Genomic DNA, 141209 nt, shown 5'->3' on the forward strand with positions numbered 1-141209 from the left:
GGAAAAGCAGCCCTAACAACTAGGGAAATCAAGAAAGGTCCTACACAGGAGGCAGCCTAAGTTGTTTGAAGGAAGTTACAGATTCTGAGTTAGAGATGGATAGTTGTATTTGGAAAAAAGCAAATAGGTCAGTTTGGCTAAAGTGTACAATGTATAAATATGAAAAAGAATAATGTGTAATTATCCTGGAAAGATAGTTTGAAGTCAGATTGTAAAGGCTTTTAAATGCCAGACAGGAGTTTGAATTTTAGCCTAAAGATTATAGGGAAAGCTAATTAGTTCTATTTTGAAAATATTGGATGGCTAAAAAAAAATAGGAAGAGAAAAGAAAAAAAGAAATTTTAGACCAACCTTGAAGATAAACACATCTAAAAAAAGAAAATATTGTATGGCTGAGTCTTTCCATCTTTAGACTAAACATCCCCAGTTTCTTCAGTGAACTCTTATATGACATGACTGTCAGACCTTCCCTATCATGGTTGCTTTCTGATGGATGTTCTTCCATCAAGTCTCCTACAGTGGCTAGTGGCAGGCAAAATGTCTCTCTGTTAGGAGACATAGAATTTTATTTTTAGAAGGAATTTGAAAGAGAGTTGGGATTTCAGTGGACTACAAGCTCAGTAAGGAATCAACAATATGAGGCAGAAAATGAGACCTTAGGTTTCAGTAAGTGCCATGACTTGTAGGAATAAGGAAGTGATAGTCCCATTCTTCTCTATTAAGGAAAATGAACAGATATCTATTTTCTTTCTCTTCCATCTCCACCCCATTGAAAAATAAGAAAAGTAAGATTTCTTGCAATAAATATGCATAGTCAAGCAAAACAAATTCTTACAATAGCTGTATACAAAACCAGATGTCTCTAAATCCATCATTTCTCTGTAATGGGTATCATGTTTCATTACTGGTCCTCTGGAATCACAGGGGATAAAAATGGAGAGATTTATTAGTGAGACAGAGTAGGTACAAAACAGAGAAGTAAATGTATCTAGTATCCTAGTGTGCTAAAATTGTATCTTGTTCTAGTCCCCTGGCCATGTCTCACCCATTTTTTGTCAGTATAATAAGTTTATGAGTAGCCATTATAAAGGGACAATAGTAGTAAATAAGATTTCAAAGGGGAACTTGGAAGTCATGTGCAAATCATCTCAAAGTTCAAAGGAGCATAATTTACAAATTGTATCTTATATTCACCAAAATTCATATCCTGGTAATATGTGCTGAATCAGGGGAAGCCATCTAGACACTGCTGTCAAGGTTTTTGGTCCTATTATATGTAAATCCCAAATTCCAGACCTCCACAGTTCCTGGCCAGCAGGACATCAAAAGTTGCTGATAATTTTGAAATGATTTGGATATGTTAATGAATTAACCCTAAGGTGGCCCAGATAGGAGTTGGTGTGTTTCCAAGAAAACCTAAACCTATAAAACAAGACCTCAGACTCCTGCACCTATTCCCCCCATTCCTCAGCACTCTTCCGTCTCCATCAGATCCATCCTATCTGGTGCTCCCAACTACAATCCATGATTATGTGAGTGATATTCTCTACCTCTCCTCCTACCCATACTACTTGTCTCCCTTCGCCATCCCATTCCCCCATCCCTGAGCTGGGCCATCTGCCTCTGTATCCTTTTCACCACTTGTCTCTGTACCCTCTGTGCCTTATTAAAGTGTGATTGCTGTCCCATTTCCTGCTGCCAATCATGATCTTTCCTGGTGAGTTCCCAAAGAACTGGGCATGCCTACCCTCATTTAATAATTTATTAATTTAATAAATTAATTATTAATTCACCTAGTAGTCAATAAACACAAAAACCCCAGCTACTGGTTGGGAAGAACTGATGGGAAAATTAGACAGTGGTATTGAAGAAATTCGAGTTAGACCAACACTTAGTTCTTTAGACAAGTCTAAGCTCCAGTGGATATTTGACCTAGATTTAAAAGGGCACATTATAAACAAATTAGAGAAACATGGAAAAAAATTACCTATCAGATCTATGAATAGAAGAAAAGTTTATGACCAAAGAAAAGAGGAAATCACAGGAGATAAAACGGATAATTTTGATTACATAAAAATAAAAAAGGTTTCGTACAAAGAGCTCTAATAAAGTTAATTTAAAACAGAGAAATAACTGGGAAAAAAATCTTTACAAATTTCTCTGATAAAGGTATCATTTCCAAGATGTATTTGATTTTTTTTTTAGTAGAATCATCTTAATAAAAAGGTTTTAATTTGGCACTTAAGATTCTAAAAGAGCATTAATCATCAGCTTTTTAAGATATAGTTTGCATATGCTGTCCAACTCAGTGGATGAACACAACGAAAACTGTCTAACTCAAGTGATTTGTTCATGGGTCTTGAAGCTTCTATCCATGGCTTTGATGAATTGGCTTTTCCTGTAGTCTTTAGGTCTGTTCCATACTCTCAGGGAAGTGATTTGTCATATTGATCTGCCAATCAGTATGATTAAATTCAGCAAATATATGGCAAGCTTCTTTAAGTAGAACACTGTGTTAGCTTCTGGGTAAAAGACAAATTTTAAGTAAAACACCTTCTCCATCCTCTTGGAGCTTGCAGTCCCCAGATAGGGCATCTGTCCTTGTCTTCTGTGCTGCAGAAGGTGTACCCAGGTCCATGGCCTCAAACCAAACCAGTGGACCGAGAGCCTGAAAGCGTCAGGCTGAGTGCAGAGACAGCTTCATAACTGTTTGCCCAAAAAGCACCTCCAAGCCTTCCTAGATGCTTGGAGAATGACCCCAACTGCAGGGCAAGAAAGAAAGGGGGAGACTTACGTACCTTCCAGTCTTGGCTGGAGAAGACCTTGGGGTTGGGCAGCTTCCTTGTATGGTCCACCAAAATGTTGAAGTTTAGGGATTTAGGGGTGCTGGGACCCCAAAATCACAACACACAGGTCCTGTCAGAATGAATTTGACCCAAGTCTTCTTTCAGCGAAAGACAAAAGTTTATTAGAACATCCATCATATTGGGAAGACTCTTAAGGAATCTGAGCACTACTGAGCTGTTGGCTAGATTATAAGAATCTGAGCAGTGGCTAGATTTTGAGAATTTGAGCCCAGATTATTTTTAAAAATCATTGCTGTGAGAAGTGACTAGAACAAGAGATATCTGATAAAATGTATATCAAATAATGATCAGCCTCATTAAGTTTGGAATGATCATCACTAGCATATAATGAATTTTGGGGAATAATAACTAGCGTATCCACCAAGAAGGACTCAATTTGCCTCCATCTACTGGTGCATGACTTGTGGGGCATTGAGGTGACTTAGGCTGCTAAAGGACATGCCAGCAGGAAGGAGTACAGGCTCTGACCTCCCGTCTAAATGAGGAAGGCTTTAAATGTGTTTTTTTTTTTGTCAGGTTATGGGTCTGTTGTCCGAGAACGAATTTTACTTAAACTTAGAGAAGTCTGTGATCTGAAGAGGGACCATCAGGCAGTGTGTGGAATTGAGGAAATGAAGACTTAGAGAAGACTGAAAAAATTAGGTTCACCGATGATTTTGCTTTGTTGTTTTCTGTTATCTTTAGATCATACCTTGAATTCAGAACTGTTCTTTTCTTCTTTAATGCATTTGATGTTGATATACCTATATTGAATACAGAGGGATTCCGTTCTTCTTGAACTTTGCCATATTTACCTCAAGAAAGCTTTCTGTCCTTAAGATTTAAAAGTGTGGGGGAGGTTGAAGTTTCCCACTAGTATAGTTTTGCTGTCTGTTTCTCCTAGAACTCTTTGAACTTTTCTAAGAATTTGGACGCTATACCATTTGGTACATATATGTTTAGCAATTATATTACTTCATTGTCTATGGTGCCTTTTAGCAGGATGTGGTTTCCAACCTTATCTCTTTTGATAAGATCTATTTTTGTCTTTGCTTTGTCTAAGATCAGGATTGCTACCCCTGCTTTTTTTTTTTACTTCCACTGAAGAATAATATATTCTATTCCAGCCCTTTACCTTTACCCTGTGTGTGTCCCAGTGTTTCAAATGTGTCTCCTGTAAACAGCATATTGTAGGATTATGGTTTTTAATCCATTCTGCTATCCGCTTCTGTTTCATGGGAGAGTTTATCTCATTCACATTGACAGTTACTACTATCTGTGTCTTTCTCTCCATCCTATTTCCCCCCATTTATGCTTTTCTTTCTCCTTTCTCCCTTTCCTCCTCACTAGTGTTTTGCTTTTGACCACTGCCTCCCTCAGTCCTGCCTCCCTTCTCTTAGCCCCGTCCCTTTTCTTCCCCTTTCCCCTTACTCCTTCTTCCTTCCCTTCTATCTCCCCTCCCTTTTCTTTCCTCTTTTCCCTCCTACTGCCTATAGGGCAAGTTAGATTTCTATACCTAACTGATTATGTTATTCCCTCCTTGAGCCAAATCTGATGAGAGTAAGGTTCAAACAATGCTCATCTCCCTCCCTTCTTTCTCTCTACTGGAATACGTTTTTGTGCCTTTTCCTGTAACTTAATTTACCCTTATCTGCCTCCTTCTTTCCTTTTTTCTCAGTACATTTTCTTAGTTAGATCAGATTAATCCATTTACTTAGATCCATTTAATCCACTTGATTAGATTTTTTTTATCATTACATCAAAATCAACTCAAATCCACTCCCTCTATGTATACCCCTTTAAAATGGTATAATAACAATACAGTTCCCAAGAGTTACAAGTGTCATCTTCCCTTGTAGGGATGTCATCAGTTTGCCATTATAAAAATAACATGTTATTGTTTCTTTCTGTCCTGCTTACCTTTTTATGTCTTGAGTCTTGTATTTGAAGATCAAATTTTCTGTTGAGCTCTGTCTTTTTATCAGGAAAAAAAATTTAAAAGTGTGTATTTTAGGTTGGCTTTTTATTTCTTTCCTACTCAGTATAATTAAACCAATGACTTAATCTTGAATTTCATTTATCATTTGGCATATTTTCTATGCTGAACCCAATTTTTTTTGTATAAGTGTTAAGGGAATATTCAGAGAAAATATTTCATAATTTTTTTCCTTTTTACTGGTGTCTTCATAATGGAATACACACTAGAACAAAAGTGAGTTCACTATTGTGGATAATCTCTCCTTATGATGCAGATTGCAGCTCTTTCTGCCTTCCTGTTCTGGGTGACTCTTGGCTGTGTCCTTCTCTAAGTTATGGGGCTCCAGCATCTGGTGGTCTCCCTGTCTTGTACTCTCTACATTAGAAAGATGTCAGTGGAGCCCTGGGGTTCTCCTTTTTTCTTGCCATATAATGGCACATTTTTTAGGCTGCCCATTTCTTTGATGATGTCTTTTATGACTTCTTTTGCATAATTTCTTATTTATGATGTGATATAGCATGCTCACACCTGCCATTTGCCTCTCTGTTGCTTTTATGGGTAACTCTCAACTTATAATTTTTTTGAAGATTACAGTAGTCTAAGATTCCTAGCCATATGAGAAAACTAGTAAAGCATTAGTGTTTTAAAACAGACCTTTATTTCTAAAAGAACCTTGGATCATTTTAAAGAATGAGTTGGGAAAAGCAATAGGAAAGGTAGATATGTATTGTTTACAAACTGAGTAATACCATGTCACTATTTTAAGCAATGAAAAATACCTGACACAATTTTTTAGGAGGCTATATGTATTCAATCCCCTTAGTTCCTAGAATGTTTTGTTATAGAGATAACTGGTGGACAAGGACTTTATATTTATAGAATTTCATGGTTATATACAGAATCATAGATTTAGAGCTGGAAGTGACCTCAAAGATCATCCAATCCAACTCTTTAATTTTATAGATGAGAAAATAGGTACATACGGGTTAAATGATTTGCCCAAGGTCACATGTATGGTATGTTATGGAGCCCGGATTTGAATACTTGTCTTCCAACTCCAAATTCAGTGCTTTTCCTACTATACCACTTTGATTCCTCCTTATTCTTCATCCATTAGATTAAAAGATTCTTGAGGGCAGGGACTATCTTTTACTTATTTTTATATCCCCAGTGCTTAGCGCAGTGCTTGACACATACTAAGTGCTTAACAAATATTGATTGATATCTCACACTGATGGCTGGCAAACTGGCACTAGTAGGCAGATAGTCACAGAAGCTTTGGGAATGGCAGCATCCCCCAGGCCACTGGTTCTGCTTCTAGTTCATCTCTCACAGCTGAGATCTGGGGAAGCAATTCCTATGGAGAAAAGTCTAGTCACCCTCACCAACTGCCAACTCAAAGCCATAATATATGTGAATTCCATTGGAGTCAAGTTTCTGTCTCATCTTACCATTGAATCAGTACTAAAAGTATAAAATTGAATGAACCTGGAAAAAAGGTAATTAACTAAAGACAGTAATATTCCTATTCAGGAGTCATTTGTGAGTATCAGCCACAATGTTGATCATAACTTCAAGCTATTACACCTACGTAGCACATTGTACAGAGTATTGGGCCTGGAGTCAGGAAGATCTGAGTTCAAATCAAACCTTGGACACTTAATAGTGTGCGACTCTGAGCAAGTTGCTTGACCTCTGTTTTCCTCAGTTTCTTCAACTGTAAAATGAGACTAATAGCAGAACTTACCTCAAAGTTGATATGTGATAATCATATGAGATAATATTTGTAAAGTGCTAAGCATAGTTCTTAGATAGTAGATGCTATTTAAATGCTAATTCCCTTCCCTTTGCCTGCTATGAATTTAGACTATGTCCTGAGCTGCAGATGGGAGCTGAGATGTTTTTGGCCAGATGCTGACTTCCTGTGCTCCCATGATCTAGACCTTGGCTGTGAATAGGGGGAAACATCCTAACCCTAACGGAATTTTTCCTGCTTTGCAGAAGTTGGATCTGGAATATGATTTGTTGTTCACTCATTTCAGTCATGTTCGATTCTTTGTGACCCCCATTTGGGGTTTTCTTGGCAAAGATACTGGAGTGGTTTGCCATTTCCTTCTCCAGCTCATTTTATGGATGAAGAACTGAAAGCAAACAGGGTTAAGTGACCTGCCCAGGGTCATCTATCTAGTAAGTGCCTGAGGCTATATTCAAACTCAGGAAGATTAGTCTTTCTGACTTCAGGCCCAGCACTCTATTCACTGCACCACCTAGATGCCCTGGAATATGATTAGGTTGGATTTTGCAGTACATAATATGTCTTTTGCTTTGTATTCTATTATACTTTCATCAAATCTAATTAAATTATGGATAACTGTGACTATGAGTTTTGGTGGAGTTAACTAAAGTCAGATTTAGGAAAGAGGTGTGGTTACTTCAGTGGGAGCACCAGCTGTTTAATGAATCATGCTCCTAGATGAGGAGTGGAAATGGAAAGTGTTGAGTTGACAGATAGCTATCCTTGTCCATGGTTCTGATTATTCATAGAGAACCATTCAGACACACCACTACCAAACACCCTGAAGAGAGTTGGAATAAATGAAAGGCTTTTACTCTTGCCTGCTGCCAGTTATAACTGGGAAATATAATAGAATTCATAATGGAATGATAGAGGAATCTTAGCAGTTTCCTAATCTAACATCATCATTTTGCAAATGAGAGTACTGAAGCACAGAGGTGAAATGAATTACTCATAGTCATGTAGATATTTTAAAACTATGAAGACTATGCAAATGTAAGGTAGAACTTTGGAATTTCACAATTTTCAGAGGGATTTCACATACATTATCTTGTTCCATTCCTCAATACCATCAGCACTGCAGTAGGTAGGACAGATTTTATTATGCTCATTTTACAGATGAAGAAATGGAAGTTTGGAGAGAGTTTAAATGAATTCCTCAATGCCATATAGCTATTAACTAGTAGAAATGGGATAAAAATTAGTTCTTCTGACTCCTCATTCAATGTAATTTTCTGCTTTTATCACATAACTATGACTGATATGTGATAGGTTTCAAAGATAATTGGTTATTTCCAATACAATACTGTGATACCCCACTGAGTGAAAACTGGCCTTTTTGCTATCATAATTTCTTCAGTATATGTACATCTAGAAAACAGGGAATGGAAGAATTTATGTAAAATTCATCAGAGGAAGTAATCTTCCTTTAATTACTTATCCTATATAGTCTTTATTTTCTATTTTTTATATGGAGAAGAAAGAATAGAATACTTTTGAAATAAATGTGGTAACAAAATTAGAAATGTGTATGGCTTTGAGACGGAAATTAGAGAGTTAGATATGAAAAATTCTATGAAGAGAGTCCTTCCCCTCTTTCCTTGAATTATATCTTTTTTTTTTAAATCACTGAAAACCAAGATTTTATTTTGGGCATTATTTTAAAAATTAATTTCTGTGGAGATCAGTTTTACTCAATCTTCCTTGTATCTCTTTATGATAACCAAAGCAGATAATTATATTTTATTTTCCTTAGCAGGTCAGAAACTATTTTTATGAAAATGACCCATGAAAATGAAAATGACCAAATTATTTAATTCTTTTAAGCGCTTATTGGTGACTCTAATTTTTGTGATGGCTGAAGTACAAAAGATGGCCTTCTTTTCTGGAGTTAGCATCCTCAGTTGGAAATAATGTAATGATGAGCCTGGGGTCAGCAGATAAAGGACTGCAGAGCTCAAAAGTAAACTGACTAACCAAATCTATTGACAATGGCAGAACAGTCCATCCTAAAAGATTGAAAATAATAAGAATCCCAGGGATAGAGGGGGTTGGGTTACCTATGTATAGAAAGTTTTTTTTTTTTAAGGAATAAAATCTATCCTGAGCTATCATACTTCCCTGTCTCAAAACCTAAACAGGAATCTATTTAAAGTAATCATAGGATCATTAATTCATATATTTTAGAGCTAGAATGGATCTTGGATATTATCTGTTCTAACTCCCACATGTTATAGATGAGAAATCTGAAATCCAGAGACATTAATCATACACCTAGAATAATATAGTCTGAAAATTTGATTAAAGGCAGAAGAGAGATGATGTAATAAATAAAACATGGGAATCTAGAAAAGAGAGAATTATAGAGTAAGAATTTGTCAGTATTTTTTGAACACTGTCCAGGGAAGAAGGTGCTCTTATTCTAAAGCTTGGTCTTGGTTCTTTAGATCATAATGCTGCTAAAGAGAGGAAACATAATGAACCAGGCTACAATGCTTGCTATGACTATCCTTTGGATAAAATACAATTTTCTTTTTATTACTTTTCATTAGCAAAAGTCCATTATCTACTCCGTTATTTGGGCTCTAGTCTAGTCTATCTAGTTTATTATTTGGCTTCCTTAGAGTATCCATCCACTAGGCAAGGAAGGTGCAATAAAACAGTTCTTGGACTTGGTATAGCTAAAACTGAAAATGAATAGATGATATTCTAGTTTACTTCAATTGTGCATCGTTAGCTAGCTTTAATCAGTTCCTCACCCTGATCAACCTAAAGCAAATGTGTAATATTATTTATCTGATACGGCAAAATTAGGGACCCATCCCTAAAAGGTTAGCTCTAGTTTCCTCTTGAGGCCCAACATAAAATAGTCTGATCCATTTCTTTGTCTATTTTTTTCAATTTTGTAGTAAAAAATCAGAGAATTGGAGACTATGTTCACATTAAAAAATTGGGGGGAAGGTTTCAAAAATCATTAAAAAATTATAAACAGCAATAAAAAGAAATAAAATAAAAATACACCTATATTTAATACATATGTTTATATATGAATGTTTTTAATACAATCATAAATGCCAAACTCTCTATAATTAAAAAATTGTATCCATTAACTTTATCAAAATAAGAACTAATTATTTGCTTTTGGCCTCTCTCTGATCTCTTTTTCTTTGGCATATTGTTTCTTCAGATTTTGTAGTTATTATCACTTTTATGTAGTTATAATGTCTGTGTATATTGTTCCAATTCTCCATTCTTCACCATAAATCACCTTATGTGGCTTTCTATATCCTTTGCATTTTTCATGTTCATCATTTATAATGATTCAATAAGGTTCACTAAATTGATATACTTCTTTATAAAGGTCCTACTCTGGTACCTCAGTGAAGCTTGGAGGTAGCAATGGGTTTTAGAAGCTTAGGCCAACAGAATACATGGTTTTGTAGGTTCTAGAAATCTGAAAGGCTCCAATTATGATATAAGATCATACATTTAGAACTGGAAGGCACTTTAGATATCATTAACTCCAATACCCACATTTTGAAGGTGAGGAAATTATTGACTGCCATTTAGGTGAAGTCATTTGTCCAGGGGTCTCTCAGGCAGTTAAGTAGCACAGTCAGGATTTGAACCCTTGTTTTTCCACTCCAAATTCCATGAACTCTCTATTTTACCACACTGCCTTCTGCCTGGGAACAAGCCTAACCAATTATAGATAGGCTCATCACCTGTTTGAGCACAAGGTGATCAGAATTATGGCCATGGAAATCTAAGAAACAAAGAAAAATACAAATTGCCTCGCAGTTCTCTAGTGGTGCTTCTGCTTCTGTAGTGATGGTGGTAAAATAGTAAAAAAGGAGATAGGGTCACAGTCTTTTGATTATTTATAAGCATAAATTGAACTATAAAAAGAGAGATTTTTGTCCAACAAACAGTGAATTGGCATTCTGTAGGAGGAACTAGGCCACAGTAATGTTGATATTCTTGCTCCAAATTAAATATTTGTAGATAAATGGAAGGATGGTTTACAGGTTCCCCATGAAAAACTAATAAAGGTATTGGTGGATGGTGGATTTGGTTTCCTCATGGGTCCAAAGGCAATGAAAAATATGATTTTATGGGACACTTGGACATGATGAATATAAACAAGAAGAAGACCACAAAGATAACTGGAATTCATTTGCCAACATACCTTATAGAAAAGGAAGGAGAGATACCAAATTTATACATAGATCTTTTGCACTTGGTGACTTTAAAGCAAAGCTGGGCACAGGGGATAGAAGTAATGGAGAAGAAATGAAAGATATCAAAGGGCTGGTAGGCTACTCAGAAACATGTCCCATTGTTCAGTTGTTTCAGTCATGTCCAACTTTTTGTGACCCCATTTGGGGTGTTTTTGGCAAAGGTACTGGAGTAGTTTGCCATTTCCTTCACCAGCTCATTTTACAGATGAGGAACTGAGGCAAAGAGGATTAAATGAGCCGGCCAGGGTCACCCAGCTAGTAAATGTCTGAGGCTAGATTTGAACTGAGGAAGACAAGTCTCCCTGACTTTGAGGCCCAGCACTCTATCCACCTCTCCACCTAGCTGCCTCACATGTACCATGCTGTATCATTAAGAAGGAAGTTGTGAAGTTCTCATTAAAGTAAACACCAAACATCATCACCAGGGCTATGATTTGGGGGTTGACGCATCATTAGATCCAAATAACTGATCATCTGGTGACAAAGTCTCTTGGTGACGAGGCTTTTTGTTTTTCAGTTAAGTTGGTTTTCAGACACCAGGTAGTCAGTTAATGCCTTTCTAATATGGCAGAATTTGCCATAGCTTATACTCTACTGGTATAGTCTTCAAGAGCCCATGGTCACTTTCTTTCCATGAGAAGACATCAGTGGAAGACATTAGTGGAAGAATGGACTATTCTGCCCATGAACATGTCACCAAAAGAACAATATCAACAATAAATTGGTTGACCTTTAAATGAACAGGAACTTGTAGAAACAAGTACTACATAGGATTTATTCTCCAGACAGAATTTTCCATATTCACATCAACAAAATAGTGTAATTAATGCATGTTGGCTCTAGAATGGATGATTGAACTAGGTAATATAATTCAATGGAAAAGAACTGAATTCATAGGGAAGAGTCTAAAGTCATTTATCTTGTGTCTTGTTAGCTCAGTGGGATGGAACACTCATCTCTGGATCTATGGAACGGTCATTGAACTCATAGTTTTAAACATGAAATGATTTTGAGGAATAGCTCTCACAACTCCATGATTTTACATATAAGGACACTGAACTCAGAGGAAATGAATGACTTTCCCAAAGTCACACAAGTAGTGAGTAGCAGAACCAAGATTTAAACCCAGGTTTTTTGACTCCAAAGCCAGATTCTTTCAGTTCAATCCAATCCCATTATCTCATTCCCCACAGACTGCATCCTTGAACCTAGATTGTTATCTCATAAATATATTTTGGATTGAGAGCCAGTAGGAGAGGTTGAATGAAACAGTACATATTCCTCCAGCATGATTAGAAAACCAACTCAAAGAGAATAGTCCAAAATTATTGCTCCTTTGTACAGGAGGGTTGCATATTTTCGTTGTTCATTAAAAATATTAAGGCGAACACTTGTGCTTCACCATCACTGAATTTCCACATAAATTCAACAAATTCAATTTCTCTTTAAACACAGAGAATCACATAATTTCAGAGTTCAAATGGACTTTCAAGTCCATTTTATTCAAATCCACGCTCTGGTTTTGCATTAATGCTTCCAAAACTAGACACAATACAATTACCAGGTCTGTAGCTCAGAGAAAAGCAAAAAGGACTGAAATGTACAAAAATATTTATGGCAACTCTTTTTGTGGTTGCAAAGAAGTGGAAATTGAGGGACTGCCTGTCAACTGAGGAATGGCTGAGCAATTTGTATTATATGATTGTGTGGATACTATTGCAGTATAAAAAATGACAAGCAGGGTGGTTTCAGAAAAACCTAGGAAGACTTAAGTGAACTGATATAAAGTGAAGTGAGCAGAAGTAAGAGAATGCTGTATACAATAACATTATTGTAACAATGATTGACTGTGAAAGACTTCGCTACTCTGATGAAGACAATGATCCAATGTAATTCTAATGGATCCATGACAAAAGATGCTGTCCACCTCCAGGGAGAGTTGATGAACTCTGAGTATAGACGGAAACATACTTTTTTAAACCTTATTTTGCTTGCTTTTTCTTTTTTTTACAACACGGCTAATATAGAAATATGTTTTTCACATGTATAATTGATATCATATTGCTTGCCTTCTCAGTGGGTGAGGAATGGATGGGACTGAAGGAGAGAATCTGGAACTCGAAATTAAAAAAACAAGAATGTTAAAAATAAATTAAAACATAAAAATAGATACAACAGCAGAAATTAGGGAATTAGTGATAAAATGAATACACATGGAAGTCTTTTATCTTAGAGATGTATTTACTGACTGAAAAACAAATCAAAACAATATTTTCTTTCCATTTAATTTCTGTTGGTAGTTTTATTATTAATATTATTGTTTGTGAAGCACTCAGACTCTTATACCTTAATAATTATTGTGAGCACTCATGTCCTGACATCGTAGCATGGCATTCAGCATGCTTCGTGAAGTTCATTCTGAATAGATGATTATATACTTTATTATATTCACATGCTAATACAATAATTCACCCCATTTTAAATGATGTAGTAACACATATTCACTTTCACAGTTATTTTTTCAAGGTAGTCTACCCGCAATTTAATATAGCTGTCTATTCACACATTTTGTTGGATGCCGGTTTCTGTCTTTGCACCCTCCCCACTGAATCCTGGTGGTTTCTAGGCCCCAGCTGTTCTGGCCATAGACCTGATTGAAAGTATCAGTTAAAATCTGTTGGTCAAAATCTTTATTTGAATTCTCTGGAAAATGGATACCAGGAAGAACTCAAAATGACCAAAACATCAGTGAATTAAAACCAATCATGTAGATCTTACTTGTCTCTGAAAGTAGGTTTAGGAAGTATATCTAAACACATTGTTCTGTGCCAATATTAAATGAACATTCATTTACTGTTGCTTATCATCTGAGAAGATGAGCTCTACTTTCTGGTTGATATCTAAACTTTAAATTCTGGTTATATTATACCTAAGAGATTTTTGTTGCTGTTGTTCAGTTGTTTTTCAGTTGTATCTGACTTTTTGTGACCCTCTTTGGGGTTTTCTTGGCAAAGATGCTGGAGTAGTTTGCCATTTCCTTCTCCAGCTCATTTTACAGATGAGGAAACTGAGGCAAATGGGGTCAAGTGACTTACTCAGGGTCATGCAACTAGCAAGTGTTTTGAGGCCAGATTTGAATTTGTGAAGTTGAGTCTTCCTGACTCTAGGTCCATGCTCTATGCACTATAGCTCCACCTGGCTGCCCCCACACAAAAAGGTATAACAGACAAATAAACAAAAAGAACCAACAATGGTATAGTGTAAAGAGTACTGGCCCTTAAATCAAAGGACCTGGGTTCAAATCTTAACTCGAATACCTACTTCCAATGTGACACCAGGCAATTCACTTTCCTCATCTGTAAAATGAGGAGATTGGAGTAGGTGAGGTCTTTATAGATCAACGGTCTTATGATTTTTAAAGTTGAGTCCTGACTCTCCCACCTACTATTTGTGTGTAACCTTAAGTATATCAATGGACATTTCTGATCTACGGTATCTTTTCCTGCAAAATGAAGATACCAAAGAAAGTAAAACTATTGGTCATGTCTACCGCCCAAGCTTTTTGTAAGGAGAACAAGAGGACATGTATGAATTTTAAGGCACCATACAAAGTTAGACTATGATACAGTGGAAAGAGCTCTGATCATTGGCTTGGGTTCAAATCCTACCTCTGACACATGCTAGAGTGTGTGTGCCCTTGGGCAAGCAATTTAACATTTCTGGATTTTAGTTTCTTCATCTTTAGAATCAAGGGGTTGAACTAGATCTCTTCTGAGGTCCCTTTGAACACCATGATTCTACAGTCATAGCCAGAGTAGAAAATGTTTTCCTGTGTTACAAAGTGTTATCCTGAGTTACAATTGTTTTTAGAAACCAGCCCCTCCAATTCTATACTAAAATCCAATGGTACCTGAGCATCTGGTTGAAGGTAGTTATTTCTTTCTCAGTTTGCCCTCTCCATCCCTCTCCAAAGTTCAGTCAATAATACCATTGTATGAGATCTATGTATGGTTAGGCGGTAGTTCTGAGTGAGGCCACCAGAGGGAGCAGTTACCTAAAACATATCCTCCATGAATTGTAAACGGTTCATAGCACGATAGAACCACAGATGCAGTATTTTAAAATATAGAGACCTTAGAAGCCTTCTAGCCCAACCACGTCATTTTGCAGATGAAGAAACTAAGGCTCCGGAGGTTAAGTTTGTCTAAAGCCACACAGGTAAGCTCCATAATGGAAGAAACTTTTTCATTTTGGTCTTTCTGTCCCCAGCACCTAGAACAGTGCTTAGCCATAGCAGGCATTTAAGACATACTTGTTGATTGAGTGATAGCAAATAATAAAGTTGGGATCAGCTGATCCTCCTATGAAAACAAATACCAAAGGTAAAGAGTTAAATCAAATGGTTTATCATGTTATTAACACATAAGAAGAAAAATTACCTTATTAAGAAGTAACAGTATTTGGGAATCGAAGCTCTGCTCTTTAGAAATTTCATGTGAACCTGAGCAAATTTCCTCATCTGTAACATGGATGTAATAGAACTTACACTCTCTACCTCTCAGGGTTGTTGTGGGCAATGGACTTGGTAAGTCTTAAAGCTCAATAGAAATATGAGTTGTTATTTCTAAGTTATTATTTCTCATTGGCCAAAATAAAGTTTTAGCCTGCATTACAGATGAATGTGATAACGGATTCAAAAAAATTCCAGTCATTGACCTTCTAAAGACAAGAAACTGAATACCCAGACTGTTATGAGAGGGTAGATTCTTGGAATGGACCATGGAGATCATCTAGTCCAAGATTTCAAAAATCTCTAGATTTGTCAAGTCCTTAATTAAAAAAAAAACCAAACATAAAACCAAAAACCATGAATCACTGATCATGAAATTTCAGATACTGAAGCAGTCTGCTGGGGATAATTATGATTTAAAACTGGGAGAGAATTTAAAAACGATCTAGTTCAACCTTCTCATTTTATAGATGAAAAAAACTGAGGCCTAGGGAAGTTATGTGAAGGTTCTACATGTAGTAAAAGTAGCAGAGCTAAGATTCAAACCCATTAAGCCAATGTTGGAGGCAGGGAGGCCTTCTGGTGACCCCTGCTCCAACTTGTAAATCACAATTCTTACTTTGCTTATATGTAAGGTTGGCTCTGGCAACATTTTTTTCAGTGGTTGGTCCAATAGTAGACTCAAGGCCAAGGGGATAGTGTCAGTGAGTTATGTAATAACAGAAAAGACAAATATGTTCATTTGCAAGCTGATGAACACCTATAGGTAATCATTATTGAATAAATATTTATTTAATGGCTACTATGTTCCAGGCACTGCCCTAGATACAGAGTTTCTAAAGACAAAATCCCTACTCTTCAGGAGTCTTTCTAACAGGGAAAATATATAAGTAATAAAAGTTAGAGTAAATAAACCATGTGCTAAATAGGTGGGGCAATTTAAATATTTTAAGAGACCAGAGGATGAAAGGATCCTTCCTGGACGGAGCCATAGAGTTTAAAGTAGGACCTTAAAGATCATGTAATCTAACCCTCTAATTTTACTGATGAAGAAACTGAAGTACCCAAAGGTTTGTGATTTCCTCAATGTTACAGCTAGGAAATAGCATAGCTAGGACTCAGACCCTCATGCTAAATCCAGTGATCTTTCCTCTATGCCTTGTTGCCCTATGGACTTTGAATGAAGAAGGGTAGAATTTAGTTGGAGATGAATAGGGATGAGGCTAGAGGAAGGGCTTTCAAAGTGTAAAGAATGGCAAAGGCAAAGGAAAAGGACTAAGGCATAGTGGTAAGGCTTAGATTTGAAACTAGAAGAACCAAGCTCTGATCCTAACTCTGCCACTAACTATCCTTTTGACCTTAGGCAAGTCACTTAACCTCCAGAGGCCTCCATTTCCTCAACTATAAAATAAAAGGGTTGTGATTCCTAAGGTTTCCTCTTTGTAAGTCTATAAACCAGTTTGTTTTAAGGAAAATTAGTGTAGACAAGATTGGTAATATTGTGGGATACTTGTAGCAAGTAGTGAAATTGGAAAGGTATAATAACACCAGTTCTATAGAGCCTTTAGCAATAGTAAATTTTTTTTGTTAGGTATTAGGGAGCCACTGAAGATTTTAAGTAGGAGAATGAAAGGATCAAATCTATACTTTAGGAACATTAATCTAGAAGTAGTTTGTAGGATGATTGGAGTGAATTTGAAGTCTGGAAAGCCAGTTCAATATTTGGAATAGTTCAGGCACGAGTTAAGAGGGGCCTGAATTACAGTGATGGTGAAAGGAATGTAAAAGAAGGGATAGATGGGAAGAAGTGAAGAGGAAAAAACACTTGATAGGACTAGAAAACTGATAGGATGAGGAGGATGAAGGAAGGAGGAATAAAAAATGACTCAGATTTGGAGCTTAAACTTAACCCAGGGACTCAGATTCCTTGCTTCCAATTATGCATTCCATTTCCCCACCAAAATGACCTACTTGTGCTTCTCTATATGCATCATTCTATTTCCTAACTTTATAGCTTTGCACAGACTGCCTTCATGCCTGGAATGCTGTGTCTCTCACCTTTGCCTCTTGACATTCCTAGCTTCTTTCAGGGATCCACCATATTGTACATGAAGACTTTCAAATTTCACCAGTTGTTAGTGGTCTTTCCTCACCAAAACAATTGCTTTGCATTTACTTCTCTCTATATCCCTAGCATCAACATATCATATCCTCTCCCCTCAGCAGAATATAAGCTCCTTTGAGATGGCAAGTATTCTGTATTTATCTTCATATCCTCAGCACTAGTACAGTCTACTGCATAGAGTGAGCATTTTTAATAAATGCTTATTGAGTTGAGTTGAAGGTAGGTAAGACACTTTGGTTAACTTACTGGTTAGAATTAAATAAGGTCTAGACAGTGAACCCATGAGAGGAAAATACAGTTCTTGGTAGTTGGGCCAAGAGGGAAAAGTCCAAGACAGTTGCTTTTTTAAGCTGTCAGGTATTCTCAGGCTCAACAGTAGGAAATATTCTTATATTCTCTCTAGATTTTCAGAGTCAGTGGCTATCTAATTTTGTATTATATTAATATTTTCCCCCAGAATTGGGTGTTAATCGGCTGTTCATATAGTACTGAAGTGATGAGACAAATAAAAGGGTTAGAAACTGGATGTCCCATAGACATCTAAAACTCAATATGTTCAAAACTGAACTCATTATCTTTCTCCTCAAACCCTCTCCTTTCCCCAACTTTTCTAATATTGTTGAAGATTTTAACATCTTCCCAGTCAGCCAGGTTTCCAAACTATAGGTTATTCTTGATGCCTCACTTTCTTTTGTTGCCCCATATCTAGTCACTTGTCAAATCCTACTGATTCTACCCTCATGTAACAGCACCTTTATATGCCCTCTTCTCTCTGACACTGCTGCCACTCTGGTGCAGACCCTTATCCTCTTATACCTGGACTATTGCAATAGTTTTCTAGTTCTCCCTACTTCAAGTCTCTCCCCGTGCTCCAGTCCATTCTCCACTCAGCTGTTAAATTCATCTTATTATCTTCAGGTTTGGTTACCTCTAGGATGAAATGTTAAATCCTTTTTTTTTTTTTTGGCTTTTAAAGCCCTTTCTAACCTGACCTCTTCACATTTTTCTCTTCTCCACATATTCTATGATTGTGTTTCTGGCCTCCTTGTGCTTCTCCCACACAACACTCCATCTCCTAATGCTGCATTTTTAACCGGCTGTCTCCCATAACTGGAACTCTTTCCTTCCTCGTCTCCTTCTAGCTTCTAGGTTCTTAAGCTTCCTTCAGGTCCCAGCTAAAATCTTACCTTCTACAAGAGGACTTTCATGATCCCCCTTAATACTGGTTCCTTCTATCTAATTACTTCCAATCTATCCTGTCTGTATCTTGTTTGTATATAGCTGTTTGCATGTTGTTTCTCCTATTACACTGTGAGCTTGAAAACAGTGACTTTTTTTTTTGCCTTTCTTTGTATATCTCTAGTGCTTAGCACAGTGTTTGGCCCTTAGCAAGCATTTAATAATTATAATAACTGACTTGAATTAATTTATCCAATAGATGGTTGGGGGAAGGAATGATAGCTAGTGCATCACCATTTCATGTTAGTATCATAGTCCAACTGATCTAATCACATTCATTTTCTCATAGTGTTAGCGAGGTAGGTAGAAATTCTCTCCCCTACTTCTGTGAGCCTAGTCAATTGCAGATGAAGTGAGGATTTATAAGTAAGCAAAACAGCCACAAACAGAATGGGTGCCCCCCAGACCTTTAGCCAATGTGATATTGAAGTAGGCTCAGGATAATCAGGAATGACTCGAGTTTGTAAGGGCTTGAGTGTCCGGTCCCACTGAGTCATGATAGCCTTTCTGGCTCCATCCCATTTTCCAGGGCCCATCAAACGGTACTGGTAAGATGTGCATGGACCAAAGAAAACTTCCTTTGCAAGCCTGGGATCCTTAAAGAACAGGAGCAAGATGTTGGGCTTTACTCCCATGCATGTAGCAAGGTCATCCAGATAGGTAATATAGTTCTGTTTCACCTGGGTGGGATCCTTAATAACACCCCTTCAAGAGAAAAGGAAAAGAGACACATTATATTTCTTGTAAAAATTCCTTGCCCTGCTTTTATGGTCCATGACCCAACATCATTATAATTGGAATGCCAAATTTACATGTAGGGTATTTCCTATGGCTGAAGTGTAATGGGTGAGCCAGTGCATGAAGGGATGAAACTCAGAGGTATCTACAAAAGCTTGACATTTTTGCTAAGCTTTAATAAACTTGATGTAATAAGATTAAGTTCTATAATTCATCTGCTTCTATACTGGGTTAAAAATCAACTTCACAAGTAAAAGATGGGGGACTAGGTGTAGGGGGATACAAATACAAAAAAGATGGGGGACACATGGCCAGATGATAGTCTCTCTGAAAACAATCTGGAGGTTTCTGTGGACTAAAAACTAGCTTGTAGCATGTGGTAGTATCAACAATATATGGTAGCCAAAAAAACCCAAACAACAAAACCCAACTAATGAGATCTTAGATTGCATTACAAAAGGCATAGTGTTTAGGACTAGGGAAGTGCTGATCCTACTTTACCGTTTGCTAATCAGACCATGCTGGAAAATTGTATTTCGTTTTGGCCACCACAAATTTAGAAAGAATATTATTAGAATGGAAGCTCCAGAAGGGAGTAGGAATTTTTTTCTTTAAAATTTTTTTTTTTGTATTTGTATCCCCCTACACCTAGTACATAACTGGCATATAATAGGTCCTATAAGTGTATGTCTTGGCCAAACCAACTAGTTGTATGTTAAAATCAATGTGGACTTGTGATTTCAACATTTCCCAGTTTGGAAACTACCTCTATCACTAGCATAGATCACAAGCTATTTTAGTTACATTCCTGGAACTTATTTTATGCCAATAGATGTTGAAAGGCTTGCTCAGGGTCACAAAGCTAATAGTGTCACAAGAAGATTGAACCCAGGTTGATTTCAAGGCCAATCCTCCATCTGCTATGCCTTATGTAAGAATATATGAGAATCAAAAAGAAGTGAAATCCAGTAAAATAATGGGAAGCTATATAGTTTATTTGTAAACTGTATGGAAATTCTTAGGCCCGTGACAGTGAATGGTCTTTGAGTATATGAAAGGCTTTTTCATGAAAGAAGGATTGGATTGGCTTTATCTGGTCTCAGAGGACCAAACTGGGAGCAATGTATAGAAATTGCAAAAAGACAAATTTAGATTCAAAGTTAATCATGGCTCTTTACTCTCTATTACCTCCTATTTCTAATCAGTTATTAAGCTTTGTTGTTTCTATCTCTACATCATCTCATATGGCCACTACCCTAGTTCAGACCCTCATCACTTCCTGCCTAGCAGGAGGCTGTCAATTGACCTCCCTACCTGAATTCTCTTCCCTCTCAATTGCAACCAAAGTGATTTTCCTAAAGTGAAAGCCTGATAATGTCACTCACTCACTTTATAAACATCAGTGGCTCCCTATTATTTCTAGGGTCAAACATAATATCTTTTGTTTTGTGTTTAAAGCCCTGATTCCAACCTATTTTTATTACATTATTTTTACATTATTATTATTTACATTATGTTTGTAAATAAGTATGTATTTTATATACAAATTATATACAAAATATATATTTTGTAAATAAATATATATTTACACTATTATTATTGCATTAATACATTATTCTTTTCATACACTCTGTGCTCCAGCAAAACTGTTCTCCTTGCTATTCTTCCCACATAAAACTCCATCTCCTATGACTGTTCCTTTGCATTGGACTGACCCCTCTGCCTGGAATGCACGCCATTCTTATGTCCACCTTAATTTAGTTCCTTCACAGCTCAACTCTTGTTATCTTCTAGGTAAGACCTTTCCTGTTTTCCCAATTCCTAGTGTTTTCCTCCCCCAATTATCTTGTATTTATGCATGTATTTATTTTCTATATAATTTTTGTCTCTACTTATATATATATATATATATATCTCCTTCAGATAGAATTTAAGGTCTTTAAAGTCAGAGGCTGTTTCTTTTTTGGTCTTTAAATCCTTGACTCTTAGCAAAGTGCCTAGTATGTAATAGGGCCTTAATACTTGATGGTTGAATGATTATTCATATTTTCATCACTTAATGTAACAGTTGTAATCCTGAATAGATCAACAAGTTCTCTCCACGATATGTATGAAAGATACTCATAAAATCCATTTAATGGTGTGTTGCAATATATTCAGTGGTTTGTTCCTTAAAAATTAAATGCTAATGAACAACATTAAGATCACAGCAGAGCCTCCGATTTATAGGACTCTAAGTATAGTGGAAAGATCACTGGACCTAGGTTCAAATAGTGACTCTAATACTTACTAGTTGTGTGACCATGGGTATTTACTCATGTGACTAAATGTCTAAGTCTCAGTTTCCATCTGTAAAATGGGAAAAATTCTTTCACTACCTAATTCATAATATGGCCTGGGGAACTCTTGGAGTCCTTGACTCTCTTTCAGGGGTTCTGTGAAGTCAATACTATTTTCCTAATACTAAGACACTTAAATTTCTAATAAAGCAACTATAGACATAATCCACATAAACAAAAGCTTTTTGGGGGGCAGGGGGATTCTCAATAATTTGTAAGAGTATAAAGGGGTCTTGAGACCAAAAAGCTTGAGATTCACTGTCCTAAGCAAATCCCTAAGATTGTAAGTTGTAGAGCAGGTTTTAGTCCACATTAATAGAGGAAGTGTTCTCACTGACATCACAAATCTGGTCCAAATAAACAAACAAAAAAATTTTATCGTGAGTCAACTGAGATAGGGAAGGAAAAAAAAAGAATGAAATTTTAGGTTGCTTTAAGAAAGGCATACTGTACAGGATTAGTGAGGTTATCATGCCACTGTGCTGAACCTTGGTCACACCACATCTGTAATAATGTGCTTAGTTTAGGGCACCGTACTTTAAAAAGGTAGGCTAGAAAATATTCAGATGGCAGCAAACATTGATTAAAAGTCTTCATGCCATGTCAGGTGAGGAATGCTAAAAGGAATTGAGATTAGATAGTCCACTTAGAAAAGAAAAGACTTAGGGGCAACATGAAGGACATTCATAAGAAAGAGGAATTAAGCTTATTCTGCCTAACCCCAGAGTTCAGAACTAAGAGAAATGGGTGGAAGATTCAAAAAAACAAACTGAGGCTTGAGATTAGGAAAAACCTTTCTAAGTATTAGAGCTCTCCCAATATAGAATGGGCTGCTTTGGCAGGTAGTGGGTTCTCTTTCACTGAATATCTGCAAGTAAAAGTTGAATAATAACGTAGCGTATTCCACAGAGGGAATTCTTATTCAAGTCCTCATTGGGTAACTGGCTTTTGAAGTCCCAACAATCTTTGAGATTCTACATGAGTCTATCATTCCCAAAATCATATTCCTAGTCTGTAGAATCCAAGAGGAAACAGCACTAATCCCAGTTATCTCTGAAAGGAATGGTTTGAATACAGTAGGAGGAGGTGGGTGTTTATCTGAATACCAACACCTTCATCCTTTAATCTTACTCTTGTTGGACAATCTTTTTCAGTCTTTAATTTTGATTGGATCTTTTTTCAGTTTGTGGCACATATGAAGTGGGAAGAAATGAAGGGAATTGAAGGGTGATTGTTTAATATTTCTTGTATTTCATTCTTTGGGATCAGATTAAAAAAATAACAACATTGTTTCTATGGGACATTCACCAGGATGTGGAAATGACCTTTTTATCAGATCTCTTCATTATAATTTATTGTAATTAGATTTTTATCAGTAATATAACATCTTATTGATGCCTTCATTTTTTCAATTCTTATCTGTGGAATGCCTCTTCTGTTAAGTGTTGCCTACTATGGAGTATATTGGAAATTCAGATTGGTTCAAATTCAGGCTTTGACAATTCCTGTGCAATCATGAGCAAGTAATGTGTTGCTCATTTTAAGATTCACTTTTCTCATCTGTAAAATAGAATTAGTCACGTTTGTACCATCTATGTTAGGGGGATACTGGGAGGAAATTAGTTCCTAAACCTTAAAATACTATATAAATATAAATACAATTATTAATATTATTATACCTTCTTATGAGCTGTTCCTTCTTGGTAGCCTCAGCCATCATTTTGTTTGATGGAGGGATTTTACACAGTCCTTTTGTGGGGAGAAGAAAGGATATGATATTAGCTACAATGGACGCTTGGCTTTTCCTTCCATTCAACAGCATTTATTAATCACCTACTAGTAAAATGAACATTGTGTTAGGTGATAGGAGAAATATACTTCCTCATTACTTCACTTCTTAGACTCTCTAGATTTTTTCAAAACTCATCTTAAGTATTGCCTTCTGCCTTTTGTGAATCCTCTAGTGGCCAAGGCCTTCCCCCTCCCAATTGTTGCTCAGTTGTGTTCAACTCCTTGTGATCCCATTTGAGGTTTCCTTGGCAGAGATACTAGAGCGGTTTGCCATTTCCTTCTCCAGATTAGGAAATTGAGGCAAACAGGGTTAAATGATCTGCCCAGTGTCACACAGCTAGGAAGTGTCTAAGGCCAGGTTTGAACTCAGGAAGATGAGAATTCCTGACTCCAGGCCCAGTACTCTACACAATATGGTGCTACCTAGCTGCCCTTATTACTTTATATCTATTTTGTATCTAGCTGTATATGTACATGTTCTTTCCCTTGACACAATATAGGCTCCACTTCCATTGTACTGCCTACTACAATGCCTGGCACAGAAGAAGCCCCACAACAGATGGCTGTTGATTGATATGCAGATTAGATGTTACATAGTTCCTTCTCTCACAGAGCTAATAATGTAGTGGAAGTTGTGACCCATGTGCCAATAACTACAATATACAAAAATATATAATTCAAAGAGATGAAACTGAAATGCTATGAAAAGTAAAGTGGGGGAGGGGATCATTTCCAACTGGGGAGATCAAGGAAGTTTCTCTAGAGGAGGTGACACTTAAGCTGGCTGGGCTTTAAAGACTGGAGAGGATTTTTATTGGCAAGAGAGAGGTAGTTCCTTTCTCTAGGCTTGGTGTCTTCATATCCCTCCCAGCACTAGATTCAATGAATCTAAGGAAAAGAAGGCAGATAATGTTATTATCCTCCTTTTACATATGAGAAAACAACATTGGAGAAATGAAATGACCTGCCCAAAGTTATACAACTAGTCAGTATCAGAGCTAATGTTTAAACCCAGGTCTTAGTGATGCCAAATCCAATGCTCTTTCCAGTATGGCTGAGCTAACGGCAAGCCCTGGAGGAGGTGGGAATTTCAAATACATTTTATTTCTATTATAAAATAAACTTTTGTCCCACCAGTAAATGATCTGAATTCTTGAAGTCCAAAAAGATGGATTTTTTGGCCATATATTAATGTTATGTTAAATGGAGTACTTATTTTTGAAAGCATAAGGAAATCACTTTAAAAAAGATTTTCGTAGTGTTGATGGCACATGGTAGTAAGTACTTTGTTTGAAAATAAGCAAACCCAACTCTATAACACTGCCGTGTAAAGCAGAGATATCCAAAATGAGGCCCCGATTACTGTAACACATAGAAGTGGGGCGGAACTACATTAAAACTGTAATTGAGGAACATTTAACAAAATAAATTAAAATACAATAGGGCAAAAATAATGTTAATATTTGGTTTTCTAAGTCAAGATGTGACCTCTAGGGATCCTAATGTACAGTTTAGTGACCCTCATTTCTATTTAAATTTACAGAGAATACACAGAGTACACACAGCTGATATAAAGTGTATGCCACAAGAGGGACACAGAAGGAAACCAGGAAGCAGGAAAGTACAAACCCTTAAGGGCCTTTGATAGGACAAAATAGCATTGGTAGCAGGGATTGCAGAAAAAGAGTTAAATTGCACCTTGAATGGGTAGATGCATAGGCCCTTGCAAAAGGTTCCTTAATGTATAGCTGTTGGGATCATTGCTATAGGACACACATTACATTTTTCCCTTCACTGCAGAGCCTACATGAAATCTTTCCATATAAATACATGTATAATAAAAAGATCTGCAAAAAGTGACCCCACTTTTGGAAAATAATAGACACTGGTGTTTCTACCCTTCACCTTTGCTTTGGTAGACTAGTTCCAGAAAATTAGTATGGAGTCAATGACAATTAACTTTAACTCCAAAGTTTCCTTCTGAAACCACAACCTCCTACTCTGCCTTCCCTGCTCTCTCACTCATGCTGAACCCATTCTTTGTTCTCCCAGTCCTCCATTACTCCCTCTTCAATTCCGTCTCTGCCACTCGGTCTTCATGTGTTCCATACTCGGTCTTTAACTCAGCTGTTCACTGCTTTAATGATTTATCAGCTACCATGAGTCATTCCTGACCTATTCCTCCAAATAACCCTCATGATTTCACTTCTCTGCACCTTGTCCCAGGCTGCTGAGCATTGCTGAAGAAAGCTAGAAAGAAGATTGAGATTTCACTCACTTGCCTGTATTATCTCAGTTGAGATTTCACTGCTGCAGGCAATCATCCTATTCTTTAAAGGAATCTAGGGCCAAGAGTGAGTGAACCCTTAGACAAAAATCCTTGGAAAAGCTTGCATTAGTTTCTGGCAGTGCTGTGTCAGGAGGTATGTGATGAGAATATGCCATTATGCAAGTATGAGTAAATGAGGCATGTATATATCTGGCTGGGAGGGACCAGATTTTCATATGTCATTTTTCAGGGTGACAAATTTGGGGAGCAGTAAATGTTTTTTTAAATACAGCAGTTCTGAATGTCCCTAGATTGTATGGAATGTTGGAGTTGGCTAGTCAGAAGTGTAGAGAGATCATCTAGTCAACAGTATGGCAAAGGGAGTTGGAACCAGGAAGAGTTAGGTGCGTGTCCTGCCTTGAACACTTACCAGAAGTGTGATCCTGGGCAAAGCACTGGGTATTTCTGTGCCCCAGGTTCCTCTTGAGAAAAGAGAGGATTGGACTTACATGGTCTTGAATGTCCCTGCCCCCTCCTAAAATCAATAATCCCATGGCTGTAGTCTACAAAGTCCCAGAAATGATTTTCCCAAGGTCATATAGCTAGTAAGTGGCATGACTGAAACTAAGAATCCAAGTCCCCAGGGCCTTTTCATTATAAGAATAGTATTTCATATTTCCTCCAGTATTTTCATGAAAGAATGCTCTTAAGAAATTGGGGAGAAAAGAGTTCTAAATATTATAATAATGAATTAAATAAAATCTCATTAAAAATAACAATAGCTGGCATTTATATAATGCTTACTATGTGCCAAGCACTGTAATGAGATGAAATATAGGAAGTTTAAATTACTGAATATTTCGATGCTTTAAAAAATATTTTCACTTATGTATAATAACTGAAACCAGTCAGATCAAACTCTTATCTACTAGCATGACTGCTTTACTTTTAGGCAGCTAGGTGGTGAAGAGGGAAAGAGTAGTGCACTTAGAGTTGGGAAGACCTGAATTCAAATCCCATCTCACACACTTACTACTTGTGTGAACCTAAACATGTGACTCAGTCTCTCTCAGCTTTAATTTCCTCATCTGTAAAATGGGGATAATAACAGCATCAACCTCCCAGGGTTGTTGTGAGAATCAAATGAGAAAAAATATGGCTATTATTATTGAATACATAAGAATAATATAAATGGCTTAGCAGAGGACCCATCTAAGCAGTTTCATCTCTACCTATTTATTCTGTGAGCAGTTAGGTGGTGCAGTGGGTAGAGTGCAGAGCCTAGAGTCAAAAAGACTTCCTGAGTTTAGGCCTCAGACACTTACTAGCTATGTGACTCTGGGCAAGTCACTTAACCCTGTTTGCCTCAGTTTCCTTAACTGGAGAAGAAAATGGCAAACCGCTCCAGTATCTCTGCCAAGAAAACCCTCAGTGGGATCACAAAGAGTCAGACACAACTGAAAAATTACTCAGTTTATTCCATAATTGAATGGAAAAGTGTCTTCAAGATTGAGAGAACAATTCATCCCCTTAAGTTGAAAAAATGCCTGTCAACATGATGTTTATATTATTTAATTGTTTTTGAAAAATTTCTCTTCCCATTAGCCCTTTGTTCCTTTGATTAAAAAAGTCCATTTGGTATAAAATGACAAGGAAACACTAACTTTCCAATTGAATTAGGCAATTTGTTAGTGATTTTGGTGATTAAGAGAACCTACTCACCTTTGAATACTCTTGCGGCCAAGCGGGCCTGGAGTTCTGTACCTACTATAATGGAGCCTTGCAAACCAACATGGCCAATGAGAGCCAGAGTTGCCTTCTCCAGGTTTGAAGGGAAGATATATTTGTATATGAAGATCTTGTTTTTACAGAATTTTTCCATAGGTTCTTCGAGGAAAGGAAAAGAGTATGTGTATCCTGTAGCAAAGAATACAACATCAATGTTCTCCACAGTCCCATCTTCAAAGATGGCAGATGTTTCTGTAAATTCCTTCACGTTGATTTTCACAGTGACAGCGCCACATAGGATATAGCTGGGCAATTCATCATTTGCAACTCTCCTTTGCTGCCGCCTGTATCGTACAGAAAAAAACAAGTGCTTTTACTATATGTATACACAAATAGGTGTCCAGTTACATTCAACTAACAAGCTGGTTAATTTAGTGAATAACAGCCACACATTGTTTCCAATGAATTGACCAATTAATTTAGCCAAAACATTTGATAGCTCTACATAGGCAAAACTTGGGCCATTGTCCTGAGTATATTTTGTTTTCCTGCTGCTAATCGCAATCATTTTGAAAAGAAAAGTTGATTACTGATTTATTAATTAACAGCACTTAACACCTTCTTTTGGTATGAATGACTGCACAAGGCTATGGAAGCTACTTTTTTAGATCTCAAAGATGGAATAGATGACTTGACATTTTGAAGACTTTAGCTCAACCACATAATTTAGTTTAGGTACAGAGAGCCAGGACATTCAAAGGTTGTAATATGTTGTGGCTAAAAGAATATTAAGTCATGGACAGGAAAGTGTCAGATACTTGATATGTATCTGTTGAATGAGGTTAAAGTATAAGTCCCACCCTTGATACTATGCTTTTTCAGGCTCCCAATAATAATTGTGATTAGCTAAAACATTAATATGGAGTTGAGCCACTTTCAACTCAATTATTGTATGTTTTATATATTCTAAGGGTATAATTAAAAGAAACATTTGTATATTGAGCCATGCTTCTTCCCTCATTTCCAATTATGAATGCAGACACGTGTTTCCACTAAAAAAAATTTTTTTTCTTTCAAGTATGTGATAAAAGTGATACTTAAGAAACCCCATCATTACTGCAAGAACATTCTGCCATTGTCAGTGTGTACATTAACTAAAATTACATCTATTAAAATATGCTTATACACTATTTTTATTATAATTTCATACCTCCAGTTTTTCAGCTAAACTGGAGGCAAGATGATACATGTAATGGAAAGACCACTGGATTTGGAGAGAACATTGTCTTGAATCTTAGCTCAGCAAGTTTCTATCTGTGTGTCTTTTTCCAAGTCATTTCATCTCTTTGGGTCACAGCTGCCTTATCTAAAATGATGGGGTTGACCCAGATGACCTCTAAAATCCTTTCTAGTCCTAAATACCAGGTGTCCCAAAAGTCTTGGTACAGTGGTAAGTTATACTGCACCAAGACTTTTGGGGCACCCTGTATATGACAACAGATATGACTACCTTTGTTCACTGATCTTGTCTATATACACTGCACATTTTGTGTTGATCAGCTTAGGAATCCTTCAAATAAATTTCAATTTCTTGATTTTCTGTCTTGTGTTATATACGCGAATTTCTCTCTCTTTTCTCGTTAACTTTCAGTTTCCCAAGTTAGTCTTCCCAATAAAATTCAACTAGGCTAGGCCTATCTTAAACCTTGAGCACTACTGTCAAAGTGGCAGAAGTGAACTTAATAGAAACATACATAATGGAAACATTGAATGTGAGCACAAATTTTGGCTTCCTCATGCAAAAATTAAGGAATTAGATGATTTCTTTTCAGAAACTAGATTTTCATTAAATAAAAAATAAAGTACCCCTTTGGAATACTCAATCCATAATTCTTATGGTTAAACCATTTACTCGTGCGCCTCTTCCCCATCCAGTTCATGATGGCTGAAGGCAGGGAACGTGCAACCAGATGAAGAAATCTTGTTGTTTGAATCATATGAGAGGGGTAGCCATGATCAGAAAGACGGCTATCGACCCAGGCACCACTTCTAGTGCTGAGAAACACCTAAAAGGTAAGGCAGGATGGATAAATGTATCATCTAGTGATTTTGTACTTTTCCTCACTGATGTGATACGTTTCCTTCAGTGCTTTCCAGTTTTCTTAATGGTGCTGCAGCAGATACCTATCTTGATCTCAAAGAAAGCATGGTTGAAGGACCTCTGCAGAGATGAATAAATGGGCATCTAGGGCCATGTCCATCATGACTTGGATGAATTTTGATCTCGCTGATGTGGAGTCTCTCACCCCCAACGCTACAGAATGAAATTAGGCTATGTCTTTTCTTCTCTCTTGTCCACATCATCCCATAAATCTCCCTACAGGATTACTCCAATTTTCAAGGGTCTTCCCTTAGTTCTGTTCATATTGTGGGAATCCAATGAAGGACCATACAATTGATATCAATGGAGTTGATACTTCAATCATCACTTTATAAATAATCTTGATCTACCTAATACATTTCCATAAAAATGGATCAGCTTAGGCATCCTTTAAAAGATACCTGAACTTATGTTGCTTAAATTTTTTTTTATTGGTATCTATTATTTTTATGTCACATACATTTCCCAGCATACTACCCCACCCCCAACTCAAGGTTAGAAAAACTAACCAACAAATTTAAAAAATTTGACATTATATGCCAGTGTTCCACATCCACTGTTCCCCACCTCTACAAAGAAGGAAGAGAAGGTACCTTCTCACATCTCTTCTTTAGGACCCAAGTTAGGTCATTATTTCATAGAATTCAGTCTTTGTTTTGCTTTTTGACAGTTTAATTTTCTCTCATCTGATATATCACTGTGACATAATACATTAAACTGAATACAGTTTAATACAGTAATAAGAATAAGAACAAAAATAAAACATAAAAGAATAATATTATAGCGATCTATTCCAGGACTGTTTCTTTCTGAACTCCATTGAACTAAACTGAGAAAAATGAAATGATGTTGGTAATAACAACAACAGCAATAATAGACATTTACTTAAGGATTTAAATTTTACGTTTATTCTCATCTGAACTTCATAACAACTGTGTGACATACGTGCTATAGGAATTAGACTCTATATCATTGGACCATAGATTTTATGCTGAGAGAGACCTTAGAGGCCATCTGGACCATCCTTCTAATTCTACAGATGAAAAAAATGGAGGCTCAGAGAGGTTGTGACTTAATCAAACAGAAATTAAAAACCATTTATTAAGCACCTACTGTGTATCAAGCACTGTGCTAAAGGCTTGGAATATAAAGAGAAAAGTGATATAGTTCCTGTCCTCCAGAAGCTTACACTCTAATCAGGTGGACAACATTTACCCACATCATACCTCTTCCTCATTCCACCTCCATATACTAGAAACAAGATAATTTTGGAGAAAGGCTCTACAATAGAGAGCACCAGACTTATCCATAGTCACAAAGATAGTGAGTGTCAGAGGTGGGGATTTGAACCCTGGTCTTCCTCCACTAAATTCCTACTCCAAAATCTGATGATGTCATGAAGATGGCCCTGAATTCTTGACGTTTATGCCAGCAGGATGCAGACTTTGAGAAAGGCTCTGAATATGGGCCTAGCACAGTTTATCTTCTGAGGACCATTCTATCTAAATGTGGAGTGACTCATTGTCTATCCCAGTTTGGCTTCCAGGTACTGAATTATTTTCACCAAAGCAATTCACAGACTGTCTTTTAAGTATAGGGGTTGTACTCTGTGTCAGTGGAGAAGGTACCTTCAATATTTCAAGGCAAATAATCTAAATTGTAAAGGTAAGGTTTTGATCAGCAGATTCAAGAGCTATGAATTTGTTTTAATGTCTTTATTTGCTAGAAGGTTCTACAGTTTGGTTTGACTATAGCTGCTTTCAGAGCAATTCACTAGGGCTCAATTTCCAGCCAATTCAGCAGTTTCCTTACTGAAGCTGGTTGGCTTATGATTAAAAGACCATGTTAGTGAAGCAAAGGTCATGATTTTACTCTTTTTACGGTTCTTTATCTTTGGTGTGTTCTATGCTGATAGTCTACTTTCTTAACCTCAGACTGCATTTTGCAAATACTTGCAACAGGTTGAGGGGTTGAGAAATACATAAATATGGTCAAATCAAGGCTCATTCCTGATTATAACCCTTGACACATATATATTAGTAATATCTTTTAAAAATATAGAATACATATATATTTGTATATATGTACTCACATATATTTGTATATATATACATATACATATACATACATACATACATACATACATACATACATACACACATTCTCTTGGGACAGCTAGGTGGTACAGTGGATAGAGCACTGGGCTTGGAATAAGGGAAACCTGAGTTCAAATCCAGCCGCAGACACTTACTAGCTGTGTGACTCTGGCCAGTCACTTAACCCCTCCTTTTTGTCTCAGTTTCTCAATTATAATATTGGAACACACTGGAGAAAGAAATGGCAAACCATTCCAGTATCTTTACCAAGAAAACCCCATGGACAAGTCTGTGGGGTCACAAAGAATCAGACGTGACTGAGCAATAACAAAAACAACAAACATTCTATTGCTGTTTATAATTCATATTATCAGTGGAAAGGATTTGTAATCATATAACCCTGACCTATCATTTGAAATTATTATTTATCTTCGTTGGGCAACATGAGTGGATAACTGATAGGCATGACTAAGTTGGCTCTGTCCCAGAAGATACACAGACCTGACCTGGTTGCATCGGTATTTGGATATTCATCTCCACATGCCATAGATTAGATGATCACAAAGATATTAATCTTTTTAAAAAATTTGTTTATTTTTAGTTTTCAACATTCACTTCCCCAAGATTTTGAGTTCCAAATTTTTTCCCCATCTCATCTCTTCCCCCACCCCAAGATGGCATGCATTCTGTACACTCTTTCCCCTAATCTGTCCTCCCTTCTATCTCTCACCCCACCCTTCTCTTATTCCCCTACCCCTTCTATTTCCCTGTAGGGCAGGATATATGTCAATACCCCATTTCCTGTATTTCTTATTTCCCAGTTGCATGTGAAAACAATTTTTTTAACATGGGTTTTTAAAACTTTGGGTTATAGAGATCTTAATAGTCTGAATGTAATAATTGCTTTCACTGCTTAGTAAGGTCTGAGAATGCTTACAATAGCTATTCAAATGACCAGATGGGGCAGCAAGACGGTGCAGTGTTATTTTGTTATTTTTTTATTTTTAGGCAATTGGGGTTAAATGACTTGTCCAGGGTCACACAGCTGGTAAGTATCAAGTGTTTGGTCTGAGGCCGCATTTGAACTCAGGTCCTCCTGACTTCAGGGCTGGTGCTCTATCCATTGCGCTACCTAGCTGCCTCAGGATGGTGCAGTGGATAAATTGCCAGGCCTTGAGTCAGGAAGACCTGAGTTCAAATATGGCTTCAGACACTTGCTAGCTGTGTGACCCTGGGCAAGTCACTTAGCCCTGTTTGTCTCGGTTTCTCATCTATAATATGAACTGGAGAAGGAAATGGCAAACCACTCTAGTATCTTTGCCAAGAAAACCCCCCAAAGGGGTCACAAAGAGTTAGATATGACTGAAATGATTCAACAACAAAAACAGCCAGATATATTTAAAGCCATGAAAAGTAGCCCTTGTAGCAATAAGAAGTACTGCCTGGGCTTTACCTACTTTTTCTGCCACACGACTGAGTTCCACTGCAATATCACCACCAGTATTCCCAAGACCAATCACAATGACCCGTTTACCCTGAAAACCTTCGGGACTCCTGTATTCCTGACTGTGTAGGATCTGTCCTTGAAATTTGTTGATTCCTGTGAGAAAATCAGAAGGTGGGTTTAACTAAGGCAGGGCTAAGTGTTGGGGTAGGGAGCAGGCAGTCTAAAAAGTAGAGAAGAACTAAGGTGCAGGTATAGGCTTGTTGATTTCACTAAATGATTAATGGAGAAAATACAGTCTCTGAAGTCTGACATCCCTCATCATACTCCAGCTTCTGGAAGAGAGGAAACTAAGAAGATAGCCACCCTTAGGGAAATACCAGGGTATATGCCTCAGGATCTGAAGGTAATTTCAGTGACTCCAAATGATTTCTCTAAATCTATGCCTTGAACACTGTGACTACTTACCACTGTCTCTTGGAATCCTCAGCCCTCCTCAAGGCTGAGCTCAAAAACCAGTTGAGTCACCTTCCCTCATTCCCTAGTTGTTAGCATTCCTTACCTCAAATTATTTTGTATTTTTTTATATTTATTTTTCTAAGTATGACACAAGTGTGCACAGGGCATGAGCCAGCTCTATCTAGCTATGTAAACCTCTGGTGTACTTGGTATTCCATCCTTTAGAATATAAGCTCCTTGAGGGCAACAGGTGGTTTCATTTTTTTCCCAACTATTTCTTGGCATTGAACATAATTCCTGGTACGTGGTAGGTGCTTTAAAAATTCTTGGAAGGGAAATGAATTTTGAGCAATGGTGATATTGTTGGAATAAATGTATAGTTTCCCCAGGTGACCACTTTAAAGGATTAATGTTTATATGAATGCATAACTCCTGCCATGTTTGTTTAAAGAAGTCTTTTATGTACAATCCTATAGTACCTATATGTGATATCAATTATGCTTGTAATTGGTTTTATTTATAGATGTTCTTGAAAATCAGTTAAAAATAAATAAAATTTTAATTCGTATGTCCTTGAGGGTTCTCTTTTCAAAGGAATGCTATTGTGAATTATCTTATAATATCAATAATTGAAATGGGCTGCTTAGGATGTAGTAGGTTCCTTCTCTCCCCAACTTGGAGACTTTCAAGTAAAGGTCAGATGACTCCTTTTGTTAGGATTTCATACAAAGGATTCTTATTTGGGTTTGGATTGAATTAGATGACCTCTGAGGTTCCTTTCAACTCTGAGATTCTGAGATTTTGTTTTTATTTGTTTTTATTCAAGTGTGAAATCTCTTAAAATTGCATACATTCTACTGGGTTAGCTTAAAGTATTTTTCTTACATGATTCCTTTATTTGGATACTTACCTGTATGGATTTTTTCTATTGACATTCTTTCAGAAGGAACCTAATATGTATGAGCCTGGGAATCTCTGTGACTATATGAGAGCCAACATGTTAATGTTCGATATGTTAATATGTCCAAAATAGAATTCATTATCTTTCCCACAACCCACCAAAAAACCCAAACCCAAACCAAAACACCAAAATCCAAACAAAGCCTAATCCTTCTCTTCAAATTCCCTATTTATGTAGAAGTTACCATCATCCTTTGACCCACCCAGTTTGGCAATGCTGGAGTCATTCTTCACTCCTTACTCTTCCTCACTCCCCATATCCAGGCAGTTGCTAAGCTTTGCTGCTTCTACCTTCACAGCTTCTCTCACATTCATCCCCTTGTCTGTATCCACACAGCCTCTGCTTTAGCTCAGGCTTTACTATGTATTATTATTTACAACAGTTCTCCTCCAGGCTCCTTGTCAATTCATCTTCCATGTGGCTGTCAAACTGTAATTCTGAAAACGTAGATTTGACCATGTGACTCCAATTAAAAAAATAAAAAAATTAGAATAAAATACAAGCTTATTAGCCTGGTATTTAAAATCTGCTAAAAAATGATTCACATCTACCAGACTTATTCCATTTTAAGACAGTTCATACATTCTCCATTCCAGTTTCTTTATATTACATTCTATCTCCCACCTCAAATGGTACCCCATGTCAAGGTCATGCTCTCTCCTCATTTCTACCTCATAAAACCTCCAGCACCATTTGAAGTATAGCTTAGATGCTACTTACTATTGGAAACCTTCCATGATCTTCTCAATTATTAGTAATTGTAGCCTCTTGAAATTAAATAAGCTTGACTTAATGTTTTGGTTTTTTGTCTTTACATTCCTAGTGCCTAGCACAATGCTTTGCACATAGTTGAGGCTTTATACATTTTTATTCAATTGAAGGTCTTTTAGGAAAGTATAAGATACCTTGAGGGCAGGGATTGTTTCATATTTGTCTTTGTATCCTGGGTGTCTAGTATGGCACATTGGCATACAAGGAGAGGCACTGGATAGATATTAAACTTTGTTGACTAGCTAACTCACCAGGAAAAGACTCCAAAGGCAAGTGGGGATTCAGATAATGTCCTGTACAGATCATTATTGCATCAAAGACAGCTGTGTCTCTCTTCCCTTCTGTCTCTGTCACCACGTCCCACTGGCCAGTGGTAGTAAAGTCTTGGCGCTTTGTTACGCTGCACACAGTGGTCTGAAAGGAAGCACAGAGACCTCTGTCCACAGGATCAGGGCTAGACACACTATACAATGGGATCAATTCAAGAAAAGTCTCCAAACACTCCAAACTTCAAAAACAAACAAAACCCCAAATGTTAAAAAATTGTTTTAACATGTAATTGGGGAAAAATAAAATACACATTAAAAAAAAACCTAGGTAACTTTTAAGGTCCTTTACAACTTTAAAAAATGTTTTAACATGTAATTGGAGAAAATTATATATGCACATATGTACATACATACACATACACACATATACACACATATTATATACACATCTATATATACATACACATACTATATATATACACACACATGTACTCTCTCTAAATACATATATATGTATGTAGTGTGTGTGTGTGTGTATGTGTGTATGAAAAATCTCCAAACATGAGATCTGCAGCTGTTTAGTCACAGTGAACAGAATATCACTGAAGGTTCCATCCAGGCAAGTTGGACTTGGGAGGGCAACAACAATAGAAATGATCTAGATAGAGTATTTCACACATCAGGGTGTTCAGGAGAAAATGTTTCTCTAAGCAGGACTTGTAGTTTTATATTGAGGTCCTCAACCAGTTGGCTTTCTCCCTTGAACACTATACTGGATACATTATCAGATTAGGCTTAGTCATATTTGTTCAACTGTTTTTCTTTGTTACAAATAAATACTAGTTGAAGAAATGAATGAAAGAAGGTTATATTAGGTAGAATACACTGGGGAAATGACTGCGATGTCTGAAAAAAAAAGAACTCCAAAAGGTATCAATAAAAATGGAAAAATAATTAAATTGGGGAAAAAGAAATGAAATACAGTTTCTTCTCTGCCCATTAGCATAGATGGAGCATTGGACGGTTTAGCTGACATTTACAATTTGCTCAATTTTCCATATTATGGTGACTCTGGTTAGTCTACCTACATGCTAGTACTTATTCCAAGTAAGGGTTTGAATGGAATTCACAGGGACCAGACTAGGAACTCCTAGGAGAGATCCTTTGCAAATCCCCTCTACCAATGTAAGTTAATATTTTCTCTGCATCTAGTAGCTACAAAGAGTTGCCTAGAACAGCCAAACTCCAATCCCTACAGGCCACATACTGACTTAGAAAACTATAAGTTTACATCATCTATGTCTTATTGTATTTTTATTTATTTTGTTACATTTTACAATTTACAATTACATTTTAATTTGGTTACTGAAGGCACAAAGGAATGTTGCTGCCCACTTGTGGTGTGCTCCTATTTGCTACCTTTGGCTAACAGTACTGAGAGATTGAGTGATTTGCCCAGAGCCAGTATGTGTCAAGAGCAGGACTTGAATCCAAGTCTTCTTGGCTGTGAGACCAACTCTCTATTCACTATACCATGCTGCCTTTCTTAGTGCCACCTTCTACCACACAGTAGGTGCTATATAAATGTTAGCTACCATTATTATTATTATTATATACATTCAGATTTCTCATTCATACTGTTTTCATTATCCTCCCAGCTGACTATGATGCCATTTGCTCCCCTTTATTTTCATTTCCTAAGGTGTCTTACCTTTAAATGAATGTATTTGAGAAGGTCAAAGTGTTTGGCATAGGAGTGAAGATACTCCATCACCAGAGTGTGCTTCATGTAGTTGGGAAAATTTTCCGGGAAGGGGAAGTCACTATAACATGACATCTCCTTGGTGATATTGGTCACTACAGATTTGTAGACTTTGGTCATCCCATGTCCAGTAGTTTCCTATGGGAAAGGGAAAACCAAAGGCATTCAAACCTTTTGATCCAATGATACCAATACTGGGCTTATACTCTAATGAGGTCAAAGGCAGAAACAAAGGTCCCACATATCTCAAAATATTCATAGCAGTGCTTCCTGTGTCATCAAAGAACTAGAAGCTAAGTAGGTGCCTTTGATTGGAGAATGGCTGAATAAACTATAGTATACGAAGGTAGTGAAATATTATTGTATAATAAAAGCTTTTTTTTTAAATGAGGAATTTAGAAAGGCACATAGGAGTTGAATGAACTGATGCATAGTGAAGTAAACAGAACCTGAGTAACAATAGACACAATGATTATAATACTGTAAATTTAAACAATATTCAAAGTAAACTGAACTTTGAATGGTTATATATCTATTATCCATCGTCCACCTGGAGAATAGATAAAAGAAGCATACTGCCTTCAGCCCCACATCAAAGTGAAGTATTACATGGGTAAAAGGTTGCATACTTTGTCAGACAAATTCACATTGAATTGCTTCTTTTTACTTAACTTTTTCTTTATTGCAAAGAAAGGGTTCAATTTCAGATTTGGATCAGTAGGGAGGGGTGGTAATGATGGTATTGTTTTAAGAAAGCATTGATAAAATGAGTTAACAAATAAAATAAGACAGGCTAAAGAAATATGAGCGGCAAAAGTGACAGGGAGGATAAAAGTCAGGATTTCTTCAAGCAAATCTGTATATGAATTCTTAGTCATTTTCTGTGGAGGCTTCCACTGGGGCCCAATGAGCTCAGCCCTGCATCCCTTTCAATCTTAGGAAAAATCTTTCGGTGATGTCTGAGGGCTCAGATGTAAGATCTTCCCTCTTAAACAGTAAGGAAAGTTACTACACTTACAGTAAACTTCCACAATCCCCCAATGTCATCACTTCTCTCGAAGCAGGTGGGCTCCAGACCCTCTTCCAAACAACCTTTGATGGAGGTCAGGCCACTCACACCAGCTCCAATTATTGCAACTTGCTTGACCATGGTCTCCTGCATCGGGGGAAGAAGATGAATTAGATTTTTGTAAGGCCCCAGGGCCAGAAAGAAGCCTTTGACATAGAACAAATGAGCTTCAAGAAGTTTTAAGTACACCTTGCATGTTTTGCATGACTCATTACCTCTGTGACCCTGGGAATGTCATTCAAGCACTCAGAGTTTCTTCATCTGGAAATGAGAATAGCATAGCTCCTACCTCACAGAACTGTCTATGTAGAGATTTGTCTGCTCTACCTCATTTTGTCCATTTAATTTGATGTAAGACTGTTACAGACAGTACTTTCCACTTGTTAGGATTGATAAGTATATAAAGAGCTTGTTAACCTCGAAGCAGTTATATGAAAATGAATTATTAATGCAAATTGTTAGTTGTGGCAGACCCAAAGCCCAGTACTCACATGTCCTGACTCTCAGTCTAGTAGGTCTGTCTCCCCTGACCCCACATATAATGATCATAACTTCTTACTTTGGCTTCGTAAATGTACCATTTCCCGCCCCCTCCCCTCAATGAGCTTTTCTTATTTAGACCTCATAGATAGATGACATACCATAATGGAACTTTATCACTGTCATGTTTCACCTTGGTCTAAAGCCCCTGAGTTATTAGGGATTCTGTAGTCTTGTTCCTAATCCTAAAATACCTTGATTTGTATCTGACCCTCTGAGTTATCAGAATTCTTACGCAGTAGGTACAGAAGGAATTTGTGAATTAGCTCTAGCAATAATGTACTAGGGTCCAATGATGCCCATTGGGGTGGGTTGTTTGGAGAGTTTAGCATTCTTCTGAGTCCTCAGAATCTCTAGGCCTGGCTAAGTCCTAGAGCAAACCTGGCAGAAATGGGCTTGAAAGGGTTTCCCTGCTCTTCTGCTAGTCTAAATTTGATTTTGTTATACTATCCCTCAGAAGTCTAAGGCTCTACCCTGCCCAGAGTTTGCACTCATTTGACTCATTGCCATTATCAGACAGCCCCACATAAATGCTATTCTGTTCTAAGGGGCTGGGATAGGCCCTCAAAAATCCCCCTCTAGGCCAGGAATAAATATCCTCAAAATAATTTTTTACTAAATAGTAAGCCATCAGGCAGACTTTCAGGTCACCATGTCTTGCCCATATGACTGATATCAAGTAACAGTGTTAAAAGAAGAATAGCAGTAGCCAACATATGATTGAGTAAGTGCCCAACTAGCTTCTGAGAATAGTTCTGTCCTGTCCTGTAGTCCTTCCTTGCACTGGGATTCAGAAGTGGGGAAGGTGTGAACATCACATTTTACTGATTTCCTTAGGGGTGATATGAACAGCACAACCAGGAAAATTGTGCCTTTTTTTCTTGAACTAATTGAAAAATAGAGAGGTGGTCACAAGATACATTTTACATAGCACATTTTTAAACAGGGTTAGCCCTTTAAAGGATAAGTTCCAGCTCAGAGAGCTGGAACGGGCTTAGAAATCATCGAGTTTGACTTCCTCACATTGCAAATGAAAACAAAACAAAACAAAACAAAAAACCAAAACTGAGGTCCAGAGAATTACTCAAGGTCATGGTAAGTAACAGTCAGGACAGACAGACAGACAGACAAACACACACACAGATAGGGAAAGGGAGAGGGAACATATCTGTGATTTCTTTGATATAGAGATCTAAGTAGGACATCACCTTCTCCCCAGCTTACAGTCTTCAGGATATGCCCAGAGCATCAAAAAGTTAAGTGATTTGCGTGAGAACACAGAGTACGTGTCAGAGTTAAGCTTGACTCCAAGGCTCCTGGGTTCTAAGGTCAGCTGTCTAGCCACTGTGTCTGTCTGTCCGTCTGTCCTTCTGTCCTTCTGCCTAACTGCCTCTTTTCATTCATTCAAAGCAGAAAGGGACCTCTGAGGCCTCACCACCTCCCAATTATTTTCCAAAGAAATACACTGAGACTCAAGTAGTTTAGACTACTTGCCAAGTTCACATAAGGAATGTCAGAGACAGGAACTCCTCCCACAGCGCTCCCTTTCTATGTTATTTCGCTGGTTTCCATCTCCAACCAGCCACTCCTTTCCAGCAGAGTATTATATTACTATTTTAGCTTCCCTTGCCTCCATTTTTACTCCATTCATTTGTTTGTTCTGTCCTAACTTTAAGTAGAATTGACAAAAGACGACTATTTGCACACACAGAGAAAACACACAAAGAACCTAACGAAATAATGCAGTTTTTAAAAACCCACCTTTAAGAAAACTTGCCCAAGCACTTACCTTCTTGGCATACAGTATTCGGTGTTCTGTATTCTGATTGTGTTATTATTTCTGATTTCTTAAATTCAAAGGCTAAAAGTCAAATTAAAATCCAAACCTCAAATTCCAGGTATATATTGGTAATGATAGAAAAAAAGAAATAGAATGAAGACTCTTGGCAAAGTGCTTTCTGATCATCCTGGTTTAAAATCAGAAAATCAGCATACAGCAGGGGCAGAACTACTCCCCCCCCAAAAAAAAAGGTAGGGTGCTCTTCTTCAGCTGTTCAGAGAACCAGCTTTAAAACTTCCTAAACCACTTGGAGGGTAAGTGACGATTTGAAAGTCAGTAATGTGATTGGATAATGGGGGGAAACCCCTCCCCCTTTCTCTTTTCCCAACCCTCTTTATCTTCACAGTTTCCGAGAAGCTAGAGTTTGTGGGGAGTTGCATGTAAGCAGCGATCTTCTAACTGTGGCCACTAGAGAGAGCAGGATTCTCTTAAAAAGAATGCCTGGTGAAATAGACAACACTTTACTCTCAAGCTCAGGTCAGAGATGAATAAAATCAGAGCAGGGGAGAACATCTGATTTCACCACCTTCTTTTTTTATAGATGAGAAACTGAAACTGACTTGTCCAAGTGAGACAACTCACAACAACATTAAGTGATGGGGCAAGTGTTTTAAGACAGGTACTTGGACTCCCTATTGAGAACCCTTTGACAGAATAATGAAACAGAATAAATCGTTCAGCTACCATTTCTTAATTACCTATGTGACTAGCTAGGCACCTAGTGCTAGGACCTAGAAAGACAAAGACCAAAATCAAGCTGTTCCTGATCCCAAGGGGCATATATTCAGCTGGGGGAGATAACACATCTAAACATATATACCATATACACAAAATTAATGCAAGGAAAAATCCTTACCATAAAGTTTGCCCTTATTGGAATATTAGAATCAGAGGTCAATACCCATCTAAACTAAGGAATTCAGAGAGTTGTTTGAAGTTGTGATGCCCCACTGGCAGTTTTATTTCCTACTAGCCCCCAACATTCAAAAGTACAGTAGGCATATTTATCAGAAAAATTAAAGTGAAGCAGATTCAATGATTAGATTTTGAGGAATTAAAATTTCTTTTCTGATGATTAAAATTTTTTAAAATTTCTGATGATTTTGAAATTTCTTTTAAAATTTTCTGATAAAGCAGAGACCTGAAATCACTGGGTTAAACAAATCTTATTGTTCCATCTCTAAAAAGCAGAAAGATACTTTACCATATTAAGGGCCAAAAAAGTCTGAAGGATAGCCTACAGCGAAATCTTAGTAACTAAGATATTTAAACATCAAGGAGCTTTTGAGGTCATCTAGTCTGTCCCCCTAATTTTTTCAGAAGAGACAACTTAAGCTCTTAGAAAGGTGATACCTCTACTAACATCATATGGCTAATTTGTGACAGAGAGGACACCAAGCCGGTTCTCTTGATTCTCATAGGGATCTTTCCAATTCCTGCTGAAGTTACTAACTGAGTAAAAAGGTTGACCTTTGCACATGTTTTAATTACTATTTGAAACATGGACATTGTACTTGCTCCTTAGGAAAAAACAGAGCAAAGATTTTTCCAAACACTTGAAGCAGGACTGTTAGAGCAGCCTCTTATACTATGTTGAGACATTGTATAGGGAAGAAAATTTATTGGCTGTGCCTTCAGGGTGGAAATTTATTTCTTATTGTAAGAGGCCCCTTTTTGCCTGGTGAAACCAACTGTTACGTGGGAATTCACCAAATATACATCCCAATTTAATCAAGTAAAATATTTTTAATCTCTCTCCCTCATCCTTACCTATAACAGGGTAGTATGGTATAGTAGATAGAGAGTTAGTCTTAAAACCAAGAAGACCTGGGTTCAGGTCTTGACTCTTGACACATATTGGTTATGTGATACTGGGCAAGTTATGTAACCTCAGTGCTCTATAGGTAACTCTTTTAGCCTATAAGTTACAGAGAAGGTACGTACTTGTATTGTTATAGGTCCCTATACTTATCCTTTTGACAAGATCTACAAAGGGACATTGCTTATGTCAAAATGTCCAAGAGTATTATAAGAATAAAGATTAGGATCTAATGTTCACCTCCTCATGGAAGGTGGTCAGGTGCCATATTTGTTAGGGCCCATTCTAGTCCTAGGCAATTGTCTGCTGACCCATCTTGTAGATAGGTGTAAGACACCCAATATATGAAGGACTGAATAAAAGGTCCTGAGTGAATGTTGGTATATTTATTACATTGATAATGTTTTAGAGGATGGAGATTAACTCAGAAGAGTTGGGTTAAATTAGAAATTTAGCCCTGAATAAATTTTGGCACCTTTGATTTTTTCATGAAATTAGGGGGAGAATTTTGCAGAGCCTAATTAGGTCTTTAAGAACGATTAAGAGCCATCTGCTATTTCTTCCAGAACAAGTAAAATTCATTAAAAAATATTGTATATATTTTTTGAATGAAAGGAAATCTATTTTCTTTTTCTCCCACTTTCAATACATTGGAAAAAGAAAAGCAAATTTTCTGTAACAAATATTCAGTCAAGGAAAACATTGTCTCACTGTCCATGCTAAAGAAACATATCTATAGCTATATATCTCATTTTGCACTCTAAAGCCATCACCTCTCTTTCAGGAGGTGGACAGAATGCTTCATCATTGGTCTTCTGGAATCACAGTCATTGTGTGACAAGAGCCATTGTGTTGATCATAGCTCTTACAGCTTTCAAAGTTGTTTGTCTTTACAATGCTGTTATTGTTGTACAAGTTGTTCTCCTGGTTCTGGTCATTTCATTCTGCAAAAATTAGTCAGTTGACAAACATTTATTAAGTATTTACTATGTTCCAGGCTCTGAGACAATATCAGCAGAAGGAAGAAATTGCTCAGTCACTCATGGAAGTCACTCAGGTTGCTGGAGGCAGCTCTTTGGGTGTACTGATTCCACATAAACCAGCATTAGAAGGATAAAGATTCACCCAGCTAGCCTAGTGCCTGGAATTTATGGGAGAAAAATTATTGCCTACCCTGCCCTGCCCCTGGGGATAGTACCAAAACTAACCTACATGTTCAAAAACACATTAGTCCTTTATTTTTTCTCCCTTTAAAATTTTTCTGGTCATTTAGTTTATCCTCAGCTCAACTGATCAATCTGATCTCCATTTCTACGCAGGGTACCAAGTATCCTGGGAAGAAAGGAAAAATAAAAGTGTACTAGAAGTGTCTCGATATTGATAGTCACTTGGAAATACCATTCAGAGAAACCCAGGGACATATCTACTTAGATACACACTGTTTCCATCAATGCTCACTGCCTTCTTAAGTTATCTTGTATTTATGTACCTGCAAGTATAAATATATATATATATATATATATATATATATATACACACACATACACATACATCTACACACATATATGTGTATGTGAAGGCTCTAAACATATATATATATATATATATAAAACATTAGTATCTATATGTTCGTGTGATATATTTATTTATATCCTCCACTTACATAACATGTATATATACACATACATACATATGCATACATATATGTACATACACATATATGTAGCAGTATACTGGCACTCCCACCAGAAAAAGCCTACATTTGTGCTGCTCAGACTCAAACCTAGGCTGATAACTTGTAGAGCTTAGCTTAGGAGGGCAACAATAAGACTTTTCCCTGAATTAGACTATTTTGGGAGCACAGAGAGCTTGTAGAGGCCCAACCTGAGTTGTCCCATAAATCCTAGAACACAACACTCAATACCCTTGAAAAAGGAGCAGTAGGACAAAGTCAGGTATTTCCTCCAGAAGTCTGAAGAGTCAAGCCCTAACATTAAGTCCAAAGTCAGAAAGAAGGTTGGAAGAATGAGCAAACAAAAAGAAGAATCACACCAAAAAAGCTATTATGGTAACAGTGATGCTCAAGACACATACACCTAGAGAAAGAGAATAAGTCCAAAACATCTACAAGCAAAGCGAGAAAAATAGGCACAAACTTGACTGGAATTTCTAGAAGATATGAGGCAAGGGAGTTAAATTTTTTGTTTTATAAATGAAGTGAGAACACTAAAGGAAAAAATTGGAAATGAGAGAGCATAAGAAAGAATTGAAAAGAGAATTAGCAGTTTGGCACAAGAGGTACAAAACCTTACCCAAGCAACAAATTCTCTGAAAATTATAATAGAGCAAACAGAAGATAATGACTCCATTAGACAATGAGAAATATTTTTAAAAGCTGAAAGACTGAAAAAAAGAAGAAAATATAAGTTATTTTGTAATAAAAACAACTAACCTGGAAAAGAGGTCAAGGAGAAATAATTTAAGAATCAGCAGACTACCTAAAAGCCATCACCAAAAAACCTCACCTAGATATTATATTTCAATAATTTTTTTTTAAAAAAACTGCCCAGATTTCTTAGAACCAACAAAGTGGAAATAGAAAGAATCAACTAGTTACTTCCTGAAATTTTTTTAAAAACCATGGCCAATGTTTTGCTTAACTGTACATGTTTATAATAGAGGAAGGTAGATTTATATTGATTGAAAAATAAATTTTAGGGGCAGGTAGGTGGCTTAGTGGATAGGACACTGGCCCTGGAGTCAGGAGGACCTGAGTTCAAATCTGGCCTCAGACACTTAACACTTACTATGTGACACTGGGCAAGTTACTTAACCCCATTGCCTAGCAAAAGGCAAAAAGAAAAGGGAATTTTAATTTAAAAGTCACTTAAAATAATAAAAATAGAAGATAGCCTTAACAGGTGGCTAGAGATAAGAGGGATACTCTGGTTCACCAGTCCGTGCCTAAATTATTACCATAACAATATGGAAGATATTAGATTTAGATAAATTGCTTATGCCACACATCAAGATAAGGTCATCCACTGCATCCCAGGCCATCACCAGTTGCTTTGATTTTTGTCTTGCCACTGGACTTCCATCACTCTGGAAGAAAGAGGGAGGCTGATGAGTTTGTGCAAATCTGCCTCACTTAAACCCAATTCACACTCAAGACTTCATCCTATGGTGTCATTGGTCCTCTTTGAAAACTATTAGGGCACACAATGTACACGTACAGGTATATAAATACAGGATAATTTGAGAAGGCAGTGAGTAGTGTGTATCTAAGTACATATGGGCCCAGCTTATCTAAGTAGATATGGCCCTACGTTTCTCTGAATGGCATTTCCAATGCCTATCAATGCCTATCCAATGACTATCAATATCCAGACACTTCTAGCCCACTTTCATTTTTCCTTTCAGATACTTGGTACCCTGGTGGAAATGGAGACCAGATTGATCAGTTAAGCTGATGAACTAAATGACTAGAAAAATTTAAAAGGGAGAAAAAATAAAGGGCTAATGTGTTTTTGAACATGTAGGTTAGTTTTGGTACTATCCCCAGGGGCAGGGCAGGGTAGGCAATAATTTTTCTCCCATAAATTCCAGGCACTGGAATAGCTGGGTGAATCTTTATCCTTCTAATGCTTGGTACACCCCAAGAGCTGCCTCCAGCATCTTGAGTGACTTCAGTGAGTGACTGAGCAATTTCTTCCTTATACTGATACTATCTTGGAGTCTACAACTTAGTAAGTATTTAATAAATGTTTGTCAACTAGCTGACTTTTCTAATTCAATTAAAATGTGTTTGCTGTATTATGAAATTAGATTTAAGTGATTTTCAATGGTTAAATCTAAATAAAAGGATTTCCCAGTGGACTAGAGTTGAGCTAATTAAGAGTTGTAATCTTGTTGCTTGAGTAGACTTCCAGAGTATGACAAATAATTAGTATTTATTTAGCACCTATGATGTGTCAGGCATTGTGCTAAGTACTGGGGCAAGAATATAGTGCTTGAGGAAATGCCCATACTCATATCACATATAATTCTAAAAAATGATTACAGTCATGAAGCATCCCTGAACAGAGCTTTGAAGGATGATAAAGATTCAGTGAGACCAAGATGAGGAAGAATTTATTTTCAAGTATGGCAGATGGTTTATGCAATTCATGGAAGGGTGAGATAGAGTACCAAGTCTGGGAAATAGTAGTCCAATTTTAATGAAATATAGAGTACCTAAAGCGGGGATTCTTGGGGGATGTGTGTATGTGTGCGTGTGTGTTCGTGTGCCCACTGCATGCAATGCACTCCTTTGGCAGTCTGATGAATCCTATAGACTCCCAGAATCATGTTTTTACATGAATAAAATAAAATACATAGGATTACAAGTTAAGCAATTATGTTGAAAAACAAGTTTTGGAGCCCCAGGTTAAGATCCTCTGATCTAATGGATAGTAACATATAGTAATTTGAGGTTTGCAAAGTGCTTTGTGATGGAGATGGGATTTAAACTCCTAAAAGGAAAAGACTGAGGAGTCCTTGAACTTTTCCATACATTTCAGTAGCCCAGATCACTGGTGCCTTGTCCAAGACATCTGGCCCACTCCAGCCTACCTTGATTGCTTAATTAGTTTACTTGACACTTCTTAATCCCATCCAGGCCCCTTTCTCTGTTACCTCAGGACCACTCAAGGCTACTTTCCATTCCTACATCCCATCCATATGTTCCACATTCAGATCCTATCCCCATCACTTTGGATATAATATGTCATTTGACATGAAATAAGGCTGGAAAATTAGGGTGGAATGAGATTTTGTAGGGCCTTAAATCCTGGGATCAGTAGATTAGATTGAGCAGGGGAGCAGTTTTATGGAAGACAGAATGGAGGTGGAAGAAACTGAAGGTAGGAAGACCAGTTAGGAGGGTATTATAGCTTGGGTGTCATTTTAAAAATATTTAAAAAAATTTTTAAAATTAATTTATTTTGAATTATCAACAATCACTTCCATAAGCTTCTGAGCTTCAAGTTTTTCTCCGTCTCCTTCCCCACCTCTCTCCCCAAGATGGCGTGCAATCTGATGTAGGCTGTACATATACATTCCTATTAAACATATTTTGACATTAGTGATGTTGTAAGTAAGAATTAGAGCCAATAGGAGGAACCACCAGAAAGAGGAAACAAAACACAACAGAAGGAAAAAAAACAGCAAATAGTATGCTTTGATCTGCATTCAAACTCTATAGTTCTTTCTTCTTCATGGATAGCATTTTCCATCATGAGGCCTTTGGAGATGTCTTAGATCCTTGTATTTCTGAGAAGGGTTGAGTCTATCAATATTAGTCATCGCACAACATGGCTATTATTGTGTAATATGTTCTCCTGGTCCTGCTAACTTCATTCAGCATCAGACCATACAAGTCTTTCCAGGTTTTTCTGAAGTCAGCCTGTTCATCATTTGTTATAGCACAATAGTATTCCATTAAATTCATGTACCACAACTTGTTCAGCCATTCCCCAATTGATGGGCATCCTCTCAATTTCCAATTCTTTGCCTCCACAGAAAGAGCTGCTATAAATATTTTTGTACATGTGGGTCCTTTCCCCATTTTTATGATCTCTTTGGGATATAGTGTATGCACATTTTTATAGCCCTTTGGGCATAGTTCCAAATTGCTCTCCAAAATGGTTAGATCATTTCATGACTCCACCAACAATGCATTAGTGTTCCAATTTTCCCACATCTTCTCCAACATTTATTGTTTTCCTGTTTTGTCATGTTGGCCAATCTGACAGGTGTGATGCGGTACCTCAGAGTTATTTAGCTTGAGTGTCTTAAAAGATTATCTCAATAGCAACAAGAAAGTTTGCTGAGTCTGGTGGTGGGGTAGAAAGGGAAAGATAAAATTGGGTAAGTACAATACTTACACAAGTATTTGTGTAGGCTACTGTGATAGCATAAGGGATTGTTGGGTAATCAGTCCTGGCAAGAAGGTATAGATTCTATAGAAAGTAAATTGAAGGTGGAGAAATAGTACTATGCAAACTGTCAGAGAAGAGGCCAAAGGGGACAATGACATTCACTATTCAATTTGGTCCCATTCTGAGTTATAGGTATAATGGGATAAGAGAATTGGAAGAGGTAAGTATTGAGAGTCGTGGTTCAAGTGGAGGAGGTTGTCAAAGCCAGAGAAGGGGGTAAAGCCCAAGGGTAAATGATTACAGGCATTAACAAGTTGTTTAAGCAAGGAAGCAGAGCACAGTCAGCAAAGACAGAGAGGAATAAATGCATCAGCAAAAGTAGACCAAATTGTGCCATCTAATCTTAGCAGTCTTTGTTCTAGGACCATTCTATATGATTCCTGCCCTGTGATGAAGGTTATGGAATGTGGAAGGGAAAGGAGGTAGGAGGGAGTTCTTGTTGCAAGGAGGTAGTCATGCTTTCCAGTGACTGACTAGGTAGGTGGAAAATCTATTCCTCAGTTCATTAACTCTAGCCAGTCTTATATGAAATGAAGATTTATAAGCAAGCAGAACAGCAAAAAATAGCACAGATGCCCCACTCCAGATTTTTAGCCAGTGAGGTACAGCACCAGGCTCAGAAACATCAGCAACAATTCGAGTTTGTAAGGGTTTGAAGGTTCGGTCCCATTGAGTCAAGATGGCATTTCTGGCTCCATCCCATTTCCCAGGTCCCATCAGTCGGTACTGGTAAGAGGTACAGGGACCAAAGAAAACTTCCTTTCCCAGCCTGGGATCCTTAAGAAACAGTGATAAATGCTGGGCTTTGCTCCTATGCATATAGCAAGTTCATCCATGAAGGTGATATATTCCAGTGTTTCTTTGATGGGATTCATAATGATGCCCCTTAGTGAAAAGAAGGAAAATGGTAAATCTTTTGTCATTGCTCAGTTCCTCCCCAAACTTCTCAACTCCCTTTTCACAAAATTTCAAGAACCAAAACGTGAAAGGAATGTTTTTCTTGGGCGAGAATAGATAAGTTGGTTTGTTTTGTTGGAGAGGGCAAGAAGAAATATTTATTTTTAGAAATGGGGACAAGTAGAGTATAGGAGAGAAAATGGCAAAGACGTAAAATTAGTGGAGCAGTTGGTTTAGGAATTTGAATTCGGTATGAGGGGAAAGTCTGATCACTGTAAACATGAACTAGAAACGGATCCTTCCTGTAGACATAAACCTATGTACACTCAGAGACTTCCTAGAAAATCTAAAGTGTGGGTTTGGTGGGTGTTTTTGGATTCCAAATACTGCTTTTCTTTTCATTTAAAATAAATCACGAATTTGTGTTGATAGGAAACAAAAATGTTAGTTCAGATCTTGTTAGTTTTTTCTATAAAAACTAGAAGTAACCAAAGAATTTAAAAAATGGAATGGATTTAATTTTAAAATCAGTTTCCTTATAAAATACAGGATTTAGGTGTTACAATGGAACTCAGCAGCCATTTAATTCAACCCATGCATTCAAAAAGAATCCTTGCTACAACATAACAATCTATCGAACAAGTATTTTTAAGACACGTAGTGCAAATAGAGACACTGAACAGGGGAAAGTCCAGTGATTTCACAGACATAGAAAATGTCTAGATAAGGAAACTCCCTCTATCAATGTGGGTACACACCTTCTCTATATCTGCTGGAGAGTTGCCTAGATTACTGAGAAATTCAATAATTTGTTGAGGGTCACAGAGCCAGGATGTCTGGGATGCAATTTGAACAAAGACAAAATAAAGAATAGTCTCTGCCTTCAAGGAATTTACATTCTGCCTTACAAGTAGTCATTGGTGCTCTTGGAGAATGAAGAAACAGCAACAGCAACAACAAGAAAGGTTCTTCATGAAGTCTACACACACACACACACACACACACACACACACACACACAACACACACACACACACACAGGCTTTCAGAGCATGTGATATGAGTTAAACCTCATCACACATATTTCTTACATTTGTGCCTCATTACTACTATGATCTAAGTTTAAACTTACTTCCCCATGGATATTGTGTGCATTTGTGGGAAGGAGTGAACCAGGTTCTTAGGAGAAGGTTTGTATTAACAGCCTTTGCTGTGTTATCTGAGAACAGTAGTAGCTACCCTCTGGGGACCCAAAATGCCAATTTGAACAGAAGTTGGGGAATGCTGCTATTACCTCCTCCTCCTTCTTCTTCTGCTTCCCCTCTTCTTCTTTTTTTTTTTTTCCTGAAAAGCTGGGACAACTTACTTTCTGTGCTGCACAGTTTTCATTTTTGATTTCTTGAAATACAGCTCTGAAAAAACAGGCTTTCAAAAAGCCCATGTGTTTTAAATGGAGCTACTAGAATATGCCCTTAAACCCAAATCACTCTGACTTTCATTGAATGGCCAATGATAGACCCAAACCAAATCTCTGTGGCTCATTGTTTAGGTTTTGATGGCTTAGAATGAATGTAAATAGTAACTGATTTCTGTTCTGGCCAGAAACTCTGAGGGTCTTCCTCTAGCAAATTTATGTCTTTGTGCTGGCAAATTGGTCCACCTTTTGTCTCAGTTCCTATCTAGCCTTTAGTCATTGAATGGGCATGGACTCAGACAAGCTGAGACTTGGGAAAGACCTGAATTTAGAAAGGCCAAGGTCACTCACTACATCCTGGGCCATCTTGACCTTTGTCTTGCCACAGGATTTTGATGCAGCTCTGCCTCACTTGCATCCAATTCACTTGCAAATCGTCACTCTTGTGATATCATTGGTCCTCTTAGAGAACAAAGGGCAAACAACCATAACAACATCCAGCCTTTTCTTGATGATCTCCAAAGAAGAGAACCAAGGTGGCTAGGTAGTGCTGTGGAGAGAGAGGTGGGCATGGAGTCGGGAAGACCTGAGCACAAATTTGGCCTTAGATATTTACTAGCTGTGTGACTCTAGGCAAGTCACTTAATATTTGTTTGCCTCAATTTCCTTAACTGTAAAATGGGGATAATAACAGTCCCTACTTCACAGGGTTTTTGAAGGAGCAAAAAAAATTATGTATAAAGCACTTTGCATGGTGCCTGACACATAATAGATGCTTTAAAAATACATGTTCCCTTTCCCTTACTTTCCTCCTATGGAAGCCCATTCTACTCTTGGATAGCTATAAATAGCAGGAAGTTTTTTCCTTGTAATAAGCTTAAATTTGCCTTTCTGTGACTCCTACCCACAGTACCTGGTTCTGTGTTCTGGGGCCAATCTAATCCTTTTCCTGTATCACAGCCCTTCAAATACTTAAAAACAGCCATCACTTTCAGTGTTAAAATTGTATCTTGTTCTGGTCCTCTTGACCACCCACCCCCAGTCAGTATAGTTTATGAGTAGCCAATAGAAACTAGCAATACTAGGAAATAAGATTGTTAAGGGGAACCTAGAAGTCAGGTACAGACTGTCTCAAAGATCAAAGGACAATAATTTGCAAACTGTATCCTACATTTACCAAAAATCACACCCTGGTACTATGTACTGAATCAAGGGAAGCCATCTTGTCCTTGCTGTTTGGGACACTTTGGTCCTATGTTATGTAAATCTCAGATAAGCTCTAAGTAAGATCAGTAGACCACCAAACAATGCTGATAGTGTTGGGATGATTGGCCATGTTAAGATACTAGAGTGGCTTGCTATTTCTCCAGCTCATTTTACAAATGAGGAAACTGAGGCAAACTGGCTTAAGTTATTTGCCTGGGGTCATATGACTAGTGAGTGTCTGAGGCCAGATTTGAACTCAGCTCTTCCCAAGTCCAGGCCTGGTGCTCTATCTGCTGCGCCACCTAGTTGCCTCTATAATGAGCTTAAAGGACTCTAAAACTTCTAAATATTTTTCTAAGATGAACTACTATTTTAACATGCCTTTGCTTATCTCATAGTTTAGAAGCTAATTCTTTGAACCTTAAGTTAAGAATTTCCTTTTATCTCTATTAAGTGGGACAAGTATGTCACCTATGCCTAGATCGAGTCATTGATGAAAATGTTAAAAACCATAGATCCTGGGGAATGCCATTTTCTTCCAAGAGCCAAGATTCCAAAGCACTTCGTATAGTGCCTGGTACACAGTAGTGCTTAATAAATGTTTGTCCCCATGTCTTTCCTTCCTCTTTCTCCCATGAAAGCCCATTCTACTTTTGGATAGCTCAATTATTTGGAAGTTTTTCACTTTTGTGGCAATGGGTTTAGGAATTTGCACAGGATTACTGGTAATATGTCTTGTACCTAGGTCTAACAGTATATAACAAACACTAAGGGACAAATAGAAGCAAAGTCTTCTGCTAGGCTGGGAAGCTATGAAATTTATTTAAGAGAGGGTCCTTGACCTCAGAGAATGTATAGGCTTACATGAAATAAAACACAAATAAATAACTATACATAAAAACTATTTTTACATTAAGATCATCTTTTCTATCTATGGGCCATGGAAATACTTTGATATGCAAAATTTACTTTGTGAAGAAAATCTTCACTTGGTTGTCTCTGTGGTGAGGAATATTTCATACCTTTTAACAAGCTGCTCCTTCTTGGTAGCCTCTGCCATCATTTGATTTGTTGGAGGTATCTTGCATAACCCTATGACAGAAATAAAATGCATAGGTTTTCCTCAGTTGTAGTCAATTGTCCAGAACATGTCTGCTAAAGCTACTAGACTTGAATACTTCAATGAGTCAGCAATTTCATTCATGTGGGCACTCCTTTTACCAGTGGACGTCACAACCCATCCTGGCTGACTCTTCCTCATGTTTTTGTGTAAATTCTTAGCAGGAGAAATTTAGCCAGAGCACTAAAAGCCTTCAGGTTTTAATATTTCTTAGATATCAGTGCAAGACCTGGGCCACTCAACTGTTATCCCTAAAGTTTATACAACAGTTAAAATTGATTATAGAACAATGCCATGGATTTAAGGGTAGAAAGTACTTTAAAAGGGATATAATCTAACCTCCTCATTTTACAGATGAGAAAACTGGTGCTCAGGCAGGTTGTAACACTTGTCACAAGGTTAAATAGACATCAGAGGCAGTATTTGAAATCAAACTATGATTCCAAAGCCAATTACTTTTCTCATGCTAAATATAATTATTTTAAGAGGCAAATCAGATGATCCCAGAAACTGGTCTTATTGTGACTTATTGTGACCCTAATTTCACAGAACAATCATGATCAATCTCCTTTGTCTTTTAATCCAGTGCCAGTACCACGTCTCTGTTTGGTACTGAAGATTCTCTTTCAGGATTATGGGCTATCTAGTCAACTTTGCCTGGTACCCTTGCCTGTTACTGCAGTCCCTATGGCTGTCTGTCTGTTATCTGCTAACAGAAATATCTTGATGCAACTTATTTGCCTGCCCTCCCCTACCAAGACAACCTCTTGTTAATAACCATTAGCTATCCCCTAACACTTAACATCATTTTGCCCAACTTTCCATTTAAAACTGCCCTTTTTTTGAATGCAGATCAAAATGTACTATTTGCTATTTTTTCCTTCTGTTTTGTTTTGTTTCTCTTTCTTGCGTTTCCGCCTATTGGTTCTAATTCTTCCTTAGAGCATCACTAATGTGAAAATATGTTTAATAGGAATGTATACGTATAGCATATATCAGATTACGCACTATCTTGGGAAAGGAGGTGGGGAGGGAGGGGGAGAAAAATTTAAAATCCAAAAGCTTATGGAAGTGATTGTTGATAAATCAAAACAAATTAATAAAAAAAGGAAAATGTAAAAAAACCCTGCCCTTTTGTGAAACCCCAACCACCTGCCCAAACTTCCTTCTAGTACCTGCTGTTGAGACCTTCCTTGTTTACTTACCCTACACTGTCTTCTTTGTCTAGTCTCCATATTCCACTGATCCCAGTCTGACCCTCATTGCTACTATGAACCTTGATCTTGACCAAGAGTAAGGACATCACACCAATCTATTGGAGATAATATAAAACCATACAATCTAGAGACGGAAGGGACCTTTAAGATCATCTAGTCCAATTCTTTTATTTTGCAGTTGACAAAGCTAAAGCTGAATGAGATGAAGTCATTTACTCCAATTCACACAACAGTGGCATGCATAGATACAGGCTGGACTTGAAATCAGGAAGACCTGGTTTCAAATACCACCTCAGACGCTTTGTAGATGTGTGATCCTGGGTAAGTAATTTCAGTTCTCTGGGTCTCAGTTTCTTCATCTGTAAAATGTAAAAATGGATTTTGTTACTTTAAGCTCCCTTTCAACTCTAAATCTATGGTTCTACGTTAAATAAGAGAGCTTAGATATGAATCAATTCCTTTGACTCCATATCCAGCATTCTTCTCCCTGTATGACTCTGCTTCTTTCTTTCTTTCTCTTTTTCTTTAGGCAATTGGGGTTAAGTTACTTGCCCAGGGTAGCACAGCTAGTAAGTATCAAATGCTTGGTCTGAGGCCAGACTTGAACTCAGGTCCTTGTGACTTCAGGGCCAGTGTGCTATCCACTGTGCCACTTAGCTGCCCCCTACTCTGCCTCTCTCTAAAAAGCAGTCAGAACTGCTGTGTTTGGAAAGACTGCATAATCCTCCCAAATATTGAATCAACTTGAAAAGTTTGAATATGCACCAAAGTAAATTCTCATCTCTATAGTCATAGACACCATACATACCTCACTTCTCAGAACCATGTATCACATAGGATCCAAAAATCCTTTAAAACTTTTCAGTTTTTTATCTAGATTACACCAACACACAATTTGCCCAAGATAATTATCTACAAAAAGGTCATATTGCTTGAAAGCTTTTTTGAGGACTGTTTTTTTTTTTAAAAAAAGGAAAAAAATGTTTCACTTGCCCATAGCCCTATTCCTGTAAAGATTCTATATATTTTTGGACAAAAAATTTTGTTTGATTTTAGATAGTCAGGGAAGCAGTGACAACCAGGCAGAATTAGATAATTTTTAAAAAGTTTTTGGATCCTAAGAGAATATCTTTACCCTTAAAGACTCTTGTGGCCCATCTTCTCTGGAGTTCTGCACCTGGCAAGAAGGCTCCTTTAAGGCTGACATGGCCCATAACAGCCATTGTTGGCTTTTCCAGGTTTGAAGGAAACACATTTGTATAGGTAGATCTTTTTTTCGCACAGACTTTTTGTAGGTTCTTCAAGGAAGGGAAAAGAGAATGTGAATCCTGTAGCAAAAATCACTGCATCAATGTCCTCTTCCATTGTCCCATCTTCAAAGGTGGCAGAAGTTTATGTAAATTCTTCCACATTGGTCTTAACAGTGATGGTACCACAAAGGATACAGCTTGGCAGTTCATCATTTATAATCAAGCTTTGGGTTTGCCTGTGGTATGGAAATGAAGAAACAAGAAAAGCTCATTCACTGATTTTGTATGTAGATCAATTGATCAATCAATAAACATTTATTAAGCACCTACTATGTGCCAGGCACTGTGCCAAGCCCTGGGCAACTGTGCTAAGCACTAGATGAGATGAAAACACCTAACTGACTTATGGAAATTTATGTTAAATTACTTATTTGTATGAACACACTAATCTATTTAGTCAAAATAGTCCATCCAGAAACTTTCCATAGGCTTAAGATGAATGTTTCTAACTTTTCTCTTCTTACCTCCAACAGTAAGCCTCCAGAAATTTGTTCATTATGTATTTAGAAACAAAATCCCTCTCGAGGAATATAGTTATCTCTTCCACCTCATTACTTTCCTCATCACAGGTTTGCAAGTTGACATAAGAAATTAAATGGGAATTTTTTGGCAGTTTTGTGGAAGCTGCAGATGACATGTGAAAGTCAACAGACAACACAGAACCTATGACATAATATTTAACCAAAATTTTACAACGAGATACTATAAACACCCCATCAAAGACAGAAAAAATTCAGAGTTCTTCTCTGGTATGAAGAGAGGGCCAAAAATTTTACATGGATTTTCCAGATCACTGGGACACTGAACCCCTAACCCTTGTGATGTCGAAGGGATAATTGTACATTTCTGAAAGGGACTTTATAACCTCTTCCCAAGGATTAGCTAACTGAATATCTGTTTAGGTCCTTAAGATAAAACCAAGCCCAGGCAGAAGTAGAGTCTTAATGGAAATAGACTAAGTCTAGAGGAAGACTGGCTGTGGAATGAAATCATTTAAAGAAAAATGAAAAGTGCACTTTTATCCTTTGTACTACACATTTCAAAGCAACTGATTAATAATGATATCCACCCACATGACTGATTTACTTTAAAATCATTCTATTCTTGGAAAAATTGTATATTGAATCATGTTTTCCTATTTATTTCCACTATGATGTTGGAGATGAGGTTTCCAGGGGGGTGGGAGTGAAGAAGTAGATTGAGGTTGTAATAAAAGTCATTCTTTAAAATGTTCCCATTTTCTTTGATGACATTCTCAGTTGGGCGATATAGAGCTCATTACAAGTAGTTGGCTATTTAGCTAGATGATACATGTTATTCTTCCTAGAAGTTCATACCCCCTTTATTCAGTTCTATTTATAGAATCATAGATCTAGATCTATAAGAGACCTCAGAGGCCATCTGGTCTAATTCTCTCATTTTTTTGAAGGTAAACAGTTCAACTTTAATAAGTCTCTTAGGATTTCTCTTTCCTGTTTACCCTTTTGTGCTTCTCTTGAGTGTTGTATTTGAAAGTCAGATTTTCTTTTCAGCTCTGGTCTTTTTTTTTTTTTATCAAGAATGCTTAAAAGTCCTCTGTTTCATTTAATATCCACTTTTTCCCCTGAAGGATTATACTCAGTTTTGCTGGGTAGATGATTCTTGGTTTTAATCCTATCTCCTTTGACCTCCAGAATATTATATTCCATGCCCTCCAGTCCCTTAATTTAGAAGCTTCATTCCCTCATTTTATAGATAAAGAAACCAAGGCCCAGGGGTTAAGGTTAAACATTGGAGTCAGGAATTGAACATTCATCCTTTTACTCCAGAGTCAGTACCTTGTATGATGCTAACTCTGTACCAGATTGCCTCTCTAATAATATTTGATTTTGTTATTTGGTATTTGATACTTGTTAATCATTAAGGGATATGTGATTCTTTGAGTTCGCTGGTACCATATACATTTTACTTCTAGAGTCAATCTATCTTAGGACTTTTCAAAGAAAATTTAAATTCCTTGAATCTCCAACTTGATATGAAGCCAACAGTCAGTCTCCTGTCAAGTATCCTTCCAAACTCTCCAATTAGCCTTTTAAAATTTTTGATCCCTAAAAATCCTTAATTCCAAGTATTTTTGATCAACATAATTATAGTAACATGATGGCATTTTAATATATGTCTTAACTTCCTATAATGTCATGTTATTAAACAATTTCTGCAAATAAATATTTCTGTTTTAAAATGATTATCCCTTAGGAATACCCAATCCATAATTCTTACGGTTAAAGCATTTTGAAATTTGTTTCATAATCATATAGTCTTTCATGGATGAAGGCAGCATGGATGAAACCATCTGATGAAATCTTGTTATGAAGATCATAAAAGTGGGGTAGCCATCTTTAGAAAGACGGCTAAGGACCCAGGTACCACTTCTAGTACTGAGAAACACCTAAAAGGTAAGGCATGGTGGATAAAGTGTTAGTCATTTTATATTACTTCTCTCTATACAATCCATACAGTAGTTTTGTCTTTGAGAGCTCTAATGTCTTAGAGGTGAAACACACGGAAATTTCCTCAAGTGAGAGGTAATTCCATACAGTGCAGAGAGTGTTGGCTTTGAAGTCAGAGTACTTGGGTTCAAAACCCTACTATGGCTATTTATTGCCTGTGTAATCTTGGGTAAATCACTCATTCTCCTTAAGCCTCACTTTCCTCATCCGCATCTGACCTCATAGTGAATTGGACTAGATGATCTCTAAAGTGTCTTCTAGGCAGCATCTATGAATGATGCAAATTCAGGGACATTTTGAAATAATTAAAGGAGTAGGATCAAAAGACTGGTACACAGGTGAACAGATGAGTTTCTAGACTTCTCTCTTGTTATCATCATCATCATCATCATCATCATCATCATCATCATCATCATTATTATTGTTTGGAGGCACACAGATCACATAGCTAAAGGGTCTTAGGCCAGATTTAAATTCAGGTCCTCTTTATTTCAGGGCCAGTGCTGTATCCCCTGTGCCATCCAGCTGCCCCTCTCACTGTTATTTTACAAATAATATTTATTTGACAAGAGGCAGCCAAGGCATAGAGAAGAGAGAGCTGGTGCTTCAGCCAAGAAGATATGGGTTTAAGTTCTGCCTATGACGTATATTGGCTGTGTGACCCTGGACAAGTCACCTAACTTCTTAGCATTCTAAAAGACTTGAAATAACATAGAAGAAGCTGACCCTGAATTGATAGGGAGAGTTTACACATCTAAGAATTGCCTATCTCAATGAAAACACAGTCTGTATCCAGAGGTATGTTAGAGCCAACTGGTACCAGTTGGAGAGAACTGATTGTTAAATTTTCATTGTTAACATTTATACCTCAGAAATAGGCAAATACTACAAGTCAGGGCTTTGTTTATTGTTTTATTGACTGTTTATACTTTAGAAAGTGATGGAGAAAATGTTAACAATGCAGATTAAACTTAAAAATGTGGCCTGCATACATTTTTGCCTCTGGAGAGCTGGTTGTTAAACATGTACCAGCAGATTCCTGTCCAATACATTTTTTTTTCTGATTTCTAGAAAAGAAATAACTGAAAACAATTTATCCTATACCACTTCTCCCTCTTCATCCTCCTATATTAAAAAAACATATTTTGGTCTAGTATCATAGAAGTAAATGCAACATTTAAGCTAGGCAGTGTTAGCATTTCTACCTTTTATCCTCAAGTGTTCTGAAATATAGTATTGTGTAGTGGAAATGTTGTTTGAACTTGGAGTTGAGGGACGTGGATTTGATTTGAGGTCCTGCTACCTATTAGCAGTGTGAGCATAGGTGTGGCACTTAATCTCTTTTTGTAAATCTTAAAGCACTTTATAAATGAAAGCTATTATTAATAAAATGAAGATTTGGGAAAATATTTAATAGAGCTACATCGAAATTTATCTATGTGGGTTTATAAGTTTCTTTATGTCTATATGTATCATATGATTATAGATTCAGTGCTGGGATCATCATATTTAGAGCTAGAAATGATTTTAAAAACAATTAGGCTAATCTTCTCACTTTGATTTCCCTCTTCACATTTGTTGCTTTGAAATGAAGTTGTGAAATGGGAAAAAAATATACACTAATTAGAGCCAGAATACCTGAATAGAATTCTGGCTTTGCCAGACAAATTATTTAACCTTTCTGAGATTCAGTGTTGTTACCTGCAAAATGATAGGGTTAGATGGATGAACTCTTACTTTAAAATCCTAATATCTTATTAGTAGCAAAGCTGAGAGTTGAACTCAGATCTTTTGACATTTGCCTTTAGGTCCATGGGGCAATCTAAATTTCTGATCCTTTACCTGTCTGGGAATGAGAGAGTAGCAACAAATAGCTTTCTCTGGAAACTACCTAGCGGTCAGGTATCAATAGCATTTGTCTAACATGATTCTCAGAGACATGCCCATTCGTCAAGTGGAGACTTGCCATGATTCAGAGAGCTAAGAGCTAGGAGTGCCTTTGAAAAATTCCATGGTTTATGTCACTGTGTATTCATCTTAAATTATGATTACCTTATATGTTTCAAACCCCAAAGCAAAGAATTATGGGAAAAATGAGAGTCAGAGGGCTTATAGAGAAGTCAGTGTACCCAAGATGCCACACGACTGAGTTCCACCGCAATATCACCACCAGTATTCCCAAGACCAATCATGAGGACCCTTTTGCCCTGAAAAGTTTCTGGGTGCCTGTATTCCCGACTGTGCAGGATCTGTCCTTGAAATTTGTTGATTCCTGTGAGAAAATCAGAAGGTTGGGTTTAACTAAGGGTGGAGTGCTTAGGAACTATATTAGTGGAAGCAAATGGAGGAACAAAACAGTTCTCTGTTAGACATGATGAACCAGTTCGGTGCTATCACTAAACAACTCCTTTATTCAATATATTCAAAACAACAGGTTACTTAAGTGAGGAAAAAAAAATACAAGCCATAGTGTGCAATTGGATTAAATTTATAGAATTAGTCAAAGGACATATGATTACATTTTCCCCCCTCTTGGTCCAGATCTCTCTCCTCTGACCTAGAACTTTCCTTTGTGGAAACTCTCTATACTGGTGCAAGTTGTCAAAGCTGCCATTTAATGATATTAAATAGTCACTTGGGTCCTGAAAGATTAAGTGTTTCTGTCACTCTTACAGTTATTGTGTGTTAGAGGCAAGTCTTGAATACCAGTCTTCCTGACTCCAAGGACAGCTCCCTGTCCCCACCTGCCTCCTTTTCTCTTGACTAAGCTGATAATTAAAAAAAAAACAAAACAGAACAAAACAAAACAGAAAAACAAACCAAAAACCTGACAAATGTTAAAAGACTCTGCTGATGTTGTACAGATGTTGCCTGGCATTATTGCCTGTTATTCCCAGGCAAAGAGGAAAAATAGTCCAGACATTGCCTATATAGGAAAGGGAAAATGTTCGAAATTAGTAAACTAATTTTGTATACTTGTAAAGGTATTGTTAACCATTTGTAGGGCTTTGTGGGCCAAAGAGGAATTCTCAGAGAAAGAATTTGAGAATCTTTCTTTAATAACTCCAAAAAGAAAGTTGTTAATCTAACTTACTGTTACCATGGTGTAATAATTATAATTCACAACTGCATAGTGCTTTCAGGTTTACAAAGCACTTTATATCCATTATCTCTTTTTGTCTTCATGACTACTCTGTGAGGTAGGCAGATAAGGAAACAGAGATTCCCAGAGTTTAAGAGACTTGCCTCATCATTTAGCCAGTGCATCTGACGCAGGAGTCAAAGAGGAGTCTTCCCCATTCCACATTCAGCACTCCATCCACTACCCAATACTGCCTTGCTCTCACTTATAAAACTCTTAAACATGTGCAAAACACTTTAGATACATTATCTAATTAGAGCTGCATAACAACTCCATGACATAGGTACCACAGGTATTGTTATAATTGCTATTTTACGGATAAGGAAATGAAGACTCAGAGAGGTAGGTGATTTGCTAATAGTCACACAGCTAATAAGCACTGGAAGCAGAATTTGAACCCAGGTCTTCCTGACTCCACACCTAACTACTTGGCAACACTGCCTTTTGTAGTATAGATTTAAAGCAAGGAGACAGACATCTGATTGGTTGGCATATAATGTTTCCAAATAATGCACATAGATTAAGTTTCACTTAGATTGATTAAAATATATTTCTCGGGAAACTGGAAATTCTAAGCATCACTCTTTGGATCCCTTGATGTTTTCTGGGGTTGGCATGACCTGGTGTCCTAAGTTAAGCATTGAACTAGTTTGATCTCTAAGCAATACGATTCTGGTCTCTTGCCAGGCAAGGCTAGACTAAAACAATGAAATAATACATTTTCCTACAATTCAGTAATTCATAATTTTACTCACACAACTATGGTACATACAGAATGATTGAGATTCATTCCTGTAGGGAGCTGCCCTCTTCTACCTGGTCTATTTGGCTAAAGATGTCCACCATGATTGACAAGTGCACTGGGAGCAGGAGGGATGCAGAGCTTCTGAATCATTGATGTTGTTATTACTCCTACAACTCAATGATGATGATGACCACCAGAAGCACCTTACATTTTAATCACAACTGATAACTTCTGCAAACCCTTACAGGTACATTTTGCCTCCAGTTTGTGATGGATTTGATCAGTGATGTCAAAAAGAAACAGGTCAGTAAACCATACCTAAGAATCCCTGCCACTGCATATTGATTAGAAAACCACATATTAACATTATATATGTTCTATTGTATAAAATATCTCTCAATTTTACATTTCAGTCTGGGTCAGGCAGCTTTTTGGGCACATGTGCCTTGACAGCTGGCATTTGATGTCTCTGGAGCTGCTTATGACAAAGGACAAAATGCTCTCATTGGTGAATGAAATGCTTTTACCTAGATAAGCTTGGCAGAATAGCCTCTGCTCAGACCCCAGTCTAACTGACTCACCAGGAAAGGGGTGTAAAAGCAAGTGAGGATTCAGGTAGTGCCCTGTGCAGATCATGACTACATCAAAGACAGCAGTATCTTGCTTTCCCCCTGCCTCTGTCACCACTTCCCACTGCCCACTGGCAGAGAAATCTGGACTCTTTGTCACGCTGCACACAGTCGTCTGAAAGGAAGCACAGAAAGACCTTCTCCCTGTCGGGGGCTCAGGGCCAGATGCCCTACACAACAGGATCGATGCAGGAAAAAGCTCAAACATGAGATCAGCTGCTGTTCTCCAGTCACAGTGGACATGAAACTCTTGAATGTTTCAGAGAGGGAAGATGGACCAGGACAGCAATAGCGAGAGGGAGACATGTGGAAATATCTCATGCCTTAAACAAAATAATTGCAGGGCAGTGCTGGAGGCAGGTCATGCAGCTTCTCCAGATGGTTAAATTTTCAGTGTTAACATTTACACCTTAGAAATGGGTAAGTGCTGCAAATTAGGGCTTGACATTGTTTTGATGATTATCTAGACCTTAGGTGGAGAACCTGTAGCCTCGAGGCCACATGGAGCCCTCTAGGTCCTTGGGTGTGGAATTTTGCCTGATTCTAAGTTTTACAGAACAAATCCTTTTATTAAGGAGATTTGTTCTGGGAAGTTTGGATTCAGTTAAAGGGCAGCATTTAAAGACCTAGAGGAGCACATGTGGCCTTGAGGCTGCAGGTTCCTCACCCCTGATCTAGACTTAAGAAAATAACGGAGAAAATGTCTATAATGCTTATTGAACTTAAAAGTCAATTCTGCTTCTATTTTTTGGATGGAGAGTCAGTTGTTAAACATTTACTAGCACACTCTCACAAGTATGTTCTTATAAAGAGGTCTTCAGTATTTTATTTATTTATTTTCCTTTTTTGGAGGCAATCAAGGTTAAGGGAATTGCACAGAGTCACACAGCTAATAAGGCTCTGAAGCTGAATTTGAACTCAGGACCTCCTGACTCCAGGGCCCATATTCTATCCACTGAGCCATCTAGCTGCCCTGTCTTTGGCATTTTTGCAGTTCTACCATCTCTCATAAACATTATACCAGAGGAAAAGAAATGCAAAGAGATCCCTCCCTACTCATTAGCACACCCTGGTGAGGTAAATAAATGTTCAAGGTCATTCAATTTGCCTGATTTCAGTAGCCCTGATTTTAATTCTTCCATATGCTAGCATTTGGAAGTCTGGAAGTCTAAAGGGTACTCAAAAATCTAGACTAGGAGAGAGAGATCTTTTGCAATTTCCCTAGCACAAACATCTTTTCTTCCTTACTATCAAAGATACCTTATATCTATTGAAAAGAATTATAAACAGGATCACCAATTTTGAGCTTTAAGGAATGTTAGAAGATGTCTTATCCAAGCCCCTCATTTCATAGTTAAGGAAACTGAGGTCTGGAAAGGTCAAGTGACTTGTGCAAATCACAGGGACAGAAGGTCAGGATTTGAAACCACATTCTCTGACTCCAAATTCAGTGTTCTGTCCTTTATACCACTAAGCCAAACAAAATTTTAAATATCAAGAAAGAGAGGATGTGTTGGGAAGTGCCCTCATTTGAAATCTGCTCTACTCTTGATTCCTGGGTGAAAAGAAAGGATTAATAAGGGGAGGTCAGGAGTGATTCAGTTTAAGCAAGAATCCCTGGATGTCTGAGAGAACAGTCCTCCCTTTTCTCCATCTTGCCCCTTAGTCATATGGAGAGAAATTCAGGCAGGAGCTCACTCAGTATCTACTTCTTCAGTTCTCAAGCATCTAAAGTTTCTTACCTTCAGAAGGTCGAAGTGCTTAGCATAGGAGCGAAGATATTCCAACATCTTTGCTTGGTTCATGTAGTTGGGAAAATCTTCCTGGAAGGGGAAGTCACTGTAACAACTCATCTCCTTGGTCACATTGGTCACCACAGATTTGTAGACTTGGGTTTTTCCATGTCCAGAGGTTTCTTGAAGGAGTGGAAGATTCAACTTTTAGAGAGAAGAGGAGAGGGAACAGAATTCAGTATTGCCTCCAGAAAGTTGGGAAGGGTTCCCAGGAAGGGGTGTTCGCTCCCTCTTTGTGTGTTTCTTCTTATATCATAGAGTTGTTATAAGCCAAGTACTTCATAAGCCTTGAAGCACTATCTAGATGTGTATTACATGAGGTGAAACAGTATAGAACATTGGACATGGAGTCAGGAAGCCCTGAGTTCAAAGCCAGTTATATGGCTCTGGACAAGTTATTTAATCACTGTCTGCCTCAGTTTCTTCATTTGTAAAATGGGGAATAATAGTAGTAGCTACCTCTCAGAGTTGTGAGGATCAAATAATATTTGTAAAGCACTTTGCAAATCTTAAAGCATTACATATGCTAGCTATTATTATTAATATATAATTATTGTTGTTGTTCAGCTGTGTCTGACTGTGACCCCATTGGGGGTTTTGTTGACAAAGATACTGGAGTGGCTTGCTACTTCCTTCTCAGCTCATTTTACAGATGCAGAATTAAAGCAAACAGGGTTAAGTAGTGCCTAGAGTCACACAGCTAGGAAGCATCTGAGATCAGATTAGAACTCAGGGAGATGAGTCTTCCTGACTCCAGCCCCAGTACTCTATCTAATGTGCCACCTCGTTGCTCAAAGCTCTACATAAATGCTAGCTATCATTAGCACTAATATATGATTATTATTACTATTACTGCTATTCTGTCTCTAAGGAGATTCCAGTCAACTCAATGCCACATCTCATGTTTGATGAGGCACTGACCCAAGGAAAGTCTGGTGACCAGGCTGTCTATTGGGCAAAGGTTTGGAGACGATATTCCAGGTTTGGCCAGTGAAGATTAACTATTGAGGTTAACTGGCAGATAGATACTATTAAATATTAACTATTACCTCTCTCCTTTTGGATATTATGTTTCTGTTATTACTTTATGAGATCTTAGATTTTTTTTTGCATGCTACACATCCATCTACTTGTTTATTCATACTGATCTTGCTGTTGTATAGAATCCCCAAATCAAAGAATGTTAGAAGACACTTTAGAGATTATACAGTCCATTCCCTTCACTTTAAGTTAAGGAAACTGAGCTCTGGGAAGGTCAAACCGCTTCTCCAAGGTCACTGAAATAGTAAGTGGTAGATTGAGGGGTCAGACTTGTTTTTACAAGACAAGAAGAGACAAGGATCTTCTCATTAATTTATAAGAGCTCAGGGTGGACTTAACCCTACATCATCAGCAATGTATTAACCTATGAAATTACAAGGAAAAGCAGCAGGGAGATCATATACTCACAGTAAATTTCCACAGACCCCCAATGTCATCACTTCTCTCAAAACAGGTGGGCTCCAGTCCCTCTTCCAAACAACATTTGATGGAGGTCAGGCCACTCATGCCAGCTCCAATGATTGTGACTTGTTTGGCCGTAGTCTCCTATTTCAGGGTTAAGTAAGACTTCTTTGCCCAAGAAAAGAAGGGAGCTCTTATCGAAGTGTGAGTGTGAAATCCCTTATCCTCCTAATAGAAGAAACAATAAAAGAAAGCGGGAAGCAGATAACAGAAGTAATGAGGCAATAATATGCTAGTGGAATACAAAGATGTATGAACCCTAAATCGTCTCTTGACCAAGTGTGAGGGAGCTTTCTTTGAACTGGAAGAGACTATCATTTGCTAGTTGAAGGTAGCTTTCCTGGAGGTTCCTTAAAAAGCTGAGCTCATCAGCACCAGTAACTTGAGACCCTCCACCTCCAGGTGAAAAGTGGGCATAGAATACAATGACATTGAGGCACATGGGTAGGAATGCAGGGAACAGGGACACACTTTCTCCAGGCAACCACAAACACAGAGGCATCAAGACAACAACTTCAAGGAGTGTGGCCCCTGGCATCAGAGAAGAGAGCCTATCACAGATGTAGGGAAAATAACCTTTAAGAGTTGTCACAGAGAAGAGCAGATCCTCAGAGCCCAAATAAGCCCAGCATGGAAGCAAAATTAGAACTCCACAAAGAGAGAAAGGACCCCAGAGTGACTTTAGAATCATAGAAACTGATTCTGTGACTTCACCCATATGTTCTTTCCAGATGAATATTGTCATAATGATTTCTTATCATGTGTTCTCTTCTTACTCTTCTCTTCTGCTTCTTTCCTTAACCTTGATGTGCAGAAGAAGCTGACACTGAGGAACTGTTATCACAATTGCTGTTTGCATTCTCAGAAGACCAGATATCAGGAAAGCAAACTGCTACATAATCAAACGATATAAACATCTGTCTACAGGAAGGAAAACTGCCTTAATAAGCTTACCTTGTTAGCACAAAGTAGATTATTGGCTGCAGAACTTGTGTTATCACTTTTCTTAAAAAATCCAGAAGCCAAGTACTTATTCTTGGTTAAAACAAAATATTAAAAATTGAGGCACTTCTTAGTTGTAATTGGAAATATAACAGAAGGAAAAGTTCTTGAAGGTAGAACTAGTTTACGAGAAGAATTTCCACACAACCTTTTGATCATGCTCCTCATTTGTGAGAGGGACAGATAATACTATTTCCCGAGTTAAGAAACTTTGTTTTATAATGAGACCTTTGGATGTGGTAAAATAAACTCTCTCTGACTCTGTCTCTATCTGAGCCTCTCTTTGTCTCTGTCTCTTTTTCTCTCTTCCTTCCTCCCCACATTCCTCCCCTTTAACCCCTTAAACCCTTAGGTAACATCATGATTTTGAACAACAAAAACAGGATCAATATTTCCACATTGTGAAATTTCCTGAGGCTGTGAGTGAAGTCAAAGTTGAGGTGAAGGGGCAGCTAGGTGGTACGGAAGGGGCAGCTAGGTGGTGCAGTAGATAGAGCATTGGCCCTGGAATCAGGAGGATCTGAGTTCAAATACGGGCTCAGACACATAACCACTTACTAGCTGTGTGACTCTGGGCAAGTCACTTAACCCCAATTGTCTAACCAAAAAATAAAATAAATTAAATTAAAAAAAGTCTAGGTGAAACCTAGCCTAATTCCCAGTGGAGCTGCCCTCAGAGACTACTGTTTGTTGATTGAGTGGAGTGGGCTAGTACGTGTCTACACCTCACTCATGCCAAACCTCAGCCTCTGGAGGGCCTGTCTTTTCTGAGGTCCTCTCAAGTTATCTTTTTTTTTTTCAGGTTATCTTAAGAGGATAACTGCTTTACTCCTTTATTTTTGCCACTCTACATTCATTTTGTGGTGATTTTCTGTCTGTTTGTGGAAGAAGTCTGGAAAGCATGGAAATTTCTGACCTATTCTGCCATCTTCCCAGAATATATTTACTTTCAATAGTCAGCCAGAGGATTAAATTAGGTCAAAGCAGAGGCATTTACTGAAATGCCACTGAAATATCATAAAGGAACAGTAGCTTCAAAACATTCCTCTTTTAAAGCTGGAGTATATTTTCACACAAAAATCATATTATATTAGTAAGAAGACAGTGTGCTTGTAGAGAGGCAGATATATGGAGAATTTATAAGAGTATAGTTGTGTTGATTAAGAACTAGTTGAATAGTTGGACCCAAAGATTTGATTTCATATCAACTTAGAAAGAGATCGCTAGTGGGGTGATCTAGGAACTTATGCTGTCTACCACCTCATATTATTTAATACTTCTATCAGTAACTTGGATAAATATAGTATGCTTATCAGATTTGCAGACGATGCATAGTTAAACCTAAAACAATGGATGACAGAGTCAGAATTCAAAAATATTTTAAAAGTCTAGGGCATTGGGTCAAACAGAGTAAGATGAAATACTAAATGTAAAGTTATGCATGTGGGTTCAAAAATTCAACTTCACCAATACAAAATGGGGGAAGGCATGACTAGATACCAAATTATCTGAAAAAGATCTTGGGGTTTCAGAAGACTGCCATAGCTCATGAATCAACAACATGAAGGTAGCCAAGAAAGTTAATGAAATCATGGGCCCTTAATGGATGGTGGTGGCATAGTTTCCAGAGAAAAGGAGTTATATACTCAGGTGTGTCTGGCCATTTCCAAAATTTTGTGTTCAGTCCTTGGTGCCACATTTTTGAGGTAAACGCTGATAAGCCTGGAAGCTTCCAGAGGAAGGTAATTCTTACGTAGATCAGTTGAAGGAGTTGGAAATATTTAGTCTGGAGAAGAGAAGATTCAGAGAGAAAAGATAGCTGTCATTAAATATTGAAGGGATGGCATATGGAAAAAAGATTAGAATTATTTTGTTTGTCCCAAGAGAGCAACTTAGAAATGATGGGTAGAAATTGAAAGGAGGCAAGTTTAGGTTTGCAGTAAGAAGAAACTTCATGAACAACTTGAGCTATCTAAAAGTGAAATGGTCTTCATCAGGATGTGATGATTTTTCTTCGGCTACACATTTTGCTAATGCTAGATCGCCACTTTCTTAGAGAAGAATCTTGTTCAAGTATGGATTAGAGCAGACGGGCTTTGAGGTTCCTTCCAACTCTCAAATTCTGTGATTCTATGATTCTGTGGCTTGACATGCAGGGAATCAGTCCACTTTTCCCTACTTTTTTACCTCTGAAAACAAATGATGCTCAAACATTTAAATGACTCCCGATCATTTTGGAATTTGTCATCAAATTCCTCACTGCTGCTTTAATGTCTACTGCTCAAAGCAAGGTGGAGTGGAAAAAAAGGTATGGGATGAGGAATTAGGAATGCTATCTTCAAGACATGATCCTACCACCAACTTTTGGGGTGGACTTGATCGAGGTAATTAATCTTTTTGGGCTTTGCTGTCTTCATCTGCAAAATGAGGGAGCTAGACTGGATGATCCCTGAGGCTGGATCCTGATTTTCACTTGCTATGAAAAAGTGCCATTGAAAGAAAGAAGTAATTCAATTTAATGTTACTAGGACATTTAAAAAGATTTATGATGACATTCTGTGGTAAGATCTGCTTAAGGGAAAATGATCCAGCAGTTAGGAATCTAATTAGTGGGTTTTGACATAACCAGCCTGACTGGAGTAGAGGGTTAATTTAAGGGAGTAATGCTAGTTAAAGATGGAAAGAGAGTTTTTTTTGTTAATTTATTTTGATTTATCAATAATAACTTCTATATGCTTTTGAGTTTAAAATTTTTTCTCCCCCTTCCTCCCCACCACCCTCCTCAAGATGGTGAACAATCTGATATAGGCTATACATTTACATTCCTATTAAACATATTTTCACATTAGTGATGTTGTAAGTAAAAATTAAAACCAATAGGAAGAACCATCAGAAAGAGGAAACAAAACTCAACAGAAGAGAAAAAAAATAGCAATTCAACTTCCATAATTCTTTCTTTGGATGTGGATTGCATTTTCCATCACAAGGCCTCTGGAGATGTCTTAGATCCTTGTATTGCTGGGAAGGGTTAAATTTATCAATATTAGTCGGAAAGAGAGTTTTTAAAAATTATTTTTTTTCAATTATTAAACATTTGTTTTTTCTCTCTCCTACCCCTCTCCCCCAACCTGGAAAAAATAAAATGAAACTCTTGCAAAATACATGCATAGTCATCTAGGTAGATTGTGATTAATTGATAGATAGGTGACAATAGTAGATAAAATAGAGCTATTGGGGCCAGGAAGATCTGAGTTCAAATACTAACTCAGACTTCTAATAGTTGTACAACATGGATAAACCTTGCTCACCTATTCCATTGATAAGATGTAATATTTTAAAAGCAGTTCCAAATAGTATTGGTGATTTCTAATTTATGGTATAATTTTAAGTTGGTAAAATATTTGGCCCCCTTAATTCTACTTTTTAAAAAATATTTTTTTCTCAATTCTGTGTAAAAACAATTTTTAACATTTATTTTAAAAATTGAGTTCCAAATTATCTCCCTTCTTCTCCTTCCCTCTCATTAAGAAGGCAAGCAATTTGATTTGGGTTATATATGCACAGTCATGGAAAAAAATTTTCCATATTAGTCATGTTGCAAAAAATAAAAAACACAGTCCAAAAGAAAGAAAGTAAAAACAAGTATGCTTCCATTTGCAGTCAGACCTCATCAGTTCTTTCTCTGGAGGTGTATAGCATTTTTCATCATAAATCCTTTGGGATGGTCTTGGATCATTGTATTGCTGAGAAGAGCTGTGTCATTCACAACTGATCATCTCCCAGTTCTCCAACTCCAGTCAATCTGAAATGAAGTGAGGATTTACCAACAAACAGAACAGCAGCAAATAGGCCCCCAGACCTTTAGTCAATGAGATGCTAAGGCAGACTCAGAAGAATCAGCAATGACTACAGTTTGTAAAGGCTTGAACGTTCAGTTCCACTGAGTCAGGATGGCATTTCTGGCTCTATCCCATTTCCCAGGCCCTGATAGCTGGCATTGGTAAGAGGCACAGGGACCAAGGAAAACTTCCTTTCCCAGTCTATGATCCTTGAGGAACAGAGATAAGATATTCGGCTTTGCTTTTATGTGCATAGCAAGTTCATCCAGGTAAGTAATACAGCTCATTTTCTTCTGTTTGGGCTCTCTAATGATGCCCCTTAGTGGAAAGAATAAAAAGAAAAAAATCATATTTAATTATTCAGTTTCTCTCCAAACTTCTCAAGGCTTCTGCAAATGTAAATGACTTTGTTATTGAACCATTTTTTTGGTAACAGAATTTCATACTCAATTTTCACTGTGGTTGGTGAGGTCTCATTCACACCTTTTAGCACGTTGTTCCTTCTTGGTTGCATCCATCGCTAGCTTGTTTGTTAGAGGTATCCTACACAGGCCTATAACAAAAAAGTAAATACATACCTTTTCCCTCCTTCCAGGCTAATAGTCTAGATCAAGGATCAGCAAGCTACTGCCTGACAGCCAGTTTATGCCACCTGTTTTTGTATGATTCGTGACCTAAGAATTGTTTTCCTACTTCACTAATACTGCTGTGAGGATATGCTTGATTTGACCACATCCTGATATACTATCTTCCCATCCAGATTCTCATCTGGTATCTTCTCATGGTAGATTTTCATCTGCTTTGTCCATTCCTTCAAATTTGCTTTGAACCCTACACATGTACTCAGACTCATTTCTGCTTGTACTTCTCTGCTTGGTTTGAATCTCTCCAGACTGACCATTGCTTTTATTACTCAGACTATGCTTTTCCCTGCTCTGGATCACTGGATATTAATTTTTGCACCTGCCTCATTTCCTTGGATTTACTTTGATACATTCAATTCTGATATTCGCATGGCCGGCTGAATTCACAGCTGTCTGTTTTCCTTTCTCCCAGATCCTCCCTACGTCCTTTGGTATCCGCCAACTTCTTATCCTAACTCCCAGTCCTAGCCACTTCTCTCCTGCCCTGGTCTATTGCTGCCCATTAACAAGACCTGACAGCAAAGGAGAGGTTTACCTAATCATACTTGCTGGGTACGATTGCTTTCTGATTGCTATCAGGGGCGTGCCTGGTCCACGCTCTCTACACATACTAACTGTTCTTCCTGTCTCTTTTTATGACTACCAGGGTATGATATGGCTAGGTCTCTTGGTTCTTTGCTTGTTTGTTTTTGCTGGGTCAGTTCCTTATTTCAATCTTTGGCAGTAATTCAGAACTCATTTTACTTGACCTCTGCAATTAAAAAAACAAACCATAAAACCTTTCTCTTCTGACACCATAGAGATAGATGAAGGGCTCATGAGGGACCAGGAGGAAACTTGAGGAATTCATGACCTTGTGAGACTCTTCTATAAACTAGCCTATTTATTTTACAATTTATAAATGCTTGAAAAGCAGTCTAGTTTAGTGGCTCACTTGCTGTACTTAATTTCCAGACTAAGGTCAAGGTTCCAATTCCAGTCTGTTACTACCTATGTAATTAACGGTGAGAGTATTGCTTAAACACTTTCAGCCTCCATTTCCTCTTCTGTGAAATGGAGTTGGTGATAGTGGTAACACCACTACCACCACCAACAATGATAGCTGGTTTGCTTATCTTCTAGGGGTGTTGCTGTAAGCCTCAAATAAAATAAAACACAACAACTGCTATAGAAATTTAAGTTATTCTTTGCTAATCAAGTAAAATCTTACCAAGTTTTCAGAGAACATGTTTGCAACTTAAAGGAATAAGTCTTTTTAAGGTGGGTAGAAATTTATTAGTCCATAGTGTATCACAATGCAAATAGAAGTCAACATATTTACATTGGTGTTTTGGTACACTAATTAAGAAGGAATGTTGCCAATTCTTTAAAAAGGGGGATCTCTAAAAGACAGCAATTGGTAAACCTAACAGTGGGTTATCTGGAGGTAATGATGTGCTGGAGGTAATAAAACAGCATTTAAAATATTGAATATTGAATTTGAATAATGCAGACCTCCTGCATTATTAGTGAGGTTTAGCTGTTTCTTTGTTAAGGCGTCTAGAATAGCATTTTTCTAGTTCTTAGGGAGGTGTTTTTCTGAGAGCTTATAGGAGGTAATCATAGCACTTTTCTCACAGTTATAAGAATCTAATGAAATAAGATAGGAGGCAGGTTAGGACCTCAAACCCCAGAGCCTTGAGAATAACAATGCTGCCAGCCAAGTGCTCGCAGCCATAACCCAGGAGAGCAGCTCCCATGGTGATGTAGACTGGCAGCTGTTCCTGCAGGTGCTGCAGTTATATCTATTAATTAAGACCCAGAAAAGGAAGTTCTTGGCACCAAGATCTGTGGCACTGTTGAATAGTTCAACATTAGAAACAGATGTAATTTTATTAGTGGAAGCGACATTAAAGAAGTCGGTTTAATGCTTTGCAGCTGCACTCTAAGGACCACAGGACCTTCCCCTCTGACACCTTCCATATGTGTGGTCTCTACCATTATATTACGAGCTCCTGAACAGCAGTGACTATTTGACTTTTTTCTTTGTAATCTCAGCATTAAGCACGTTCATTTGCACAGAGTATGCACTTGATAAGTTTTTTTTTCACTTCATTCATTCATTCACAATCACAAAAAGTAAGACTCATATAACAGAGGTCATGCAGTATTGGTGGCACAGTAGATAGAGTGCTGGGAGTCAGGAAGACTCATCTTCAAATCTGACTTCAAATCTCGCCTCAGACACTTACTAATTGTATGACCTTGGGCAAGTCACTTAACCTTGTTTCCTCAGTTTCCTCATCTGTAAAATGAGATGGAAAAGGAAATGGTAAACCATTCCAGTATCTTTGCCAAGAAAACCCCAAATGGGGTCATGAAGAGTCGAATACTACTGAAAAATGAGAGAACCACAAAACTCAGGCATTAATATGCCAACAAAGTGCAAAGGCAGAGCTGTGCCCTGTTATCCATTTATGAAATATCAAGGAGTTCACTGATTGAACTGGAAGGACAATTGGTCAGTGGTTAGGAAGAAATTTGAATGTCCCTGGAGATTTTTAAAAATTAATCCCAGATTTGAAACTATGTTCCCAAAGTCACTAAACTATTCATATCCTTTAACCTAGCAATATCACTTCTAGGCCTATATCCAAAGACAAAAAAGAGAGAGAGAAAAAAAAATCCATATATTTAAAAATATTTATAGCAGCCCTTTTATATTACCCCCAAACTGGAAACCAAGGGGGTTCTACCTTTTGGGGAATGACTAAAAAAATAATGGTATGTGAATGTAATGGAATATTATTGTGTCATAAGAAATGATGAGATGGTCAGTTTCAGAGGGAACTGGAAAGACTTCTATGAACTAACAAAGAGTGAAATGAACAGAATTAAGAGAAACAGTTTATACAGTGACAAAAAACTTCATAAAAAAACAATTTTGAAAGACTTTAAAGTGGTGATCAATGTAACGTAAAACCACAATTCAAGGTTAAGGCACCCGATGCCTGATGCAACAAACCCCAGAAAAGGCATTGGACTTCAAGTTCCAAAAACAGGATAGACAAAATAATCATTGAGGTCCCTTCCAGCTGTAATCATCTGCAAGAGGCCTTTTCTGGCCCCTTCTGGCATTTAAGCCTTCCCTTCTAAGGTTATTTCTACTGTGTATGTATCTCATAGTTACTCATTTATTTAACTGTTGTCTCCCTGATTCGTATGCAAACTCTGGGGGCAGAAGCTGGTTTTGTGTTTTTGCCTTTCTCTGTGTCTCCAGCATTTATCACAGTACTCAGCTCCAGCTAAACAAATGCTTGTTTGATCTAAGGAAAAGCATTCAAGATATCTTATCTGTTTCTTGTGGTTACTTTCTTTCTTTTTTTTTGGTTAGGCAATGGGGTTAAGTGACTTGCCCAAGGTCACACAACTAGTGTTATGTGTCTGAGGCTGACACTCAGGTGCTCCTGACTCCAGGGCCGGTGCTCTATCCACTGTGCCACCTAGCTGCCCCTTGTGGTTACTTTCTGAGGCAAATGAGTGTTGGTGTGATGTGTGGACCCACTCACCTGGGTCTAAATATGACAGAGATCTGGAGTTTGGGTAATAATACATATTTAAATTTTTCAGGCTGACTCACAATTGCCAGGGCAGCTCTTTTCTCTGCTGCCATAGGTTATGTTCTTTTTACCTGCTTCCTAATTGGAACGTTTTTTGTGTGCCTGGACCTGATAGGTGGTGCAGTGGGTGGAGTGCAGGGCCTGGAGTAAGACTCATCTTTCTGACTTCAAATCTAGTCTCAGACACTTATTAGCTGTGTGACCCTAGGCAACTCATTCAACCATGCTTGCTTCTGCTTCCTCATTTGTAAAATGAACCAGAGAAAGAAATGGCAAACTGCTCCAGTTTCTTTGCCAAAGAAAACACCAAGGAGGGTCACGTACAGTCAGACACAATTGAACCACACCACCACCACCTCCACATAGAATTTGTGTCTTTTCTCTGTGCTGGATGTAGTATTTCCTACTGGGCAAGTAACTTCATCACTAAATGTCATGGTCAATGGATTTTATCCTGACACCCCACTATCATCACTGTCCTCTAGAAGCTGAGGAGTTACATTCCACACAGTTGCTCCCTACTTCAAGCAAATGAATTATTCAACTTTTTCTACTGCTCGGCAACTTAGTGTTTTTTTTTACTCATACATTTTTACAAATATTTATTATCTCTTCTGTCAACTGTCCCACACATATCAATGAGTAATAAAAAGGAAAAAGAAAACCCTCATAACAAATATTTTCAGTCCAGAAAAACTTATTCCCACACTGATCATATTGAAATTTGCATATCACACTTTGCATTTTAAGCCCATCACCTTTCTGGCATAAGGTGGATAGCATGCTTCCTCACTGGTTCCCTTGAATTGTGGTTTTACATTACTTGATCACCCTTTAAAGTCTTTCAAAATTGTTTTTTTTATGAAGTTTTTTGTCACTGTATAAACTGTTTCTCTTAATTCTGTTCATTTTACTCTTTATTAGTTCATAGAACTCTTTCCAGTTCCTTCTGAAACTAACCATCTCATCATTTCTGCTTATCAAAAATAGCCTGCTAGGCAATTCACATTCAGTGCCACAACCCAAGCCAGAAAACCAGGCTTCTTATGCATTTAAAGTGTGAGAATAGATTGAGATCTTTTCAGCCAGAAGACTTCTAATCATTTGTATGACCAGATAAAATAGCATAGTGGCAGGTGCCAGGAGGATGGGAGGTCTTAAAGTCTCTCCTCCCGCACCCGACTGGAGGATCAAAGCAAGAGGGCCAGCTATGCTGAGGGAAACATTAGAGGCAACTAGCTACTAGATGGCTCAATTAATCTTTTGTCCCCATGCCCAGGGCAGACAACCTATTTGCACAACAGGACAGCTACAGACTTCCACCTCTGGCTTTGCCCTGCTTGGGCACAATTAGTTCACCATCCTTTGGGTCCTTGCCCAAGGTCATACGGTAGTAAGTGGTAAACCAAAACTTGAAACCAGGCATGCTGATTACAAATCCAGTCCTTTATTTGCTATGTCACACACCCCTGCTTTCAGGACTTTTTAATTAATTAATTTTTAGTATTCATTTTTAGAAAATTTGAGTTCCAAATTCTCTCTCCCCTTCCTGCCCCTCCCCCATCCATTGAGAAGGCAAGCAATATGGTATCAGTTATACATGTAGGATTTTTTAGAAAGAAAAAAGAAATATTACATTTCTGTAGTCTTACATTCCTAAGAAGCTTCTAATTCATTAGATAAAAACCTGTTTGGATTCAGTTAGTCATGGAAGTGACAATTTTAAGATTGAATTAGGACATTTTTTGGAGTTTTGGAGTTCTAAGAGAGCCTCCTTACTTTTAAATACTCTTGGAGCCCATCATGACTGGAATTCTGCATCTCCCAAAAGAGATAGAAAGATAGCGGTTAGATGATAGTATATGTAACTTGTAGAATGACCTGACCCAAAGAGAAGCATTAGCATGTCAATTTCAACTTGGAGTGATATTTCTAGCGTAACACCCCAGAAATCTGTCCTTGGTCCTGTACCATTAAATATTTCTTTGTTAATGACATGGTTATAAAGGAATAGAAGAAATGGATATCAAATGTGAAGTTGATCTGAAGCCCAGAGGGCTAGATACACGATAGACACACTTCAGAAAATGAAAGATCTCATCTATCTAGAAGAATGATATTAAATAGGGTTAAATGTAACATGTGACATTTAGGCTCCTGAAACCAACTTCACCAATCCAGGATGGAGGAGACTTGACTAGACAACAGTTGTTGTGAAAAAGTTCTGGGGGTTTTATTTGCTTGCAATGATTCCATATGATTGAACTGAATCCATTGAATCCATATGATTCAATGATATGAGACGGCAAACAAAACAGCCAGTACTCTCCTAGGTTACTTTTAGGGAGATGCAGAGTCCAGAATGAGAGGGGAAATAATTATGTTTTCCATTGTCCTCATTAGGTCCCATCTGGAGCGCTGCATTAAGTTCTGGGTGCCCTGTTTTAGGGAGATAGAAAAGCTAAAGCAGACCAGAAGAGGGCGACAAAGATAGTAAAAATATGGTAGATCATGCCTTAAGAGGATGCTTGAGGAAAATAGAAATATTTAGCATGGAGAAGATAAGCATTAGAGGTGAATATGATAACTGTCCTCAAATATTTGAAGGACTATTACATGCAAGAGAGATTAAACTTGCTGGTTTTGGTCTGGAGGTTAGAGATATAGGAGCAATGGGGTAAAGTTGCAAAGACATGGATTTTGGCTTGATAGAAGGAAAAACTTTCTGCCTATTAGAGCTATTCAAAAGTGGGATGGGCTGCTTTAGGTGGCAATGGATTCCTCTCACAAGATGCCTTCAAACTGAGGCTGGATAATAACTTGTTGGTCATGTATATGCTTGCTCCAGATAGTCCCTGAGGCCCCTTACAATTTATAGATTCTGTAATATGATCATGTCTAACAACCTCAAAGCACAGATTTGTGAGTAGAAGCAAAGAGTCAGAAGGCTTTTAAAGAGGTTGGCATACCTGAGATGCTACAAGACTGAGCTCCACAGCAACATCACCTCCACTATTCCCAAGACCAATCACAAGGACCTGTTTGCATTCAAACCCCTGTAATCTGGGCTCCTGCAATTCTGACTGTGTAGGATCTGTCCTTGAAACTTGTTGATTCTTGGGAGAAAATGAAAAGATAGGGAATGATGAAGAGCAGTAGGGACAGCAGATAGAAATTTCTCTTAGAATGGGACAGAGTTCATAGACTCAGAGGAATGCTTTTCCACGGGGAGTAGTTGGCAGCTAGAAGCAGTCTTCTATTAGACACCATGAGCCAATACACATATTCCACACCGTATGTCACTGGATGAGCACATCAGAGCATCTGTAGCTCAGAGGATGGGAAGACATTTTGTACAGTGTACCAGTGATAGACATTTAATGGACAACGCTATAGTTGGGAAGCTTGAACTGCCACAGATCCCCTCAGGAACCCTTGAAGGGCTGACATTTTAAAATCATCATCCATCTACTTTTTGGGGCAGTGCAAGCATGAACTTTATGCATTTAACACTCAAAATAATCCAAGTGCTTCATGCATCAGAGTATTCACGAGGAAATGTCTCCTCCTGAAGTATGTATAGCTGCAGTTCTTTGAAGGGCTTGAAGATCACACTCTTAGTTATTTAGAAAATTCCCTTACCTAGACTGTGGTTCACTCTAATGATGCTAGATAACTAAGTATACAGTATACTCTAGATTGGATATTACTTTAGGACAAGACCTATATTTCTTACATTTATGGAGACAGCATGGTACAATGAAAAGAATAACACCTTCATTCACTATATTCAGTCAAATAATGGGTTATTTCAAGCTCCATTTCTTGTAATGCCTTTTAATCCACCTTATTGGAAACATATGGATTCCTGAGCCTTGGTCCCAGAGAGCCATGGTTAGAAGAGATGCACAAAAAAGTGATTTCATTTCTTTTAATTCAATTAAATTCAATTCAGCAAATATTAACTAAATTCCTACTTTTTAAAATAAGTGGTTCAAGGACACTTTAGTAGGCTTAAGGGAAACATTCCCGTGTAGTGTGTCCAAAAGTCTTAGGGCAGTTTTAAACTATTGAAGTTTTAATAGCTTTAATCTATTTAAAAGCTATTAAAGGTTTCACTTAAATCTGCCCCAAAACTTTTGACATTCCCTATATTTGTATTGGATCTAAACTTCTTTATTTCTACTTTTTCCTCTACACATTCTTCCCCCCCTCCCCCACAAATTATTCAAAATGAGTCTGCCATTGCTTTATGTACTGCGGATCATATAGTTTCTGAACATATAGAGGGAACAAAATACATTCCAAGAAAGAACTGCCCTCTTTTGCCTAGTCTCTCTGGCTAAAGACATCCATGTATTTTATATTATTTATTTGAAATCATTATTTTGAGAAAGGGACCATAAACTACACCAGACTGTCAGAGGTCTATGACACAAAATTTATTGAGGACCCATGATATAATTCAGCCCTTTTTTGAAACATAAATTACTTCTAGGATATACTTCTGTAATCAGTAAGTGTCATTGGTAGTCAAGGTTTGGCTTTGTGTGGGTTTTTCTCTCTTCCCACCAGGTAAAGGAAAGAGACAGATTCTATTCATACTGCACCTTTCTTTTCCCACTGGATAGTCCAATAGAAATGACCTTCCTGTTCTCTACTCCTAATCCACCTTCTTTACTTTGGAGACTTGAGTTCTCTGAAATATCTGTGTCAGAGCTGTTTAATTCTGGTTAAATAATGGCTTAAGAATACCTAAGGGGAAAAATCCAGATCCAGTTTAATTCTGTCTTTTGGGAAATTTGTAAAAAAAAATTAATAATTAAAACCATTAGTTTCTCTCAGAAATTCCTCTCCTGATTTTGCTTCTGATTGTCCACCACTATGCCTCAGCTTCCTTCTCACTTTGAAAGTTCTCTCATTCCTTTTTGTCTTCTCACCCTAGACATCCCCTTCGCCCCTGCTGCCCCTTTCTCCCATTAGTGAATTCCTCCCAAAACCTGCTTGTTGAGTAGGGGCTCAGGCCACCCAGCCTTCATTCCTCATCTGACTTTGTCTCTTTTCATACTTTGCCACCATGCCCTACATGGGTACCTTCTCACAATCCACTACTTTTCTTCTATATGTTGTCTTTTTCCATTAGAATATAAGTTCCTTGAGAGCAGGGACTATTTTTTATTTTTGCTTGCATTTGTATTCCCAGCATTTTGCACAATGCCTAGCATATGGTAAACATTTATTAAGTTTCTAGACTTGACAAATATAGATGGCTCAGAGCCCCCAGGTTAAAGAATTCCCTAACTATTATAGACTGAGGTGCAGCCCTCTGTCTTAGTTAAACTTTGTATGTTTCCAGCTATTTGCCCTTTCCCTGTGCACAATTAGCTGCATGTATCACAGAGTAATTATAAAATATTATAAGTTTTATGTCAAGGAGAAAATTATTAACAGAATGAAAGAATAAATATTTAGGAATAAATGCCTGTCTTTTGAAGGCAGAGATAGAAACAGAGGGGCATGGGGCATTTACACATTTCACTGGATCCCTTAGTCTCTTGGAAAACAATTCAGTGACCTCTCAGCCAGGGATTTTCCCCCAGAGTCACTCAGCTCAGACTTAGGGTGGAGAGAAAAGCAACCTGTACTTTTAAGATGGCGCTTCCTTTGTTCTTGGCAAAAAACTGAAGAAGTCTGGCCTGTAGAACTTTAAGTCTCATCATGCCTTTCTCTGTGTCCCCGAGGTACTGGGGTTATAATATTAAAATGGAAATTTTGCTTGACACTTCCATTGATAGTGGGCAGTTTCTACTTTGCTACTTCTCTAAATTACTTATCCTTGCTTCAGACACTGGCTGACTCTGGGTTGTCTTGTCCAGGTCTTGCTGTGCTGACATGCTAACTAACTGGCTGACTCGATACTCTTCTGACTTTTTTTGTTTACAGGAATCTTGGTCTATGACCTGGCTGGTCTCTGAACTCTGCCGTGGCTCCAGCGCTCCGATCTATTCCCGTGTAGCTTGACTTCCCTAGCATGTAACTGAAGCTTTTTGCCCATGGGTTCTGACCCCTCAACTTTAAACAGTTTTTCAGTTAATCAGTACAAAAACCTGATAGGCTAGGTCTATGAGCATCCAATATGGTTCCTGTTCACTCCTTGTGTCTTGGAGCCTGATCTTGAGATTGTGAAATCCCTTGGAGTTCATGTCCCGCTTAAGATAAATCATTTGGTTGAATCTGGGTTATTATACATGATATTTTTTCCCCATACCAAGAGAAAGCCAACTGAACTTCTTCCATTAAATCTTTGGAGAAGATTCCCTAAGACTATTGGTTATTCATGAACTAAAGAAGCAAAACTATTGATGCCAATTTTTCAAGGAATCCTAAAGTCCTAGAGCTGGAAGGGGCCTTAAAGGTCATCTTATCCAGTCTGAATCTGATGTATGGGTTCTTTCTATAGCATCATCTAGCCTTTGATTGAAGATACTACGAATGAGGAATTCATTGCTTTCTCTGACAGCCCATTCCATGTCTAGGAAGCTAAGCTGGTGCTATTAGGAAGCTTTTCCTCATATTGAGTTGCAATTGGTCTTCTAAATAGATTCATTCCAGTGTTGCTCGTTCAGATGCCAAATAGAACAAGGCTAATCTCTCTTCCACATAACAATCTTCAAAGTTCTGAAGACAACTTGAATGTTTCCTATAAATCTTCTCTTTTTCAGATTCTTTCTTTTGATCATCTTATTTCATGATTCCATGTCCTTCATCATCTTAGTCAATGTTCTTTCTAACACCATGTCAAAAATAGGTCATGGTACTTTAGATTTGGTCTGTCTGGGGCATAAAACAGTGGATCCATCACCTTCCTCCATCTAGACATGAAACTTCTGTTAATACATTGTTGAGATCTCAATAGTTCCTTTGGCTATAATGTCTAACATTTTTGGGGAGAGGCCCCACATTAAAATTCCACAATCCCTCAATGTCATCATTTTTCTAGAAGCAGGTGAGTTCCAGCCCCTTTTCTTTTCTTTTAACTTGCAGTTATTTTTCTTTTTATTAATTAATTAATTAACTAATCAATCAATCTATTAATTAATTAATTTTTAGTTTTCAATAGTCACTTCCATAAGATTTTGAGTTCTAAATTTTCTCCCCCTCTCTCCACTGTCCCCTACCTAAGGCAGTGTACAATCTGTTATAGGCTCTCTCTATATTCATAGTAAACATACTTTCACATTAGTCATGTCTAAAGGATTCGGACTAATGGGAGGACCCATGAGAAAGAAGAAATAACAACAACAAAAAGAGAGCAAATAGTAAGCTTCGATCTGCATTCTGACTCCATAGTTCATTTTTCTGGATGTGAATAGCATTTTCCATCACGAGTCTTTTGTAGTTGTCTTAGATCTTTGCATTGCTGAGAAGAGCTAAGTCCAGCCCCTTTTCTAAGTAACATCTGATGACAATCCACTCACTCCAGCTCCAATGATTGTAACCTGTTTGGCCATGGTCTCTTGGGTCAAGGGAGAAGTAAAGAGGATTTTTTATTCAGTAAAACAAAGAGGCTATTATCACAAGATTTAGCTTTCATGTATAATATTTCATCTTAATCCTGAGTGTTCCACAAGACAAAAATGGCATTTGTGATAACAAGGAATTACCTGAATTGTTAAATGATCTCCAACCAATAATGATTTCTTATCTTTGCTTTGGAATTTGAGCTGGATTTTAGACTGCTGTTCGTTGCACAGACCTTACATATATATTATCAATGCTACACAAGGTTGACATTTCATCATTGTTTGCTTTGGAGGCTTTTTGTGTTCCCTGCAGCCTGGCAGCACTCACCATTTGCCTGTTCTTAGGATCAAATATAAATCTGGAGCTTCCAGTTTAAGCCTGGGAGCATTAGAACTCCTGGGGTTTGTCTCATCCCTTTAATTGGAATGGATGCAAGGCCATCTCTAGTTATCCTGATCTATATCTTGCCCCAGGACCCAGATAGCTCCAGATGAGAAAGTGAGGCTGGTGACTTTGCACAGCTCTCCCTCACTTAAATCAATTCATTTGCATGTCATGGTATCACCTCCATGATCCTCTTCAAGAACGGTCCTCTTCAAGAATGAAGGACAAACAACAAAAAAGAGAAATGAAATGAAATTTTCTTTTGGTCAAATCATAATTTTGAAATCTTGATGTAACTCTTCCCTTAGCTCTCAAAAGAATTAGGCCTCTGTCCCCTAAGGATGCATATCTTTTCCTCAGGAGACAGTCCCATTGTTGAATTGTTTTCCAGTCATGTCTGACTCTTTATGACCCCATTTGGGATTTTCTTGCCAAAGATACTGGAGTGGTTTGCCATTTCCTTATCCAGCTCATTTTACATATGAATAAACTGAAACAAATAGGGGTTAAATGATTTGCCACAGAGGTCACACATAGTCTTCCTGACTCCAGGCCCGGTGCTCTATCCATTGCACCACCTAGCTAACCCACAACCCCATATATCTTGTATTTTTTCCACATTGAGCTGGGCTTAGTGAACATTCCCATGGCTTTGTCTGGCCCAGGAGAGATGGGAGATATTGTTCATGGAAGCCTCCCATCATAGTTAAATGACTTTAATAAAATACAGCTGATGAATTCCAAAGGCAGACATGCTACTAGGCAGGATTTCTGGAGTTGACACACCATTTCTTTCTGATTACCGTGCTGTCTGTCCCTATAGCAAAAGACAAAATGGGAAACTATCATACAATCAATTGAGCACAGACCCAGTAACTTACTGGTATTGCTCTAACACTCCTTACGCATACAATAGTGGGAATTCTAAGGAGTCACGGGAACAGAGACATGATGGAGTAGACTGAGCTACATAAAGTCTTGTCTTGCGGGGGGGAAAAAAGGAAAGATGAGTTAGTATTGTCCACAATTAGTTGAAAAGCCAAACTTAGAGAAATCTCTACCACTTCCTGACTGTCTCCTCACCATGTTTCCTTTACTTGATCCGCCATCTCCGCCTTCTTCCCACCAGAACTTTGTACTCCATCTCTTGACTCTGTTAGGTGAATTTCTGTTTTATCTTATTGGAGTTCCACACCTCTATAATAGTCCCTGGCAGTCTTCTCACCATGCCCTCTGTGTGGGTAATGTCAGTCCCTCCAACTTCAAGTCACCTGTTGTTAGAATGTAAGTTCCCTGAAGGCAGAAACTGTCCTACTTGTTTGTATTTGTATCTCTAACACCAGAACAGTGTCTTGCACATAATAAGTTCTTAATAAATATTCTACCTACCCACCCATATGCCTATCTACTTATCTATTTATCTGTCTGTCTGCCTATTTATCTATCTACAGAATGCCAATGGGGCTTTGATAAGGTCAACTAGGAACAATGAGGAGGAGTTACAAAGAGACAAATGGAACCCCGAAGTCAGAAAAAGTGCCAAACAATTAGTGTTCTCCAAAAATGGAATGGAACAATTTGGAATTTCCCCTTGAGCATTTGTTTGGAATATTGTAGAGGAGGTTCTTGTTCAGGGAAGAGGTCAGGCTGGATGAAGTCCCTTCCAAATCTATAATTTCCTTGATTTTCTTATCCAGTTAACCATTCCACCAAGTTTTATTACATCCACAAATATGATAAGCATGTTTTCAATCAAGTCACTGATTTTTTTTTGTTTATTTTTTTAGGCAATGGGGTTAAGTGACTTGCCCAGGGTCACACAGCTAGTAAGTGTTATGTGTCTGAGACCAGATTTGAACTCAGGTCCTCCTGAATCCAGGGCCGGTGCTCTATCCACCATGCCACCTATCTATCCCCTCAAGTCACTGATTAAAAAGAATATTGAATAGAACAAATCTGATTGCCCTAGAAGATCTCCCTGCCCTTGCGATCCCTTCTTCTGATTGGTGAGTTCATCTTGGAATTTCCCTTTTAAGGAAGAGCTCAGGCCAGCCATGGTCACTCCACTCCTCTCCTGATTCTGTTCCTGACTCTCTAGTTTTCTTTTTCTATCATGTTCCAGCAGCCTTCTCATCCTGGAAGATACCTCTACCACTATGTTTCCACACAGGTACCTTCCCTTGCAACTGCTCTCTTTTCGGTTTCCTCTTATGTATTATTTTCTTCCATTAGAATGTAAACTCCTGGAAGGCAGGGACTGTCTTTCTTCTTTGCTTGTACTTGTGTTTCCTAGCACTTAGCACAGTGTTTGGCACATGGCAAGTGCTTAATTAATGCTTGTTGACTAATAAAACATTAACTGTAAAATCACTTCAGACATGCTGTCTTCCTCTGTACCATCCCCCTTCTGTCATCTTCCTTAAATGGGAACTCAAACCTAGAACAAACAGACCCACATCAACTACCAGCTGCTGGAGGCATTGTAGGGGTTCATTTTCTGAATCTAGGTTAGACTAGAAAACTTTTGAATGCTTTTCCTATGTGGAGATCATATGCTTCTATTATGCAAATAAAATTTAACCTTTCTGTTTTCGCCTAGACAAATAGTCTGCATCTGGGGCCATCTCCAGTCTTTCTGATCTCTATCTTGCCACTGGACCCAGATGGCTCCAGAGGAGACAGTGAGGCTGACAACTTTGCAGCTGCCTCACTGAAATCCAGTTCACTTGCAAGTCATGACATCACCTTCCTGCTGTCATGGTCCTCTTCGAGAACAAAGGACAAACAACAACACAAGTAGTAAGAATGAACAAGTTACCATATTCAGCACACAGACTATGATGTTCTGAACAGGATCAGCTCTTTAAAAATATGTCTTTTCTTGAGCAGTGACTAGTATGTACAGAGTTGTAATTAGGAGTTCTTTTTCTTGGGTCAGTTTCATTGAGGTCAGCCGTGGGTGGCACAGTGGATAGTCTACCCTGGGTGCACTTGTGCTGGGAGAGGGGAGACTCCTATGGAGTATGGACTTCACCCTTGTGGCATGTGACCAATGCCTTCTAATCTCCTTAAAGTCTTCTTGGGCTTAATTATTCACATTGGGAGAGGGAACAATCTGTTGTCCAGAGAGTCTGGTTCACATTCCCACAATGTGGCTGATTGTCCCCTTCCTGACTCCAGGCAGGAGGAAGAGAGTTATGGTCATGTGTGAAAGTAGGTCACAGGACAAGGGAGATCATGGAGACATGGTCATCTTGGGAAAGTGACTTCAATTCTCTGGGCCACACTTTCCAGAGTTGTAGAGTCTGGACTAGCTTTCCTTAAAGGTCCTTGCCAATTCTCAAATACTATAGGGATAGCTATAGTGTATAGGACACTGGGCCAGAAATCAGTAAGACCTGAGTTCAAATCCAACCTCAGACACATCTTAACTGGGTGATCCTGGGCTAATCATTTAACCTCTCTTCTTCAGTTTCCTCAACTGTGAAATGAGGATGATAAAAGCACCTAGATATTTATGAGGTATTTAGCACAATGCCTGCCACATAGTAGGTACTTAATCAATGCTTATTCCCCTTCCATAGCTAGATCACAGGATCACAGAATTAGAAGTGAAAGAGACCTTACAGTCTTCTTCACCCCAACTTTTACAGGTTAGGAAACTGAAATCCAGGGGGCAGCTAGGGTGTGTAGTAGATAGAGCACTGGCCCTGGAGTCGGGAGGACCTGAGTTCAAATCCAGCCTCAGACACATAACACTCAATAGTTGTGTGACTCTGGGCAAGTTACTTAATCCCAATTGTCCCACCAAAAAACCCCCCCAAAACCACTGAAATATAGTGTGGTTAAATGTTTTTTTCCAGTCAAACACAGAGACTAAGTGGCAGAACCGGGATCTGAACCCAGGTCTTTTGATTCTATAGGGTCCCGATCAGTGAAAGCCATAATACATTGTAAAAAGTGAAAGCTATAAACTTAAACTCTGTGAAAGGTGGAAGCCTGGACATATTGACCTGTTAAAAATCATAATTCAGACATTGGGTCATAACTTAGATACTGTGACAAGTACATGACTGGTACATGACCAGTACCTAACCTTGAGTGTCTGGGCACTTATCCAACAGTGCTGGGTATATATTGGATGTATGGGAACCAGGTTCAATATTAAGTATAAACTAAACGTTAGCCAAAATAGCAACCAAGCAGAAAAAGCCAAAATGTCCACCAATCCGAAGTGAAGCACCATATGACTCCTCCTCCCTTTGTTTGATTTCTATAATTACCACGGGAATATTGGGGGGTCTTTGCAGGGATCCACTGAATCAGCGGGCAGATACCCCAGATTGCCCTTGTTGTAAGTATTCGTAATGATTGATTAAAATCCCATAATCAGTCTGGAGCCTCTTGGTCTCTTCCTTTGGTATCAAAATCATTCCACGGTCATGGAGGAGGTACAGGGTTCTCCAGCCAGGGGAATTCTGGATCTTACAGATTCCAAACCCAGATTGCACCATTTCCATAGTACCACACTGCCTCCCCAGGTGTGAGCCATAATCACTGAACTTGACTTCTCTACAGACGTTGATGCCTCACCCCATACTTGCCTGCTCCACTAAAGATGACAATAGTAGTTGTGACCTTCAGTAGAATCTACCTGCTTGGCTAAATGATTTGTTTAAATGACCGTGATTTCTTATTTGTCTTTTTGGAGTCCATCCAGCATTCACTGCCTAATCTTTACACAGTGCTTCCTAGCATCAGCCGTGATGGAGCTTGTTACTTGTTGCCTGAAGTTGTAGTGGTGTTGCGTTTGCTACAATTCAACACTAGTACAAGCTGATCACTGAAGTCTGGCATTGCACCTCTTTTCCTGCACCCTCCACTTGAGCTTTGCCCTACTTCTCCTCCCCATCTCTGCTGGTGCCAAGCCATCGCCTGAACCTCAGTGACTTTGGAATTGAAGTTACTTAACAGATTCTATGATCTTGTCCAGATGTTCTTTTCAGAGGAGTATTTTCTCAGCAACTTTTTACCATATTCACATCCTTTATTCCCTCTCCTGTGTTCTAGCTATAATCTTAACCACACAATAGGAGAAAACTTTCATCATTATCACAATTGCCTGCCTCAGAGAACAGATATTAGGAAAGCAAGCCACTGCATAATCAAATGCCCATCTCAAAGGAAACTGGCCCAGTAGGCTTATTTTATTGGCAAAGGGAGATAATTGGTTGCAGTCTCTAAGTTATCTTTTTTTTTTTTAAGAACTGAAAGGCCAAATAATCTGTTCTTGGTTAAAATTTTACATTAAAACTTGGCACTTCTTAGCTATGTCAGAGAAAATAAGCAATGAAGCATTCTTTTCATTTAAGGTAGTTATAGGATACCCACACTGCCTTTCTATTATTATATTTCTTTAGTCATGTAAAGGACAGACAAACTACTTCCAGAATTGTTAAATCTGGTTTACAGACTTGTGAAAGAAAGTGAAGGAAGTCCAGTCCTCTCCCATCTGTACCGTCAGCCTGCATCAAGATATCTAGGTCTCGGAAAGTGATCTAGGATAAAACATGGTCAGCAGCTCACCTCTAAAGTAGACCACTAGCGACAGCTGAATTTCTGAATTCTCTCAAAATCTCAGGCTTCCTGTTGTGACAAACAGATTCAGTCACCTTTCCTCTCTTATTCTGACTCTGCAAAGAAATATGAAATTTAGACAACCATTTAAGTAAGTTACTCCCAGACTTTTTGGAGTTGTGATACCTTCTTTTGGTTGATTTGATGGTCCTACTCAAGAGTACAGTAGGTAGGTAGAGTGCAGTGATGTCAAACTCAAATAGAAATGGGACCACTAACCTATAAGCAAGGATACCTTCTGGTGGCAAATTGACTTAGGAATCCATATACGCATTAACATTATCTATGTTCTATTGTATTTTGATTTATTTTGCTAACTATTTCCTAATTACATTTTAATCTGGTTCAGCCACACTTGGGAGTGTTGGGGAATAATGCTGCCTGTGTGGTGGAGTGTTTGACATCTCTGATGTAGTAGAAAGGGGACTGAACAAATTATATCAGTAATTTAAATGTCTAATATTAAATCATTCCTTTTAAACAACTATCTAAATGTATACTATTAAACTATTCCTTTAAAACAACTGTCTAAATGTGCAATATTAAACCATTCCTTTTAAACAACTAACAGTATAATATTGAATCATTCCTTCTAAATAACTATCTAAATGTATAATATTAAAATCATTCCTTTAAAAAACTATCTAATTGAGGTATTAATGTGACTCATACTCTGGTAGTATTGGTGTTTTTCTTTTTTAAGCCCAGTCAATTTTACTAAAAGATAGGTTTACTATGTCTAGAACATTCCCTAACAGTCTGATATCAGAATAAGAAATGAAGTTAGTCTAGGAACATCATGCTAGTTCTTAGTGATTATTATTTCCCTTTCTGAATATTTATACCACAGTCCTCAGCTAATATGTTTGAAATTTTGTCAGGAATCAAGGTCTACCTCATTGGCCTGGAGTTTGCAGACTTTGCCTACTTCTGTTATCTGAAAATGTAATATTTACCCTTCTCTGGTCCTATGGGTCATCTTTTGTTCTATGTGAGACAGTTCCCTCTAACTCATCAAGTTTCCACCATAACATTTATGGAGGGTGGTGAGGGCCAGAAAGAAGGTATGAAGGTATATGTTAACTTGATTTAGAGAATCTTAATGAGTTATGGATAGTATTTCTCAATTTCCTAATTCTCTGCAACAAATATTAGTGTATAAAGTGTAATTATCTTCATAATGGTCATTTAACAAATGCTAACCACAAACCCAGCAAAATGAAATGACCAAGTGTCTCACGAAAAGATCTTTCTTTTGATTTTGAATGAGTAATTAAACCAACTCCAACATGCCATGACACAATGATAAGAACAATGGCTTGGGCCTTAGGGAACCCAGGTTCAAATCCTATCTCTGCCACTTACTACCGTGGGCAATTCACTAAGCCTCAGTTTCATCTGTAAAGTGAGGGAGGTTGGATTAAAAGCCTTCTCAGTTCTCTTCCAGGTCTAAATCTATGATCTCCCTAGTACAATGACCAAGGTGCACTTTGTGCAGACCAAGATGATACTAGGTCCAATTTATATCATTTCTATTCTCTGACACCATAGATAGTTTTGCTTCCCCAATATGTCTTCTTATTCTCTCCCCCTACCTTCCCCCTTTGAATATCTGTCTTTGCCACTCATTCTTGAGCATAGTAATAAATGATGTCCATAATGTCTCTTATGGGCAGGATAGCCTGAACTTTGTGGTGAAAAGATGTTATAGAAATCCAGTACATAAGAGACATGGAGAATTGCATTGTTCTTCGAGAAGTCCTGAACCTAAATTTTGTTTGGAGTCATGAATCTGAGCATAAATTACCCCTCATTCTTCACAGTAGTGTCACAAGGTGAAGCTCTCAGAGACAATATTCATTTGCTAGAAGGTGACATCACATAGCTAGGCTTATGACAGTGTGGTAGGGCTGTCCTGGGGCATTGAATTAATTTGAAACTACTTGGAATTATGAGGTCAAATTCTTTCATATTGCTTGAGCGGGGACTCACAGTAGCTTAATACAGGTTGGGAAACTTCAGTCTGTGTGTGTGTGTGTGTGTGTGTGTGTGTGTGTGTGTCGCTTAGATATTTACTTAATCCACCTAGCCTTCATGTTGGTCCTGAGTTGACATTACCTTCCCTGTCTTCTTTCCCTACCTCACCCCTGATTCACCTCTTTATAAATACCCCTTCTTCCAATTCTCAACAATAAAGACATTAAAAAACACTTGAAAATGTTTACTGCTTCTTTTATTGTTCTTCAATGAAAAGCGTAGCATACAACCTCTCCACAGACCTAGTATTTGGAAGACTTTGACTGCCTATAGTACGCAGATTAAATTAACAAGATTTCATAAAGGAGAAGGAAGTGTAGCTACTCAGATTGGTATCTCCTCTGAAAACTACCAAAATCAGGAAACACTATTTTATTCTACTAGTATTAAATGCAGATAATAAAGATAAAAAAATTACCATAATCATAGCTCACATTTGTATATTGTTTGAAGGTTTGCAGAAAACTTTCTTCCCCATAGGTTGGTAGAATATGGAGGTCAGTATAGAGCTGGAGAAAGACAAGGGTGGGAAAAGTACACACTGAACACTATTGTCCAATTGGGCTTCCATAGAGTTTCTAGAGTGCATGTGGATTCCAGGTGGGAAGAATAAGGCCTCAAGTTAGTTATTTCATTTGTTTTTTTGGCTAGACAATGGGTTTCAGTGACTTGCCCAGGGTCACACAGCTAGTTAAGTGTTATATGTCTGAGACCAGATTTGAACTCAGATCCTCTGGAATCCAGGGCTGGTGCTCTATCCACTGCCCACCTAGCTGCCCCAAGTTAGTTATTCTGGGAAAGACCCCAGGAGTGAAGGCTCTGCTCTGATGGAGGATCTAGGAGATTACTCTACTACCCTGTGCATTTGTTCTAAGAAACCAAGGGCTTCAGCTATTGGAAAATAAGAAATACAGTGACAAGTAGAGCCAAAAAGCTGAGGACTTCGGGTAGGTAGGAAAAAGTATCCAGAGGCTCTTGTACAACTCGAGTTTTTGTTGGCTTGATTGTCCGGTCCCACTGGGTCAGAATGGCATTCCTGGCTCCATCCCACTTCCCTGGGCCAGTCAGACGGTACTGGTATGGGGTAAGTGGGCCAAAGAAAACCTTAAAAGCCAGTAGTGGGTCCACCAGGAACAGAGATAACAAGTTAGGCTTTGCATCGATGAAGGACAAGAGCTCATCTAGGTATACGACACGATCTGTTTGCAAAACCAGTTTGAAGTATAAACCAAACCTTTGTGAAGAAGGGGAAAAGGAAAAAAGAAAAGTCATCTTATTATGGGTTAAACTGAAATTCTCCTCCTAAAGCTCAGAATCATATCCATGATTTCCCTTTCATTCTAACATGTACTGATATGTCTCCTAGTCTCAAAATTCTACTCCTCTTCCTAAGTGTAAAGTGAACTCCTTTTAAGGACACTACTTTGGAACTACTCCCCTAGGGCTGGGCTATTCTAATTGGTAAGAGTCAAACTCTATCTAGCCAGCCCCAGAGCCAACCATGCTTCATCCTAGCTTTCTTCTCAATATCCTTTCTTCTACTGCCCTAATCTCCCAACCAAACCTCCAGGAATCATGCCTTGGAGGAGATATGCTGCTCATTTGTGAAACAGCTACCCTGGGACCATGCTGTCCAGATTGGTGATAATGCTCTATCTCTTATTGCCCCCAGACCAAACTATGATGTTAACTTCCTTGACATCCCTCCTACTGTCATGTATTCTGAAATTCTAGGTCCATGGGAGTTAGTATTGGTATAATGGATAAAGAACTGTCTTTAAATTCAGGATGGCCTTGGTTAAAAGTTCTGCCCCTGACTGGCTATGTGTTCCTGGGAAAAATCACTTAACCTTTCACTTCTCTATATAGCTCTCTAAAACCATAAGTTTCAGAGAAGGTGCTGACCTGCTTTGGTTGAGGGAATTTTCTAACCTGGAGTTGTTGATGCCAATTAAATCACAGGTAAAATCTCTATCCCTATTCTGAAGTCCTTAGTTCTTTGACACGGTAGATAGTGATGATCTAGTGTTCTCAGTGCCATGACATATTGAGTCCCTTCATTTCCTCTTTCTCCTGCAACTCCTAATAAGGTCACTCTAGAACTCTTCCAGAGTTCTTGATGTTCCATTTCCCTTCTGTTAGAATTTCTCTGCTTTTAGCCATTACTGGGTATGACTCTAATCATTGACCCTTTAGGGAAATGCTTTACTCTGAATACTGAAGGTTTTGAAATACTGAAAAGTTTTGAAAACTCTAGTTGTAAATTAAAAGAGTATATACAAATAATTAAGGGACATAGCCTACCCTGTGGATTTATTGGCTTTCCTTTTGTTAATGTCTTCTCTCATGTCCTCTGGTGATGGTAGTTTATTCAAGCCTACAAAATAAAATTAAAAGTTTCCTTTAACTCTGGGCAAGCCATATGAAGTATCACGACTTATAATTTTGATGTTGGCCACTGTTTTTCTTGCACCCAAGAGAATGACAAAACCAATGGTTCAGGTTCCCGGATATTCAAACTTTCCACAAAGGCAAGTTGTCATTAATAAGTCACAAGGCAATCCTTGTGACTTAGGCTTAGTATGTCTTTGTCTATATGATGTCAGAGTAAACAGCAGAAAACTAAAATGTAACTCAACTGACCAATTCTTTGGCCCTTATCATCAAATCTCAGAGTTAGGAAACACCTCATAATCCAGGCAATCCAAACTATACCTAAATAAAACTTTCTGCAGTATATCAGAATAATGGTTATCCTCCAATGAGAGGGAACGCATTACTTTCCAACGCAGCTCATTCCATTTGTGGATAGTTCTAATTGTTAGAATTTTTTTCCCCTGAAATCAAGCATAATATCTCCTTAAAACTTTCACCCATTGTTCTCAGTAAAGTCTTCTGAGGCCAAGTTAGGTAAGTATATTCTTGTAAGTGTAAATATTGTTACCAGGTATATGCCATGCCTCTTTTTGCTAGGCTAAACTTCCCCAGTGCTTTTACAAGAATCTTATATGGCAGGGTCTCAAGGTCCTACATAATTCTCATCATCCTTCTTCTGATGCTCTCCAGTTTATCCATGTTTTTAGTAAAATATGATATCCAGAAGTAACCAGAACACTTCAGATAGGCTCTGATCATGGCAGAGTACAATTAGACAATTATCACTCTTATTCTGGAAGTCATGCTTCCATTAATGCAATGTGGAATCACAGGATTTTTTTTGTTGCCTTATCACACTGTTGACCCAAATTAAGTCATAGTATGAAACCTGCCAGATCTTTATTTTTCTACCTAAATTGCTTCAAGTTACATTTTCTCCATCTTGGACTTGTGAAGTTGATTTTTCAACCCAATTGTAGGACTTTACATTTCACTTGATTAAAGGTTTACTTCCTAGATTTGCCCAGTGTTCTAGCCTGTCAAGATGTTTTTGGTTCACAATCCAGTGTGCTGTCAGTCCCTTCTCACTTTTCTATCATTGGCACATTTGAGTATACCATCCATGCCTTCACCCAAGTCTTTGAGAAAAATGATAGTGAGTATCAAGAGAGATCTCAGAGGGAACTACATGAGCAACCTCTTCTGCTCTGACATCAAAATATTAATCAGTAGTTACTAAGTCTCATATCAACATTATAATCAGTACTTAATAACTCACATCACTGTACCAAGCAGCCACTATGACTAAAAGATTTTCACTAAGATCACCATTTTGGTGTTTTAATTAGGCCCATTAATTTCACAAAAATGGCCAATGAACTTTTATGTAGATAGACAAAGCCAGTATTTTGTAGTCTCTACTTTCTTTGCATTTAGAGATATAATATAAATCATCATTACCCTGTAACTTAGTTAATACTAATATAAATCTAGCTTTTAGAGTTTCTGTCTGTTTTACATGGGAACTGGTGTTATCAAGATTTCTAGTCTCTAAAATCAATCAGCCATCATTTCAATTTAGAAAAAATTTGAAAACCACCCTGCCCTCCCACCATCTTTGCTTTTTTTTCACCCTTGCCCCTTCGCCCACTTATGTTTTCCAGCTACATACCCTTTAGGACCCGTGTGACCCATCTGGCTTGTACTTCTGATGTGCATGCCAAGGATCCCAAAGGCTTGATGAGGCCAATGACAGCCAGGGTTGGTTTTTCCAGATGTGCAGGGAATACATACTTATACAAAGAGGCCTGATTGTTTTCAACTTTCACTACAGACTCATCAAGGAAAGGAAAAGCAAAAGTATATCCTGTGGCAAAGACAATTATATCAATAGGCTCTTCTTCTGGAGTATTCTTAAACACCACAGAGTTTTCCTTCACTGTCTCCACCCCGGGTTTGATCAACACCTTCCCAGTAATTATGCATCCTGGAAGCTCATCATTCAGTACAGGTTCTCTTAGGAAAGTCCTAAATAAAAGCAGAGAAGGAAGAGGTTCATCAATGAATAATAAGCCTCATTTATCCTCTGACCTCCCTCTGATCCTGCCTTTGGTTCTGGAATTCTCCCTTTTCAATGAATATGAGGTGTCAGGCTTGAGAGAAGGAAGTTGTGTAGGGAAGGATTTATAATTTCTCATAATGGCTCCTCCTTATAGATTACTGCCTGAACAATCATTCAAAGTAAGGATACCTAGCTGTTGGACCTTCTGGTTTCTGCCTGTCCTTCATTATACCTGTTTTTTCCCCCAAATCTCAGTGATTCCTGATTAGGCCTATCTTCTGAGAATAACTGGAGATATTCCACAGCACTCTTCTTCTGAAGTTATAGGAGTTTATAATCCAACTTTGAGGGTTAGGGAAGATAAGATATATTCAGATATGATAAGGAAATGCAAAGTAATTTTAGGAAGGAGCGAGTGCTAAAAACTGGGATGCTCAGAAGAAGCTCATATAGGATATGGCACCTGAGAAGAGCCTTGAAAAAAGCTAAGGTTCTAAGAGTTATAGTACACGTATTCAAAGAATTGGGTTGACAAATTGTACAAAAGTGGGAGAGTGTATGGCGTTCACATTGGAAACCCAGTTTGGATAAAACGTGATAGGGTTCTAGTTTTATGTATCCAATTCTTGTTGGCTATTGCTACCTTCACGTCCACATCACCTCAAAATGTCTAAAACGTAACTCATCAACTTCCTACCCAAATCTACCCCACCTCTTAACTTCTGCATTTATATGGATGGCAACACCATCTCCTTAGTCACTTAGGCTTGTAACCTGGGAGTTATCTTTGGCTCTTCTGTCTACCTCCCCCATCCCTCCCATTCAAACAGCAATACCTCAGCAATATCTCTCACATTCATCCCCTTCTTTCCACTTACGTCACTACTACTCTGGTTCAACCTCTTCTTTATTCTTACTTATATTGATAGCTCCCATTTCTACAGGGCTTTAAAGTTTACAAAGCACTTCCTTACAACAACCTTATGAGGCATCTACTGAAGGATCATTATCTCCCTTTCACAGATGAGGAAACTGAGGAAGAGAGCGATTAAATAAATTGTCTAAGGTCACACAGCTAGGTAAATATCAGGGCCTGGAATCCAACCCAGGTTTCCTGACTCTCAGACCCATCTGTCTCTTCACTCAACCACAAATTGTCATAATCTTCTAAATAGTCTTCCAGATGCAGTCAACATAATTATCTTTCATATGGTTGTCCCTGGAATGCTGCTAGTATACCGTTTCAGTTGTATAACTCCTCAATATCCTTTAGTGGCTCTTATTGCCTACAGAATAAAGTAGAAGCTACTGATTCTGGCATTCATTGCTCTGCTTTTGGAGTCAGGATCAAGCCCTGATTCCTGTATTCATTATGTATGACCCTAGGCAATCAACCTTCCCTATTTGAGCCTCTATTTTTGAACTATAAAATGGAAATAATAATATTTTTTCTTCTTATTTTTCAGGGTTATTAGGTGGAAAGTGTTTTGTAAACCTTAACATGTAATGTAACTGTAAGTTATTATTACTACTATTCCTATCTAGTCAAAATGTACCTTTCTTTGCCTTCTATTGCCATCTTGTCTCCATGCCTTGGCTCATACATAGAAGACACTCCCTTTCTTTTCTTCATTATAATTCACTTTTTCCTTCAAAATTCAGCTCGGATCCTACCTTCTACATGAAGCCTTTTACAACTCCACAGATGGTAGTGGCCACTACTTTAAATTACCTTGTTTTATATATGTATACACACATGTGTGTATAGATGATATATGTATACATACATATATACTTATACACGTATGCGTGCATATATACATATACACACACAGACATATAATTGGGTTAGATTCTAGGCCTTGATACTTCCTAGCTGTGTGATCCTAGATAAGTTACTTAATGTGTGTGTGTGTATATGTGTATATATATATATATACACATACAAATCTCTCATATATGTATATACAGATATAGGTATACACATATGTATACATATAATTATGTTTGTGTATATAATACATTTGTTTATGTGTGTGTGTATATAAAACTCATTGTATATGCACCCTCACATATATACATATACATATGCCTTTCTATTCTTATTTATGTGCATGTTTTCTCCACTGATATAATGTAAGTCTTCTGAGTGTCGGGTCTGTTTCATTTTTGTCTTCACATCCCCAGAAGATTTATATCACCAGTGCCTGACAGATAGTAGATGTTTAATAAATGCCAGTTAATTTGTCTCTCCCTTTCTTCCTTTGCCAGCTATACTTACTGCCTTCTCCTCCGTCCTCACACTCTAGCAGATGAGCCCTAGTAGATGAAAGTTTTCTCTCCTTGAATTACTCATGGAATTTTGCTTAGCCTCTCCTATCTATTTATCTTACTCTGGTCCTCATATCTAATTGTGTATATGCCCTCTGTAAAACTTAGCATCTTGAGAGGCTAATGTCACAGCTATCTTTGTTTCCACAGTACCTTTTATATATTAAGTCCTTATTATATGTTTGCTGAACTGAATTGAGATTCTCTTGTTGAAGGTCTATCTTGTGGTCATTAAAGAGACTGCAAATGGATACTATGGGATGCAATTTCTTCTTACCAGTGGAACAAAAGCCCACAAACATATCCCTTGTTCAAAATGAATCTTGGATATGATTCTATACTTTTTCTTTCCAAATGTTTCAACAAAATAAACACATATCTTGTAGCAGCAGCAACTGTCCAACTTCACAAAAGTTACTGAGGAATCTGGGGGTCCCTCGTTTCTGAGAGCACAAAACAGAAGCCAAGAAATTACCTGTTTTCTGGAACCAAACCATAGTTTGCATGATCGAACCAGCTATTTGCCTTTTTGCCGATTAACCAGTTTACAACTGAAGTTGGGAGGGAATTTCTTAATACGCTTCTAAATCGAGAAGTGAACACCATGTCCCAAGGATAGCCATGGTCAAAAACCCGATTTATCACCCATGAACCTCTAGTAGTGCTGAGCAACACCTAGAAGCAAACAGAGAAATTGTTTAACATTTACTTCATGTAGTTGTTGCAAGGATCAAATCAATTAGTATTTGTAAAGATCTTTGCAAACCTTAAAGCCAGTTATTTAAATGCCAGTTACTATTATTATTATCATTTGAAGCACGTTGTAAACCTTATAGTGCCATGTAAAACATCAGTTGTAATTATCAAGTTAGCCAGTTCCCAAATCTTTTGTCATCCCCGCCCCTCCAGTTTGCTAAAATAACTTAAATAACTTTATGGTTTGTATTATGCTTTAAGGTTTGCAGAGGGTTTTACAGATATTATCTCATTTGATCTTCACATCTCTGTACATATTATGTCTACTTCATAAATAGGCAAATTGAGTCTCATAGGGGCCAAATAACAGATAGTCATATAACATTTTAACTTTTTGCAAAAACTTGATAAACATGAACTCATTTAATCCATACAGCAACTCAGTGAATGGGTGCTATTATTGTTCCTGTTTTGTAAATCAGAAAATTTAGGGCTGAGAGAGGTTAAAAGACTTGCTTGGGGTCATGAAACTAGTAATTCTCAGAAGCAGGATTTGAATCTTGGTTATTGTGACTCCAAGTTCTTGGTGAATGAAAAATTTTGGGTGTCATTAACAAAAATAGGGATGTCACGATGAGAACCATTTCTTTTCTTTCTTTCTTTCTTTCTTTCTTTCTTTCTTTCTTTCTTTCTTTCTTTCTTTCTTTCTTTCTTTCTTTCTTTCTTTCTTTCTCCTTCCTCCCTTCCTTCCTCCTTCCTTCCTTCCTTCCTTCCTTCCTTCCTTCATTCCCTCCCTCCCTCCTTCTTTCCCTTCCTTCCCTCCCTCCCTCCCTTCCTCCCTCCCTCCCTCCCTCCCTCCCTTCCTTCCTTCCTTCCTTCCTTCCTTCCTTCCTTCTTCCTTCCTTCCTTCCTTCCTTCTCTTCCCTTCCTTCCCTTCCTTCCTTCCTTCCTTCCTTCCTTCATTCCCTCCCTCCCTCCTTCTTTCCCTTCCTTCCCTCCCTCCCTTCCTTCCTCCCTTCCTTCCTTCCTTCCTTCCTTCCTTCCTTCATTCCCTCCCTCCCTCCTTCTTCCCTTCCTTCCCTCCCTCCCTCCCTTCCTCCCTCCCTCCCTCCCTTCCTCCCTTCCTTCCTTCCTTCCTTCCTTCCTTCCTTCCTTCCTTCCTTCCTTCCTTCCCTCCATCCTTCCTTTGTTCCTTCCTTCCTTCCTTCGTTCGTTCGTTCGTTTCGTTCCTTCCTTCCTTCCTTCCTTCCTTCCTTTTCCTTCCTCCCCCTCCTTGCCTCCCTCCCTCCTTCCTTCCTCCCTCCCTTCCTTCCTCTCCCCTTCCTTCCTCCCTCCCTCCTTTCCTCCTCCCTCCTTCCTTCCTTCCTCCCTTCCTCCCTTCCTCCACCCTCCCTCCCTTCCTTCCTTTCCTTCCTTCCTTCCTTCCTTCCTTCCTTCCCTCCCACCCTCCTTGCCTCCCTCCCTCCCTTCCTCCCACCCTCCCTTCCTTTCTTCCTTCCTTCCTTCCTTCCTCCCTCCCTCCTTTCCTCCCTCCCTCCCTTCCTTCCTTCCTCCCTTCCTCCCTTCCTCCCACCCTCCCTCCCTTCCTTCCTTCCTTCCTTCTTCCTTCCTTCCTTCCTTCCCTCCCACCCTCCTTGCCTCCCTCCCTCCCTTCCTCCCACCCTCCCTTCCTCCCACCCTCCCTTCCTTTCTTCCTTCCTTCCTTCCTTCCTTCCTTCCTTCCTTCCTTCCTTCCTTCCTTCCTTCCTTCCTTCCTTCCTTCCTTCCTTCCTTCCTTTCTACTTTCCTTCCTTCCTTTCTAGAGAAATAATAAATTTAGAATTTGCAGTGAAGTTGACCAATAATGAAGAGGAGCTACATTTTTAAAGGCCATTCAGCACATCAGCACATTTTACATGACATTTTCATTACAACTAGTAACCTGAAGGTCCATACCTTTTTAGCCACATGACTGGCCTCCACAGCAATGTCTGTGCCAGAGTTGCCCATGCCAATCACAAGGACTCTCTTATCCTTGAACAGATCAGGATGCTTGTACTCCCGGCTGTGAAAGTACTGACCTTTAAAGGTGTTGATACCTGCAAGGGAAAACCAAAGAGAGGAAATGAGGGATTTGACAAGCTCTGTGAATAAAACCTATCCTTCAGGCAGTTACATTGGTTTGGGGTGATATTATGCCTCACTTAAAAGATAATAGTATTTGAAGGTCCACCATATAGAAGAAGGATTATATCCGGTCTGTTTGGTCTGGGTGAGGATGAGGACTACTGACTAGAAGTTGTAAAGAGGAAACTTGATCTTGTAAAACTTCCTAACAATTAGAGCTGTCCCAAAGGTGAATTAACTACCTCTGGAAATGGTGGAGATTCTTGCTTGCGAATGCTTTGGGCTAGATGGCCACTGGGGTCTCTCTCAACTCTGAAATTCTATGATACTATGAAATAATTAGCAACATAAAATTATTCACTCATGAGCATACTTGTTCATTAAGGCCATATAGTGTAGTGATAAAATATAATGTTTGTAGTCAGACTTAGGTTTGAATCTGGGCTCAGATACTATTTGTATGATCCTGGTCAAGCCACGTAATATTTTTGGACTCGGTCTCCTCATCTGTGTAATAATGATCGTAATATTTGCACCATTGTCTCTTTCACAGAGTTGTATAAAAAAGTGCTTTCTGGCCTTAAATCGCTACATAGGATTAAGAGCTAGCAGGAGCCTTAGTTCATCTAGTCCATATCCATCATGTAGTCCATTTTTCAGATGAGGAAACCATATTCTAGAAGTCTTGTCCAAGGTCATAAAGGTAATAAATAGAAGAGAAATGAAAAACAGATCTTTTCTCCCCAAATCCATTGTTCTTTCTTACTTATGATTAGTAAAGCATTATTTGTTGTTGTTCAGTTGTTTCAGTTGTGTCTGACTTTTTGTGATCCCATTTAGGGTTTTCTCTGCAAAGGAACTGGAGTGGTTTGCCATTTCCTTCTCCAGCTCATTTTATAAATGAGGAAACTGAGGCAAACAGGGTTAAGTGCAGGGTCACACAGCTAGTGCCTGAGGTCAGATTTGGAGTCAAGAAGATGGCATTACCTAATATCCTTAAGCATTGTTCACCACCTCATTAACAATCTGACTAAAAGACTATGAGGCAGAGAAATGAAGGTTCTTATTTTGTGGTGTCCTCCACAAAGTCCTCCTCTGATGTCTCATCATAACAAAGAGGTGACTGTGGGATCTTAAAGGGCATGGCAGTGGAATGTGAGCTTTAGGAGATCCTGCCAGGCTCAAAGCATGTTTGTTGGTGATGAACTCTCACCTGAGGAACACCCAAGGTAAGTTCAGAGAAACTCATCACTAAAAGATTGATCTCCAAATATTAGGAAAACTACCTGCTCAGCTATTTTTGGCAGTATTACATTGATCAGCTGACACCTTATTTATTACTTTCAAGCTGTTTGGATGGTAGAGCTACAATGGATTTTTCTATCTCTGTGTTCAAGGCAGAAAAATAGATCACAGTAAAGAGGACCCAATGAGTCATACGACTGCATCGAAGAAGTGATTTTGTGTCAGTAATAGAGTATTTCTTCTATTCAAGACTGACTTAACCCATATAAATAGATACTACCACCACCGATCCTTAGGTCTGGTAGTGTTTAGAATGAAGAAGATATAATGTTGCTTCCAATCTTTAGGAAGTATTAAGGAGCAGGCTCGAGTGTTTCTAGCCAGAAGGAAGATAATGGTATATGCCTTGAGTAGACTGAGGTAGTGAGTGACTCTTAAAGAAGTATAGTTGGGAGAACTCTCTCTTTGAGCCCTCCCTGGTAGGCAGGTGGCAGTTCTCTATTTCCTCATTTTGGAGAAGCCATCATGATTGGATCTTTCCTTCAAAAATGATAGCTAATATTCATGAAGCACCATTTATGCACCAGTCGCCATGGTAGCTGCTGCTGCTGCTGTTCAGTTATGTCTGACTCTTTGTATTCATTTGAGTTCTTCTTGGCAAAGATGCTGGAGTGGTATGCTATTTCCTTCTTCAGCTCCTTTTACAGATGAGGAAACAGGGTTAAATGACTTGCCCACGGTCATGCAGCTAGTAGGTATCTGAGGCTGGATTAGAATTCAGGTCTTCCTGACTCCAGAGCTGGCATTCTATCCACTGCACCGCCTGGCTGCTTAGCTGCCATGCTAAACTATTTGCAAATATCTCATTTGATCTCACAACAATCCTGGGGGTGGGGTAAAGGGCTTATATTATCCCCATTTTACAGATGAGGAAACTGAAGCAAAGAAGGATTAAGTGACTTGCTCAGAGTCACCCAGCTACTATCTTTCTGACTCCAATACCTGCATTTAGGATCAGCTAGGTAGCTGTTCCTTCTGTCCCCCTCTTTTGCATTCTTTGTTATTCTCTCCTCTCTTAACCTGGAGCTGGGATTGTATTTGACTTCATGTCAGGATAAGCCAACTGAGCCAAATTCCATCTTATTTGCAGGAATGCTGTATGTCTGTGTCTTTAAACTTACTATATAATCGACTCATGAAAGGACATTGGTGAGGTCTGTTGTTGGCAGAAAGGCTAAAGAAAGACCAGCAATTTTGCTGCTGGTAGGTAGGTACAATAAAGGCAGGAATTTATAATAAAGGAACTAAGACAGAAGTCATTACATCTACTTTTGTTCTTGAACCTGGGTTCATTTGCAGGGCAACCAGGAGCTTTTAGAGGAAGGGAGACTCATGGAAACTCATTATTCGATCCCTACATGGATACTCTGTGGATGTGTTGTGTAAAAGTGGCTTGAGGTGATGCTGACTGAGAATTTGACTGGAGTTAAAATGAATTTTCTCCCCCCCCAATAGTATATTATTTTTTCCACTTACATGTAAAGATAGTTTTCAACATTCAATTTTGTAAAATTTTGAGTTCCAATTTTTTCATTTTTCCCTCCTTTGTCCCCTCTGCAAGATGGGATACAATCTGATATAGACTATATATGTACAATCATATTAAACATATTTCCACGTTAGTCATGTTGTGAAGAAAGAATCAGAACAAAAGGGAAAAACCATGAGAAAGAAAAAAGTGAAAGATAGTATGCTTTGATCTACATTCAGGCTCCATTGTTCTTTCTCAGGATATGGATAGCATTTTCCATCATAAGCCCTCTGCAATTGTCTTAAAACACTGTGTTGCTGAGAAGAGCTGTCTATTAATGTTGATCATTACACAATGTTGCCGTTACTGTGTACAATGTTTTTCTGCTCATTTCACTCAGCATCAGTTCATGTAAGTCCAGGTTTTCCTGAAATCAGCCTGCTCATCATTTCTTATAGCACAATAGTATTCCATTACATTCATATACCACAACTTGTTCAGTCATTTTCCAGTTGATGGGCACCCCCTTAATTTCTATTTCTTTGCTACCACAAAAACAGCTGCTACAAATATTTTTGTACATGTGAGTTCTTTTCCTTTTTTTTTTTTAATAATCTCTTTGGGATATAAACTTAGCAGTGGAATTGTAGAATCAAAGGGTATGCACAGTTTTATAGCCTTTTCTGCGTAGTTCCAAATTGCTCTCTAGAATGGCTGGATCAATTCACAATTCCACCAGCAATGCATTAGTGCTCCAATTTTCCCACATGTTCTCCAACATTTATCATTGTCCTGTTTCGTCATTTTGGCCAATCTGATAAGTGTGATGTGGTACCTCAGAGTTGTTTTGATTTGCATTTCTCTAATCAATAGTGATTTAGAGCATTTTTTTCATATGCTATACAGATAGCTTTAATTTCTTCTTCTGAAAACTGCCTGTTTATATCTTTTCACCATTTATCAATTGTGTAATGACTTGTAATCTTATAAATTTGACCCAGTTCTCTATATATTTAGAAATGAGGCTTTTATCAGAGACACTGGCTTTAAAAATTATTTCCCAGCTTTCTGCTTCCCTTCTAATCTTGATTGCATTGACTTTGTGCAAAACCTTTTTAATTTAATGTAATCAGAATGATCAATTTTGCATTTCATGATGTTCTTTCTCATTTGGTCATAAATTCTTCTCTTCTTCATAGATCTGACAGGTAAACTATTCCTTGCCCTCCTAATTTGTTTATGGTATCACCCTTCATATGTGAATCACGTACCCATTTTGACTAAGAGGAATTTTCTAACACCAAATGAAATAGTTTATTGGGGTCAAGGATTTTGGGTGGCAGCTGGAGATATCAGAGAAAAGGAAAAACAAAAACCCTTATTCCTCAGTTAAAGGTTTCTGATATATTTTTTTTTACTGACTTTTGGGCTAGGTAACATTATCATGCCTTTAGGCTCTGAGGGTTAAAAGGATTTTAGCCCTCTGAGGCACCCCAGTTGAGACAGTAGTATAGGTAAGTGGAAGAGCTGACGACCAGTAGATGGCAGCAGAGAGCAGCTCAGGGACTGCAGTAGTCAGAAAGTGACTACACAATGTTGGGTGGAGGGCAGGGACATATAGTGAACAACAGACGGGTCAGTAGAGATGATGGGGTTCAGTGCTCAGCAGTGAGTGGAGCTGCAAGTTCGGCAGACAAGTGGTGTCCCACAAACAGTAGCAGTGCGACACGATAGCATCACCAGAGGATAGTAACAATTCTATAGTATTAGAGGACATTTACACACTTAGTGTGACCTCGGGCAAGTCACTTCCTCATCTATAAAATGAGCTGGAGAAGGAAATGGCAAACCACTCCAATATCTTTGCCGAGAAAATCCCAAGTGGGGCCATGGAGAATTGGAGAAGACTGAATAATGACTGAGCAACAACAAGAGTATTGAAGTGCTGAGTTGCTCCAGTTGCATGAGTACCCTGGCATCCCCTATGTGAGTACCCTACATCCATGTGCCCAGGGCATATTTGTTTTCCGTGTTTCTCTATTCATACATATTCTTTGACCATATGGGTTTCTTTACCTATGTGTCTGTCCACATATTTCCTGATCATACGTGTTCTTTGTATGTATGCATTCCCTCTGTTCATTGTTGGTATCCCTTTGGGTGTGAGGGGTTGTTGGGACGTTTTGTCATCTCTTACTTTGGTTAAATGTAGTTTCCTCTGAGCCAATATATCTTTTCTGGTTGACAATGTAAACAGAAAAGTTGGAGCTCGTGAACTATGGCTTTGATTGAGTACAGAGCCACGTCTTTCAAACCTGGGGTAACTTTCAGGGATCCACATCTGAGCAAGGCACTGAATATTATGTTCAATTTATAGAATGTTTGCATTGAGCTAAAATCTCCCTGAAAGTCCCTTGTGCTTATAAGTGCTCATTAAATGGTGATCTTTTTCCTTCTTTATTGAGTAAATTGTCTCAGTTTAATCAAAGAGATTCATCCAGCCAAGCATTTCATTGTTCACTGCTTAGCGATACTGATAACCAGTGACTGGGAAGGAGAGGGTGTTGATTATACCTTGAAATCCCTATTTGGAGAGGAGAAGCTTAAAAAAGTAAATTATTATTATTTTTTTGCATCAGTAACTAGTGAAACTGTCAAGGCACAGAGGGGTTGTAATCTCTTGTCTTCACATTATCATATCATAGGATGCTTGCTAAGAAGAAGAAGACTTAGAACTAGAAGACATCAGAAGGTATCTAATCCAGCCTTCATTTTAAGTAGGAAACTGAGGTCCAGGAAAGTCAAATGATGCCTCAGGACATACAAGAGTGTCAGATGTGGACACTGAACTCAGGACCTCTGACCCTAGAGCTAATGGACTTCCTTTTTTAGATTAGATAAATAGAAGTATAGATAGATGAATGGATAGATGGATGGATAGATAGATGAGTGGATAGATGGATGGATAGATACCTAGGTAAATAAATAGGTAGGTGGATAGACAGATAGACAAAGAACTTAATAAGTGCTTGCTATGTGCTAGAGTCTATGCTAATACTTGGAGTAGAAGTACAAACAACAACTTTTAAAAAAGACAGTTTCTATTCTGTAGCAGATTTCCTTCAAATGGGGGAAATATTTTTATCATAAAATTGACAAAAATCACCACACACATTTCCTTAACCAAAAGCGAATAAAAAGGGACCGTTTATGAAACCACAAATCTCCACTACATATGGCTAGATGGTTCAGTGAATAGAGTGCTTAGCCTGGAGTCGTGAAGACCTGAGGTCAAATCTGGCCTCAAACATTAACTAGCTTTGTGACTTTGGGCAAGTTACTTAACCTCAGTTTCCTCAGCTGTAAAATGGGGCTAATAATAGTGCCTATTACCTCTCTGGATTGTTATGAAATTTGTATGAAATGATACTTGCAATGTGCTTAGCACAGGACCTGGCACATAGTGAATGCTATAATAATGTTAGCGTTGTTATTATCAGTTTGGTTTATCTCAAATTTAACATAGTAGTTTTCACACTGCCCTACTAGTCTGTATCTCCTTTTGAATTTCCTTCTTCTTTCTTCTATTTATCAGTATATTTCCTCCTATATTACATTGCTTCCCCAAGCTACTTTTAGGGTAATTTTTTTGTTTTGCTTTCTCTCTTTCTCTGTCTTTTCAAGTTGTCAGAAATGGGATTGAATCCAGGTATTTGTGGAATGAGTAGGTTCACAGCTGAGGTCAGAGATCATCTGAAGTATTGACGTATAAAATATTTTGTGATGGGATTAGGAAAAAAGAATAAATTTGTAAAAATTTGATTTGCATGCAACTTTTCAGAAACGCATTCACCATGTTCAGTGAAGTTCACTTTTAATGAATGTCAAGCCTCTTTCTTTCATGCCCCAACACAAACAGTAAAGCCAATCTGATGCATATCATAGCAAAATGAATTTGAAATGTAAACTATTTTCTTCATTAAACACATAAATTAGTATTTTCTATTTGCATAGCGCCAGGCAATAGGAGTGGTAATGTTAGTTTAGCCACAAAGATTTTAAAGACATTTTACCTCCCAGAAGGAATGTATAATTTAGTAGGAGAGATAAAACACTTGCAAAGGTCTTAGTTGATATGGCTCTGTACTTTCACTGCTTGTGAAAGACATCATGGCAGAATGGAAAATACACTAGATTTAGTGTCAGGACTGACAGGTTCAAATTTCACTTACGGCCCTCTCAAGTTGTATGACCACAGACAATTCACTCAATCTCTCTTAATGTTGATTTCCTCATCTATAAGTCATCTGTAATAATAGCTGCTGTGCCCACTGGAAAGGGAGGATCTGAGGAATGAATGAGATAATATCTTTGATCACTTTGCAAACCTCAAAGTGTTATGAGTATAGCCACATGGCATATAGATGGGGATGTGCAGCTACCTCCTGGTGCTGTCCTGCCTGTTTCTGGATGACTAAGTGTGCTGGCTCAGCATTGTAGGACTTGAGTGCTTTGAGATAATGGAGCTATCCTCCCATTTGTTTCTTAGCTGCATGATGGTGGCATTAATTTAATAATGATAGACATCTTTTAGCTTGCTCTTTTCCTTACTGTCACTGGAACAAATAGTTTTCTATCTATGGCTTCACAAGAAGGTTTGGAGAGGGATAACTTGGCCTTTCCCCTACCCTAGCAGAAAAAAGTGCACTATGAGCACATGAACAGGGTGGTTTAGTAAGTCTGAGATGGGATTCCAGAGCCCTGACTGCCTCTTCCATTTTGTGTTCTTTTAATAAGCATAAGTGATTGAGCAGTGATCTTGAGATAGACCTCTCTAGCATTAGAGGCAGCTTTTTGACTTTCAGAGGTCAGATTTCCTGGGACTGTCAGGCAATGCTGGCTGCATTATAGGATACAATACCATATCTTGCCGGGAGGCACAATGCCCACTTCAGTGCTTCTTGGAGGAGAAGACAGACACAGACAGGAGAATAACTCCAAGCTATGGTCTGGATCACCAGAAGACATGGAGGAGAGACTACAGAGCTGAGAAGAAATGGAAAATACCTATTCATAAGTCCTGTAAAATGCTTCATATTTTGCTGTTTAAGTTTCAAACTTTTAGGAGAATATAATGATAGATATAAGTTACTGAATCCTTTTATAAAGTTTCTCCCAATTCTTTCTTAAGAAAATTTGTATTTAGCATTTCTTTTTTGTGAAACAAACAAACAGCTTTCCTGTACCTATTCTAGAATGCATAGTGAATACACTCTAGTACTTTCCTCCTCCCTCTTTGAGCAAAACCTAGATATAAGCCAAAATTAAACTTTAAGTAATTTTCCCCCTAATGCCCCAGGATAAGAATATAAAGAGTGAGAGAAAAAGACCTTGTCCTTTTTAGGTAATCATGCTCCCCTAGAACTCGATCTGGACCATGTCCACTTGGCTCCAGAGAGAGAGTCTCTTTAATGGAGAAAGGGACAATGCCTAGACCCTTGGACCCATATTGTAATAGTAATTGTTAAACATAAACAGATGTCAACTGTTACTATTCATAACTGGCAAGAAAATAGAGCCCCTGGTTGTAGACAATAAATTTATTTGTATGGTATTTACCCATGGAGACTGAAACGTTGATTCCAATCAGAGTTGACTTGGAGACTGCCTGAAACTTAATCCAAACCTTTCTGTATCGGCTCCTCATTCTGTATCACCGTTAGGATAATAAGACAGTATTATTTAGTTTTAATTGACTCAGTGACATGGGGCACTTATCTTTCTGGTTTCTTGCCCTCTCGCTGAAATCAACTGGTGATATGGATGGCTTAGCCTGGTTTATTTAATACCAAAGGTCGGTGGATCATGAAGCACCAAACAAAAAGGGAATAGTTGCTGGAAAATAATTTCTGGAACTGTTGTTACACAATTATATATATATATAAAAGTGGTGAGCCAGCCAGATGCTGGGAGAAGGTCTGGAAAGAGTTTGTCAGCTCTTTCTCTGGTGGCTAAGAACTGGAAATCAAAGGGAAGCCCATCAATTGGGGAATGGCTAAAGAAGCTGTGGTGTATGATTGTAATGGAATATTATTGTGCTATAAATAATGACAAGGAGGATGATTTCAGAAAAACCTGGAAAGACTTACATGAACTGATGCAAAATAAAATGAACAGAACCAGAACATTGTACACATTAACCACAATATTGTTTGATGAAAATTGTACATGGCTTAGCTATTCTCAGCAGTACAATGATCCAAGAAAATCCCAAAGTTCTAATGATGAAGCGTACTATGCCTTCAGAGAAAGAACTGATACTGACTGAATATGGACTGAAGCATGCTATTTTTCATGCTTTCATTCTTTTTCTTTCATTCAAGTCTTCTTGTACAAAGTGACTAATATGGAAGTGTTTTACATGGTTGCACATGTATAACCTATATCTGATTGCTTACCATCTCAGAGAGGGACAGTGGAAGGACAGAATTTGGAACTCAAAACCTTAAAAAAAATCCACTTGTTAAAAAGAGTTTGTGTAACATGCCTTGTGCCTTTATCAAGCTCATATTGTTATTTGGCAAACTCACAGTCACAGGGAATTTGAAATAAAGCCCACATATCAAGCCTTTAGAATGTAGGATTAGATCCTAGAATATAGAGGTAGATGGTTCCTTGATTAATAATTAGTCCAACTTCATTTTGCAGATGAATAACCAAGGCCCATAGAGATGAAATGACTTGTCTAAGTTCATATAGATAGTAACTAGAAGATCTGAGATTCAAACCTAAGTCCTCATACTCCAAACTCAGTGCTCTTTTCTACCCAATGTCCTACTTCAAACGAGTCCAAATGCCAGTTTACCAAAGTGGCCAACGTGTGACTTTGGATTTCATTTCTCTGTATAGTTAGGATAATGATATCTGCCCTATCTAACTTGCGTGGGGATAATATGAATTAATGAATGAGGGGATGCAAGAAAGAATGGCAATAAAGATGATATAAAATCAACTATTTATATAGCGCTTTAAGGTTGGTAAAGTGCTTCATAAAAGTGACTTTTTAAGAAGCATACATATGCATGTTATACCATTAAAACATAAACACAAAAGTAGGTGCTTATGCCTTCAAATCTGTCCCTTTTGTGAATTGACTAATTTTCCTAAAAGTAAAGAATGAAACAGACACATATTATGTTCCAGGTACTGTGCTATAGAAACATATATATATGTGCATAGAAATATTTGTAACATTTCCCTATGTTAGGGAAATATTCGTAGGAATATTTTTGTGATTAAAAAGAGGAAAAAGGGCAATGCCCAATAGAGGAGGCATGGCTAAAGTAATAGTGCTATTTGATTGTAATGGAATACTATTGCAGTAAAAAATGAATAAAGGGAATTCAGAGATTTAAAGAAGACTTGGTGTCTCCTATGAGCCCTGGCTCATAGTAGGCACCTAGAAAATGCTTTTCGAATGAACGAACTTATTCAGAGCAAAGAAAGCGGACATAAGGGATGAATATACAGAATGACCATAATAATACAAAGGAAAATAGCATTGAAAGACATCAGAATTCAGATGAAATGACCAATCTTGATCCCATAGGACTGATTGTGAAATGTATTTCCTTCTTGGACATGGTCTGTTTCACATAACTATTTTTCTTTCTAACATTTCTCTGACTTTTCTACCATGCCCTAGGAAATTCTGAGACTTCTTTGATGTTTCCACCATGCCCACACATCAGGTCCCTTCTTTGCTTTTCACCTTCCCCCTTTCCAGCTCCCTTTTGTGTGTTGTCATCCCCCATTAGATTGTAAGCTCCCTGAGGGCAGGAACTGACTTTTTCATATTTATATCCCTGGCACTTAGTAAATATTTATTAGCTGATTGACAAAGGAGGATTCTTGGCGGGAGTGGGTTATCAGGAAATAAAGTGATAAATCAATCCATCGGTATATTAATCACCTACTATATATATGCTAGGCGGTATGATAGGTTCTGAGGATACAGATAAAAATGAAACAGTCCCTCCTTTCAAGGATCTTATGTTCTTTTAGGGGAGATAACATGCATACATATATAGGAATATACAATTTCTAAAAAATAAATACAAAGTAATTTGGGAGGAGATGATATTAGTAGCTGGAAGATATCAGGAAAGGCCCCGTGTAGAATATGGCACTTGAGCCCAACTTTGAAGGAAACTGGAGATTTTAAGAGGCAGAACTGAAGGTGTAGTTCATTTTAGACATCAGACAGAGCCTGTGTAAAGATGCAGAGATGAGAGATGGGGTATCTTGAATGAATGTATAAAACATTTGTGAAATGCTTCCTTTGTGAAAAGCAAGCACTGGGGATACAAATCTGAAAGTAAGATGGTTATTCCTCTCAAGAAGCTCACGTTCTAACAGGGGAGAGACAATATATATGGAAGGTTTCACTTGCAAGTCAGTTGAAATCAGTCTTGTGTGAGACAGAGTAGGAAAACCAGTTTGGTTAGACCATAGAATATGTGAAAGAGAGTGATGTAGAATAAGGCTGGAAAAACTGATTGGAATCATATGGTGAGAAGACTTTAAATGACAACAGATTTTATCATAGAGGGAACAGGAAGCTGCTGGACTTTACTGAATAGAGAAGTCATATGACCAGACCTATGCTTTGGGAATGTCACTATGGCAGTGATGTGGAGAATGGAGATGCATCAGGAGGCTATTGTAGTAGGCTAGGGCAGGGGTAGGCAAACCTGTGGCCTCAAGGCCACATGTGGCCCTCTAGGTTCTCAAGAGTGGCCCTTTGACTGAATCCAAACTTCACAGAATAAATCCCCTTAGTAAAAGGATTTGTTCTGTAAAACTTGGACTCAGTCAAAAGGTCGCACCTAGGCTAAGGAAAAGGTGATGAGGATCTGAAATATAGTAACTGTTGGATGAGTGGAGAAGAAGGCATAGATGCAAGAGATGTTGAGAAGGAACGAAAAGATCTGGCAGCTGACTGGATATGTAAAGTGATGGAGAGTGGGATATTGAGGATGAGACCGATAATGAACTTGGGTGACTAAAAGAAGTATGGAAGAAAGGTGGGTGATACAGTGAGTTCTATTTTGGACATTTTGAATTAGAAATGCCTGCAGTAATACATTTTGAAATGCCCAACAGGCAGTTTGTGATGTGGGACTGGAACTCAGGAGAAAGAAAGACTAGCGCTGGATATATACATCTATGAGTCATCTGAATAGAGACGCTAATTAAGCCCCTAACAGTTGATGTGGTCACCAAGACAGAGAGAATAAAAAGACGTCCTGTGACAGTGCTTTAGGGGTATGCCCACATTGTATACCACAGTGATTTTTTTTGAAAAAAATCCAAAACTAAGACACACCTATAAGAAGATAATTTAAAAAAAATAAAGGGACTTAGAAGACAATACTATACCTGGAAAAGTATCCAGTGGCAAAAACGGGTCAGTGAGATAACCAGTGCAGACCATGACAGCATCAAATATGGCTGACTCTTGCTTCCCTTTATGTTCAGTGGTTACCTCCCACTGGCCAGACGTGGAGAAATCTGGACATTTTTTCACATTGCAGACAATGGTCTGAAAAAAAGAATCCAGAGTATGCAAATATAATTCCTCTCTACCCCCTTCAAGGAGTTATGATATATAATCAACAAAAATATAGACCCAGGAATTGTGAGTATAGGACTGTGTCATAAACTGTAACTCTATCTGGATTAGAGCCTCTGGCCATTCAGATAAAGGCCATACATAGACAGGATTCTACAGGTGGGTTATATGCCATGAAGACATATTTCCCTCCACAGGTTAATTGAAGAGCCCCAGGGGGTGAAGGAATCCTGCCAAGTAGCACTGATCTTTGCCAGTTTCTCAATCTCAAGCACAGAACTTGGGTCTCAAACACGAAGCACCAAAGGAAGATATGTATAAAGTAGTTTTGTGCCAATCAAACAACTCCTAGTGACGTACCTTGAATCGGATCCATTTCAGAAGGTTGAACTTGTTTGCATACATCTTGAGGTATTCCAAAAATTGGGACTGTGGCACAAAGTTTGGAAAATCCTCTGGGAAAGGAAAGTCTGAGAAACAGGACATCTCTTTGCTGCTGTTAGTAACAACAGATTTATAAAGGCTAGCTCTGCCCTCTTCAACATATTCCTGTAAAAACATCACAAAGGGGGAATTTTTTATTATTCCCCAGAAATTGAAACTCTCAATAAGTCAATGTTCAAAATGACATGGGGAGAAATACAAACTTTTCAGTGGAATTTGCTTTCCTGTAACTGTGAGAGAAAAAGAAAGCATGGGGGAAGGGCCTCAGAGTCAGGAAGGAAGGTATGGGTTCAAGTCCCACATGTGGCATATACTTGTCTTTCTGATCCTGGACAAGTAATTCTACTTCACAATGCCTTATAGGCAACTCTCTCTAAATCACAGAATTGATCTGCAGCAGAGGGAGCTTCTTCATTGGAATTTCCCCATATGAATGAAATCACAGATTAAGTTTAAAAAAAGAAAAGGGAAACCTGTATCAGAGGATAAAATATAGAACTCCTGGATAAGTCATTTGATCTCCCTCAACCTCGGTTTTCTTCTCTGTAAAATGGGAATGATAATAGCATCTACCTCCACAGGGTTGTTGTCAGAATCAAACAAGATTAAGACATATAAAGTGCTTTAGAGACCTTAGAGCACTACATAAATACTAGATACTATTATTCTGTCCTAGTACCAATAGAATTCTCCCAGTGGGTAGATCTCAAATGTTACAGAACAATTCTATAGACAGACAGAGAAAGGACCTTGGAGATTATCTGAGTGAAGGCTCTCATGTTATAGATTGGGAAACTGAGGGTCAGAGAGGTAAAGTGACCAAGGTCACCTTGCCAGGTAGTTGCCTTGGTCAGCATGCTTGATAGAGGAGTTAAGAAATATCACTTACTGTGAATTGCCATAGCCCTCCAATGTCACTGCTCCTTTCAAAGCAGGTGGGCTCCAGCCCCTCTTCCAAGCAGCTTTTGATGGAGGTGAGGCCACTCACACCAGCTCCAACAATTGCAACTCGCTTGACCATGGTCTCTTGTGTCAGGCAAGGATCAAGAAGAGTTTCTTCAGTTGTTCCTTCTGCTGGGACCTCTTGTCCTAGAATTGATCTTTACCATAAATAGAAATGCTCCACCCACCCCTGACTTTTCCAGCAAAGCAGGAAAAAGTCTTACGGAGGTTAAAAGTTTTAACCAATTGGGATCATCTACAACTGCTCTCTTTGTATGGGTGTGAGAAAACCATGCCATAGACACTGGTTTAGTCCTATTCTTTTCCATTTTATGCTTCTTATCTGGAACAGTGGCAATGTTAGGGCAATTCTGGAAGATAAGAGCTTTGGGGAAAAGTCCAAATTGTGCATGAAAGTTGGAGTAACCTTGAAACCTGGGATCATGCTCCTCCCCATTCCCAGTGCTACCCTCCTGGATTCATCAGTAGAGTACAGAATGGAGGGGACCTGGTAGAACATCTAGTGCAATACCTCACTTGCTAGGTGAGAACTGAAGCCCAAAGAGGCAAGTCCAAGGTCCCAAGAGTGGTTGTTTGCAGAACCAGAATGATAGCCCTTGTTTCTTCCAGAATCATTACACAGCCCTTTAAAACAAATCATATCATGCTTCCTCCTTCATGCTTCCCTTCTCACTTGAGTACTGCCACCCCTAAAGCCTCTGCCTGCTGTGACGTAGCCCATGCACCCCTGTGCAAATGCCATTCCTACTTCAAGAGCTCAGTGCTATCTCACTTATTGCTTCGGAGATGTGTGTTGTTTTCATCGGTGGGACAGTCAGGGAACTGATGAGACTTTATGGATAGAAATGCTGATCACATGGGCACATCCCAAGGGACCCAGGACTATTTTTGTTGGATGTTCCCAGGATAGTAAGTCACATAGGTGAGCCAGGGACCAGAATGGTACAGTCAAAAGAATGCTTAGATTCAAGTTCAGAAAAAACCAGTTCTGAAACTTGCTCTGCTAGTTGTCAGCTGTGGGACTTTGCTCCGATATGTCTGGATGGTTCCTAAGGTTCCTTCCATGTCTAAATTTATGACCCTGTGAGTCACCCAGCAGATATAACTAATAAATAAGGAAATGAGTGAAGTAGGGTATGTCAAAACAGTTCTTAATTGAGGATAAACAAGTAACAACCCCAACTCCTCAGACCAATAAAATAGAGGCAGATCTTATAGGATCAGCTTCATTTTGTAGCAGTATATCTAGGATTATTCAAACTACTTGGTTGGGGGGGGGAGAGCCAAATTCTCCTTTTAAGGTGAGAAGAAAATGGGATAGTGGAATAATAGAGGAAGGGAGAAAGGAAAAGAGAGTAGAGAAGAACCACAAAGGAGAAGGCACTATAGATTTTCTTCCTGCTTTAAAAAATAAATATCTTTCTTTTTGCTAATATGTGCTTATATGCCCTTATATGTTTTTATTAACTGTTATTTCAACATGAGAAAAATAACAATAGCCAACCTCTAAGTTGTGATTTTTGAAATTTTGCTATTTGAAGTGAAGTCTCATGGGATTGTATTTTTATGTTATTCTGAGTTTTAATTTCAGGTGTAATTGTCTGAATATCATTAAGCTAGTAATCCACCATTTAAAGAAAATATCATGCCCTTCTTAAAGGGAGTGTGGGCTGAAAATGACCTCATGTATACGTCTGTGCTTGGGAAAATTGAGAGGACAGCCTTGTGTGGGCAAAGATAGGATCCTCTTGACTCAATTTCCTCATTGTGCTATTTCCTTTCTGAACAGTAAATTTTCCCACCTAGCTAATTCTGAGCCTGGCTATGACAATCTGTGAATAATATACAATTTAGCTATATGATTGGCTGTTCCAAAATAAAAGTGAACTAGTGAACTATGACTCTTACCTGGAATCAAAAAGAACTGAGGAGCACACACACCACACAACACACACACACACACACACAACACACATTGTGGTCCAGAATTTGGGCAAACAAATCCCATTTGATGTCTGTATAATAAAAGCTAATATCTCTATCCTGGTTCCTCCTGTGATGAACCCCTTCATATATGCGTTTAACTGAAAGCCTGTCTTCTGTTCATATTAATGTCAGCTGACCAAAAATTGATTTCTGGAATAACTATGTTAACTGTTTGACATTCCTCATGTAGAAATCAAAGGGAAGTTTGAGCTTTCCAAAGTGATTTAACTATTCTCCTAGCTGAGTAAGTAAGGATGTTAATATGATTTTTTCTAAAGCATTCCTGTACCTGGTGATATATGCATGTACAGTAAAATGCACGCCTCCCACTATTTCTTCTTTTTGTCCAATGGACTGTTGATTAAGCTAATGAGAAAGGAATTTAAAATTTTCATATTAATCAATATGATATGTATAATGAAAGTACTAAGAATTTAGTTTTCTCAAGAGCTGCCTTTTCCAGCTAGTGAGTGTCTCACAATGCAGCTTGAGTTGATCAATCAAACCTTGGACAATCACTGACATCCTTCTGCTTGGGTACCTGAAGAGATGCAAATCGAAGAGCGTAGAACCTGTTCCCATCGCAGAACTCTAGTTCTGTACTTTAGGGGAGGTGGTCACAACCCCCAAAGACTTGACTCCAGAATTGTTATACTGTGGGATTACGAGGGTTTCTTGCAGGAAACCACTAAATGATTGTTTGTAAAATACCTTCCTTCCCCAGTTGTGATTTAAGTATATAACCTGTGCTTTTACTTCAGCTAAGAGAACATTCCTTACTCTGCAACTGATTCATTAAACTACTTGATTATTGGCACTCTCATCTCTAGGCCTGCTTTGTGAGGCTCTCAGATTCTCAGTTAGAGCCTGGCTCAGTAAAAACCCTGTTAACATTAACTGGTGTCAGAAATTTTAAAGGGTGGACATCGGGTGAAGCCTTGAGCTCTTCGGTACAAGGAGAAAAGGGACAGGAGCCCCTGGATTTTTTCCTAGAAGGCCCAGCTCACTTGACTGACAGGTTCAAGGCTCTGTACTCTCACTCCATTATGGGCTCCAGCCTCCAATAAAGCCTGGCTTTTCATAGTGAGGAATGCTCCATGGTCCCCTTTCTTGGTCCAGATCACTTTAGTAAGGCCGGTGTGTGTTTGTGTGTGTGTGTGTGTGTGTGTGTTTTGGCATACAATTTGGCTTTTGTGTGCATCTTTTCTTTTATAATGCAGGGCCTGCTATGGCCTGCGGTTTTTTTCTTCTCTCTTTCATAAATGCAGTCTGAGTTATGCACTGTGGGGGTTTCATTTCTGCATGTGGTAAAATTTTTTGTGTAAGAGTTGCTTGCGTGGTTGGTTTTATGTGCGATTGACCAGGTGAAATTAACTTTTTAATTGTGTGCTTGGTTAGAATTGTGGAATATTTACTTCTATAATTCAAGTGAATTGCTAGCACAGCATGGAATACTTGCAATTGTGTACCTGTATTTTGTGTATTTGTGTTGCTATATTCCGTTATAGTATATCCATGTGTTGTGTTAGTTAAGTGGTGTTATTATCTTTGAATGTACACCTTTAAAATGGGACAGATGTGTTGTAAGGGCATGGGGGGAAGATACAGTAGTCCCTATTAGCAAACCCCCAGAATGAACATGTGCCTTTCAAACGTATAAGAAATATGGCCTTGACTGTCCCTCCTATTTCCAGGATTGGGTTGATTTGACTAGTGGTGATCCTAAACTTTGTTGGCCTCATTGGGACAGCTTTGATAAGAGCAGATTAGAGTACCTAAGGCAGAAACTGATGAATAAGGAAACAGCCTCTGCAATGGGACAGTACTCAGAGACAAAGGAAAGAGATCATAGGTACCATCTGGCTCTCAACCAAGTTCCTTCCAGTTTGTGGTCTTCAGATGCTACTGATATTGGGTCAGTTATCAGTGCCTCACCTATTGTCATGGGGTTGGACACATCTAAACCTCACCATCCATATATCAATACTCACTCAACACTGAGGCCATTAAGGGAGTTTGGACCCTTATCACCGCCTATCTATCTAAGGACTTCATTATTCCTTGTACTTACCTTGTAAACATGCCCATTTTCCCAGTCTGTAAGCTTGGTGGACAGGGCTGGCGAGTGGTGCATAATCTTAGGGCAGTTAATGATGTTGTAATGCCTAGAACACCTGTCTTGCCGACCCCCACACTTTACTTAACCTAGTACCACCGTAAGTACTTATTTTGTGGTGGTTGACCTTTGTAATGCCTTCTTTTCAATCCCAACTGTCTCTGAAAGCCAGTTGATTTTTTCTTTTACCTTGGAGGGATGCCAATACATATGGACTGTCCTTCCACAGGGATTCACTGAGTCAACATCCTATTTCTCACAGATATCAAAGTAAGACCTGTCCTCATTAGATTTTAAGGACTCTGTCCTCCTGCAATATGTTGATGACCTTCTTCTTTGTTCTCTCTCCCAAGATATTTCTGTTTCGGGACTCTGTTTGCCTCCTTAATGGTTTAGCAGCAAGAGGGCATAAGGTATCTAGGGACAAACTCCAGTTGGCTCTCCCTTTGCAAGGTTCTTAGGACATCACGTCTTGGTGTCTGGCCTTTGCCTAAAGCCATCATTCAGTTTTCTGTACCCCACATCAACCGTTAGCCTTCCTTAGTCTGGCGGGCTATTGTCATCTCTAGATTCCTGACTTTTCAGGTATTGCCCACCCCCTTTATGACCTCCTAAGGAATTCTGTACCTGAGCCCTTGGCTCTTCCCCCAGAAGCTCAAAATGCCTTTGATTCTTTGAACTCTGCCCTCTAACAACCGCCATCTTTAGGCCTCCCCAACTATTCTCTCCCTTGATTTATTCTTATCTGAGAAAGGAGGGAATGTAGTTGATGGGGTGACACAAAAACATGAAGAAAACTTTCGTCCTGTGGGATATTATAGTAAAACTTCGGATAATGTTACTGAAGGCCTCCTAGGCTGTCTTTGGACAGTAGTGACCACAGTTGTTCTTGTCTCTGCCTCTGAGGACATTTGTCTTGACTCTCTCTTAACATGCTGTTGAAACACTCCTAAACACGTTGAAACACTCTTAAATTCACCCCCTACTCAGCGTTTGTCCTCTACCAGGTGAGCCAACCTTGCAATGACTCCATTATCCAAACCTAATCTGACCATCAAATGTGTAAATACACTTACTCCTGCCACCTCTCTACCTGAGGTGGAAAGGGAAGATGAGACTTTAGACCATGACTGTATAATTTACTTGGATGTCTTGCTTTCCCCCAGGAGAGGACCTGAAAGAAACTCTCTGAGAGGAATTGGACTTTGGTAGGTAAACTGATGGATCTTGCCTCAGAAATGAGGAAGGAGACTTGGTTGCTGGTTATGGCATTACCATCACCACAGAAGTGGTTGAAGCTTCATCACTACCTGATGCCCATTTGGCACAGCAAACTGAGCTTGAGGCAGTAGTCAGGGCTTGTGAATAAGGAAAAGCAAAAAAGATTAATATTTACACTCATAGCAGGTATGCATTTGGGGTGGCACATGACTTTGGAATGCTATGGAAACATCGGGGATTCCTCACCTCTTCAGGACCACCCATTAAGAAATTAGAAACAGGTTTCCCATCTATTAGACTCTTTACTGCTTCACCAAGGTGTAGCAGTAATTAAAATTTCAGGACAGTTGAGAAAACAGCATTCATTTTAGTGGAAATGACTTGGCTGACCAGGCATCAAAAACCACAGCTTTAACTCCTCAAACTGCTAAGGCACAAGTCCCCACAAGCACCAAAAGGCCTAGCTGCAGAATGCTTATCACAAAACAAGACAAGCTTCAAAAGGAGGGATGTAAGTTTGATGAGACTACTGGACCAAACGGACATATAGTACTCCCTAAGAACTTAGCCCTCTCCATGATGGAGCACCTTTGTTCATTCAGCCATTGAGGACCTGACAAGCTAGTGGAGCTGGCTGGAAAATATTGGTGGGGGAGTTTTCAGAGAGCCACTGTAACTGCCTGTGGGATGTGTGCCACTTGCCCCAAGCATAATGCATCCAAGCCTCTGGAGCCTGCTCATGGCCAGTTTCCTCTCCCAGATGTGCCCTTTGAAACCTGGCAGATCGATTTTATCCAATTGCCACCTTCCCTTGGTTACAAATATGCTTTGCTTATGGTCTGTATGTTTTCCTGGAGGGTGGAAGTGTTCCCCTGAGTACTGCCACAGCCTCTGGGACAGCAAAAATCCTCTCAGAAAAAAAATCATTCCATTATGGGGGGTGGGTTCCTAAAGAGATACATAGTGATAGAGGTACCCATTTTGCAGGAGCTTCATTAGTTAAGCTAGTTTCATCCTGGTCAATTACTCAGCATCTCCATTGTATCATCACCCCCATTCATCAGGAATGGTTAATGGGATAATTAAAACCTCCCTTGCTTAAACTCTCTGAGGAGCTAGGTATCCCTGGCCCAAAGCCCTTCCTTTAGCCCTGGTAAGCCTTAGGTATAGACCATTTGGTTCCCATAAGCTCAGTCCCTATGAAATAGTAACAGGATGCCCAAAGCCACTGTACCTGTGAGTGGGAAGCCTAGCAGCCAAAGGCTCCCTCCTACAATACTTCATTGGGTCTGCTCAGAAGATTTCAGGGACTTTCCAATTTGTCTCACAGTTCCATTCTTTAGAAACTCCAACTGAAACTCAGCTCCTGATCCCACTCAATGACTGAGTCTACTGGAAATGTCACCTCCAAAAATGCTCCTTGGAACCAAGATGTAAGGGCCCCTTTGAAGTTCTACTCACTACTCCCACTGCAGCCAAACTCAGAGAGTGGAGTCCTGGGTCCACCTCTTGCATCTCAAAAGGGCAGTACCGCCCACTTGGATTTCAGAACCCACAGGTGACCTGACCCTAAAGATTAAATGGGGTCAGGAGCAGCTGACCTCTGAGGTAGACAACTGTTCCCAAGACCCCCAGGATGAGAAGACAACAGCTGATGTAGACCACCAGCCTGAGAACCCCAGGCTGAGGTTTGCAGTTACTCCCTCTATGAACTAAGCCTTTTTCTGCTTGCTCAATCACTCAATACTCATGGAAGTTGCATTTTTTTTTTCTTTCACTTTTATGTTGTACTTCTCTCCTTAAGTTTTGATTTAAGTTGTGATTAATGAAAATTTAGCTATTTAAGGTAAAAATTCCTAGGACTTTAATTTGTTTTGAGCTTTGATTTCAGGGATAGTTGTCTGAATTGTCACAAAACCAATAATAGAAAATGGCTTGTGTGGCAGCCTGAGAACTACTAAGGTGAATGTCTGCCCCTGGGAAAGCTTGTCAGGACCATTTAGGACATAGCCTAGATAGGATCCTTCTGACTTTATTTCCCCATTGTGTTATTTCCTTTCTGGAAAAGTAAAATTCCCACCTGCTTAATCTGGTGCCCTGCTTTAACATTCTGTAACTATATGATTGGCTGTCAGATGTGACTCATGCCTGGAATAAACAGTTAAGGGAGTTTTTCCCTTTGTTATATAATAATTATGTCCCTCTTTTTTCCCCTTTTATAGCAAATTTCCATAACCAAGAAAAAATTTCAAAATAATGTTTAAAATGAATGTTCCTCATTGGCCTTCAAGGGTCATTCCAACCTCCAACCAAAAGGAGGGAATGAGAAAGGAATTTAAAATGTTCATATTAACCAATAGGATGTGTAATGAATATACTAATAATTCAGTTTTCTCAAGAGCTGCCTTTTCCAGCTAGTGAGTCAGACTCACAATGCAGCTTAAATTGATTGATCAAACCTTGAACAATCACTGGCATCCTTCTGCTTGGGTACCTGAAGTGAGGTGAATCAAAGATTGTAAAACCTGTTCCTGTCCCCGAACCCTAGTTCTGTACTTTAGGAGAGGTGGTCACAACCCCCAAAGGCTTGACTCCAGAATTGTTATACTGTGGAGCTTGCAAAGGTTTCTTGCAGGAAACCACTAAATGATTGTTTGTAAAATACCTTCCTTCCCCAGTTGTGATTTAAGTATATAACCTGTGCTTTTACTTCAGCTAAGAGAACATTCCTTACTCTGCAACTGATTCATTAAACTACTTGATTACTGGCACTCCCATCTCTAGGCCTGCTTTGTGAGGCTCTGAGCGTTCTCAGGTTAGAGACTGGCTCAGTAAAAATCCTGTTAACAAGGATAAACAAATAAAAACTCCAATTTCTCAGACCAATAGAATAGAGACAGATCTTATAGGATCAGCTTACTTTTGCAGCAGTATATCTAGGATTATTCAAACTACTTGGGAGGGGGGTGGAGCTTTTATTCTGGTTTATTTTTCAAATTTTCCTTTTAAGGTAAGAAGAAAATGGGATAGTGGAATAATAGAGGGAGGGAGAAAGTAAAAGAGAGAAGGGAAGAACTCCAGTGAAGAAGGTGCTAGAGGTTTCCTTCCTACTTTAAAAAATAAATATCTGTGAGATATTGCCTGCTAACATAGTTTTTGCTAAAGCACTTCTATACCTGGTGATGTATGCATGTACAGTAAAATGCATGTCTCCCACATTTCTTCTTTTTGTCCAATGCACTGTTGATTATGCAATTGCTTCTATTTCTTCTGCCATTGTTATTTATTCCAATGCTCTCTGTCACAATTCTGCCTTTTAGGCCCTGTATTTCCTTGTATGCTCACATTCCTCATCATAGATTTAGTTTTGGAAGGGTATTTAGAGGCAATTCATTCAAATTAATTCAATAAGCAATTATTAAATGCCTACTATGTGCTAAGTACTATAACAGATTCTAGGGACACAAGAAAAAAATGAAATTATCCTTGTCCTCAAGGAGCTTACATTTTGTTAGGGGAAAGGGAGATGGCGTGGATACAATAAACAAAGAAACAAATATGTAAAAAAGATATAAAAATAGATACATATGTTTTTGGGGAGGAGATTAACATATGAGAGAATCAGGGAAGGTTCTTTTAGGTGGTTATAGCCTTGAAGGAGTTATGGCTTTTTGAAGGAGTAAAGAGGGAGAGCACCTCATTTTATAGATAAGAAAATTTATATATTAAGGTTATTTCACTGCCTCTTTCCCTTACTCCCACCCTTTCCTGTTGCTTTCAAATAAGGTATAACCTCTCTGAGCTACATTCCATTCATGGGTCTCATATTACCCAGGGGCAGTGACATCTATGAGGTTCAGTTTGCCTGCTTGCATTAGGAGCTCTAACTCATGCTTGTCATCTGTCCTTTGTGCTCCTGTGTCTAGACCATTTATAAGTACTTACCATGGTCCAGGCCTGATGGTAAGTGCTGGGATACAAAGAAAGGCTAAAACAGTCCTGCCGTCAAGGGGCTGACAGTCTAGTGGTGGGGGAGGGGAACAACATGCAAACAACTATGTACAGACTATATACATATATCTGTATGTATATGTATACGCTATGTATAGACTACACACACACACACACACACACACACACACACACACATACACACAGGATAAGTTCGAGATAAGCTCAAAGGAAAGGTGCTAACATTAGGACTATGTTTATTTTGCAAAAGGAATCTGATAAAGTGCTTTCTTTCTTAATTTTTGAGGGTAATTTATGTGGTATTGGAGCTAGTTCTTTAAAAGTTTGATAGAATTCTCCTGTGAATCCATTAGAACCAGAAGTACCACTCTCCTCCAATAAATAATTGTTTGGCAACTCGTTCTCTTTCTTTTCTGAGACTGAATTATTGGCATTAGCATTAAGAGGGGGCTGAGAAATGCTTCTTGTAGAAGGTGGGCTTTTAGCTGAGACTTGAAGGAAGTCAGGGAAGCCAAGAGGCAGAGATGAGGGGGGAGAACATTATTGGCATGGGAGACAGACAGGAAAAATACACAGACTTGGGAGATGGAGCCTCCTGTGCAAGGAAGAAAAGAAGCCAGGGCTGTTGGATGAAAGAGTAAAGTGGAAGGAGACTAGAAAGGTGAGGAAGGGACCAAGTTATGAAGGGCTCTAAAAGCCAAACAGAGGATTTTGTATTTGATCCTGGCATTAAGGGGGAGCCATTGGAGTTCACTGAATGAAGTGGGATAACATAGCAAGATCACTGAGGCAGGTGAGTGAAGGATAGAGTGCAGTGGGGAGAGACGTGAAGAACTGAGACCAACCAGTGAACTATTATAATAGGTAGGATTAAGAGGATGTGGCAACAGATTGGAAATGTGGGGGGTGGTGGAGAGAGAGAAAGAGAAGTCGAGGAAGACACTCAGGTTTCCAGTTTATCAGACTTGGAGGATGGTGGTGCCCTTTACAATACTAGAAAAACTTGTAAGAAGAGAGGATTTAGGAGGGAAATATCTAGGGGAGAAATATCCGAGGCCATGTTTTTTTTAAAAATCAGATTCCACTCTTACGTGTTCTGTCCTTCTGTTTTCTGTGTGTCTTTACTGCCAATCTTCATCCTGCATTGAAGCTACTTTCTAGCATTTAGTTTATTTCATAAACAGACAATTTCCTCTGTCTCTCTCTCATCCTTTTCAATTTAATTTTGATTAGATTTACAAGATTTCCAGCATTCCTAGCAGCCTTGTGTTAGATTCATTCCATTCCTGAAAAAGAGCTAATCATTCCTAGATTTAAAAGCTGTGATCCCAAAATCCAAATTCCATTCTCAGATGCAATCTTCTCAACCATCTATTTCCTTTCCAAATGTTCTTCTCTCTCCTGAATCTTTTGCCTTTGGTGTGTAGCAGTGATGTAAACCATACACACCTCTGCAAAGTTTTTGCCTAAGATTTGACAATGCTTTTTTTGTTTCCTTCTGCTAGTACCATTATTCCCAAGGGAATTTATGGAAGTGGGTACTAGACAAATCTTGAGAAGTTCCCTTAGCCTACTTTAGATACATGTCCTAGGAAGACAGAAGACATCTCTATTTTCATTAGATCAACAGATAGTTTGTTGGTCCAGGTGCCCAGCAGTTGTACACCATCATTTCTTCTACCTTTGATACTTTGAAGATGCTCTTTCACCTGACAGCTCCTATGGACCCATACCATCATTATTTGGAAGACATCATCCCTCAAAATGTCCAGCTCTTTCCTCTTTTCCTCTCCCCAATACCTATTTGTTGGCTTCAGGGATCCTTCTGCTTTCCTTTGTCATTTGTACGACATTCTTTCACTCTCCAAAGTCTTAACACAGGTCAAATTTTCCCTTTACTTGTTCAAATGCTTCTTTTTGTTTTCACATTAGAATTCTTCATTCTTTTTAAGAGGAAAACTCCATCTTCCTTGATAACCTGGAGACTAGAAAGATGCCTTTAAGACCCTTTAGCTTCTCTTCTAGTAATGAGACCAGTTGGATCTCAGGGTACAGGAAGCCGTCATTTAACCAGTGCAACAAAATCCCTGCAGATTTTCCTTACTCTCTGTACTTCATTGGAGAGAGATCATTGGTTTTGCATCTTGGTTATCAGCACTCTCACAGAGTGCCTGGGCCAAGCTACTTGTGGGGGTCTTCAACTTTAAAACTGTTGCTCTCTTTATCTTACTGGCACCTTGACAATTATATGCAATCTATCTTTTCTCCCCTCAATCTCTTATCTTACCAAATTATTTTTCTTACCTTGTCTTACTTATTATCTTCTTCTCCTTAAGACATTCCTTCTATTCCCCCCCACCTCTCTTCTTTTTCCTAGTCCTTTTCCTCTTCCATCTAAAGTTCTTCTGCCCCTACCTCTTCCCTTCATATCCTTCTGCTCAGTTCCTTCTTCTTAGTTTCTCTGCCTTCAACCTATCTCCTCCTCTTTCCAGACGAATCCTTTTCTTCTTTCTTCAACTTCTGAAGTCCTCATGCATTTCTTCTCTCCAAATCCAATTTCTGACCTTTACAATCCCAGACAACTTCCTCCTCCTCCTCTTCCTTTTACTCCTCATCTTCCTCCTTCCATTGTTCAATAAGCCTTGTGGCTAACCTCTATACATATTATTTCCCACATTTTACAGATGAGAAAATTGAGGCTGACAGAAGTCAAGTGACTTTCCCAGGGGCACACAGCTAGTGAATGTCCAAGGCCAGATTTGCATCCAGGTCTTCCTGACTCCAGGTCCAGTTCTATCCATTCTCCAACAGTGCCTCCTATAGTCCAAGCCTCTCATTTCCTAACACATTCTTTAATCCATTAAAACAATTTCTCCTAATCTTTTTCAGAGTGTGACCCACCTATGAACTTGCCAGTGTACACTGGGACACCCTCCACAAATCATCCACCCATCAATCAAATTATCCTGCAAAAACACCTAGAGTATATTACTTATGTAGCCAGTGATATTTACACTTTATAGGTTAGAGTCATTAATTGCTTCTTAACTGCCCCCCCCCACATTTATTAAACAGCAATGAGGGATTATTCTGATGCTACTAAAGGAGAAGATGGATTATGGATCCACTGTTAAATAGCGATCCATATGGCACCCTCTAACTGTTGATGTAATTCTAAGCTATGGACCTTGTCCTGAGCCTTCTCTTTTTTCTCTACACTTTCACTTGGTGATCTCATTAGTTTCCATGAACTTAATGATCATTTCTATGCAGAAGACTTCCAATTTCTCTTTTGGAAATCCAGTCATGCAGTCTCTGACTATCTAGAGATTTCCAACTGGATGTCACATTACCATCTCGAATTCAACGTGCCCCCAAGACAACTCATTATCTTTTTGTCTTCGACCCATAACTCTCCAACACACACTCATTCTTTTAAGGGAATTACAATCCTTCCTGGTTCATAACCTACAAGTCTTCCTGACCTGTTCACTCCCACCTTACAACTTAAATCAGTTGCCATGTTTCTTAATTCTTCCTTTGTATGTCTCACATTTTTCCTCTTGTATAATCATCCAACCACCACCCTGTTTAGGCCCTCTTCCCTTCTCAACTGTACCATTGAAATAAGCTCTTAATTGCTTTACTTGCTTCATCTCTCCCCACTCCAATCCATTTTCACATGGAGTCCAAGTGATTTTCCTAAATTACAGCTCTGACCACCTCAGTTCCCTTTTTAATAAATGATAGTGGCTCCCTTTTGCCTATAGATTGAAATATAAATTCTTCTGTTTGGCATTTAAAGCCTTTTGCTACCTGACCCTTACCTGCGTTTCCAGACTTGTTGTATATTAATCCCTTAGTGTGTATATACTATATATACACTGGACTTCTTGCTGTCCCTCACACAGAACATTCCATTTCTCATCTTCTGGCATTTACACAGGCCCTCCCCCAAGCTTGGAATGCACTTCTTTTTTTAGCCTCTTAAAATCCCTAATTTCCTTCAAAGCTCAGTTTATATAATATATAGTGTGTATGTGTGTATGTATGTACATATATGTGTGTGTGTGTATATATATGTACACATACATATATATATCTATATATCTTCTCTATAAAGACTTTCCTGATTTCTCCGGCTGCTAGTGCCTTCTCCTAATAAAATTACCTTAAATTAACTTGAATACATTTTGTATATGCAAGTATACATGTGTTGTCTTTCCCAATATAATGTGAACTCTTTGAGAACAGGGACTATTTCATTTCTGTCTTTATATCCCCAGTGATATTGTAAATAACAAATGCTTGTTATGTGATTGGTTCACTGATCGGGTATTGAGTACACACAGGAAAAGTAGTAATGGGGAATGAAATGTGAGTTAAATTAAAGACCTAAAACAGTACCTTCTTATACCAGGCATTTCCTAAATACTTGTTGAATTGGGATGGGATAGACTTGGGGGTAGAATTCTGGTGCTCATCTTGTTTTCTGAGTAAGCAAGTGAGTCTCAAGTTGTAGGTACATGAGGAGAGTAGATTCTACAGCAAGGCATAAGCAGTTCTTCTTCCTTACTGTGGAGTGGACTGGAGAGGTCATGAAGTCCTGGGTACTAGTGGTGAGCTCTACAGAGTGATTCTAAGCCCTGGGGAGCTTTGGTGAGAGAGCTATGACAGATGCTTCCCATGGAAATGGCACCATTCTGAGATCAAGTTATCTCCATATAAGAAAAGAGAGCTCTCCAGAAGAATCTATGAGAATACAATTAACAGCATTGATGAAATGTTTATGAGCACACCTAAGTGTGTCTGCATCGATAAGAACCTTAGAGAAAAGGCATGAAGTCTGTTAAATGAAGGTGGTAAAAGGTGGGATTGTGCAGCCTATATTAAGACAGACATCCTCCCCAGCTCATGATAATAACTTACATTCATATAGTGTTTTAAGGGTTTGCAAAATCCTTTTGTTATAATGTAAGTAGATAATACAATTTTAAAAGAATATCTTATCATATCACAACTTATCATAGGTCTGGACTTATGATTTATTTGTTATAGTTAACACCCTTTGAGGAACTCCTTTTATCAAAGCAGATAGGAATTGTTCCACAATTTATGGTTTTGGCACATTGCCTAGGTCACTAAGAGCTTAAATGATTTGCCCAGAGTTACACAGTCAGTATATGTTAAAGGCAGAACTTGGATCCAGGTTTTCCTGACTTTGAGTCTGGGCTTCTTGTCTACTACACCACGTTGTCTGTCATTGCAAGTATCATTATTCTTATTTCACAGATGAGGAAACTGAGGCTTAGATAGATTTATATAAATCTAAGTGGCAGAGCCAAGATTTAAAGTCAGATTTTTCCTAGCAAAATGAAGGAGTCAAGAGTGTCCAGCCTTTGTCCTAGACACCACATAGCAATAATAATGTGTAGTTTCTAATGTGACTGATCTTGTAGCAAAATCCTAGTTTCTATTACAGAGAGAAAATATTAGAGTAAAGAATGGGGGCTGAGAGTGATCTTGACTACCAGGGGTTTAGGAGGAGGAGACTTCTTTCTGATGCTACCTTGAAAATAAGAAATCTTGACCACGGGTCACGAGACTGGGACCTGAATAGCATAAAATGAAAATAGGACTGTCTATTGGTAAACTTTCATTAGATACCAAAGGTTATCCTGGTAGTTTAATCAAATATAAAAAAATCTGGGGGACAAAGTCCCAAGCCACCATTCCAGACCATGTTAGATTTGCTGATTGGAGGCTGTCAAGAAAACAAACCACAAGTAAAACTAAAACATAAAAAAAACCCCAGAACATAACAAAACAAGCCCTGAACCTCTTCTTCAAAATATTCTCTATTTTCTCTGCACAGGAAATCTGAGTTGTGGCTCTTTTATCCCATAACTTAATAATTTCACCAGCTGGGTCATTATCAATGTAGCCAGAAGATAACTGACTATCATTCCAAAACAGGCCCTTCAAAAGCCCTCAGACTAACTTTTTGTTTTCTTTTGCGTTATTATTTTTCTCCCCCAGGGTTACCAGGCAGGGAGAGAGTTCTTGCAAGATGATTTTGCTCCTGGAAGCTCAACTGCTAAAAAGGGACAACTCCTCTTCCATCCCACCACCAATGGGCCCACCCAAAGGCTCCAGAGCTCCAAGGGGAATATTTACTTTTTACACTTCCTGCTCTTAGTTCCCAGTTGGCTTTGCCCCAGTCAGGTGGACAGGCTTTATTTCCTACTTAAAGATGTGGGAAACGGATTGTCCAGATACTGTGATCCAAGTTACTTACAAGGAGCCAACAGAGAAGGAAACATTAGCCTAGGAAGAAGTGATGTTGGCCTTGGTACCTAAATCTCATCATTTGGATGTCCTTGTTTCAGGCAATGAGGAAGAGCATGTGACATTTTAGAGTCTACAGGAGAAACGTTGACCTTAGAGAAGTTGTTGGCTTAAATATTAACTTGTTGATTCATTTATTCCAAGAGTAAAATTTCTGAGGAACAATCTCTGATGACAACGTGTTCCCTTTTCTGCATGGCTTGAATTTAGAATTATAGATTTAGCACTGAAAGGGAGCTTTGAAGTCTGTTAGTACCACCCCTTCGTTTTACAAGTAAGAAGAAAGTCCAGAGATATGAAGTAACTTATGATAACACACTTGTAACATTAGGGTTGGTCACCTAGAATACTTCCTCTAGGCTTAAAGATCTTTGGACGTCTTCATTCACTTGAAACCATAACTTATGAGTCCTCCCCAATGTTTACTGTGTCTCTCATCAATCAGAGGACACGACTAGTTTGAAGCAAAGGCATTTAACGACATTGCATAACAAAAGAAATTATAATAAAGTATTTTCCCATCAGTGTAGGGCATCCTTTCCTACAAATGGGCATACCAGCAGAGAGAATGGCCTTGAAGAAGGATAGTGCATGAGCATACACACTGAAATACTTGTGGAGGGTCAATTCACATACCTCAGATGGTAGAGAACCAGAGATGCCCCACTGCTAATTCTGAGCCTATTCCCTATTGGACATGGCATCTCTGTTGGGTACCTTTGCTGAACTGGTCTGATTAATCTGTCTGCTGTCCTATTTACCCCTACAGTTACTGTGGTTATTGCTGGGTAAACAGTCTCAGCTGAGCATTGCTCCATTGGCCTTGCTGCATCTCTGCTGGATGCACTGTTTTGCTGGTTGTTGTTGACTGCTGGACATCACAATCAGGGACTGTGTTCCCTATTACTATCTTCTGGACTATTTTCATTAAGGCTACTTTTGGGCCATCTCAGTTCCAATCTCCAATGATTTAATAGCTAGAACTTCTACCATATAAAAGCAGACTAATAGCTCTTTAATCAAAGCCACCACTCTCAGCAAATAAGAGCCAGGCAGGCTAATATTAAGTCTTTTCTTAGACTCCTGTGTTCGCAGAAAGATCAAGCTCTCTGTTATAGATAACCAGCTAATACTCTTAGTTATCCAAGATTTTGTCTGGTTTAGCATCAGTCTACCAACTAGCATTTACAAAGGTGCCAGTCACTGTGCTAAGCATGAAAATAAATTTGAATCAGAATAAACAGTAAGCTAAGAAGGCAAAATCTTTGTTCTCCATCAATTTAGCCCCAAACTTGTTTTTATTATTATTTCTTTGGTGTGGTACTTTGACCAATGAAAAATCTCATCATATCCCTGCATAGGTAGTAGGTAGCAGAGCTGGAATTTGTACCAAGGTTCACTTATTACAAATCTAGAGCTCTTTCTGTCACATCACACACTGGGGGTAGTTGTATGATCTTGTCACCATTCTGACTTTAAGATTTTTCATTCCTAAAAAAATTTTAGAGGAATCCTAGAATGCTAAAGCTGAAAGGGACCTTAGAGGTCATCTGCTCCATCCTAATGATTTTTTTAAAAACAGAGTAGTACACAGAGGAAGAGCAGCTAGGTGGCACAGTGGATAGAGCACTGGGCTTAGAACCAGGAAGACTCATCTTCACGAGTTCAAATCTGGCCTCAGATACATACTATCTGTGTGACCCTGGGCAAGTCACTTAACCTTGTTTGCCTCAGTTCTTCATCTGTGAAACAAGCTGGAGAAGGAAATGGCAAACCATTCTAGCATCTTTGTCAAGAAAACACCAAAAATGGAACCACAGTGTTGGACATGAATGAAATGACTGAACAACAACACAGAGAAGAAATTGAAGCCAAGAGTAGAGAATTGATCAGATAGAAAGTGCTTTATAAATGGAAAGCCCCATATAAATGTAAGTTATTATTATTTCTGTTATTATTGCTCATGGTCATACAGATGAGTTGGCATGGCCTTTATGTTATTACTTCATGAGAGAGTTGTTTTACTGACTTTAGTCAGTCTCACTGTTATAGTCATGTTTTATCATGTCAATGAGTATAAATAGGGTCATGGATCTAGAGCTGGAAAGGATTTTTAGGCCATATAGTTCCACCTTTTCATTTTATAGAAAATCAAATGAGAAATTCACCCAAGGACACATAGAGTCAGGGTTTGAGATTAGGTTCTCTGACCTCAGAGACAATGTTTATACCCCATCATCCAAGTTATGTGTAAAGAACAGAAAGGAAGCCAATGTTGCTAAGTTATCGAGTGGGAGGAAGAGGGCAAAGCATAAGAAGACTGAAAAAGTAGAAAGGAAGGGGCTAGGACAGTTTATGAGGGTTTTCTATTTGATCTTGGAGATGAGATAGAGGCACTGGAGTTTACTGAATGGGGGAGGGAAGTGATACAGTTGGACATAAACTTAGGAGGAGCATTGTAAGTCAGGGAGGGGACCAGAGGCAGGTCTTCTTGGCTCCAAGGCTGCCTCTCTATCTACTTACTTTTTCTCAAGTGTTGTTAAACCCATTATTACGCTGGATGCACAGTACAGGTGTTAAGTTCAATGAGATAGCCAGAAAATGCTCATAACTTCCTGAATGGAGTTTATAATCTTTTCAGGGAGATAAGAGTTATACAAACAATGCAATTAAAGAACCACACAACAAGATGTATTAGAATGCTTGTGAAAAATGCCTGATACAGGCACTAGTTGCTAAAGGGAAGGCAGTAAGAGAAGAAATCCAAGGCCTGAACAAGTGGAAGGGTCTTTGCACTAGAATCAAATCATACAACTCGAGGTCGGGTTAGAATCTTTGCTATTGGGCCCCTTACATTGTGCCTTGATCCATGGTACAGCCCTCAGTAACCTGATCTTTGAGCATATGCTACTTCCTTCTTATTTCCTAATTACTAAATGCTAAGGAGAACAGCAAGCTCCGTTGCCAAAGTTTTTGGATTTAATGGTGTGGAGCAGTGAAGAGGGGGAAGATATAACTTTTACAAGATTAAATCCCTCCAGGCCAAAAAAGGAAGCTTCAATGGTACCTATCTGCTTGGCTCTGCTTTCAAAGACCAACTGGGTATTTCAGTTGGATTAGGTAAGTGTAGCAGCTGGAGGCTGCTTTTCACAGTCAGTGCCCCTGACCCAAATCTTGGACATGACTAATGGATAAGGGAGATGTGGCTAGAAAGTGATTTATTTGAAAAAAAGATTTAGGTCTTTCATAGGTGCTGATATCTACAATGTTGTTGTTGTATAACTTATTCTCCTGGTTCTGCTCATAATTTTGGAAGATTTAAGATATGCGATCAAACAACCAGCCACGATTCTAGAGCTGCAATGATGAATCATGCTACTCACCTTCTGACAGAGAGCTCACGGACTTAATATGCAGAATGAGACATATGTTTTTGGGGACACGGCCCTTGTGGGAATTTGTTTTGCTTGACCATGCTTATTTGTTTCAAAGGCTTTGTTTTTCTTAGTTGTTCTTTCTCATGATGAAAGGGAGAGAAAAGCAATGATTGCTAATTGAAAAAAATATTAATTTAGAAATTAAAAAAAATTGGCCCATGAAAAAATATGTAGTGGGTTTGAGTAAATGGCAAGGGCAGTGTGAGTCAAGAATGTGATAATACAAGTGAAACAGCTCATGTGGACTTCAGATGAATGAAGAGGAGTATAACGTACAGAACAAGAGACAAAGGCCCCTTTCGGCTCTGTCTTGCTCAGGCCAGATCTACGGTACTGCGTCCAATTTTAGACCCCACATTTTAGGATGCTGGCACACTGGTCATGTCCAGAGGAAAAGAAGATGGGTGATATAGTGGGCAGAGTGCTGTTCCTCGAGTCAGGACGACTCAATTTAAAATTCAACTTCAGACACATAATAGCTGTAAGTGAGGAAATCACTTAACCTCTGTTTGCCTCAGTTTCTCCAACTGTAAAACTGGGATGAAGATAGCACTTACCTTGCAGGGTTATTGTGAGGTTCAAATGAGATTACATTTATAAAGCTCTTAGCATAGCGTAATAGCTGTCACCTAGTAGGTGCTATATAAACGAATATTCTCTTTCTTTCTCCTTGTGGCAGGATGGGGAGCCTGAGTCTAGGTGCTAGCTAAACATTGTTTGGATTTAATTGAATGTTGAAGAACCACCAGAAATACTCTCCCCTTGTTCTTATGCACCTTGTCACTCTGCTCTGCTAGTGCTCCTCCTCACCCTGGGACTGCCACCCGGGACTGAGACCCAGAACCAAGCCTGAGCAAAGCAACAGAGTCCTACCTCAGCACTAGCAAAAAGCCTCCTGTGATCTCCTTCTGACCGCTTAGTCAACCCCCTTAAAGTCTGTGGGCTGCAAGCTCTGGAAGCAGCTGCTGCCGCCCCTGCCGCTGCTTTTGCAGTGGCTCCCAAGGCCTGCTCCGGGCTTGCTACAGCCCAGTCTGTGCTGGCATGCCTTGTGCTGGATTGCACTCCTCTCTCATCATGGTGCAACAGACCTTTCCTGCTGACCTTCCAAGTTTTCTTGGACTATAAATTTGTTTCACTCCATCTTGACGTAAATTCTGCTGCTCTAGAATTTATTTAGAGTAATTTTTAAAAGGTATCTGGAGGGGTTTGGGGGAAAGCGTAGCTGAGCAATTGCCTTTACTTGGCCATCTTGGCTCCATTGTTTTGGGAACAGCTTTATTTCTGGGTTTTTTTTTGATATTTTAGTTAATTTTTTGATTATTCTTTTGAATCATCCTGAAGTTCTTACACTTGCTTTGTCATTTTGGAGGGCTCTGCAGAATTTCTTGTGATATCTTAATTTTCCTCAAGGGATTTTGATTCAGTGTCCCTTGTTGCAAACTAACTATCCATCAAAATGGCCTTTTCTCTCAAAATGTCTGTTTATCTCTCCTCCTCAGTCAGCTTTTTAAAAAATCAGTTACCCTGCTGCTGACTTTTCAAAGGCATGCTTGCTGATAATATGCTTACCATCTCTCTCTCTCTTCACACACACACACACACACACACCCACCACACCACACACCCCCATGCATGTATATATTCATTCTGAGTCTGAAGTGCTTTTGCTCCCCTCCCCTTCCCCTTATTCTCTGTCCTTTGTTGTCTCAGACACAAAAGTTTGGACAAGATATGTCTTCATCAGAGGGAAAGAGTGGCCAGCTTGAATTAAGCTACTGCAGGGAGACGTGGAGTAGTAATCATGTAGTAGGGCTTAGTCTCCACCTTTGCCAATTTCACTCTTCTGAGGGCCATTGTTCTCTCTTCAACTGATCTTCTTGATCTCCTGCACTGGGGCTGGTTATGACGGCAAGAGGGCGTCTCAAGATGCTATAGGGAAAAAAGCCCTGAGAGCCCTTTGCCCTCAGTTCATTTGTCCACGTCACTCTCGCTCCTTTTATTGGCTCCCTATGTCCTCCAGGGGTGTTCAGGGAGGGTGAGCCCCTCCGGTGTGAGGGCTTGCTGAGCCCTTTTCAGGGCTGCTCATACACCTTTGGTGTTCACCTGCCACCCAACTCTCACCTGTGGCTTCAAGAAGCTGTAGCATGTGCAGTGGCCACACACCTTGCCCTATTGATAGTTCCTGGCCTGTATAAAGACAGAAGCTTCTGGAGGTTATTATGCTGGGAGAGGGTTATAGCAAGAAAGTTTCATTTTGGGGCTCTCTATCCTATAGACACCAGTGCTTTGCCTGTCAGGGAACATAAAAAAAAAAGCAAAATCATTCTACTTGTTTTAAAGCATTAGGCCGTAGTATTTATGATCAAACCACCAATTTTTCTGTGTCTCCATCATCCATTTCACAATCTTTTGTAGGAGGGTATTTCTGAGCATGGTGCTGAATCTGATGTGGAGCATCATGTTCCAAGGATCGTCATGGTCAGAAATTCAACTCATGACCCATGAGCCATGCCTGGTATACATAAATATTTGAGAAGTAATAAATACCAAGTAGGGCTGAACATAGGCCAATTTGGTCTGTGCCCATGTCTCCATAGAGGTACCTTCCCTTTCACCTCCTCACTGTTCAGTTTCCTTTCATGTATCATTTCCTTCCATTAGAATGTAAGCTCCTTGTGAACTGATCCAACCATTCTGGAGAGCAATTTGGAACTATGCCCAAAGGGCTGCAAAACTGTGCATACCCTTTGACCCAGCAATAGCACCGCTAGGTCTGCATCCCAAAAGACTCATAAAAATGGGAAAAGGACCCACATGTACAAAAATATTTACAACAGCTTTTTTTGTGGTGGCCAAGAATTGGAAATTGAGAGGATGCCCATCCATTGGGGAATGGCTGAGCAAGCTGTATCACCTGTGTCACTCAGGTGACAAATCCTGAATTAGGTTTTGCTTCCAGATTTTCACTGAGACAAATAAGGTATCTAAAACATCACACCTGATCAGCCTTCTTACACAGCTCAGCTGCAATATCTGAGGCTGAATTTCCAGACCCAATCACCAGAATTCTCTTTCCCTCAAATCTTTCTGGATTCTTGTATTGGCAGCTATGGAAATACTTGCGTTTAAACCTCTCAATACCTGTAAGGGAAGGAAGAGGAAGGATATGAATTTCTTGGTAGGCCAATTATGTCAATGTGATACCATCAGTTTCTTGTAAACTAATTTCCATTTCTGTTTATGCCTTCTAGGTTCAATAATCATTCTTACCCCTTTTCTGTTCTTTGAGTTAAAGCTTCAACAACACCAACTGGCAAATGCAAAGAGTTAACCCCAGAACCAATATTTGAGTGCTGGAGGTGTGTTTGCCCTTTTGAATCACAGGACTTTAACATGTACCCTGGGGAACACAGGGTCAGAACTCAAGGACTGAGGTTTACATTTTTACTAGGAATAAACAAATGTTCTTAATCAGTCAGAAGCAATATCAAACCCTTCCTTTGAATATTAAACTCAACTTATTCTCAATTGGCCTGCTACATAAGCTTATCCCTTAAAATTTTACTCTTGACTCCTTAGATTTTGTTTTCCATCATGTTTCAGCAGCCTTGTCATCCACCCCATGTCTCTACAGAGGTGCCTTCCCTTTCAGCTCCTCACTTTTCAGTTTCCTTTCATGTATCATTTCCTTCCATTAGAATGTAAGCTCCTTGTGAACTGATCCAACCATTCTGGAGAGCAATTTGGAACTATGCCCAAAGGGCTACAAAACTGTACATACCCATTGACCCAGCAATAGCACTGCTAGATCTGTATCCCAAAAAAGTCATAAAGTGGGAAAAGGACCCACATGTACAGAAATATTTATAGCAGCTCTTTTTGTGGTGGCCAAGAATTGGAAATTGTGAGGATGCTGATCAATTGGGGAATGGCTGAAAAAGTATATGAATGTAATGGAATATTATTGTTCCTTAAGAAATGACGAGCAGGTGGATTTCAGAAAAACTTGGAAAGACTTACACGAACTGATGCTGAGCGAAGTGAGCAGAACCAGGACACTCTACATGGTAATGGCAACATCGTGCGATGACTGACTTTGATAGGTTTAACTCTTCATTAATGCAAGGATCTAAGACAATTCTGAAAGACTCATGATGGAAAATGCTGTCCACACCCAGAGAAAGAACCATAGAATCTGAATGCAGAATGAAACATAATATTTTCTCTTTTATTTTTGTTTCTCCTTTTGCTTTTTCCCTTTGGTTCTAATTCTTCTTTACAACATGAGTAATGTGGAAATGTATTTAATATGATCACACATGAATGCCTATATCAGCTTGCATGCCATCTTGGGGAGAGGGAAGAAAAGAAAGGGAGAGAAAATCTGGAACTGAAAATCTTATGGAAGTGAATGTGGAAAACTAAAAAAAAAACCCTAAAAATAAATAAATTAGTTGAAAAAGAAGGCAAACTCCTGGAAGGCAGGGACTGTCTTTCTTTGTTGCTTGTACTTATGTTCCTAGCACTTAGCACAGTGTTTGGCACATGGCAAGTGCTTAATAAATAATTGTTGACTGATAAAAGATTAACTGTAAAATCACTTCAGACATGCTGTCTTCCTCTGTACCATCCCCCTTCTGTCATCTTCCTTAAATGGGAACTCAAACCTAGAACAAACAGACCCACATCAACTACCAGCTGCTGGAGGCATTGTAGGGGTTCATTTTCTGAATCTAGGTTGGACAAGAAAATCTTTGAGTGCTTTTCCTATGTGGAGATCATATGCTTCTATTATGCAAATAAAATTTAGGCTTTCTGTTTTCAATCAGATAAGTAGTCTGCATCTGGGGCCATCTCCAGTCTTTCTGATCTCTATCTTGCCACTGGACCCAGATGGCTCCAGAGGAGACAGTGAGGCTGACAACTTTGCAGCTGCCTCACTGAAATCCAGTTCACTTGCAAGTCATGACATCACCTTCCTGCTGTCATGGTCCTCTTTGAGAATGAGGGACAAACAACAATAGATAAGTAGAAAGAATGAACAAGTTACCATATTCAGCACACAGACTATGATGTTCTGAACAGGATCAGCTCTTTAAAAATAGTCTTTTCTTGAGCAGTGACTAGTATGTACAGAGTTGTAATTAGGAGTTCTTTTTCTTGGGTCAGTTTCATTGAGGTCAGCCGTGGGTGGCACAGTGGATAGTCTACCCTGGGTGCACTTGTGCTGGGGGAGGGGAGACTCCTATGGAGTATGGACATCACCCTTGTGGCATGTGACCAATGCCTTCTAATCTCCTTAAAGTCTTCTTGGGCTTAATTATTCACATTGGGAGAGGGAACAATCTGTTGTCCAGAGAGTCTGGTTCACATTCCCACAATGTGGCTGATTGTCCCCTTCCTGACTCCAGGCAGGAGGAAGAGAGTTATGGTCATGTGTGAAAGTAGGTCACAGGACAAGGGAGATCATGGAGACATGGTCATCTTGGGAAAGTGACTTCAATTCTCTGGGCCACACTTTCCAGAGTTGCAGAGTCTGGACTAGCTTTCCTTAAAGGTCCTTGCCAATTCTCAAATACTGTAGGGATAGCTATAGTGTATAGGACACTGGGCCAGAAATCAGTAAGACCTGAGTTCAAATCCAACTTCAGACACATCTTAACTGGGTGATCCTGGGCTAATCATTTAACCTCTATCTTCTTCAGTTTCCTCAACTGTGAAATGAGGATGATAAAAGCACCTAGATATTTATGAGGTATTTAGCACAATGCCTGCCACATAGTAGGTACTTAATAAATGATTTTTCCCTTTTCATAGCTAGATCATAGGATTACAGAACTAGAGCTGAAATGGACCTTAGAGTCTTCTAGTTCACACAAAATTTGACAGGTTAAAAACTGAAGTCCAGAGTGGTTAAATATTTTTGCCCAGTCAAATACTGAGATTAAATGGCAGAACTGGGATTTGGACCCAGGTCCTTTGATTGCAAACCCAGATTGCACCATGTCCATTGTACCATACTGCCTCCTCCAGATGTGAGCCTTAATCATTGAACTTGACTTCTCTACAGGTGTTGATGCCTCACCCCGTTCTTGCCTGCTCCACTGAACAAGATGATAATAATTATGACCTTGAGTAGAATCCACCTGGTTGGTTAAATGATCTGTTTAAAAGACCACAATTTCTTGTCATTTGGAATCCATCCAGCATTCACTGCCTAATCTTTACACAGTGTTTCCTAGCATCAGCCGTGATGGAGCTTGTTACTTGTTGCCTGCAGTTGTAGTGGTATTGAGTTTGCTGCAATTCAATACCAGTACAGGCTGATCATTGAAGTCTGGCATTGCCCCTCTTTTTCCTACACTCTCCACTTGAGCTTTGCCCTGCTTCTCCTCCCCATCTCTGCTGGTGCCAAGTCATCCCCTGAACCTTAGTGACTCTGGAATGGATTCTATGATCTTGTCCAGATATTCTTTTCAGAGGAGTATTTTCTCAGCAACCTCTCATCATATTTACACCCTCTCATCCTCTCTCTCTCATCCTCTAGCCATAATCTTAACCACAGAATAGGTGAAAACTTCCGTTGTTATAATTACTTCTCTTAGGAGAACAGATACCAGGAAAGCAAGCCATTGCATAATCACACACCCATTTCCAAGGAAACTGTCCCAATAGGCTTATTTTATCGGTTTCTGTGTTATCTTTTTTTTTTATTAAAGAATTGAAAGGCCAAATTATTTGTTCTTGGTTAAAACTATGTACTCAAACTTGGCACTTTTTAGCTATGTCAGAGAAAATAAAATATGGAACACTTTTTTCAGTTAAAGTAGTTAAAGGATATCCACACTACTTTCTATTATTATGTTTTTTTTTGTTGTGTAAAGAACAGACAAGCTACTTGCAAAATTGTTAAATATGGTTTAGAGATTTGTAAAAGAAAGTAGAGGAAGTCTAGCCCTCCTCCGACTCTAACCTCAGCTTACATCATGATATCTAAGCCCCAGAAAGTGGTCTAGGGCAGAGCTTCTTAAACTTTTTCCACATTTTGTCTGAGAAATTTTTATGCAACCTCAGGTATATAGGTATATAAGATAGGTATACAAATCAAGCATTTACTGATAATAAATCATAAAAAAATTTTAAATCTTTGGTATACATAAAAATATTTGTTAAAGATGAAAGCAAATTTGCATACTAATAAGATGAATGTGCTTGTTTATTTTTAAATAAAGAATTAAATCTTGGCCGAATATTTGCTGCTGCAGGATGGTAGAGCATCTTCAATGTGTTTCAATATTTCGATTTTGTTATCATTAATGCTGAGCATGCCATTTCACAAAAATATGTAGTACATATTTCAGAAATTGTAGGAAATGCTGTCCTAATCCGAAGCCTAAAGTTATTTAATGAATTTTTAATAAACTCAAGTTTTAAACCTGTGTCATTTGATAACTCGGCAAATTCTTTTTGAACTTTTAATGGCAGATGACTGACATTTTTTATTTCAATTCAGTATGGTTTATGAACATGGCTTAGCTTTTTAGAATCAAAATCTGAAGGGAAGTATTTCTGGAACTATGTCTCCAGGCACTTCAGATGATCAATTATAACTCTTACAGTTAAATCTTTGGTAAGGTTCTTTTCAATTTGTAAAATCATCTGCAGGTATAAAATTTTTCTTTTTGATTAGGCAATGGGGTTAAGTGACTTGTCCAGGGTCACATAGCTAGTAAGTGTTATGTCTCTGAGGCCAGATTTGAACTCAGGTCCTCCTGAATCCAGGGCTGGTGCTCTATCCACTGTGCCACCTAGCTGCCCCCTCTGTAAACATTTCTAAAGA

The 141209-nt window shown here is 38.6% G+C and overlaps 3 protein-coding genes across 4 annotated transcripts; all 3 read right to left on the reverse strand.

The window, feature by feature from the left end:
• Positions 1–13080: 13080 nt before the first annotated feature.
• LOC110196978 (dimethylaniline monooxygenase [N-oxide-forming] 4-like) lies at positions 13081–41218 on the reverse strand. 2 transcript variants are annotated; one of them, XM_020970496.2, is made up of 9 exons: positions 40921–41218; positions 38541–38678; positions 37472–37660; positions 35743–35905; positions 33314–33456; positions 29466–29665; positions 27594–27943; positions 23491–23560; positions 13081–19439 (listed from the first exon to the last, which is right to left on the reverse strand). In XM_020970496.2, exons 2-9 carry the CDS (start codon positions 38670–38672, stop codon positions 19010–19012), a joined length of 1677 nt encoding a protein of 558 aa, XP_020826155.1. In that variant the 5' UTR covers positions 38673–38678; positions 40921–41218; the 3' UTR covers positions 13081–19009. The 2 variants fall into 2 exon arrangements, with proteins under 2 accessions (XP_020826155.1, XP_078012626.1); XM_078156500.1 differs by lacking the exon at positions 37472–37660.
• Positions 41219–46905: 5687 nt separating this feature from the next.
• On the reverse strand, positions 46906–84336 carry LOC110196985 (dimethylaniline monooxygenase [N-oxide-forming] 4-like). Its single transcript, XM_078155790.1, has 10 exons — positions 84325–84336; positions 78289–78435; positions 66178–66319; positions 64682–64854; positions 62892–63093; positions 60553–60695; positions 55760–56110; positions 54613–54983; positions 53310–53379; positions 46906–49656 (listed from the first exon to the last, which is right to left on the reverse strand). Exons 1-7 carry the CDS (start codon positions 84334–84336, stop codon positions 56084–56086), a joined length of 846 nt encoding a protein of 281 aa, XP_078011916.1. The 3' UTR covers positions 46906–49656; positions 53310–53379; positions 54613–54983; positions 55760–56083.
• Positions 84337–91080: 6744 nt separating this feature from the next.
• On the reverse strand, positions 91081–121098 carry LOC110197003 (flavin-containing monooxygenase 1-like). The gene is made up of 9 exons (XM_020970528.2): positions 120847–121098; positions 114216–114415; positions 113243–113431; positions 112690–112852; positions 100302–100444; positions 98146–98345; positions 94950–95305; positions 93206–93278; positions 91081–92135 (listed from the first exon to the last, which is right to left on the reverse strand). Exons 2-9 carry the CDS (start codon positions 114345–114347, stop codon positions 91793–91795), a joined length of 1599 nt encoding a protein of 532 aa, XP_020826187.1. The 5' UTR covers positions 114348–114415; positions 120847–121098; the 3' UTR covers positions 91081–91792.
• Positions 121099–141209: the final 20111 nt, after the last annotated feature.

This window comes from Phascolarctos cinereus, unplaced genomic scaffold (genome assembly GCF_003287225.1).
Source record: "Phascolarctos cinereus isolate Bilbo 61053 unplaced genomic scaffold, phaCin_HiC Scaffold_5;HRSCAF=322, whole genome shotgun sequence".
NCBI lineage: Eukaryota > Metazoa > Chordata > Mammalia > Diprotodontia > Phascolarctidae > Phascolarctos > Phascolarctos cinereus.

Excerpts from the sequence above, each read along its gene's own strand:
- LOC110197003 (XM_020970528.2), bottom strand. The coding sequence starts at position 114,347 with ATGGTCAAGCGAGTTGCAATTGTTGGAGCTGGTGTGAGTGGCCTCACC. Across the intron at positions 100,445-112,689 it reads GCCACTGGATACTTTTCCAG|GTATCAACACCTTTAAAGGT; the intron begins GTATAGTATTGT and ends TTTCCCTTGCAG. Across the intron at positions 92,136-93,205 it reads AAAGCCAATAAATCCACAGG|GTTTGGTTTATACTTCAAAC; the intron begins GTAGGCTATGTC and ends TTCTTCACAAAG.
- LOC110196978 (XM_020970496.2), bottom strand. The coding sequence starts at position 38,672 with ATGGTCAAGCAAGTTGCAATAATTGGAGCTGGTGTGAGTGGCCTGACC. Across the intron at positions 33,457-35,742 it reads GCCTTTGGAGTCTTTTCCTG|GAATCAACAAATTTCAAGGA; the intron begins GTGAGTTAGCTA and ends ATTTTCTCACAG. Across the intron at positions 27,944-29,465 it reads GGATTGAGTATTCCAAAGGG|GCGGCAGCAAAGGAGAGTTG; the intron begins GTACTTTATTTT and ends TGTACGATACAG.
- LOC110196985 (XM_078155790.1), bottom strand. Across the intron at positions 64,855-66,177 it reads TCTGTGGAAATTTACTGTGA|AAACCTCTGGACATGGAAAA; the intron begins GTATATGATCTC and ends CACTCCTTCAAG. Across the intron at positions 63,094-64,681 it reads AGCACTTCGACCTTCTGAAG|CCCCCGACAGGGAGAAGGTC; the intron begins GTAAGAAACTTT and ends TCTGGCCCTGAG.